General features: G+C 33.9%; 20 protein-coding genes across 25 annotated transcripts in view; 7 read left to right on the forward strand and 13 right to left on the reverse strand.

The window, feature by feature from the left end:
- Nucleotides 1–8,605: 8,605 nt before the first annotated feature.
- LOC137838180 (hexokinase-1-like) lies at nt 8,606–12,734 on the forward strand. The gene is made up of 9 exons (XM_068647431.1): nt 8,606–9,080; nt 9,555–9,705; nt 9,783–9,965; nt 10,224–10,298; nt 10,475–10,630; nt 10,753–10,851; nt 10,926–11,056; nt 11,672–11,753; nt 12,016–12,734. The coding sequence occupies exons 1-9, from the start codon at nt 8,809–8,811 to the stop codon at nt 12,367–12,369; spliced, it is 1,503 nt and encodes a 500-aa protein (XP_068503532.1). The 5' UTR covers nt 8,606–8,808; the 3' UTR covers nt 12,370–12,734.
- Nucleotides 12,735–13,679: 945 nt separating this feature from the next.
- LOC137838178 (cytochrome c oxidase copper chaperone 1-like) lies at nt 13,680–14,078 on the reverse strand. The gene has a single exon (XM_068647428.1). The coding sequence runs from the start codon at nt 14,063–14,065 to the stop codon at nt 13,823–13,825; it is 243 nt and encodes an 80-aa protein (XP_068503529.1). The 5' UTR covers nt 14,066–14,078; the 3' UTR covers nt 13,680–13,822.
- A 2,400-nt stretch (nt 14,079–16,478) lies between these two features.
- On the reverse strand, nt 16,479–20,549 carry LOC137838179 (receptor-like protein kinase 5). Its single transcript, XM_068647430.1, has 2 exons — nt 17,738–20,549; nt 16,479–17,188 (listed from the first exon to the last, which is right to left on the reverse strand). The coding sequence occupies exons 1-2, from the start codon at nt 20,358–20,360 to the stop codon at nt 16,776–16,778; spliced, it is 3,036 nt and encodes a 1,011-aa protein (XP_068503531.1). The 5' UTR covers nt 20,361–20,549; the 3' UTR covers nt 16,479–16,775.
- Nucleotides 20,550–22,418: 1,869 nt separating this feature from the next.
- On the reverse strand, nt 22,419–26,765 carry LOC137838181 (receptor-like protein kinase HSL1). Its single transcript, XM_068647432.1, has 2 exons — nt 23,772–26,765; nt 22,419–23,382 (listed from the first exon to the last, which is right to left on the reverse strand). The coding sequence occupies exons 1-2, from the start codon at nt 26,410–26,412 to the stop codon at nt 22,973–22,975; spliced, it is 3,051 nt and encodes a 1,016-aa protein (XP_068503533.1). The 5' UTR covers nt 26,413–26,765; the 3' UTR covers nt 22,419–22,972.
- A 4,772-nt stretch (nt 26,766–31,537) lies between these two features.
- On the reverse strand, nt 31,538–35,495 carry LOC137838182 (receptor-like protein kinase HSL1). Its single transcript, XM_068647433.1, has 2 exons — nt 32,586–35,495; nt 31,538–32,278 (listed from the first exon to the last, which is right to left on the reverse strand). Exons 1-2 carry the CDS (start codon nt 35,182–35,184, stop codon nt 31,860–31,862), a joined length of 3,018 nt encoding a protein of 1,005 aa, XP_068503534.1. The 5' UTR covers nt 35,185–35,495; the 3' UTR covers nt 31,538–31,859.
- A 4,228-nt stretch (nt 35,496–39,723) lies between these two features.
- Nucleotides 39,724–40,720, reverse strand: LOC137838183 (mitochondrial import inner membrane translocase subunit TIM17-2-like). The gene has a single exon (XM_068647434.1). The coding sequence runs from the start codon at nt 40,598–40,600 to the stop codon at nt 39,998–40,000; it is 603 nt and encodes a 200-aa protein (XP_068503535.1). The 5' UTR covers nt 40,601–40,720; the 3' UTR covers nt 39,724–39,997.
- A 2,502-nt stretch (nt 40,721–43,222) lies between these two features.
- LOC137838184 (DNA (cytosine-5)-methyltransferase CMT3-like) lies at nt 43,223–50,101 on the forward strand. Its single transcript, XM_068647435.1, has 21 exons — nt 43,223–43,751; nt 45,491–45,525; nt 45,712–45,817; nt 45,921–46,028; nt 46,129–46,248; nt 46,357–46,456; nt 46,539–46,753; nt 46,848–46,913; nt 47,015–47,275; nt 47,371–47,429; nt 47,636–47,702; nt 47,794–48,123; nt 48,209–48,277; nt 48,386–48,472; nt 48,563–48,650; nt 48,847–48,962; nt 49,057–49,161; nt 49,280–49,323; nt 49,438–49,507; nt 49,587–49,690; nt 49,761–50,101. Exons 1-21 carry the CDS (start codon nt 43,464–43,466, stop codon nt 49,954–49,956), a joined length of 2,634 nt encoding a protein of 877 aa, XP_068503536.1. The 5' UTR covers nt 43,223–43,463; the 3' UTR covers nt 49,957–50,101.
- An 822-nt stretch (nt 50,102–50,923) lies between these two features.
- Nucleotides 50,924–55,374, forward strand: LOC137838185 (uncharacterized). Its single transcript, XM_068647436.1, has 14 exons — nt 50,924–51,153; nt 51,478–51,533; nt 51,616–51,790; nt 51,917–52,018; nt 52,107–52,178; nt 52,454–52,570; nt 52,691–52,768; nt 52,947–53,009; nt 53,083–53,179; nt 53,268–53,346; nt 53,418–53,629; nt 54,091–54,236; nt 54,499–54,621; nt 54,991–55,374. Exons 1-14 carry the CDS (start codon nt 51,067–51,069, stop codon nt 55,147–55,149), a joined length of 1,566 nt encoding a protein of 521 aa, XP_068503537.1. The 5' UTR covers nt 50,924–51,066; the 3' UTR covers nt 55,150–55,374.
- Nucleotides 55,375–55,855: 481 nt separating this feature from the next.
- Nucleotides 55,856–63,393, reverse strand: LOC137838186 (cytochrome B5-like protein). Of its 2 annotated transcripts, none has more exons than XM_068647438.1 (6): nt 63,326–63,393; nt 62,997–63,113; nt 62,847–62,887; nt 57,293–57,370; nt 56,980–57,071; nt 55,856–56,132 (listed from the first exon to the last, which is right to left on the reverse strand). In XM_068647438.1, the coding sequence occupies exons 2-6, from the start codon at nt 63,076–63,078 to the stop codon at nt 56,066–56,068; spliced, it is 360 nt and encodes a 119-aa protein (XP_068503539.1). In that variant the 5' UTR covers nt 63,079–63,113; nt 63,326–63,393; the 3' UTR covers nt 55,856–56,065. The 2 variants fall into 2 exon arrangements, with proteins under 2 accessions (XP_068503539.1, XP_068503538.1); XM_068647437.1 differs by having other exon boundaries at nt 63,255–63,385.
- A 1,586-nt stretch (nt 63,394–64,979) lies between these two features.
- LOC137838187 (probable RNA-dependent RNA polymerase 5) lies at nt 64,980–84,656 on the forward strand. Of its 2 annotated transcripts, none has more exons than XR_011085556.1 (18): nt 64,980–65,570; nt 67,084–67,216; nt 67,728–67,802; nt 68,023–68,212; nt 69,250–69,448; nt 69,570–69,657; nt 69,746–69,886; nt 70,838–70,918; nt 71,033–71,104; nt 71,453–71,556; nt 72,125–72,273; nt 72,398–72,620; nt 73,069–73,294; nt 78,645–78,805; nt 78,962–79,133; nt 83,523–83,664; nt 83,874–83,988; nt 84,366–84,656. XR_011085556.1 is itself a non-coding variant. In XM_068647439.1 (18 exons), the coding sequence occupies exons 1-18, from the start codon at nt 65,185–65,187 to the stop codon at nt 84,606–84,608; spliced, it is 2,943 nt and encodes a 980-aa protein (XP_068503540.1). In that variant the 5' UTR covers nt 64,980–65,184; the 3' UTR covers nt 84,609–84,656. The 2 variants fall into 2 exon arrangements, 1 of the variants encoding a protein (XP_068503540.1); XM_068647439.1 differs by having other exon boundaries at nt 83,831–83,988.
- A 1,340-nt stretch (nt 84,657–85,996) lies between these two features.
- Nucleotides 85,997–88,675, forward strand: LOC137838188 (SNW/SKI-interacting protein A). The gene is made up of 2 exons (XM_068647440.1): nt 85,997–88,009; nt 88,422–88,675. The coding sequence occupies exon 1, from the start codon at nt 86,165–86,167 to the stop codon at nt 88,007–88,009; it is 1,845 nt and encodes a 614-aa protein (XP_068503541.1). The 5' UTR covers nt 85,997–86,164; the 3' UTR covers nt 88,422–88,675.
- A 13,082-nt stretch (nt 88,676–101,757) lies between these two features.
- On the reverse strand, nt 101,758–103,311 carry LOC137838190 (PRA1 family protein F2-like). The gene has a single exon (XM_068647442.1). The coding sequence runs from the start codon at nt 102,568–102,570 to the stop codon at nt 101,965–101,967; it is 606 nt and encodes a 201-aa protein (XP_068503543.1). The 5' UTR covers nt 102,571–103,311; the 3' UTR covers nt 101,758–101,964.
- Nucleotides 103,312–103,422: 111 nt separating this feature from the next.
- Nucleotides 103,423–107,871, reverse strand: LOC137838189 (thioredoxin-like 2, chloroplastic). The gene is made up of 4 exons (XM_068647441.1): nt 107,529–107,871; nt 105,899–106,078; nt 104,595–104,759; nt 103,423–103,807 (listed from the first exon to the last, which is right to left on the reverse strand). The coding sequence occupies exons 1-4, from the start codon at nt 107,706–107,708 to the stop codon at nt 103,676–103,678; spliced, it is 657 nt and encodes a 218-aa protein (XP_068503542.1). The 5' UTR covers nt 107,709–107,871; the 3' UTR covers nt 103,423–103,675.
- A 2,429-nt stretch (nt 107,872–110,300) lies between these two features.
- LOC137838191 (uncharacterized) lies at nt 110,301–112,177 on the reverse strand. The gene is given in 3 exon segments (XM_068647443.1): nt 110,301–110,485; nt 110,557–110,921; nt 110,924–112,177. Coding segments are annotated over 2 exon segments (1,344 nt in total). The 5' UTR covers nt 111,927–112,177; the 3' UTR covers nt 110,301–110,485; nt 110,557–110,580.
- Nucleotides 112,178–112,401: 224 nt separating this feature from the next.
- Nucleotides 112,402–115,664, forward strand: LOC137838192 (protein OSB2, chloroplastic-like). The gene is made up of 8 exons (XM_068647444.1): nt 112,402–113,194; nt 113,267–113,411; nt 113,484–113,550; nt 114,150–114,302; nt 114,415–114,518; nt 114,618–114,765; nt 115,063–115,130; nt 115,234–115,664. Exons 1-8 carry the CDS (start codon nt 112,968–112,970, stop codon nt 115,381–115,383), a joined length of 1,062 nt encoding a protein of 353 aa, XP_068503545.1. The 5' UTR covers nt 112,402–112,967; the 3' UTR covers nt 115,384–115,664.
- A 337-nt stretch (nt 115,665–116,001) lies between these two features.
- LOC137838193 (phospholipase A2-alpha) lies at nt 116,002–118,444 on the reverse strand. Its single transcript, XM_068647445.1, has 4 exons — nt 118,113–118,444; nt 117,962–118,004; nt 117,714–117,839; nt 116,002–116,480 (listed from the first exon to the last, which is right to left on the reverse strand). The coding sequence occupies exons 1-4, from the start codon at nt 118,242–118,244 to the stop codon at nt 116,305–116,307; spliced, it is 477 nt and encodes a 158-aa protein (XP_068503546.1). The 5' UTR covers nt 118,245–118,444; the 3' UTR covers nt 116,002–116,304.
- Nucleotides 118,445–121,880: 3,436 nt separating this feature from the next.
- LOC137838195 (sodium transporter HKT1-like) lies at nt 121,881–125,230 on the reverse strand. Its single transcript, XM_068647446.1, has 3 exons — nt 123,974–125,230; nt 122,366–122,575; nt 121,881–122,281 (listed from the first exon to the last, which is right to left on the reverse strand). Exons 1-3 carry the CDS (start codon nt 125,122–125,124, stop codon nt 122,083–122,085), a joined length of 1,560 nt encoding a protein of 519 aa, XP_068503547.1. The 5' UTR covers nt 125,125–125,230; the 3' UTR covers nt 121,881–122,082.
- Nucleotides 125,231–127,786: 2,556 nt separating this feature from the next.
- LOC137838918 (sodium transporter HKT1-like) lies at nt 127,787–130,352 on the reverse strand. The gene is made up of 4 exons (XM_068648127.1): nt 129,512–130,352; nt 129,257–129,433; nt 128,193–128,402; nt 127,787–128,108 (listed from the first exon to the last, which is right to left on the reverse strand). Exons 1-4 carry the CDS (start codon nt 130,201–130,203, stop codon nt 127,910–127,912), a joined length of 1,278 nt encoding a protein of 425 aa, XP_068504228.1. The 5' UTR covers nt 130,204–130,352; the 3' UTR covers nt 127,787–127,909.
- Nucleotides 130,353–135,810: 5,458 nt separating this feature from the next.
- LOC137838196 (uncharacterized) lies at nt 135,811–136,848 on the reverse strand. The gene is made up of 2 exons (XM_068647447.1): nt 136,613–136,848; nt 135,811–135,989 (listed from the first exon to the last, which is right to left on the reverse strand). Exons 1-2 carry the CDS (start codon nt 136,778–136,780, stop codon nt 135,942–135,944), a joined length of 216 nt encoding a protein of 71 aa, XP_068503548.1. The 5' UTR covers nt 136,781–136,848; the 3' UTR covers nt 135,811–135,941.
- A 746-nt stretch (nt 136,849–137,594) lies between these two features.
- The window catches only part of LOC137838197 (methyl-CpG-binding domain-containing protein 2-like), a 4,513-nt gene continuing 2,357 nt past the window's right edge, over nt 137,595–139,750 (forward strand). Inside the window, exons 1-2 of one of the 4 annotated variants that reach the window (XM_068647448.1) lie at nt 137,595–137,773; nt 137,913–137,986. The gene's annotated coding sequence lies outside the window, so the exon portion shown is untranslated. Of the gene's footprint in view, nt 137,774–137,846; nt 137,987–139,750 lie in introns of those variants that run through there. The other 3 variants (XM_068647451.1, XM_068647450.1, XM_068647452.1) reach the window with 3 other exon arrangements.

Below are 139,750 nucleotides of genomic sequence, written 5' to 3' on the forward strand. Positions count from 1 at the left end.
AGTATTATTGTATGCAAGTGGATTATGAACCGGTCTGGCCAAAATTTTGTATGACGAAAGGCCGGAAAGTTGAAAGGTCAAAAGAAGTCGAAAACAAGTGCAAGTGTTAGTAGAAATATTACGTGAAAAAACACAAATGTCAGTAGTATTTATAGGAGACACACATGAAAGATAATGAAATTAATTAAATACAAAAATTAATTAATAAGAGACAAACAAAAGGATTAAAATGATGTGACATGTCCAATAGTTCCATTAATAAGCAGTATAAAAAGATAGAATGTTTAGTTCAGTTTTTTAACTTTTCTAGAAAATAATTAACACAAATACTGACTTAAGCTTCAGAGTATTTCTGCAGGTATCACCGCATAGATCGAGAGCCTGGAAGACCGAGAAGTAATTATGAAAACACAAGTGACCGAGAGCAGAGAAGTATAATAAGTATTTTCTCTGTCGGAAGATGGGTCTAGACCTCAAATTCTACTCCATCACTGATTTAAATGTGAGATGAACTGGTTTAGAAAGGTCATAAATATTGCATTTTATAGTTTATCTTCTTGCCACACTTGCATTTCTTACTTATCTTCTATATGTATACGCATATATACACATAATTAATAAAGTAGAAGTAGCACTACCAAGTATTCTCTTTCTCAAGGGCTGGTATGGGGTCCAAGATGCATTATTTGGAAGCAGATAACATTGATAATTCTTCACATACCTTTGAATTGACTTGCACCTTTTTTTAGTTGGGTTGGCCATAAAGGGACTAAAAATTTGACATGTTGTAACTTAACATGGCCTTAGAAACTTTTCTTTCCCATTTGCCATTTCTGGTGGGGCTGTGGAATTCAATGTTTAGATCACATATTTTCAAACGAAACAGAATTTCAATGCCTATGATGGTACACTTGGCATCACCCCCACACATAGTAAATAGCTAAAAGCAGAACTTTTGATCACCACCAGATCCCCTTTTTTCCTTTCATCACATTACTTTTAGGACGCATTTCACATTGCCAAAAAGCTGTGCACAAAGAAAAGGTCACTTAAAGGTATATCAACACACCACAATGCACACCAACAAACCATATTCACTAGGGAAAATTAAGTAGCATGAGAATCAAAAAGGTTGTCTTGAACAGCTGCACAAGGTTGATTATTGTTACTTGAAAGCTTAGTTTGAGATGTCAAATTATGATATCGTTTAACATGAAATTTTTTATAAAAGAAAAACAGCTGCAGAAGCAACTAGGATTGTAGTTTACAATCATCTTCTGGGTGACACGAAAAGAGGAGGAAAAGTTGAATAATTCAAGAGTGACAAGACTTGAAGGAATATCAGCACATAGACAGTTGGGAAGAAGTGATTGAAAATCAAATACATCTAGAATGTAGTCTGTTTCAAGTTCATCTCATAGATATGTTTCAAGTTCATCACATAAATTTCAAATGAAATTTAGAAAAAGAAAGCTATCTAGAAAAGAAAAAAGGGTCTGCAGGGTCATTACAAAGCCAGCTACTTGCCTAACAAACACAGCTCATCCACAGTACATTAGAGGATCTCATAATTCTGAAGGACGTGTACATGTCAAAGATATACCTCAAAAAAGGGTACAGTACTAGTTCCTTAGCTCAGCTTGCAATTAATATAAATGCATTATGCATGTACTTTTAATTTAACACTATTTGGATCTTCTTTTTCTTCCTTTAAGGCTGCTTTTCCCTTTCTTTCTTACACTTCCCTTCCTTACTTGGAAGCTATATATGTTAGTATGGATGTGTTGTGTTGTATCTTGCCAAAACTATCAAAGAAAAGAAGAAAACAAAAGCACTTCCAAGTTAGAGAGACCCACACGCATGTCATATCCCACGTGGGGCGCATTGCTGCGCATGGCCATGAGACATTCTTGTCTAAATCACAAGATTGATGAACTTTCTTTAGGTTTCTCTCAACCCTCACTCAGCCGTTTCTCCCAAGCTTCAAGCTCCTTGGCTTGTCACCCCATATATGTACACTGACGTGCTTTTCTGTGGTACCACAAACCAACTACACTTGTCATCTCTCATCATCACCTTTTTCACTTAAGCCAATAACCATCACTTTGACCACTCAATTTCTGGTAACTTAGTCAACTATCACTTCATTATTGAGAGGTAATACTAGTTTTCTCCATAGGTTAACAGAGGGTATTCTCTGTTGTGGAGTCAAAAACTAAGTTATACTTCAAGACTTGTTTCACAAATTTCACCACTATGGACATATATTTTTCCATGCACATGAACCTCAGAATCAAATCTCTTGTCACATAATCAAAAATAAGGTTATGTGTGAATTATGGTGCACCATGTTGATAAGTAATAGTATCTATAATCTCATTTTTCTGTTTAAAACTTATACTAGTTTATGAAATAACGAAAATAATCTTTCTTTGTATTATCAATTACACAGGTTGTATATTAGAGATTGTTAGTGATAGTGAATATACCCTACCCCAAGAGAAAAGACAGAAAATGTAGCAGTGCATTCCCTGTGGCAATTGGTGATTGCTACCATGTGGGGTAGATTTTGCTTAAATGGGATTTTAGTGTTGCGTTAGATCCAAATATCCCGCTTCTTTTGCAGAGGTAAACATAAAGAGCGGATTCCATAAACGTAGTAGATAGAGATTGCTATCTACCCCACATACTAATTAGTGGTCCTGAAAACTGAAAATGAATGCTTTTCTAGGATAAAGTAGTCCATGGTATGAAGCATGAAATAAATTCCTGACCCTTCAAAAGCTCACAAGAAATAAATTTCTAGATTAAAGTTTTACAGGTCTTAAACTCTTGGTATTGGTCCAATATTAAAAAACATGAAGTCAGCATCAACCATTATAACAATGGAGCATTACAGAGATGATCATGTGTTGACAAACTAGAGCTAATCGTGTTCGAATCAAGCAACATTTTCACTATAGGCAGGCAGAAATTCAACCAAAATACAACTTGGAATGATTATATTTGGATATGGTTGGATTTTGGGGGGTCATTTTTTTCCTTTTTTTTTCATTTGTTCTAGACACATGGCCTGCAATATGAAAAGGTGTATAATCAACTCATATGGAATGAATCATTACAAGATCATTCTGGTTGAATTCCATGAGACCACCAAAAGGTCAGAATCAAATCCACCAAAACAAGGAACACACACATTAGTCAACTTGGCCTTTATTTTCTGAGTGATTCTCGCGTGCTTTTGATCTTGCTTGTGATTCAAAACCTCTTTTAGGGTCTAAGAAAAAAAGTTATCTTGTTGAACAAAATTCCTTTGATGCCGGGTAACTGAGCCTGTGTTGTCTATTTTTCACATCCTTTTCCATTGCACAACACTAACAAGCTAAGCAAATTGAAACTATATATGCATTATATATTTTGATGCATATCCTTGAATCTTGCTACCACCAAAGACTCTTATATATTTAAAATGTGTGATTACAATGATAGAGAAAGTTGTGAAACTAGTAACATCAGAGCAAGCTGTCATAGAATAATTGAGGTCAAAGTTTGGTTGTTGCTTAAGAATCTTATTATTAAGAAATCACTCTAATACCATATTAAGAAGTGCATAAGTCTAACTTAATCTCATAAAATCGGTTTATGAGGTGAGATTTGCACCCACTTATATACTGTGAAAGGTTCTAATCTCTAGTCGATGTGACATCTCTAATATCTAAGGTTCTAATCTCTAGTCGATGTGACATCTCTAATATCTACTTTCAACAAAACTACTTGGAGATATCTCTTTATCTAATTATCAGAGTTGCAAGTAACTATAGCTTGAAAGAGAAGTGACAGTTGCAGAGTGATTTGAGGGGCTAGATGCTTTTGGTCCTGCTCTTCTTGCACACACAAACACACACTGATTGGTTGAAGATGGACACTGTGTGGTTTATGGCTCAAGTACCTGTTGCTCTCACCAAGTTGTTTTATCTTCAGTCCCCAACCATCATTAAGGAGAACTCTGGCCCGCATTCTGCAACCAACAATGCTAACATAAGCATCACCATCATCATCATCTTCATCTTCCCTCCTAATTTTCTTTCCATATAGATTCCAAGTTACTCATTGATTAGTATTTGGTTTCTGTCTAATCAGTTTCAATGCAGCAAGAAAAAGGTTATATCAAGTGTGGGGTGAGAGAGAATGATTGCCATATCCTCAAAGGGATATTTTAATAAAATATCTTCAATATGTTACTACTTTTTCATGTTAGACTTAAATTTTAGGTGAAGAACACACACTTTAAAAAAGTTTTGTTTACACCATAAAACAGTAAAAAACATATATTTAACACTGTTTATAATAATATTTTAAATATTAAGTTATTATGGTTTGAATTGTTAAAGGTGTTAATATATCAAAATCCTTATTAATATTCACTAATCTCATCTAGCAGAATTAATTTCACATTGCTAGACTATAAATGACAATGATACACCACAAAGTGAAAGACTAATAATATCACTAATTATGAGAATCATGGCATCACACACCATAAAATAATACACATAGACCAAAATCTTAATTAGTATATAAAAATACATGTGCTGAATCTTCATATCTAACTTTCACTAAAAAAGAGTGCATAAAAGAATGTAATTACTTTCCTTTAAAAAAAAGAGTGTAAGTTAATGTACTTGTAATTATTGATATCTAAGTGTTAATTAGTAGATAATGCATCATTTTCTTTTTCTCTTTTTTATGTATTTTTCTAGTTAAACTAATTGTTGGGTGGAAATGGACCATAGTGATGAATAGATTCATTTTGGTTTTTGTGACCTAATCTTTGAGATATATAGTTTTTTTTTACCAGACACATTTTCCTTGGATAATATTTTTTTCTTTTAACCTTTAAATTAAGAGTATTTCTTCCTGCACCCCTACATTTTTCTTCCTGGACCCCTACATTCTTTCTAATACCAAAATTATCCTTGATAATTTTGGATGATTTTGGAATAAGAATTCAGGTGTTTCCAAAATAGAGGTTTCGTAAGTAAAAGGTGTTTCCAGAATAGAGGTTCCATAAGTAAAAAGGTCTTTCCATAATAAAGGTTTTGTAAGCAAAGTAAGTTTCCATAATAGAAAATCCATAAGACAAAAAATCATTCCAGAACATTTTTTTGGAATACATTTTTTTAATTTTCAGAATGGCAAATTCAGAATTCATAAAATATATTCCAGAAAGTATGTTCTGAAAATATTTCGGTATTTTTAAAAGGAGTAAAATGATCTTTTCCAATAATGATGGGGTGAAGGAAGTCATTTGTTGGGGTACAGGGAGAAACACCCTTAACTTAATTGCATACTTGACTCCAAATTAAGACTAAGTTAGAATAATCATGTGTCAAGCTTAGTGGGCCAATGTGTGTTTCTTTTTTTTTTCTTCAGAAAATCAATTGCAGATTTCTAATTTTATGAGTCCAATTATTGATACCAATGCTTAAGTATTCCAAAATATGAAGTTCATGGACCCTAAATTCTATGGACTCAGGTGGGCTTCGGGCTTTTTACTAACTAAACCCACTATAAATATACCTTATGAAAAAGTCATATTTCTCTTGAAAAACAAAAATATATATATTTTTATTATACATTTATTAATATATTTATTATCATATTCACCCTAATGTGAGAGTCTCTTGATATACATTCTTACTGTTATATACACTTTAAAGATTAAAAATAAAGTTAAACTATAATATATGAAAGGGAGATATAATCTTCTATATATTTTCCTTGTAAAAGCATAACATAAATTTTATATTGTTTAAATATATTAAGTTACTTCATTTAACTTTTGTTCTTCTCTTATCTTGCTATTTATAACTATATATTAAAATAAATATCTTAAGTACAAAAAAGTTTTAATAAATTATCTTAAATATCATTCTAAAATTTCAACAATTATGTGTCAATAAGTAAAAAAACAAAGTAATGTTTTATTTTATATATTTCAGGTCATTATTGAATCAAACAATCAAAGATATCTTCTATTTGGTATTCAAATTGAACATAAGAATCTTCAAAAATGAGTTTCACTTCATCAAAATTTGAAGCCAAATAAGAACAAAAATCATGGAGTTTCAGTGAGTTTTAGAAATGAAAAATGGCAGAGAGACAGGCTTTTTTTTATCATGATGAGGTTATTTTTTTTTTTTTATCAAAATGGGGTCCGTTTAAAAAAAATTACAAATTTAAACAAAATGGGGTCCGTTTAAAAAAAATTACAAATTTAAACAAGTCGTGTCAATTTGACACGACTTCATATGCACAAATCGTCCCAATTTAACACGATTCTGTCTTGTCATACTAAGTCGTACCAACTTGGCATGACTTCTGTCACGTCATAATTTTTTAAAATTTTATTATTTATATATTGAGTTTTATAAATGAAAAATGGCAGAGAGAGAAAAGGATAAACACAAATTAGAAAACTGAAGCACGTAATATTTTTAAAGAATCTTTTCTGCCATGTTTGAAGTTGTGGTTCAAGAATATCTGTGTATTCTTTTTCATTCTCAGAAATATTCTTCTCTCAAATCATCTTTATTGTTATTATTTGTTGTTTTATTCATAAATTTTGTAATACAATAATTCTGCATTTGTCTTTTTCAGAATTCCTAGTTTATTGTCGTATATGGTGGGGTTTTACTAAACCATATTTAAAATGTTTTTTTTTTATAAATTATATGCTTGTTAGATAATTGGAAATAATAATAATACTTAATTTAAAATATATTTTTTACATTGTTTAATTTGTAACTATGTTATGATTAATTAATTAGAAAATATTGTGTTTTTTTTCTTATTATTGATGTTAGAACAAGCTATCCGAAATAGGTGCATATAGAAAAAAAACTTCTAAAAACTACAATTCAAAACAATATTATATTATATGTTATAGTATGTTTATTCCATTGTTTTGGATTACCTTATTTGAAATTTAAAAAAAAAACTCTATATCATATATTATGAATTTTTTATTTTATAGTTTTTATAGTTTCAATTCTACTAATTGAGTTTTCTAAATATCATAAATGCAAGAAAATTTAATTAATACAATTGGAATACTGAAAAGTAAAAAAGCTTATATGCATTACTCAAAATACTTAATTGACATTAATCCATTTAAAGGCGTTTTTTATGAGTATTTTAAAAAGATAAAAAATAAAAAGACAAAATTTAAATAAAAAATAAATTAGAGAAACTATATAAGAAAGTTTTTATAAATTATTTTAATTTACATTTTTTTTACTTTTATATGTTATAAATGTTAGAAGATAAATAGGTCCATAATTAAAATATGTGGAATCAAAATTATATAATTATGAAAAAATAAATACATAATTAAATCTTTATTAGTGAAGAATGACTCATTGGTTAGGTGTCATTATGCATTTTTATAATATTGGTCAATTTAGGACAACAGACTTTTTTAGTATGACTTCTCATTTCAAAGAAATTAACTTTAACAAATAATTTGATGGGAAAAAACAATTTAATAAATAAATAAATAAAGATAAAAAATATTTAAAAAATAATGCCAAAATAGAAAAAGGGTTCTCAACTCAACTCTTTTGTCTTTCTACTTCTAATTTGCTCATCAAACCTCGTTTATAACTCCTTTATGTAAAAATTAATTTATTAATTATATATCTATTATTACATTTAAATCTCAACTAATTTGAATAATAATAATGTTTTCTTATACATACCCAAAGTGAAATAAAAATTAAGGAGGTTAAGACCACAAATTAAATTGGTTTGACTTTGTAATTAATTAAAATATTAATTATTTGATTTATTGTTCCTTCATCAACGAAACACGTGCTTATTTAAAATGTAGTAGTTGAAATAAAAAAAATTTACTCATAAAACGAGACCCACTTGTTTTAGTTTATTGTTAAAAATTTGAATGAGAAAAAAAAAATCAATTACGCTAAATCAGAAAAAAAAAAATCAATTACATAAAAATAAAGAATATTTTAAATATTTAATAGAGTATGATTTTTTAATAGATATTAAATACCTCAATTACTCTAAATCAGAATGTTTATCAGGATAATTCACCTTAGTTGAATTACCAAACTTCAATCAAATTTAAGAATAATAACTCAACAGCGTAGTCAAAGAGATGGAGCATACGATAAAGTCACTATTTCTTATTTATTTTTATAAAAAATTATCTAAACAAGAAATAATAATTAACTATTATTTTATTTATATTTGGTAACTTTGAAGTATTTATTATTAATGTGTATTTCTTTAATGGGATTAACTTGATAGAATACAACTTATCACTTTATATAATGTCATAATAATTAAATAATTTTTAGTATTGAAATAGGCAGAACAATTATGTTAACACAATTTTCGTGAAAGAATGCATGTAATAAATTTATTAATTTAAATTTTATTCTTAGAGTATTTTTATTAGTATAACAAACTTTTATTTATTTTTTTCTTAGAGTTATTTATTAAAAAAATAAATTATTTATATATTTTTTATTCATTTAAATATAAAGTTTTTATATATAAAAAAAATATGGTTTGTGTATGAATTATTAATTGATTGAAGAAAAGTAGTAATGAAAAAGAAATAATAAGGTGCATGATGTATGATGAATAATGTAGGAGCGTTCTGACATCGAAAATAGCGCACGAGTGAGAAAGAATCTTGGGAGTTCGCTAAAGGAAAAACGAGGTTGTCTACTCTCCGATTAGATTCGGCTCCGTCCACGTCACACCAACTCATTTCAAATAATGGGCAAGCTGGCGGCGGGAGTAGCAGTCGTTTGCGCCGCCGCGGCCTGTGCGGCGGCGGCGCTGGTGGTGCGCCACCACATGAGGAGCTCCGGAAAGTGGGGTCGCGCGGTGGCCATTGTGAGGGAGTTCGAGAAGCAGTGTGGGACCCCAATTGCGAAGCTGAGACTGGTTGCTGATGCCATAGACGTTGAGATGCACGCGGGTCTTGCTTCTGAAGGTGGCAGCAAGCTCAAGATGTTGATTACCTTTGTCGATAATCTCCCTTCTGGGTTTGTTCTCTTCAATTCCACCACCCCTTTTCTTCTGATTTGCCTTTTTCTGCTTTGATTACACTGTGCTTGCATTACTTGGTTTGTTTTCATCTTACATAGTGGTGATGGCTTAGTGAGTTCTTGTTTGGTTTTGCAAAGTATGGAGTTGTTTGGATAAAGTTCTTCTGATTAAGTACTTGTATGTAGGAGAAGAAAACAATAGGGTCAAATAAATTAAGGTTCTTTTTAAGTTAGAATTATCTTTCAGAGAAGCTGAATTGGAGTGCTTTTGTTGTTCTGAAAAGATTATGAACATTTATAGGAGAAGAAAACAAGATGAGTTTCTCACATTATAGAGAAATTTAACTAAACAAGATGTGCAGATTACCTTGTATATAAGCTAATGGCTGAATATTTTTGTCATATGAATTTGTAACTCTTGAAGGTTTCTTCCTTTTTGATTCATGGTTTCCTTTGTTGCATTGCTTACAGGGATGAGAAAGGACTCTTTTATGCGTTGGACCTTGGTGGCACAAACTTCAGAACCCTTCGTGTGCAATTAGGTGGGAAGGAGAAAGGTGTTGTGAACCTAGAGTCTGAAGAAGTTTCCATTCCTCCACATTTGATGACTGGTTGTTCACATGTAAGTCTGTTTGGAGAGATTCCATCAGAGTAATGAGCCTAACTACTCTCTCTAATATGTTCATTATGGGTTTGCAGGAACTGTTTGATTTTATAGCAGCTAAACTTGCAAAGTTTGTTAGTTCTGAGCCTGAAGAGTTTCACCCTGCCCCTGGTAAACAAAGGGAACTGGGTTTTACCTTCTCTTTTCCGGTGAGGCAAACATCAATTTCATCTGGAACTCTAATAAAGTGGACCAAGGGTTTCAACATTGAGGATGCGGTAATTCTAGTTACCTTGATTTTGTTATATTCAATTCTATCTTCCTTTCCTTGTCATTCTTTCTATTGTCATTTCATTTGTTTTGAGCATGATTGTGGTGCATAATCCAGATACATGCATGAGTATAATGTATCATACTTACTGACTCTTTTCAAATGGAGAATCCCTATTGGTTTTCTCTTCATCTCTCAGCTACTCTTTAATTGAGCAGGCTTCTGATGGTTACTCTTGTATTGATTCTGTTTGTGTTGTTTGTAGGTTGGAGAAGATGTGGTGGGTGAACTAACCAAATCCTTAGAAAAAATTGGTCTGGATATGCGTGTTGCAGCTCTAGTGAGTCTCACTTTGCTTTTTTTATAGCTTGTTTTCTTTCTCCTCTTAAGTCTGGTTTTGAAGAACAATTTTCATTTTCCATATGGCAGAAAATTTAGATTAAGTTTTGTAGTTTCATATATTGTGTTTAGTTAATGTCTTAAACTGGAGACAAAACCTAACTTGGAGATGTGAAGGTTAATGACACAGTTGGAACAGTAGCTAGAGCAAGATTCAGCAATCAGGATGTCATTGCTGGAGTTATTCTTGGTACCGGAACAAATGCAGCATATGTGGAGTCTGCACATGCAATTCCAAAATGGCAAGGTCTTCTACCAAAATCAGGAGAGATGGTAAATAGTTCATCTGAACACTTATTTTCTTGTGTGATACAAACTGTGTTTACTGTGATTCCATTAGGCAGGTAATGATTAACCGTGTATCAAAGCTTGCTGATTAATTATTGATTCTATAGGTTATAAACATGGAGTGGGGTAATTTCCATTCCTCCCATCTTCCTCTAACTCAATATGATAAAGATCTAGATTCAGAGAGCTTAAACCCTGGAGAACAGGTAATGATTATTTATCTATCACTGGTTTAAATGAACAGTGTGCATTTATAATACCCTTCCAATCTTGTTTGCAGATTTTTGAGAAGATAATTTCTGGTATGTATTTGGGTGACATTGTAAGGAGAGTTTTGTTGAAGATGGCTGAAGAAGCTGACTTCTTTGGAGATACTGTTCCTCCAAAATTGAAAATTCCTTTGATACTTAGGTATGATAATTTGTGCATTCAAACGTTCACTAATTTTCTTGAATTATACTTGCTAGTTTTCCATTTGGCCTTATTTTAGAAATTTCTTGTATTTCTACCTTGCCAACAATGATTCAGAAACTTTGTCTTCATATTTAATTGGTTGAATTATTAATTTGAGCAAGCTAAAATGCATGTTTTGTTCCAATTTCTTCGCATGTTCCATCTTAGTATCATATACCATATATTTAATTTAAAAGACTGATGAATCCACCTTTTCCCACTTCTATATCATTTTTCACCATTGGCATGTGGTCATCATTATATCACTACAAACTTTGAAGAAATATGAGTGAATCATAAGAAAGCATTTTTATGTTTGAATTATTTATGTACTTTACATTGTTGTCCAAAAGTCCAATGAAAAAATTTGTGAAGAGTGGAAGGCAAATTGTGGCCTCTCCTTTCATTTTTTTATCTTACCAAGCAAGGTGTCAAGAGTTTTGATTGTTCATTTTATTGCCTCCTGATTTTAGTCTTCTCTTTAAGGATTAAACAATGCAAAAAATTGGTAGGGAACATAAGTGGGAAAATCTTCTCATAGAGTTTTTTTCTCTTTTTTTGTGGGATGAACAGGACACCTGACATGTCTGCAATACATCATGATGCATCTTCAGATCTGAATGTGGTTGGAACCAAATTGAAGGACATATTAGAGGTAAGGACATGCTTCACTGACAATATGGAATATAAATATGCTTCTTTGTTCTCACATTTATACCATGTTAACTGTTTTCCATTAGTTAGACATAAAGATAGGAAATTTTGGTGAATCTGTTGTTGTTTGTGGTCTTTCATATTCAACATAAACAAATTGATCCACTTTCTGTTAAGGATACTTAACAAATATAGGTTGGTTGGTATTGCTCCTTCTGGGAAAGAAAGTGATCATAGATTTTCTCACTGTTTTTCTTTGTCAGATCAATAACACATCCCTTAAAATGAGGAAGCTTGTTGTTGAACTCTGTGATATTGTTGCTACTCGCGGAGCCCGGCTTTCTGCTGCAGGTATCTTTGGCATCCTCAAGAAAATAGGAAGAGACACAGTAAAGGCTGAGGAGAAACAGAAACAGAAATCAGTAATAGCATTGGATGGAGGATTGTTTGAACACTATACTGAATTCAGAAGTTCCTTGGAGAGTACACTAAAGGAGTTGTTGGGAGATGAGGCTTCTGATTCAGTTGGCATTGAGCATTCTAATGATGGCTCAGGAATTGGAGCAGCCCTCTTGGCAGCTTGTAACTCTCAGTATTTGGGAGTGCAAGACTTCTGAAGATGTGGTTTAAGCCAAGGAAAACCAGTGTAACACTAGTTTCAATTTTTTTTTACACCTAATAGATCAACGGAATGAAGCCAAAAAGCCTAGTTACTAGTCCTAGGGACCTTTCAACAGAAGGGTGGACTTAGTCCAGAATTTGTAGGGCTCTGTGTTCTTGCTGCTTCTTGGATAATTACTGGGGCATTGTTTTGGTTAGGAGTTTGTCTCTGTCACATCAATGAATAATAGGAGAGATATAAACTTTGAGTTTTCATGTTTTCCCAATGTAACGTTTTCAACAGAAGTAAACTAGGATTATTGATTGAATTCAAAGCTTTTCTGAGTTATCAATGAAGAGTTGAGTTGGCTTTGTTTCATTATATTTTGGTTATCATATCAGAATTCAGCAAAGCTGATTATTTTAAGAGTTTTGATCACTTCCAGAACTCCCTCTATGTTTGTTTTGACAAAAATAACTCAAAAAAAGGAGGATCAAAGGTAGTCATTATAACATTAAAATTTAAATTAACTTCTGTTCAGTGAAAGGGTGTACAAAGTGAGAAAATAATATTGTATTGATCACTACAATAAATTTAATTAAAAGTAAAAGTAAGCATTTTTTTTCTTTGCATAGTTTTTAGCGGAATCAAAGCAATAAAACACTTTTAGTTGTTTTAAAAGTTAAATCATTTTAAATATAAATAAACCATATAAAAAAAATTAAAATTACAATTAAGATAAACGGATTACATTACATGCTTATAGAATTTATTTATCGGTTATACTTTTATATATATATATATATATATATATATGCTTTTATTTGTATAAAGAAATTCCCCGAACATGATTCTTTTGTGTGAATAATTTAAAAGAAATACACTTGTAATGAGCTATGTGCAAATATGCATTGTGATGAAATGCTACATTGATCCAGCCAAATATTTGGTTCAAGGTTCAGAACAAAAGCATGTTAAACCTTGTTCTTACTCAGTTATACACATAATAACCACACAGGTAGAAAATGAGGGATAGATCAACCACAAACAATTACAATTCCTGCAGCTTTAGATTTCTAAATAAGTTATACTTGCTAGTTGCTCCTCTGTAAGGAGGAGAAACAAGGAAGAGTGGAAGAGAAACACAGGCAAGGAATTTATTGATAAACAGTATGGAATTGAGTAAAATAGATGAATAACCGCAACACTGCGAAAACTAAACCGACAATACAAAAATCTGTAATTTCATTTAAATATTTCAGTCTCAAAAAAGCTAGCATGGTAGAACCTGCATATTCAAATAGCAGCAAGGTAATAAATTATGAATTGCATGTAGCAATCAATTTCCCTGTTTTATTCAAAATTTAAACCGTCAATCTGAAAATTGTAACACAAAATCTGTGTCAATTTCACAAAAACAAATGAGGTCATCTATTAGTATCTCTTTCTCCTATTACTCACTATTGACCTCAAACATTGAAGCCCTCAGCACGGAGGCACAGTCGATGAGCCTCGATCCATTTTGCACAAGCCGATTCACCGTGCTCTACTATGCACTCATCTCGCAACCTTTTAGTGTCCGGGCAGGCACAGCAAATTTTCTTCTTTGGCTTTGTCTCTGCACCAGTTGCCGTGGTCGCCGAACCTTCATTTTTCTGTGACCCTTGTATGGCAAAGGCAGAGGAAGCACTTTGCAGTTGTGCACCACTCATTGTCTTGTACTCTCTAAAGAACAAAATAATGATGATGAATAACATGTAACTCAGATAGAGGTCAAGCAAGAGTGGAGAGATTGAGAATACAAAACAAATGAAATTTATTTAGATAAACAAATTGACACTGGGACACATGCAATCGTAATAAACTTAATCCTGGACTTAGAAATAAACTTAATCGTAATAAACGTAATGAAGATTATACTCCTGTAATTATGTTAAATTGGATAAGTATTCATCGGCCTTTCTAAGATGGACATTTATACAAGATTCCTAGCAAGAAATCTAATGTATTCTTGATTGGTGAAATAATCACAAAAACCAGCTATTTTCGAAGTCTTATAACTTGGAGAACATGACAATAATCAAAGAACATGCATATTCCTCGGAGAGTTGGATTTATGTTACTGAAGCTACTTTCTGTTCCTTCAAATTAAATGTTACTATTCCATCTTTTTGCAATAATTGCTTTGGAGTAAAAGTCCAATTCTAAAACTAAAGATTAGAAGAATGATAACTTCTAAAAGCCCCATTATTATAGCCTATGAATTTAGATTAAATAATCCAAGTTCTAGATTGATTTCTACATAAATTCTCCCTATCATCAATCAATATAGACAGTGATCCAACTTATAACTTTGTCCCAGCAAGTTTGTTCTTCCAGATACAGCAATAATAAGATTTCCCTAAACCCTAAACCCAACAAATAACAACACCACCCACAGTGCGTATGAAAGCTCCGAATGCAAGAAACTGAATTAACCTTGATGACTTAAACTCCAAACTACTACAAAACTAAGACAAAAAACAGTACCACCGAAGCAAATGCTCTTTCATCAAAAACAAGGTTTTAAAAAACAATCCCTGGGTGCAATTTCAGCTGCAACATCAGGGTTTTTCAGTCCCATTTGTCTGCAAAATCCCGCAACATCAAGGATATGGATTCCTTACTGCAATTTAAAACCCTGATCCCAACTACTCAACCTATACTGATATAAACCCTTTTGAATTTATTTTGTGAAACAATTTTTTCTCCAAGAGGGGAATCTAACAGGAAAGTGGAGGAGCAGCAAGTACAGTGTTTTGCCCACAACGTTAAAGGGTTCAACAAATTTCCCCTCTTTCGTGAATAAGAAGCATAAATAAGCACACCACCACTACAACCACCAAAATCCAAAAAAAAAATACCCAAATGTGAAAGTTACGATAAAAAAAAAACTTTAAACCTGAACGCAACAATAGCACGGGAGGACTTCGTTGATCACGGCGTTTGCTACGGCGGCGGCGTGGCGGAGGGTAGGCGCAGGAGAGAGAAAAGAGAAAGGTGCGGTTTTTATTTTATTTTGAGGTTAGGCTTACTTATATAAAACACGGACATGCAAACATGATGTTACTCTACAAAAATCTATTACTTATAACAATATATACATTATTATTTTCAATTAAATAATTTTAATTTTTTGTTAAATTAAAATAGTTATATTATTCAATAAAAAGTATGTAAGTATACAATTTCACAATTAAAAAAATCTGAACTAAATTGTAAATTATTTAACGGGAATTAATTCCTCTACGAATATTCTTGAGAAAGTAATTTATATATAAGGTTTTCATATTTAATGGACTATTTAACAGAATCAACTACTCCTAATTTTGACAATTTCTTCTTCCACCTACATATTTGCTCTACATAACTTCATAAATCTTACGATTTGTTTTTTTTAAATAATTCATAAACTTTTCAAACTTTAAAATTCAAAATATAAAATTATATTTTAAATTCTAAAGTTTGAAATATACTCTTTAAATTTGAAAATACATTATGAATTCTAGAATTCAGAATATAATTTTATTTTTCAAATTTTAAAATTCATAAGATTTTTTTTTATTTCAAAAATAACTTTTAAACTCTAGAATTTAAAAAGTATTTTTTGTTTTGAAAATACATTATCAACTCTAAAATTTAGAATACAATTTTTTATTCCTAATTCTAAAGTTTGGAATTTTAAAATCCAAAAAAACAGAAAGAAGGATGTCAATGAAAAAATGAAGAAAATGACAAAGTTGTCATTTCACCTCTTCTATGGAGGTGCAGGAAGAAAGCATGGAGGTGCAGAGAGAAATTGCTTTGATTTTGACTTAACTCTACTGATAATTTAAATATTCTTTTTACTAGTAATAATTTCTAATTGTCACTGTAATTAAAAACAACACCCCCTCAAGTAATTAACATCTCTAATTGTCACTGTAATTAAATAGGAATCATCAAGGATAGAATTGACATAATAGTTCCAATAAGTTTGAGTAGAGTTTATCAATGAGTTTATCAATTGACATATCATGTTATTACTTATAAAAGTGATTATATCTAAGGTAAATATGGATAATCACCACTTTCATAATCTCTACATGTTGAAAAATTAGTCTCAAAACTTCCATTGATGAGCATATTTTGCTTCAGCAAAATGCAAAATGAAGATCATAAAAAGGCATTTCCCTCACAACTGAGCTTAATTGCCATTCCAACTCAGCAAAGTTCTTCAATTACAGTAATCCACAACCTGAGTTCATCTGAGCCTATTCATGTTCTACTTTATCTAATGATACTCTACTTATGCTACTACTTTCATTGTCTCCTATTCTGACTTCAAAGCTAGCCCTTTGGTTGAAGTTTATCAGACAGATAGATAGGATACTTCATCAGTATTCAATCATCATCAGTATAATATTCCACCTGATTTTCCCATTTTGAATTCTTAAGAAGTGGAACAGAATCATAGATACCATTCTTCTCTCCAATGGTGAGTGAATTGCTGCTGCAGTTGAGCAAAATTTTCAGGACTTCCTTCATGGAAGGTCTACTAGCTGGCAGTGTTGCAGTGCACATGACCCCAAGTTTGAAGATGTTGCAGATTTCATCCATGTAACAAGCTTCCTTAATTTCTTTATCCAAAATATCTTCTACATCTGTCCCTAACTCAATGTGGCGCCACGACCATTCGGCCAGAGATGAGTATTCATCTCCATGATTAGCTTCTTTTCCAGTTGTCAGTTCCAGCAGAACAACTCCAAAGCTATAGACATCTATCTTCTCATTGACTCTTGTTGTTTGAGCATATTCTGCAAATCATACATGAAACAAAAGTTTATACTAGGCTTATGACAGAAAAATTAAATAGAGAATTTAACTCAAGCAACAACAATCTATGTAGCACAGACACTGATGGATACTGGACACGACACGGACACTTCGATATGTGTAATCTCCAAGATATAGGATACGGGACACAAATCTATATATTATATTATTATGAACTATATTAATTAACAATCAAGATTTATGTAAACAAGTATGACTGAGTTTTTTCTTTGTGGGAGAAAGATGTTTCACATGGTTGGTTCAAAAGGATTTAATTCTTATTTTTATAATCATAATAAAAACTTATACAATAAGTTTGCTTGTGTAGAAATGACTGTATTTGTCCTTTTTAAAATTGTATTGGAACCGTACTATAATTGTTAGAGGTTCAAAAAGTATTGTTTGAATTGGACACTTCATCAAGATACGTGTTTTATGCGTGTCAGTGTCCGATATGTGTGTACAGAAACACTGTTTAGGAGGCGTGTCCAAGCTTCATAGATAGCAATACATTTGTAACTTGTTTTTACCTGGAGCAATATAGCCAAATGTGCCGGCCACAGCTGACATGGTAGCAAGTTCTTCTGGCTTCATCAACATCATGGCCAGACCAAAATCAGCAACTTTTGCATTGAATTTAGAATCCAACAGAATGTTACTTGTTTTCACATCGCGATGAACAACAGGTGGCAAGCAGTCATGATGCATATAGCACAAACCTTGTGCTGCTCCAATGGCTATATGTAATCTCTTTGGCCAATCAAGGACTGAACCTGGAGCTATCTGCTTACTTTTGTTGTGCAGCCATCTATCAAGGCTATGGTTTTCGAGATACTCGTAGACAAGGAGAAGAGAATCCTCTTTGGAGACGCAGCATAGCAACTTCACAATGTTGTTGTGGCGAATATTGCTCAGAATTTCAACTTCTGCAAGAAATGAACTCACAAGCTTCTCCTCTAACTTTCTGTTACTGCGTATCTTTTTCACTGCAACATAGTTTGAATCACCAACACCAACACGATATACTGCACCAAACCCTCCACTGCCAATAATGTTGTGTTCTGACATTGAGGAGGACACAATATTTGCTTTTGTGAAACTAAGCCTTTGAAAGGAAGTCAGCTTCCATGACCTTTTCAATTCTTGCTTTCTTTTTCTGTAAACTCTGATCATCAAAAATGATGACAACAAAGCCAGCAAGGAGGCTGCTACAACCAGGCTTGTGATTATAACATGAGATGCAGATCTTGTATCAGTTCTTGCCCTTTGTGGCTTGGAATTGCACAAGATAAGGTTCAGCACTGCAGTATCAGCACAGAGACCTGGATTGTTCAAAAAGCTGCTGGCAAACCCAAGATTTTCAAATTCACTTGGAATCCTTCCTACCAAATTATTGGAGGAGAGATTGATGTTTGTGAGTCTCATAAGAGCTAGTTGAAGTGGGATTTGGCCAGATATTCTGTTTTCTGATAAATCCAAAATATTGAGAGCAGACAACTGAGCAATTGCAAGTGGGATTTCTCCAGAGAGTTGATTGTGGTTTAAGTCTAGATTTATTAGGGACTTCCATGATACTATATCTGAAGGAAGTGGTCCTGTGAACTGGTTATGATCAAGCAGAAGAATTGTTAGGTGAGGAAGAGATGTTAGCTCCAGTGGAATACTACCATTGAACAGGTTGTGACTGGCATTGAACACCACAATATTCTTCCAAGAAGACACTCCAAGTGGAATTATACCAGAAAACTGATTGTAACTTATGCTCAGCTCTGAAATATTCTCATTCAATCTTTCAGGAAGCTGACCAGTGAACTTGTTTTCATTTATCATAATACTTGATAAATTCAAAGATGTCCATAGACCACTAGGAATGTTGCCAGAAAGCTCGTTGTTTTGAACCCACAGATTTTGCAGGCTACTACAACTTCCTAAAGATTCTGGCAACTCCCCACTCAGGTTATTGTCATAAGCAGTTAAACCAACTAACCTTCCATAGTAGCACAAGTTCTTTGGCAACCTTCCTGTGAAACTATTAGATGCAACCTGAAATGTTTCAAGCTTTGAGATCCTACCAAAATCTGGTGGAAGAGTACCTGATAAATTGTTGAGAAAAACAATAAAATCAGTCAGAGATGGTAGACGACCAATGCTTTCTGGTACCGTCCCTGATAATTGGTTCATAGACAAACACAAGTATGTTAACTTGCTGAGCTTTCCCAAATCATCTGGTATTTTCCCAGTAAGATTATTTTCTGAAAGATCAAGTTCTGTCAAATTGAATGCTTCAACCACTCCAGGTATATCTCCTGAGAGTCTGTTCTTGTAAATATATACTATGCTCAGATTTTTCAGCATGAACAAACCATTGGGAATTTGTCCACTTAAACCATTCTTTGACAAATCCAAATTCTCCAATGCCACCATGTGTCCAATGGTTTCTGGGATTTCCCCTACCAAGTTTGATTCAAACATATGAAAGACCTTCAATTTGTTCAACTGGGTCAAGCTTGATGGAAGCTTTGTGGGAGGCAGCATGTGGTTTGAGAAAGCATGCAACAACTCAAGGTTGGACAAGTTCCCAATTTCAGCAGGGAAAGAACCATTGAAAAGACACTGATGAAGATAAAGGCTTCTTAGCTGCTTCAACCTCCCTATGCTGGCTGGAATATCACCAGAGAAGTTGTTGCCACCAAGGCTAAGAAAACTTAGGCTAGCCAAGTGGTGAATGTCATCAGGAATCCTACCAACAAAGGTGTTCTGTGAGAGGTCAAGGTACTCAAGCTTGGAGCAGTTGTAGAGAGATGTGGGGAACTCCCCAGGAATGAAATTCAACTGAAAATCTATATGTGTGAGGCTTTTGAGGTCACATAGGAAAGGTGGAAGTGTTTGAGTGATGTTGGTGTTGTACATAGTCAATGAAGTGACTGAGCCATTGGTGCATCTGATCTCTGGCCAAGTGCAATGTGAGGAGTTTGATGGGATCCAGTGATGGAGGAATGGTGGATTTTGCAGGTATTGTTTTATCTTCAAAAGGACTGCATGTTCTTGATCATACAGCAAAGAGTGAGAGTGAGAGTGTGCAAAGAAAAGAAAGAGGAAGGAGAGAAGAGGGAGAATTGGCATTTTGACACATGATGAGGTTAATTTTTTCATGCTGTTTTATGAGTTATTTCTATCTCTCTCTCTCTCATGGTGCCATTCAATGATGAAGAGATAATGTATGAGAATCAATTACTTTTGTTTTTGGCAACAACAACCAATCACATACTCAGTATGACTGACAAATTGAATGATGATTGGTTTCAAAACTGGCGTGCCAACTTACCTATTCTGCATAATGCCAACTTTATATGCAGATATGTTTATTTTGATTTAATACGATTAACTAGAAGTAAATTTTTCTATAAATCAATCTTATTTATAAACTAAGGTTTATATTTATTTATATAGTATAAAATATTTATATTTTTAGTTGATATAGAATCTTTAGAGTAAGATGTAATTAAATATTTACAAAAGATTACATTCAATCTATCAGATTCAGACACGTCTTTTAAATGGTATGTTGTATGGGCACAACACTCATAGAACACGTATAGATGAAGTGTCATGTATCGATGAATTGTCCCATTCAAAAAATACGATTCTAACATAATCTTAAAAGGGAGAAATACATTAATTTTCTAAAAACTCAAATTTATTGTATAATTTTTTTATATGATTATAAAAATAAGAAACACATCATTTTGAATCAGCCATGATAAACATCTTTCTACTAAAAAAAAAAATAAACTGAAACATACTTGTGCATATAAATCTTTATTGTCAATTTATATAATTCATAATTATATAATATATAAATCTATGTCATTGTATCCTACGTTTTATACATATTTCTCTGTATCCATATCCGTATTCATATTGATATCGTATGAGTGTCATTGCTATATAGTAATATATATTGAAGAGTTGGTATACAGGTATATCTAAGATTCAACCAAGAATAATAGAGTAATGGGGGCAACTAAAACATATTAAAGTAGCTATTGGATAACCAAAATTATATCTTCTAGACTTCAAGTAATGGTTTCCAACTTGGAGATGTTTTCTTTACTCTGAATCCACGGGTTTGAAGGCTTTTAGTTGGTTTGATCTATGATTAACTATGATTAAGGGCCAACTAATTCAATTATTTAGAATAATTTGCGTGAATCACCACAAAACTTTGACCTCGATTCACGTGTGAATGTGAACACAGACCAAAAGAGACAGCCACAGTTTTTAAAACCATTCATTCCCACGATGCATTGCTGCATAATATGACAGCAATTCAGAACCTTATCACATCAACTTGCTATTGTTTTCTCTTTCTTTGCCTTTTCATAAGCACCACAAATCCTTTACACTTTGAATAGTCAATGAAAAGATATGTGAACATTGAAGTCTGCAAAAGCCTTCTAGTAAGCATTCTTCTTTTGACTATTCCTGTGATGCTTTTTTTCTTAGCATATATATGCTATTTTCACATTTCTGTTTATTTGATGTTATAAATTAAGTATTTTAGTTTTCTTAGTTTCAAAATAGAATATAATTAGAATGTCAATATAAATGTTTTTTTGTTACTAACATCAAATCATATACTGAGGAATATAATAAATTTGTCTATTTTTATAATAGTTATTCTAAAAGTCACATCTTACATAATTTTTAGTTGAGAGGATGATATCAATAAGGTGACACTCCTGGATTTTTTCTGAGTATTGTTTATTCCAATTTGGTCAGTAGTTACATATTCATTTTCTTTATTCCAATTTTGTGAGAGCTAATATCTAACTTTGGATATGAAGATGGGATAATATTTATTTTATTTTTGTCTCAAAATTCATTCTCCTATTAAGACACTTTTAATTTTTTAAAGTAACTTAAAAATACTTATATTAACTTTTTCTATTTCGCAACTTATATTTGACTTTTATTCAATTGTTATCTATTGTTATTTGATACTTTTATTTGATATTTATATAATTATAATATTTTCTTTGATATTGGAAAAAATAAATTGTGTATTTGTTTTTACACTGAATATTTCTTTCCTTATTCTTATCTTTTATAAAAAAAAATTAATATTTGGAATAATAAGGGACGGACCGTAATATACTCGTTCTCGGTAGAGATGGGGACGAGATAAAAAAGATTCAAACTCTTCGAGTAAAGGATGGAGATGAGATGAATTTATACTTTCATAGTAGAGATGAGATAGTCAAACTTGTACCCGCTCGTTATCATCCTTGAACCTAACCAACATAAATTTGGAAGAATAATTTGATTATCAAGTACTCATCTTAAAATTATGTATTTTTTTACATAAACTATAGAAAAAACTTGGAAAATGACACAATTTTCTTTGGAGAAAATATGAACACACAAAAAAAAAGTATTGAGGACTAAGAGCTAAGTGCATTTACAAGTTACAAAGTACTTGAGAGAGATCTTCTTGGGAATTAATTTTAATCCTAATACCTAGTCACCATCATGAGGATTAATCTCACATACCAAAAAAGAAGTACTTCTACTTTATGACACTTTTGATGCATTTCAATGTTTCTCTTTTTGGGTCTTTATGGACCATAAAGACCAAAAAAGCAACCCATCAAGAAATACCACCTCCAGCCCAAGACATTAACACAACAGTTATATGAGTTTTCTATGATGTTTTCTTCTATATGATGTTTACCTAAACTCATACTTGGATTCTTAACATGTAGCTAGGTATCATTATCAATATCCAACTTGTGCTCACTTTTTGAATTTCTAAGAAAGGGAACATCATCATCACAGTGGCCAATATTAATCTCTCCCTTAGAAAATTCTTCACAAGAAAGCAATACTTGTAGAACCTCTTTCATGGATGGTCTAGTAGAAGGAAGTGTTGCAGTGCACATGACACCTAGTTTGAAAACCTTACACATTCCACCTGAGTTACTGGATTCCATGACTTCTCTGTCTAGCAGCTCTTCTATGTTGCTTCCTAATTGGTGGTGCCTCCACGCCCACTCTGCAAGAGATGAGTGCTCATCACCATAATTAGCTTCTTTACCAGTTGTAAGTTCCAATAGGATCACCCCAAAGCTGAAGACATCAATCTTCTCACTGACTCTAGTTGTTTGAATATACTCTGCAGTTCAAGTATGGCAAAAACCATTCATATTAACTAAGCAATATATTTTTTTTAATAATACTTTTTTTCATGTTATAGATTGTTGTGACTTGAGGTGTCAGTCTAGCTGAGATGTCAAGTTGCATAGTTATGGCTAACATGAAAGCTTTTATAATAACTAAGCAATGTATTTATGGACAAAACTTAAGATAAAGTATTGAAGATATAAATGTTCTTGTTCCCAATCAAAAATCAGTATTCAAATCTTGATGATTAAAATTGGCAATAATTACTGATAAAATGCCAGTTTTTTATTAGAAAATGGCATAAATAGTACTCATGTTAGTGTATCAAAGTGTTGTGCTATGTTTATTTTGAAGGAAACTAAATTTTGGCATGTCATTCACCTGGAGCCATATAGCCAAATGATCCAATCACAGCTGACATGGTGGCAAGTTCCCCTGGTTTCATCAAAATCCTGGCCAGACCAAAATCAGCAACTTTTGCATTGAATTGATCATCCAAAAGAATGTTGCTTGTTTTCACATCTCGATGAACAATAGGTGGAGAACAGTCATGGTGCATGTAGCTCAAACCTTGTGCAGTTCCAATTGCTATATGCAATCTCTTTGGCCAATCAAGAACAGCATGATGCACTGAACCTGAAACAGCTGATGATGACTTGTTCTTCCTGTGCAACCACCTGTCAAGGCTGTGGTTTTCCACATACTCATAAACAAGGAGCATAGTGTCCTCTTTAGAGATGCAACATATCAACTTCACAATGTTTCTGTGACGAATGTTGCCTAATATTTTAACTTCAGTGTGAAATGAGTTCTCAAGCTTCTTGTCTAGCTTTTTCTGTTCCCAAATCTTCTTGACAGCAACATAGCCTAAACCATCAACTGCACTGCGGTATACTGCACCATATCCACCACTGCCAATGATGTTATTGTCTGTGAGTGATAACACTATGTTTGATTCAGTGAAACTCAGCCTTTGGAAAGAAATGATCTTCCATGACCTATCCAATCCCCTCTTTCTTTTTCTGTAAAATCTGATGATCAAGAACAATGCCAACAAAGCCAAGAAACAGGCCACTACCACCAGACTTATGATCAAAGCAACAGACCAAGATGAGTCCTTGCTTTCACTTGGAGGGCTATAATTACACGACCTGAGATTCAGTGCTGAGGTATCAGAACAAAGGCCAGAATTGTTCAAAAAGCTGGTTTCAAAAGCAGAATTTTCAAACTCATTTGGCACCCTCCCTGTCAAAGAATTGGAGGAAAGATTGAGATTGGTGAGTCTGGGAAGATTAGGAATTTGACCAGAGAATTGATTTTCTGACAGATCAAGTTGGCTGAGAACAGGTAAATGACCAATTGAATCAGGAATATGTCCAGAGAGTTGGTTTTGTCTCAAATTTAGATTTGAAAGGGACTTCCATGATATTATATCTGATGGGAGTGACCCTGTGAAATGGTTCTGATCAAGCAAAAGAGTTGTTAGCTTCGGAAGTGCTGTTAAATCTCTTGGAATACTCTCATTAAGGTAGTTCTTACTGGCTTTAAAAACAACCACATTAGTCCATGAAGACACCCCTTTTGGAATCCTACCATAAAACTGATTGTAATCTATCTCCAATCTTGAAATACTTGAGGACAATCTCTCAGGAAGCTCACCACTGAACTTATTACGGCTCACCATGAAATTTGACAAATTGAAAGTCCAAAGACCACTTGGAATGCTACCAGAAAACTCATTACTATAAATTTTCAGATCTATCAGGCTACTACAATCACCAAGCGATTTTGGCAACTCCCCACTAAGATGATTTTCATAGACAGATATGTTTTGCAACTGAACATTATAGCATAAATTCTCAGGTAGCTTTCCACTAAAACCATTATCAGAAATCATAAAGGTTTTAAGCATTGAGTGGCGGCCAAAATCAGGAGGAAGAGTACCTGATAATTTGTTGGAAAATACTTTGAAATCTACCAAGGATGGAAGAAGGCCTATGCTTTGTGGTATCTCCCCTTGTAAGTTATTTATAGACAAAGCCAAACCAGTTAAACTTTGAAGCTTTCCAAAACCATCTGGGATTTTTCCTGAGATGGAATTTTGTGTAAGATCAATGATGGTCAAATTCAATGCTTCAACCACATCAGGTATTACCCCGGAGAGATTGTTTCTAGAAAGAAAAATTATGTTGAGACTCTTCAGCATGAACAAACCGCTGGGAATTTGACCACTCAAATCGTTTACAGATAGATCCAATCTCTCCAAAGCCACCATGTTTCCAATGGTGTCAGGGATCTCTCCCACCAAGTTGCACTCAAACATAAAAAGGAACTTCAACTTGCTCAACCGGGTCCAGTTATCATGCAACCTCGAAGGAGGGAGCATGGGGTTACCTGACAATTCCAAGATTTCAAGATTGGTCAAGTTGCCAATCTCAGCAGGGATGGTTCCGTTGAATAGACAGTTTTGAAGTTGAAGATTTCTGAGTTCCTTTAGAGTTCCAATGCTAGAAGGAATGTCACCAGATAAATTGGTGTAAGCAAGGTTAAGATACTGCAAATTAGAGAAGTTGCCAATGTCACGAGGGATGCTACCAACAAAGTTGTTCTGAGACAGGTCTAGGTACTCCAACTTGGAGCAGTTGACAAGATATGTTGGGAACTCCCCAGGAATATAATTGTTGTAGAAATCAACATGTGTAAGGTTTTTGAGGTCACATATGAAAGAGGGTATGGTTTGATGAATGCTATTGTTGGACAAAGTCAATCCAGTGACAGAATCATCATCACTGCACTTTATCTCTGGCCAAGAGCAGTGAGAGAAGTTTGATGAGGTCCAGTGACTGAGGAATGGAGGGTTCTCAAAATACTCCTTTATCCTCAGTAAGATTGCATGTTCTTGATCATGCAACTGAGATTGAGACTGAGAGTTTGCATGAGTAAAAACCAGGAGCAAGATTGCAAGAGAGTGAAACAGCAAGTTAAGATATGATGATGATGATGATGGGGTGAATAGTTTCATCTTGGTGATGGAGTTCTTCAAGTTTTGAAAAGAAAAGAAGATAAATTGTTGCAGGAGAAAGATGATTTCATGATATGTGATCTGAAATCCAGTGTTTTGGTTTTACATGCTGAAAAAATTGAGAATCGTTGTTATTATTCAATTTTGGCGGGTGAGAAAGTCAAAGCCAAAATAAATAGAAGTGGAACTGCTAAAAGTACAACAGAGAAATCAAAACTTCAATGTTTGAACACTTCGGTCAAGTGAAGCAACAATAGCAGTTGTTGACCACCTTGTAAACATCGAGAAAATGGATGTTTTGATCTTCAATTTTTCTCATGATGTCTATTTTTTTATATAGAAGTCAAGTGGGTGAAGCTGTATATTAAATTTATGTGCATATAAAAATTAGATAGATATAAAGTTTCCACATAATATAACTATATAAAAATTCTGCATCATTGATCACACACACATGCTAGCTGCAATATGTTGCTTCTGCATCATAACTTCTCCTCGTAGGATTCTTGTGTGAAGGATTCTCTTAGGCCATCTTCACTATTAAAATAAAGAAAAAAAAAAGAGAAAAACCTTCTTCAAATAACATCTTTGAAGAATATCTATCAGAAGATGTTAGCAGTAAACTTTTGTATCATATTTGGATTCTCAATTAGAAGATACACTGAATTAAAAAAAAACATAATATTACAGTTTGGACCGAAAAGTCCTAAATCCTAAACTCTAAACTTGGAACGAAAAGGTATTTTTCTCCTTTGATGTGCAGTTGTCATCAATATTGAAGTCTCGATCTTTGATTATTGAAGTCTTGATCTTCGGTTATGAATATTGTCGAAAGAGTCATCAATATTGAAGTCTCGATCTTTGATTATTGAGGTCTTGATCTTCGGTTATGAATATTGTCGAAAGAGTCATCAATATTGAAGTCTCAGATCTTTGATTATTGAGGTCTTAATCTTCGATTATGAATATTGTCAAAGATCTTTTGACAGTTAAGTTAAATTTTGGTCTTTGATTTAGTATAATTAATGTTAAATAAATATATACATTCAATTTATTTATTGAGATGAGTTGAATTTTTTTTTTCTGATTTTCTGGGTAATTCTCTCATATTCTACATAACTTTACCTTTAATTTTTTTAAAAATTTTGTTTAATTAAGGTTTATTGGTGACTGAGTGATACACATAATAACTAATTATAGAAATTATATTTGGTAAACAAATATTTTTCTTTTTCTAATATATTATATTACTTGATAATATCTGATTACATATTTAGTTATATCATGTATCATTTACGTTGACTTGGTAATATAATTTTAAAATCGGTTTGCACTTATGCTTTCTTTTTGTCTAACATGTTTACTTTCATACTTAATTTTAAACTCTTATATTGTTTCTTTTAGAAATCAAAAGTAAAAAGAGTTAAATTTTTTCCATGTCACAAAAAATAATAATATGAATAATATTCAGCATTAGCAAAGTTTTCTACTTTTCCACCCATTTCAAATTTTCTACGCAATGAATTGGAATTAGAATAGTGGATAATAAATGGGTTGACGAGAAAATTAAGGAATGATTGGTCAACCATAAAACTAAATATAAAACAAGAACTTTGAACTTAGAAATTTCTTCCACTCGTGTACCACAAAGAGTTGATGAAGGTGGAAATTTCTACAAAGAACAATATAGAGAAACTTCCACTTCAACCCCACAAACACTTGGACCAAATTACATTGTCCTTGTGTCCTTTGTTTCTACTTTGCATAATTTTTTTTTTGGAATTGAATAATGATATATTGATATTTGTTAAGAAGTGGACTTTAAATTTAATTCAATTTAATTTGTAGTCGATATGAGATTTCAAACACACATCCTTCACGCCGACGTCGAGATTACCAACTCGTGTGTGAAAATATATGTTATGAGTGGTCTGCCCGATAGCAGGTGACACGATAGACCCAACAAACTCTTACTAGGATAAGCTTTAAATGGCTCTGATATCATGTTAAGAAATTGAACTATAAACCTAACTCAACTTTATCAAATCAGCTTAAAATGTGAGGTTTGCACTGTGAAATCTCCAACAACACTCCACCTTTTTTTCACATTCGTCCTATAATTCTCAATACTATTATTTTAATCATTTTTTATATCATTTAATTATAAAATTATTTTTTATTATATTTTTTTGTTAGTTTTCAAAGTATAATTTTTCATTTTTTCAACAATACTTTTGTTTTCTGATTGAACTTTGATTGAGGAGAAAAGTTGAATCACAGATGATGATAAAAATGAGTGAATGAAGTCTCAATCTAGATGCTGGTTCCAGCCTATGAAAATGATTGTTGCCTTCTTGCTAAGGGAACTATGGAGGGAGGGAAAATGCCAAAATTTGACTTTTTTTTTCATTTTTTTCTTTAAACACTACACTCATGTCTACCATATAATTTAACCAATCAAATTATCCTCTCATCAAAATTATTAAAATTTTGTTTGATTTAATTTCATAGTTTTAGGTATTTAAAATTCAAGACATATACTAAATAAACAAGCTTTCACACATTAATATGACAAATATACTTAAATATATGAATATTTTCTTAATTCTTTATATGAAAGATTAACCAGTTTTTTATTTTATAATTCATAAGAAAATAACGTAGGGAGTAAAAGAAAAAGTAAGAAAGAAGTGAAATATAGGTTATTTAGCTGGAAATAAATAAATAAATAATATTTTTATTTATTAATAATAATTTATTTAATATTTTTTTATCATTATTAGTTTAATTACTCATTATTATATTATCAATAATAAAAAAAAAAATAGACATGTAAACAATTATAAAAAAAAATGGATAATTGATTATAGAGGGATGAAACAACTACAAAAATGATTTTTCACACAACAAAACAACATACAGGGTGCACATAAAAAAAACCCAACATATTTGCAAAGGAAAAAATTATGAAACAATTCAAATTAATTTTAATTAAAAAACATGATTTGTTTGGATTCAACTAAATCATTATAAATAAGCACTTTTACCTTAATCAAACTACTTTCTCCATCTCAAAAAAATCATTTCATTAGTATAATAAATTTCTATCTAATTTATTTTTAGAATTCTTTATTAATAAATAGTTTATCTATGTATCGTTTTTATTAACATATGAATTATGGTCTAGTTTTCTCATATTTTTTTTATATAATATTTTTTTCATGTGTTGGCAGATGATTGTTGTTATTTGAGATATCAGTCTAGCCGAAACGTTAAATTGCATAATAATATCTAACATAAAAGTTTTTATAAAAAAAGTTACTTTCTCCATTTTTTTCACTAGAATTTCCTCTTCACCCAATGCTTCCAAACAAAGTCTAAAAGGAAAAATGTTAATTTGAAGAAGATCACAATGGACTTATGATAAAAAAAGCTAAGGTTGACTTAGAACTTTCATTTTACTTTAGTGGCCAAGTCTTCCATTATGTTCCATTTAGTGTTTTTGGATTTTCTTTTAGCAATAATTGCAAATTTCAAGTCATTTCAAGCCTTTCATAATGTTTTACACAGTAAAGGAGAAAGAGTGTTTATGGGTTAGGTTGTGTTGGACTAATGGAAAATATAAATGTGGACCAATGAAGTTTTTGCTTCCTGCACCCCACCATTACTAACTTCACCACACTACTAACAATTAAAAATAAGAAAATACCCTCTCTCACTACACCACATCATCGTTGTTGTCACTAATATAGTTTCAAAAAATATTATATATATTTTAGAAAACTTATTCCAAAAATCTTGTTTTACAAAACTTGTATTTCATGCATTTCCTGCATTTCAGAATTTATTCTTTAAAAATCATGTTCTGAAAATCTTATTCCAGAAATCTTATTACAAAAATTCCTGAAATAATGTTTTAGAAATTTCATAATAAAAAGTTACTTTAAAGAAGAATAAAATTATCATTTTCAAATTTTAAGAAGATGCACTATCAAGTCATTAGTTTAAGAGTCTAAAATAGTCAAATATTGGAATATCTTTTTTGGAGAAACTAAAATTTGTAGAATTTAATTTTACAGGATGAAATAGGAATATTTATAATAAATATGCTGTTTTGTAAATAATTAGGAAGATTAATTAAATTAAATAAGAGTCATATTAAAATATCTTTTCATATATAGAAATGCTTATACAAAAAAAAATAGTGTTTTGATTTGATAATTTTTATTTTTCAGTTTTCATAGAACATATTTTCTATTTTTCTTTAACATTATTTTTGTCTGCGTTTGAGTTAATTATTTTTTAATTTTCTTCTGACACCTTAAGTTAGAAAACAGGCTTAATATTATCTAAATAATGTAAATTAAAATAGAAATATATTGCAATATAACAGAGACTCCTGTTAAAGAATATTTCCAACTTTATCAGAAGTGAAACACTAAGACAAATGGATCTGTTGTTACATTATGAACTAAACTAACACAAAATAATGCATAACATACTTATAAAACGATGAGAAACATATTTGAACCAAATAAAAGCTAAAACCATGTGATTCAATCACTGATTCAAATGAACCTGCACATTCAACAAGCAAGGAAAGCAGCAAAGTTAGCTTCAACTCTTTTGTTGTTTATTTCAGTAATACACCAAGATCAATTTGTGACCGGTGTACAAGTTTAGTTTAGAAATTTTACTATCGGATGGTCGAGAAGACCAACATGATCGAATGGTCGAGAAGGCTGAATGACTCTCTTAATTCAAACATAACTTGTAAATCCATAATGAACTGTAATTAAGCCATTTTAGTTGTAAATCGTGATTAAAACGCGATTGGATTCACGAGCAGGGCCATGACAGCTGAGATGCATCCAAAAGGTATAAATACCATAGGAGACTCAGCGTCAAAAGTATTTTTCTCTCTCAACTCACCTGCACCTTGTACTTGGACTAACTTGATCGTTGGAGTGCCTTTGCAGGTTTCTCCCACTCATCTCGATGAAAGGAAGAACCAATCAGAGACCACCACGCCTAGAGACCGTGAAGACCGGAAGAAGAAGACAAAAGGAGTCACTCGGAGTAACCCAAAATTGTAAGAACAGAAATTAAAGTGAGAATGTCTTCATTTTGGGAAAAAATTCCTCATAATTATCAAATGATTTTAAGTTTATTTGATAATATTGATAACTTTTGGAGTTCAAACTCAAAAGAGCATCTGCTAAAAATCTTGGAAAATGCAGATTCTACACTTGAGCTACAATAGTATAGAAAAAAAAGGATGAAAAAAGAAGAAGGAAACAAATAAAGAAGCTATAATAGTTGTAACTCTACCACTCTACCATGTTTTAATACTACAACATTACACTTTCTCCATCTAGAACCATGTTTAGCCTGTTCTAAGTTTTGATGAGGACTATTATCATTGTTCATTAGTCACTAATCAATCACTAATCACTATCATTATCACTAGCATCATCCAACCTACTCTTCCATCTAGAATTCTTAAGAAGGGGAACACCATCACATTGCCTAACATTCCCCTCTCCAAAAGCAAAACCTTCTCTTATGGTGACCAATATGTGTAGCACCTCTTTCATGGAAGGCCTATTAGCAGGAAGTGTTGAAGTGCACAAGACCCCAAGTTTGAAAACACTGCACATTTCATTTGTGTAACTTGGATCCATGAAATCATTGTCTAGCAGCTCTTCTATTTTGCTTCCTACAATTATGTGGCGCCATGACCACTCTGCAAGAGAAGAGTGCTCATCACCATAGTTAGCTTCTTTACCAGTTGTCAACTCCAGTAGTACAACTCCAAAGCTGAACACATCAATCTTCTCACTAACTCGTGTTGTTTGAACATATTCTGCAATGCAACAAGTATAGCACATTTTCAGATTACACTTATTTCAATGAAAGAAGAGAGGGAATTTTGAGGCATGTTTACACCTGCTTTCACTTTTAACTGACAAATCTGTATCCTACTTTTAAAGATTTATGCAGAAAATTACTGGAAACAACTTTCAAAATAGAAAATGAATTGAACATAAGATGACAGTTTTGTAAATTAAAGGTGAAAACAGAAAAAACTTGTGTATCATTTCATTGGTATATAAAGAATATTTGTGTTGTGAGTAAGAAAAGCAAAGGATTGATTGGCATGTAATATTCACCTGGAGCCATATAGCCAAATGAGCCAACAACAGAAGACATGGTAGCAAGATCCCCTGGCTTCATTAACATCCTTGCCAGACCAAAATCAGCTATTTTTGCATTGAATTGAGCATCCAAAAGGATGTTGCTTGTTTTCACATCTCTATGAACAATCGGTGGGAAGCAATCATGGTGCATGTAGCACAAACCATGAGCCACCCCAATGGCTATTTTCAATCTCTTTGGCCAATCAAGCACAAAATGATCCATTGAAACTGACACAGTTGATGACTTGCCCTTATTGTGCAGCCACCTATCTAGGCTACGGTTTTCCAAATACTCATACACAAGGAGCATAGAGTCCTCATTGGAGATGCAACACAACAACTTCACAATGTTTTTATGACGAATGTTGCTCAATATTTTCACTTCTGCACGAAATGAGCTCTCTAGCTTTCGGTCTAACTTTCTGTTACTGCAGATCTTCTTGACAGCAATATGGTCTAAACCATCAACCGGGATACGGTATACTGTGCCAAATCCACCACTTCCGATAACATTGTGTTCTGTCATTGATGACACTATGTTTGATTCAGTGAAACTCAGCCTTTGAAAGGAAATGAGCTTCCATGAGTTATCCAAACCATGTTTTCTTCTTCTGAAAAGTTTGATAATCAAGAGTGATATCAACAAAGCCAACAAAAGGGCTACTGCCACCAAACACAGAATCAAAGCAAGAGACCAAGAAGAGCCTTTGGTTGTCTTTTCAAAGCCAACATTGCACAGCCTTAGGTTCAGTACTGGGGTATCAGCACAGAGGCCAGAATTATTCAAAAAGCTCTCAGAATACACAGAATTTTCAAACTCATTTGGAACTCTCCCTGTAAAATGATTAGAGGACAGGTTGAGATTAGTGAGTCTAGGAAGTATTGAAGGAACTTGACCTGAGAATTGGTTTTCTGACAGGTCAAGCTGATTGAGGACAGGTAAATAACCAATTCCATCTGTGATTTTCCCAGAGAGTTGGTTATGGCTCAAATTTAGATTCTCTAGGGACTTCCATGATATTATATCTGATGGAAGTGGCCCTGTGAGCTGGTTATGATCAAGCAAAAGAGTTGTTAGCTTGGGAAGATTTGTTAACTCCTTTGGAACACTACCATTGAGGTAGTTCTCACTTGCTTTAAACACAACCACATTAGTCCATGAAGACACCCCTGTTGGAATCCTACCATAAAACTGATTGTAATCTATCTCCAATCTTGAAATACTTGAGGACAATCTCTCAGGAAGCTCACCACTGAACTTATTATGGCTCACCATGAAATTTGACAAATTGAAAGTCCAAAGACCACTAGGAATGCTACCAGAAAACTCATTACTATAAATTTTTAAATCCTTCAAACTACTGCAGTGACCAAGTGATTCTGGTAACTCCCCATTCAGATGATTACAATAAGCAGATAGATTAAGTAACTGACCATGATAGCATAAATTCTCCGGGAGCTTTCCACTGAAACTATTATTTGCAACCAGAAATGTTTTAAGCTCGGAGTAGCCACCAAAATCAGGAGGAAGAATACCTGACAAGTTATTGAACATGATATGAAAATGTTCTAGAGATGCAAGACGGCCTAAGCTTTGTGGAATCTCCCCTGACAAGTTATTTAGAGACAAACTTAACCATCTTAATTTTTGTAGCTTCCCAAAATCTTGAGGTATTTTCCCTGCAAGATTGTTCTGTGCAAGATCGAGATCAGTTAAATTCAATGCTTCAATCTCACCAGGTATCTCCCCAGAGAGGCTGTTATTGAAAAGGTAGAGTATGCTCAAATTCCTGAGCATGAACAAGCCTTTGGGAATTTCTCCACTGAAATTGCTTCGTGACAAATCCAAGTTCTCCAAAGCCACCATTTCTCCTATGGTTTCAGGGATTTCCCCGAAGAGATTGCAACTGTACATGTGAAAGAACTTCACTTTTTTCAACTGGGTGAGCCCTGATGGGAACTTGGAAGGAGGGAGCACCAAGTTAGAGGACATGTCCAAGAACTCAAGATTGAGCAAGTTGGCAATACTCTCAGCAGGAAAAGTGCCATTAAATAGACAATAGTGAAGTTGAAGAACTCTCAAATGCTTTAACCTTCCAATGCTTGTGGGAATATCACCATAGAGGTTGGTGGAACCAAGATTAAGATGCTGCAAGTTAACCAACTTGTCTATGTCATTAGGAATGCTACCAGTGAACTCATTCCCTTCAAGGTCAAGGGACACCAGCTTGGAACATTTATAGAGAAAAGTTGGGAACTCCCCCGGAATGGAGTTTGTGCTGAAATTAACATGTGTGAGGTTTTTGAGGTCACACAGGAAATTGGGTAGTGTTTGATGGATTCCACTGTTGAACAGAGTTAAACCAGTGACAGAGTCACTGGTGCATGTTATCTCTGGCCAAGAGCAGTGGGAAGTGTTTGAAGGGGTCCAGTGAGTGAGAAATGAAGGGTTTTGTAGGTGCTGCTTTATACGCAGAAGAACTGCATGTTCTTGATCTTGCAGCTGAGTCTGAGAGTGCACACAGCTGAGGAATAAGAAGATGGTTAAATAGTAGTAAAATGGTATTGTCATGTGTTTGTGTAGTGGTTTTTTTGAGTTGATTTGCAAAGGAAGAGAAAGAAGACTGAGTCTCTGCTTGAGACTTTTTTTACTTTAAACTTGGACTGAACACTCAATATATGCATAGGACATAGGAGAAGTGTTGATGATTGTTCTGGTATTCTTTACCAACACTGTGGTCCTCTGTCTGGTTTTGTAATAAATTTAACATGGAATGAAACATCTGATGTAGTTACATCATTTGGTTTGGTCTATTCATGTGGATTGTCTTGTTTGTATTTTCCAACTCAAGCAACACGCAATTGTGGAAAGTGGTAGCCTTCAAGTCACATTCAAACAATAGAGAAGTGATAAAATGTCCATTTAATGGAAGACCTTGACTTCAATACACTAGGATGACAAAATAGGTCAGTCCGATCCATTTTGATATCTCCAAATCGGAACAAAATAGGTTAGTTCTATCCTTTTTGATCCATCCAAAATAGGATACGTAGGCTAGTCCGTCAAGTTTATACGAACTGAAAATAGTAACCTACCTGTTATAGCATGGATCTGCAGGTTGATTCAGGTTTCAATTTTCTTTTATAAATTTTATTTATTTTAGATCTATTTACTTGGTTATAATCATTTATATCACATTTTGAACAATAAAAATACAATAAAATTAAATCAAATCATAATATTTTAATGAAAGAAAGTTTAATATCTAACAAAATAAAGTAAATATCATCCATATTTCAATAAATCAAATAATATATATAAAAAAATAATGTAAATAATATTTTATATAAAACATTGGTCACCACCAATTTTTATTGCAAAAACATGAAATCTCTCTCTAAACGTGTAAAAAATAAAAAGAATTAACTTATCTGATCAAAATTTTGACGAATTCAAAAAGTTAACCCATCCTCGGTGGAGGAAGAACCCCATTTGTCATACATACATGCATCCTAGACAGAAGCATCTTTGCTTTTCACCAATCACAATTTGATTGGACAATGAAGTTTCAAATGGGTTGTTAGTCAAGAAATCCAGCCCAAGTAACATGGTTTGCAAGACTTGTGGTGTGCATGAGTCATGATGTGATGTAGGCTAATCTTGTGATTGCACTCTAATATGTATCATTGAGACATTGCCGTAGAAATATTGCTAAACCTTGTTCATTTTGTTTTTGTTTGTTTTAGATTCAGGTTGCGTTTCAGACACACTAACTCACAAAGTCACCAAAACTTCCACACTCTTTCATACTTTCACAAAACTCATTCTTCCAATAATTGAGTAAGAGACTAACTCATCATACAACTTTTTACACTATCCACCAATGAAAAGTTTATCATTTTTGAAGTTTTTTTTATAAAATAAATATGAATCACTTAAGTGACAATACAACCTTATACATATTAACTGTTATATTAAAAAAAAATTCAATAACTTTGTTAAAATCAGTCAACTTAAAATCAACTATAGTAGCTGAAAAACAATACCACCAAATCTTCATACACAATCAAAAACTAACATAAACTTTAAATCGACAACAAACAAGTCAACGGATCAAGACATCAATAAAATAAAAATTAAAAAAAATAGGAAGTAACCCAAAAAATATATTTAATTAAATAAATAAAAAAAAATTAGAAATATAATTATTTCTATGTTCCAAATTTTATCAATGATTATAACCCAAACACCTTTCAAACTAGGTTATAAGATCATATTGATTCTTGTGCAATGATTTGTGTAGTAATCATTATCCAGAGAAAAATTTGTGATTAAACATTCTTCTACTTATTTTTTATTATATGAATAAGAATAAGATAAGATAGTGGCACTTAACCCAACTAAATCCCACTCAACTTATGAGTGTATGTAATTTATGATTAGTGAAGTGAGTGAATTTTTCAAAATATTGTTCTTCTGCCACTGAGAATGAAGTTTGACCATGTCCAACGTGAACAACCCAACCCACTGACCCCAATGAAGATTATTTTATGAAATAAATTTTGACTACTAAAGACTACAAGATTTGCATAAAGATGCACTTTAAAGTTGCAACGTATATGGAGTTAGAGGGTGAAAAAGAGGGGGGAAAAAGGTAAAATAAAATTATTTAGATTAGGAAAAGGAGAGGAAAAAAAATAGACAAAATTAGTAAAGCATTTGTGTTTAATTTTATTGATGTGATAATAATATATAATCAATTATGTGTTTATTGGAGTATAATTGATTATGAATGTGTGTTGTTTGTCTATATCAACATAGAAGACATGAACAATAGTAGAAAGTACGATCATTTGAATTGAGATCATTATTTTAAAAATTGAAAGGAAGAGACAAAAAAATGGAAAAAAAAATTGTAAAATATTAATTTTTTTAAATTAATATACTTATAATTTAAAAGTAATTTATTTGAAAAGTAAATTTTAAAATATATATTAGAGTTAAAAAAAATTATTATAAAATTTAATTAATAAAAATTATATTTTAAAATAATAATAATAATAATAATAATAATATATTAAAATAAACCACTTTGCAAACTATTAAAATCTAAATTATTTTATTTTATTTATTATTTAAATATTTTTACTTTTATTGTTTATAAAATAATGTATTTATTGATAACTTATTAAGTATATAATCTACTCCTAATCGATTATATATCTACGTTTTCTTACGGATCTTGATCTAAATTTGTGAGGAAAGTTTAAAGAGAATTTTTTTTTTCATTTTGTGTGTTTATTCTCTCATTTTATGTATTTCCCTTTAATTCGTTGTTAACAGTTTCTTCAGAGATTCCTTGGTATTTAAGTAACCTGGAACAAAGAGAGATTAATATTAACTAATTATTATGAGAATAAACTCAAAACTGAAAAGAAAAAGATTGAAGTGATTGTAAATACTGTATACCCTTTTCATGTTCCTTATTTCATAATTCATACATTGATATTTTTTAAAAAATAGTGTTAAGATGAAATTCAAAATAAGATAGTTTAATTATTTATTTTATAAAGGAACATTTAAAATTCGTGTTTTTTTTCAACCAAGCCAAAACATGTCCACTGTTATATATTCAAGAATACACACTTAGCATCCCAGTTACTCATGTTTTGCATTTCACGTTTACTCAGGTTTAATCACAGATATAAATATAATTAATTTTGTCTTATGAATGATTAAGATTTTAAGAAAAGTTATAAATAATTATTATATTTTGTTAATCACTTCATGAAGTTAGCTAAACATCTAAAGTTATGATTAACTATATCTAATAAGTGATTAAAAGTAAATAATTGTGTATGATTAGATACAATTATCAGCTTGCAATTAATATTATCATGAGGTTATAGAAACAGACAAATTGAGTCATATCTATAAATTTATAGACATGAGTAACCATGTTTTCAAGTGTTCAGTAAACAAAATTTGAGTGGGTTGATCTTTATACAACAAATGAATTGATGATTATAGATTTATAATGCCATTAACATCCACTAGCTGGCATCAAGGAGAGGTTTCTTACCTTAAACGATTTGAACTTCTTTTGTGTTTCTAACTTTTTTTCCCAAATGGACTGTTACATTGCAGCTAAATAAGATGAGTCAACATGTTCAAATTTCAAAATCGTTCTACAATTGTAATCTTGAAAAACTATTCTGTGATTTTATTTCAAAACCAAATTGAATTGTGCAATTTTTTCAGGATCCAAATTGAGTGTTACTCTAAAAAGTAATTAAACTAGCTGAGGTTCATAACACCATCCAGCCAGTGCGCCTTATACACATAAACACCAGAGTGCCAAGCAAACACTGGTGAATTCACCATGAGCACTAAAACCATTGACCAATGCTACCGGGAAAATATGCAAGTAAACACTTGCACCACCCCAAAAAAAGGCAGAATAAAGAACACACATTAGAGATCGTTTGACTCTTGGTTCATACTGAACTTTTAAGAGTCTCCAGTGAGAGTGTTCTAGATCATGAAAAAATAGCAATGTCCCCAAGCTAGAAAAAAAATATCAACAATAGTAACTGACAAATCATGACAAAACCAATATAAAGAACAGGAAAAATGTGGTGGATACAGTAATAAAAGAAACAATTGGGAATAATATGTCCTAAATGTTGAAGATTCATCTCATTCACAGTATTTTATAAAACAGCAAAGAACTCCTGTTTCCAGCTAGCTAAAGGAGACGTTTAAATGCTCAAATAAACCACCATGCTTACAATTTCACTGAACTCACAAGTTCACACCAACCTTTACCTTTAAGACTCTCCACCAATGATCGTATTATCAGGCGTGAACAAATACTAATATATGCAGAACATAAAAAATCTAACACGAACATGTCATGACAAAAAACTAAAATCCAGGAACATATGGACACAAAAAGAAACCATAAAAATCTAAATACAAAATATTGAATATTGAAGAATGAGGTGTTGTCCCATTCTGATGAGTATTTGTCACTTGTGGGAAGGTATACGAAAATGTCTTCTTCCCCCAACCAAACCAAAAATCATAAAACAGGACCCTCACTCAATCTGTGAAGAACTTCTATTTTCATTTAAAGTTAAGCATTCAAAACAAAACCACCATTGTTACACTAGTAGTTCTATCTGGTAACATTTAAAGTATTCCAATATAGATTAAGAAAATACAAAGATAAATATGATGAAAGCCTACCACTACACTTACATTACACATTATTCTGAGAAAAACAAGTACCAAAATCATTGTATGATAGAACTTTCAATAACGAAATCAATAGTAACTTCTCAACTCAAATCACATGTCCCTATAGACCAAACCTCATTGCTTACTTATATTCAAAATTGGGCACAGGGGGTGCATCAAAACTCTCAAGAATCTTCGTTTCACTTCCACCGGAGGTGGAAGCTTCGTCTTTCTTCCCTCCGCCGAACAACCCACCGATCCACCCCGGCGCCGCCGCCTCCGGTGGCGGCGGCTGCGGCTCGTCCATCATGATGGGCATAGGCTGCTGCGCGCTGAGGAACTTGTTGAGCATGATCCCGGCGCCCTCTATGAGGGCGAGGAGGATGCCGCCGAAGGCGGCGGCGCGAGCGGAGGCGGGGAGGCCCTGGCGCATGGCGAGGAAACCGCCGGTGGCGGCCCCCGCAACGATGGAGTTCCAGGGGTCCTCCTTCTGGCGCGTGTAGACCATGGTGCAGTCGAAGGCCGAGAAGAGGCCGCCCCAGACGGCGAAGCTGCCGCCGACGCGTGGGGCGTTGAGGCGCACCGCCTGGGTGGCGCCGATAAAGCGATTACCCTTGGGTGAGTTGTAGAGACCCTTGAGGAAATGGAAGGCGGAACCACCCACCGCTCCCATGCCAAACGCGCCGCCGATATCGTCGAGGATGCGATCGGGGCACGGTTCCCGCGACGTCTCCGGTGTTCCCATGGGGTTTCTCTGTTAATCTAGGGTTTGCTTTGGTGCGTGAGGTGCACGCGCGTGCGTAGTTGCAGAAATTTCTCTGCCTAGGGTTTGGTCTGATGAAGAAGAAGAAGCGAAATAGAGAAGCAATTCAAAAGCAATTTCCTTTTCAAACATTTTTTTTTTCCATTATTCTCAGATTTTTTGTTTTGTTAAATTTAGGTTAGAAAAATAATTTGATTTATTATTATATTCAGATTATGGAATTCACTATAAAAAAAATATTAATTGTATATATAATTCTATAATTCGTAATGTCACTGTTTTGTAATGTAAATTTTGTAGTTATAACAATGAAATCAAATATTTCATAACATAAAAAAAGGAACTAAGTAAAAAAAAGATTATTTATAATACAATTTAAAGTTATGGTTTTAAAATATAAAACTGTAATTTAAATTTATGCAGACTAATTTTTTAATATAGTTATAAATTTAAAATATATTTTGGAAATGTAATTCAAATTGTGAATTATACACTGCATTATAGAAAATAGACATATTTTAAATACTTATTATTTTCGATGAATAAATTTAATATTAGACATGGTTGATGTGGGTGTAGGGCAGAGTGTGGGGGTGTATGAAGTAAAAGTTCAGATTATTAATGTTATAATTAAATGCATTGTGGTTTTTAGCTGTTTATATAGCTTTTGTGTAAAACATTGTTTTGCATTAATGGGAATTTGAAATAGGTTATCTAAATAACAACTCTATTAAAGTTGAAACTAAAATATCGGGAGATAATAAATTTGAACATTTAAATATGTTTTTCTGTTATTACGAGGAGGTGTGAGATTGAATTTCTTTGTTGAATAGTTTCTAGAAGTATATGAGAATGAATAATGTTATGAATAATATATTATTTATATTTAATTCTTAAAAGTTAAAATACACTCTATAAAAAAAAACATCATGTGTGGAAAGCAATTGCCTTGGGCAAATTCTCCATGCACCTCCATTGATTTTTTTTGCACTTTCATATAATTTTAAAATTTCAAACTTATCCTTTGAAATGTAAATACCAAATTACAAACCGAAAACTGACATCGGGTCTGGGGTTACCTATCGAATTGTACAATCCATTTGTGAATTTGGGAAGGTGATATTGGATAAGCTTTTGAGGATGGTTCAGGAAGAGAGTAATCTGACATTGATGATTCCTTCCATTAGGATAACGAGTTCCCTTCCCATAAACTTATTCGAAAAGGTATGCAAGTTCTTAGTCCTTTAGTTGTTCAACTTGGTAAGAGAGATGTTGATGTAGTCATTGTGTATGAGTTTTTCATTTTTGTGCGTGTATCGGATTGAGCAATCCGTAATACCTCCCATTTGAAATGTAAAAATCGGATTGTACAAACTGAAAGCTAACATCAGATTTAAGTTTGTCTATCGAATTATATAATCCAATTTGCTCAATCTGGTACATACGTAAAAATGAAAAAAATACGAGAAAGTTAAACATGAATGAAAACTTTCCTTAATCACCCTCTTTCACCTTCACCACCACCAACTAAAACGTACCACAACCACCACCAAAACACAATGAAGAACAAGTCTTCCACAAAATCAACAACAACTCACCCAAAAAGACAAAAAAACCTAACATATATTGACAATTGACAAGAGTATGTTTAGAATTTTAAAATTATATGAAAGTACATGAAGAAGCAACGGAGGTGCAAGGAGAGTTTGCCTTGCCTTGCATTCAAGGCAAATTATTCTTGCACCATATCAATTTGAACCCGAACACAAAAATACCCCATATAAAATGACGAAAACAACCTTAAATGAAAAAGGGCACGGATAAAAAAAATACTTCCACAATCCTTTTTTGGAATACATCTCTGGATTTGAATTTTTGGAACATACTTTTGAATTCTGATTTTTTTTCAAAATGCATTTTCAGATTTTGTCTTGAATTTTCTCTTACAAAATGTATTTTTACATCCTGAATTTACTTTTTTGAGATGAGACTTTGATTTTCGAATTATAGTTTTTGAAGTTTTTGAATTCCAAACTTTCAAATCTAAAAATAGAGTAATTTTAGAAAATTTGGAAGACAATAGACTCTAGATTCAAATTGGCAAGGTGAAAGAAGAATTTGCATCCACTTAAGACTGTTTCTTCCTGCACCTCCATATCTTCTCCTGCCACCTCTATACACAACATGAAAATACATTTTTTTCCTTCTTGTGTCATCCCCATATAGTAGTTTTCGGATTATGTAATTCAGAAACTCATTTGAAAAAAGAATTCCAGATTACATAATCCGGAAGTCAAATAAGACTTCCGGATTATGTAATCTGGAGAATAATCATGCATCTGAAAAATGACTTCCGGATTATGTAATCCGGTAGCTAATTACAAATTTAAAAAATGACTTCCGGATTACGTAATCTGGAATATTATAAAGGGGTATTTTTGGAAATTTAGAAACTTATGGAGGTGAAAGAAGAAGGTGTGGAGGTGCAGGAAGAAACAGTCTCCACTTAAACATAAAAAATAACTTAAGCCGAACAGCCCAATAGACAAAGCCCAATTGGAAAAGCCCAATTAGAAAGAACTTCGTAGTTCCGTTCCCAATAGCACCCATTATCATTAAGGAAACTAAGTTACGTTCAGAAACGGCGCAGAGCCAAAACGTGTTTCATCACACCCTTCCACTTTCATTTTCCCGCTCAATTTTTCGCTTTTCAAATATTTCACCTCCAATTCTACGCGTATAAATACTTCCCTTTTTACGTCTTCTTTTCACTCGTCTTCTTCAAATCAATCCCTAATTAACAAACACCGATCCCTTTCCGCTACATTCCGCCACCGTCTCCGCCATGTCCACCAAGCGCAAAGCAAAGTCTTCATCCTCTCCTTCCACCACCGCCCCCTCCCTCAAGCGCCACACCCGTTCCTCCACCACTCCCGCTGCTTCTCCCACTCCTGTCAAATCCGAGCGCAAGAATGTCCCTGTCCCTTCCTCTGCCATCAAGGAAGAGGCGTCAACTTTCATGGACGTCACACCGTCAACACCTGACTCTCAAGCATCCAACACGAGATTCATTGGAGAGCCAATTCCTGAGGAGGAAGCGCGGCGGCGCTGGCCCAAACGATACCAGGAAAAGGTAATTCTATTTTCTGTTAACTGAAGAACAGAATTTTTGAGAATTTTGGTTGTTAGTGCGTCAAGTTCTGAGTTTGTTGAATTGTGGTTCAATTGGCCAATGTGAAATTGTTTTATTAATATTTAGAGTCTGTAGACACCTAATAGTCTTAAATATTTCATATAAGGGAGATAAGTGATAATTTTTGTGAACATGAGAATAGTCTTAATTGTTTCATTTAAGCAAGATCAGTGATAAATGTTGGTGTTTAATGCAACTTCATTGTTTTTTAAAATGAGTTTTTAAAACAAAATCACTGTTGTCTATGTTATTTCTTAGTTGTGTAATTTTAGGTTTTCTGGCTCTTTTTTAAACATGTTTAGAGTTTTATTTGTACCAGGTTCATTTAGGTTTAAGATGATCTTTCACCACACTCTCTATCCCTTTCATACGTATCTCTTTGTGGTTGGCGTTTATTTATTTTAATTTGTAAATTATTCAATTAATAAAGCAGTTTTAAAAATTGTTTTTTTTTTTATGTTATCATTGTAGATTATGTTATCAGTTTTATTATAATTCATTTATGTTTTGGTAATTATTGTTCATTGTAATTAAAATTTTATCAAAAGTTTAAATTATATTTATTATTATAATAACACATGTACACATGCATATTAATAGAGGCAATACTCATATACATTTTTTTACAAAATTATTACTGTTTTACCTTTTAAATTTCATAATAATTTTTTTAACTCTTTTAACTACTTTATTCTCTAGTTTCTTTAATTATTTTTAAAATTCAATTAGTTACTTGATTAAAACAATATTCAAAATGAAATTATAAAAATTAGTAATAATCATTTATTTTATAATTATATTTTACAAACACAATGTTATAATTTTAATATTTCAAAAAAATTATTTATGGGAAAACAAGTGAATATATTTGTAGGCACATATATTTCTACTAATAATTAATAATGATTGCTTACTAAAATATTAACATTATTTTTAATTATTTAGAGTAAATGTCAAACTTATTCAGATTTTATGTATTTTTTTATAAATTAACATCGTGTAATGTATTGTGTTTGTGCTAATTTATATTGTTATTATATTTTTATTAGGAGAAACATAAGCATGGTTGACTCTATGTGTTTATATATTTTTTATATTCTTACAATTTTTTTATAAGTATATATATATATATATATATATTATTTTAAGGGATTTTATTTATTATTGAAAATAAAATAATTAAATATATTATTTATTATATGTTGTATTGAAGTTATGTTGCAATGGAGGCTCTTTACACTTTTAGTTAGTTTTTTCTTCTCTTATTATTTTCATATTGATCTGCTTATGAACTTGGTATTGTAATTTAAAAATAATGTTGGAATAATTTTGATAGCAATAATTTGTGTACATTGTTGATTATGTTATCATTGTTAATTCATTATTCATATAACATTCATTATTGTGTGCCGCTAATTAATTTCAGGAGCATTATAGTGATTTTAAAGACAAGCGACTTGTATGATCTTTTTGTTGTTCTAAGAAATTTGTAGTATATCTAGTGAATTATTTATTACAGCATACACAACTTCCTACTTATAGTTTTTATTTTTGGTTTGTTCTTTTAGGAAAAGAAGCCATTTGTTGTTCTAAGAAATTTGTAGTATATCTAGTGAATTATTTATTACAGCATACACAACTTCCTACTTATAGTTTTTATTTTTGGTTTGTTCTTTTAGGAAAAGAAGCCATCGACGGGGTCTAAATCAAACAGGTATGTTGAATGTTTGGACTTTGGTTATTGTCCATATTTTTTATAATTTATAGTTTCTCTTTTAGTTGGAACACTTAGTTTTGTTCAAAATCTAGTGATTTTTTTTATTGCTTTCCTTTACTTGGATCATTGAACAGTTTTGTTCAAATTCTAATGAAGTTGTTTTTTTTTACCTTGTATGTGTAGAAACCAAGATGAAGATGAGGAAATTCATCAAGCTCGACATCACTACCTTGAGGCAGAGGTTGATGGATGTACTATTTACAAACTTTTCGATGATGCCCATGTTAAAGTGAGTTTGGACCAGTTGTAAATTCTGAGTTTTTTTCTTTTCTTTAAATACATTCTTTGGGTAGTTTTGAAAATGTGTTGTATACTTTCTTATTTTATATTAGGCAGATGAAGGAGAAGACAATTACATTTGTAAAATTGTTGAACTATTTGAGAGCATTGATGGGTCACTGTATTTTACCGCACAATGGTACTATAGGGCCAAAGACACTGTGAGTTGTAGTTTGTTCTTGTTTTATGATTTTATTTGATGTGATGTTTGTTGGCAATTATTAGCTGATGATAGTCTTTTATTATCTGTTTACTTTTCAGGTAATTAAAAAGCTTGCATATCTTATTGAACCCAAGCGAGTTTTCTTTTCTGAAGTTCAAGATGACAACCCATTGGATTGTCTAGTTGCAAAGCTTAACATTGCAAGATTACCATTAAATGTAAATGTGCTGCTGGATTATACATTTTGCATACCTTCTTATTTTTTTTTATTGTAATATTAATAATATTTATTTGTTGACTTTTTTAACAATCTACTTCAATTACAGATGGATTTAAATGTAAAGAAGGAAACTATTCCACCTTGTGATTACTATTGTGATACACAGTATCTTCTGCCATACTCCACCTTTGTTAGCTTACCATCAGGTTTCATTTTATCTATTTACATCTTTAATCCTAGTAATTTTTTTAATGACATCTCACTTTTGATATAAACCCTTTCTCTCAGAAAATGGTGAAACTGGTAGTGAGACTTGTTCTACAATATCTTGTGATACTAATGGAGTTGAAAAGTGTGAGGTAGACTCCCAACCTAAGGATGCCTACCTTCCTGATGAGAATAAAGACCTGGAGATGACATTACTAGATTTATATTGTGGTTGTGGAGCAATGTCAACTGGTTTGTGCCTTGGTGGCAATTTGTCTGGCGTGAATCTTGTTACTGTGAGTTTTTTTGCTTGTTTTTATTAAAATAATTTTTTGAATTTGTTTTATTTTAGCTGTATCTTTGTTGATACTGTTTCTTTTTTCCTAATAGAGATGGGCTGTGGACTTGAACAAACATGCTTGTGAATGTCTTAAACTAAATCATCCTGAAACTGAGGTAATTTTAATTTTCAAATGAGCAGGTGATTTTCAAATTGTATGTTTTAATGGGTTCCTTATTATTTTGAACTGATTATCTTGACTGTGTACTCTAATCAGGTTAGAAATGAATCAGCAGAAAGTTTTCTTTCATTACTGAAGGAGTGGCAGAAATTATGCAGTTACTTTGCTCTAGTTGAAAACAAGGTGTCACATGAGAAATATGTGGATCTTTTTAGTGAGGTGGATGAAGATGATGCTGAAGAGGTTAAGGAAGATGGAACTGATGATGAAGATGATGAAATATTTGAAGTTTCTAAAATTCTTGCTGTCTGTTATGGTGATCCAAATAAAAAAAAGGAGCAAGGGTTATACTTTAAGGTAGTCCTTTTGCCACTAGTATTTGTTCTTCTCAGGTTGTTATTGTAACTTCTTCTCTGTCAGCTAAACTTGGTTACATTGGTTTTGCTTTTTAGGTTCAGTGGAAGGGTTATGGACCTGAGGAGGATTCTTGGGAACCAATTGAAGGCCTAAGGTATGTTGAAGTATTTTACAAACTTGTTTTTGCTAATTTTTTCCATTAGCATTTAATAAATGCTATCTCTTTTAAATTTATTGTGTTATTTTTTGATCAATGATAGTAAGTTATAATTCCTACTAATGTTTTTGTTGCTATGCTAGATTCATTATATTCCTGTATGGAATAATTATTTGCTGATTTAAATATTATATCTTCAACAGTAATTGCAAGGACAAGATTAAGGAATTTGTCACTCAAGGCATCAATTCAAAGATATTGCCTTTGCCAGTAAGTTCCAATTGAGTTTTTGTATTATTTCTCTAAGAAATGCATTTAAAAATTCAGTGTGATTATTATGTTTGTTGCTGTTGTTGCATAGGGAGGTGTTGACGTGATATGTGGTGGACCTCCTTGTCAAGGTATCAGTGGTTTCAACCGGTTCAGGAACAGAGAGAATCCTTTGGATGACGAGAAGAACAAACAGCTGGTTGTTTTTATGGATATTGTTCAATACCTTAAGCCCAAATTTACATTAATGGAAAATGTGGTTGATATCGTAAAATTTGCGGAAGGCTTTCTTGGGAGATATGCCCTGGGTCGTCTCCTTCAAATGAATTATCAAGCGCGTCTGGGAATTATGGCTGCAGGTGCTTATGGGCTTCCTCAGTTCCGTTTGCGCATGTTCTTATGGGGGGCTGCACCTTCTCAGGTGATTAATAGTTAACTATGTTTTATTCAATTTTACCTGTCGGTGCATGACTTGTGTTAAAGTCATATTTTCTTATGCGATGCAGAAATTGCCTCAATTTCCACTTCCAACTCACGATGTTATTGTGAGGGGTGTTATTCCCTTGGAGTTTGAGGTACGTAATTATCAATTACTCTAGCTTTAGAGTATATTATGGTTGAAGACTACTATTTGAACTTGCATGCTTTTATTCACTAAATTTGTTCTACTATCTTGCTTGCAGACAAATACAGTAGCTTACGATGAAGGACATCAGGTTCAACTACAGAAAAAGCTTTTATTAAAAGATGCCATTTCTGACCTTCCTCCGGTATACTTTAAAGTTATTGTTGCAATTTTTCCCAAACCTTATATATCCTTATTGTGTTAGTTTATTGTAGTAAATTTTATCGATGTTCAGGTTCAGAACAGTGAACGTCGGGATGAAATGGAATATTGCAAACCTGCTGAAACAGAGTTCCAACAATTCATTAGATCATCCAAAAGTGGTAATACATTATTATGCATCTAATCTATAATGTATGACACTCCAATTAAAGTCTGCATAGAGACTTTTCTTTGTTGGAGCTTCAGGCATAGAGACTTTTCTATGTTATCTTTTCAATTTCTTTGTATTGCTTCTCAGGCTGCTTCCTTTGTCACTAAAGTTGTTAACATACGAGTTGATTATGATATATTATGCAGAAATGTTAGGGATCCAAAGTAGAATAAAATCATCGAAGGCTTTGCTTTATGATCATCGTCCCCTGGAATTGAATGCGGATGATTACCAGCGTGTGTGTAGGATTCCCCAAAAAAAGGTTTTATTCATAGTCATTTGTAATTTATCTGTTATTATTTATATAATCTTAATTTTAAGTTCAGTTCTCTAATAGACATTTTTATTGTTATCAGGGTGGGTGTTTCAGAGATTTACCAGGTGTTCGCGTAGGAAATGATAACAAGGTTGAGTGGGATCCTGACATGGAACGTGTTTATTTGGATTCCGGAAAACCATTGGTAACATGACTCTCAAGAGTCCATTCTTATAATTAAATGTTTTCATTCTATAAACTGGTGTTTTATTTATCAAATCAAATGCCTGATTGATTTTTTTTTTATCTATGTTGCTTCACAGGTTCCTGATTATGCCATGTCTTTTGTGAATGGAACTTCATCGAAGTAAGTTTATAAATTTGAATTTTAAGCCCGTTTGATCTTGCTTTTCTATTCCAATATTCTTATTTTTGTAGATTATGTTTTGAATCATTAATTAATGTACTGTGACTTTTTCAGACCTTTTGCTCGGTTATGGTGGGATGAAACTGTTCCAACTGTTGTGACAAGAGCAGAACCTCACAATCAGGTATGTTATCATCTATTTGCAATCTAGAATGGTTGTTTTACATATTCTGTTGTTGAGTATAGTATGATGTTGTCTTTAGGCAATTTTACACCCCGAACAAGATAGAGTGTTGACTATTCGTGAAAATGCACGACTCCAAGGCTTTCCAGATTTTTACAAGTTGTCTGGACCAGTCAAAGAGAGGTAATGCATTATTTGTTTGATGTGTGTGTGTTTTGGAGGAGGTTTGAATAATTTGATATTTTGGTTATAGGTACATTCAAGTTGGGAATGCAGTGGCAGTTCCAGTTGCTCGTGCTCTAGGATACACACTAGGACTTGCATTTCAAGGTTCTACTTCTTCAACTGATGGGCCATTATATAAATTACCTGATAAATTTCCCATGATTAGGGAACGAGTTTCTTCTGTATCTTCTGAAGATGATGAACAAGCTCCATCACTAGCCTAGGGAACTACTTTATTTTGTATCTTCTGAGGCATAGGAAACATTGTTGTAGTGTGCCGGAAAAATTGTTGTAGGGATGTTACTGTTGAAAAATTCTCCATTACTATTTTTTGGAGATATATTTGAGTAATGAAGAAATATTTGTTAATTTAGTTGTAAAAAAGTTAGTTTTGCCTATCACCTTCAGATTTTGTGTGCAGTGATAATTTTAATTTGTATTTTCTTGCATTTTATACTATATTAAGCACTTTAAACGTAAATAAAATGCAAGAAAATACAAATTAAAACTATTTTTGTGTGTTTTACATTTAAATTATATAATTTGCTTACAATAAATGGAATATTTTAGTTTAATGTATGCAATCTTGAAGTTGTTACTTTAATATAAGTCCCAAATTTTTTATATTAATACCATGATGATGGGACGTAAAACAGAAAAGTACAATAGTATGAATGCATGCAATCTAATTAATAAACAAAGGGGCATGTGAATAGTTTAGCCTGGAAAAGAAAAGAAATTGAAAAAATGTTTTGTTTGAAAGACTATATATAGAATAAATATAATTTTATACTATAACACTTTTACATTTAAATTATATAATTTATTTACAATAAATAAAATATTTTAATTAAACATAGTTTTGAAATTTCTATTTCAAGGAATAGAAACATTTATCTGCTCTCAATTTTAAATCAGTAATCCAGTAATGTACCTGCATGCATACAGGCATGCAAAGCATATGATAAAAGAAGGGACATAAAAAGCATGTGAATTAGTGAATAGTTTGGTGAAGAAAAGGAAAAGAATTTGAAAAAGGTCTGATTCAAAAGAAAAGAAAAAGGATTTGAGAAACATCTAATACCTGAGGCTATTATTATGGTAACTTCTCTCCTTTCTATGAGATAGGGCCTTAAAATAGAAGAAAGAGAGAGAGAGAAAGAAAATAGTGGTGTTGTGTTTAATTTTATTGTGTGGTGCAAATGATGATGCAGAGATAGAAATAGGCTTGGCTCATTCCATTAAATAAAACATCTCGCCCTGTGTTCTGTGTTGTAGGAATCGGAGAGTTCTCAAGGAACAAAAATTCAGAAAACACAAAAAAATTCACAATAATGGTTTCCTTAGACTCTCTCGATTTCTTCCTCTTCCGTGTCAGCACAGACTTCTCATCTCCTCTGGCCATTTTTGTTCAGGCGCAGGTTCTCATTTGCTTCATCTTATGTTGTATCGCATTCCATTTACATGCTTCAATCTTGTTTGTTCTAGAAAGATCATGAAATGAAAATTGAAACTCATTTAGTCCATTAATTCTCATAATTTCTACAATCAACATAACAGTAAGAAGCCTACATATGAGGATTATGCTGTAATTCGTGCAACATTATAGATATTGTCTTTTGATAGAATAGTCATTAACTATTTACATATTTTTCCTTCAAATTGTATTCCATCTGTTGTTTCTTAAGAAAAAATAGACCATGCTACTTTGTCACACAAACCTGATTTGAGGTTTCATTATGTAGGGATGTTTAATTTGCTTACTCCTTGCTTTAGGGTGGGCTCTTGCTTCATTTGTCAGGTACTCATGTAAAACAGAGTTAGGAAACTCAATTATCATTGTGTACAAAAGAAATTTAGAGGACTTGATTTTTGTCTTGCAGGAACCGAGAAATAAATAGAATAAAGAAAAATATGCGGAATGGCAATCACTTTGCATTCCTCTGTCATGATATTAATGAACTTGAACATTCCAATCAGACTGATCTTCCTAGAGTAACAGTAATTATGCCCCTAAAAGGATTTGGAGAACACAATCTCCATAACTGGAAAACTCAGGTATAGAACACATACCACTGCAACTTCTTGACCCAATGAAGTATTTTCCATGATGATCTCTTTCCCTGTTCAAGCTTCTCATTTTAAAAGGATTTGTTTTGTTATCATGATTATGTTATTTTACAGTTAACATCTCTTTACGGTGGCCCTCTAGAATTTCTTTTGGTGGTTGAAAGTCTAGAGGATCCTGCATACCGTGCAGTATCACAACTAATAGCAGATTTAGAGGTACACGTTAAACTCATTTTAAGACTTGATTCTATTGTTTTGGCGCCTTGTTATTTTCTGCATCTTACTCACTGCTTAATTCATGCAGGGTTCTGTCGATGCTAGGGTTATAGTAGCTGGTTTGTCAACAACTTGTAGTCAAAAAATTCACAATCAGTTGGTATGGGTTTTTCTTATACTTTGTTGTCCCAGTATTTTTCAAATGTAAAGTAGACCATGTAAAGTAGACCATGTCTAGTTGTTGAAAGACCATATTATCTATATAACCCTTGCATGGCAAATACATCTAAGGACCTATATATATATTTTATAAAAACTTTCATGTTAGACATCAAGAACCTACATTTACTTACTACTGATATGGAATATCAGAGAAAATTCATTCTTGTTAATTTGTTAGTTTGCCCTTGCTTAATGCATTTTACACCTGGGCAGGTTGGAGTAGAGGCAATGCACAAAGACAGCAAGTATGTGTTGTTTTTAGATGATGATGTTAGGCTACATCCTGGATCAATTGGAGCACTCGTTAGTGAAATGCAAAAGAACCCTGAGGTACAACTTAAAATAATTTTCTTCTAGTGATTCTTTTGTTACACATTTCATTGAAATAGTTACAGTTACACTTGCCTACAACTATTTGGTTACACTCTTTTAACTTTTGATGCTTAACAGATATTTATTCAAACTGGATACCCTCTTGATTTGCCATCTGGAAGTCTAGGGAGTTACTGCATCTATGAATACCATATGGTACAGAGCTAACTTTGGATTTATAATCCTAATATCTGCAGCAATATCTCATCGGTTTGTTAGGAGTTAGCTGTTACGATTGTAAATTTGAAACTTTTTATGATGTTAGCAACGGGTTGAAACATAAATATTATATTTTACTTACTCAACTCGTTCCCATTTTTATTTTGTTCTACAGCCTTGTTCAATGGGCTTTGCCACTGGTGGACAAACATTCTTTTTGTGGGGAGGGTGCATGATGGCAAGTAGCTTCTACCTTTATTTTCATCTATGCATAGAAATACTTTCATTCTTACTGTTGAGCTTTTCTCCAGATGCATTCTGAAGACTTTAGGAAAGACAACTGTGGTGTAGTCTCAGGACTTAGAGATGGTGGATATTCTGATGATATGACTCTAGCAGCCATAGCCGGTATATCTTTGAAATTCACAATGTGATAATCAAATTTTTCTTGGTCACTCAAATTACATGTTTGTTGTCATGATTTTGTCCACTTCAGGGGCTCACAAGAAGCTCATCAGTTCTCCACCGGTTGCAGTCTTTCCTCACCCCCTTGCAACTGATCTTAATTTTGGAAGGTTTGTGATTATTTCTCACAAAAAATTAAAGTTTCAGCTCATATCTCCGTTAATTATTCAAACCTGTGCAGGTACTGGAATTATTTGAGGAAACAAACATTTGTTTTGGAGTCATACGTAACCAAAGTCAACCAAATAATGAACCGTGCATTGTTTGCTGTTCACTTTTATTTGTCATGGGGATTTGTAGCACCATACTGCATGGCAGTGATTCATGTTGCAGCAGCAGTAAGATTTAACACTAGGGGAAATTCACTTGAAGAGATAAACTACTCTTCTGTTGGTGAGAACACTACTTTTCCTTTGTTGTTAGTATTGTTTCACCTGCAGAAAAAGGTCAGGATGGTGAAACAGAATGAGGGATACTTTTTCATAGATCTGAAGTGATAGGAAACTCTTGTGATTGGACTCAATATTTAGTACAAAAATAGCATGCTCTTGCACAAATATTATAACCACTTGCATAGTATATAGGTGCTTCATTTAAGTTATTGTTTATGCCGTCATTTTCTTATCTTCTCTGTCTCGTGGGGTTCTAGATCAAGAGAAAGAAAGAAATCAGGTATGAAATGAATTAGGAATAGTTCTACTATGTGGATTATTATGTTTTAATAACACAACAAACATATTATATGCTCTCATGTCATGATTCATGAAAAGTGGACAATGTTGATGAAGGGGAGAAGAAAAATGAAAGGAATTCTTTTTTTATGAACTTAAGCTTTAAGGTTTGTCTTTCCTCAGGATTAACAATGGTGTGCCTCCTACTCATATGCACTCTTATTGCACTTTTCTCAATGTGGAACTTGACAAGGATAGAAGTTCTACTTTGCAACATATTGTCGCCAGAGTCAACTCCACTTTCTCTGGCTTCTTATAATTGGTGTAAAGTAAGTACTTCTTCAAGTTCTCAAACAAAAGAAAAAAAAAATGTTTCACCAAGCTTGTTTTATAAGTTGATGGATTAATGATGTCATCTTAGACATCTTACTCATTTCAACATGGCATTGCAATGAAATAAAAGGGGTGCATGAACTTATTGTGAAAAAAACTATAACAAGTGAATACTAAACTAATGATGCCAAGGAATGTGAAATAATAGTTGGGAAGAGGTAAGATTTGATTAACATATTTATCTTTTCTCTTGAGCAGGTATTCATTGCAATGCTGGTAGATAATTTTCTATACCCTCTATCTGCAATTCGTTCTCATTTTACCCAAGCTATCAATTGGTCTGGCATTATATACTATTTGAAAGATGGAAAAATCCACAAGGTAAATTGGTTAAGGTTTTATTCTACTTTTGCTTGACTTTACAACTTGACACAAAAAGTTGTAATTATTACTCTGACCTTTCCATTCCAAATGCTACTATACTCTATAATGCGCAAATAGTAAACAAGAAAACCATTCATAACATACTCTCTAACACATTATTTGTTAACTTTTATTATAAACTATTAAATCATAAATGAAACTAATTAAATGAGAAGTGAAACTTGTGAATTTCAATAAATTTCAAATGATAATAGAAGATTGTATTGTTAATATTTTTATGGTAGAAACTAGGAAGGGAAGGTTGGAACTATGCATTCCTTTTTGTCAACCAAATTATTTATTTTTTGGTTCATTCATATTCTTCAGATAGAGAGATTACCAAAAAGACAAGACGTGGCACCAGTTTTCACAGACTTGGGAGGAAAACATTTGTATGGAAGGAAAGGGTTTCCTACAAAAGGCTCATTCCTCACTTCTTTGTCCAAATGTTTGTTCCAATGGCGTCAACCAAAGAGATCTGAGTAATCAAAAACTTCATTTAGCATACAAAGTTTCTCTGTATTTTGTCTTGTGTAGGCAAATTTTGAGGCACAATGGCTCCTACTTTTGAAGCATGGGTTTTGGTATATCAACAAATATTATTGTGTAGTGAATTCATATTTGATTGATTGATTCTTTTTTAGACAAAACCCTTGTTCCATACATATGTGCTTTTAACGACATATTCAATTCTATGTAATTTTCAGCTCAGCTCATTTGTAACTGTAAAAATTCTGTCAATTTATAAACAACCAAAAATTGCTAATCAGATACAATTTGACATTTACATTTGATTCTTTAATTTCATTTCTCCATCACACTGCAATACGTTATTTTGTAACTTTTCCCTTAAACAATGTCCTGCTTTAATATTTAGGCGGATCCAAATCATGGGTTGGACATTCTTAAAATTCAAGAATGTACTGATTTTTATTTTTCAGCACTGTCACATTTTGTATATCAAATAATATTTTGGCTGCTGAAATTAAATACTAAACCATAAATGCAGATTTTCTAAAATCTGAAATAAAATTGCAAAAATAAAACAAGAAAACCAAAATCATCGATTATAAAGGCAACGGATTTTAAATTTAGCTTCATATTTTTCTATAATATGAAATTGGTTTATATAAATAAACTATAAATAAAGTAAATAATGGAAAAGGAAATTACTAAAGATAAGAGACTAAGATGAAATAATGATGAGGTGAAGGGGAAGCCTCATTTCAATGCTCAATTATATCAAAATCATGCATTCCAACAACAACACTTGAATTACTGTCTAATGAAGATAAATGATCAGACAAGGAGTGAAACTTTGGGGAGATAACAGGGAGTAAAATGTTAAAATTCTCAAATCATACATCTCTTGAACATTAAAATTCTGGAACTACTGCCTAAGCTATTGCTCCAAATCTCCAATGTAGAAATCTTCAATCATGTCAAAGACTCGAGTTGCATGCTGTGGTCTGCAAAGCAAGTGTAAAAAAAGTAACAGATGAGGAGAGATTTTTGGATTTTCCCACAAACAAATTTGGAAAAGCAATTACAAATGGAGACATGATCAAGCAGATGATTGGGATTTGTTAAAACGCAGATTCTCAATTCTCACTGTTGACTAGTTCTAAAACTGAAATATGATCAAGTCACATTGCATTTGTATTAGGAAAAATAAGCTAAATTGTTTGATAGGGAACACAACTGGTAGCAGCAAACTGATCACAAAATGTCAGAAGCCTTTTATGATCAACAACTGGTATAGCATGGCAAAGATAAAATCATGTGAATTATTTATTTCGATGATGAGGAATGGGTTGATGTTGAATTTGATATATAATATGAAGAAGAAACTATGATGTTGTTATGTTTGTAGCTGTAATCATATTCACATAACATGGTTTATTAATTTATTAACAAAGTGGAAACCACTATCTCTTGTATTGACCAGATAAGCTTCAACAGAGTCTATGAAGATTATTGGTATAACAGGACAAGGTTTAGGGTTTAAGCACGAAACGCTATATTGTATTCAATATTGAAATACACATTATTAGATCTTACACAATTCATGCGATTTCACCTAAGAATTGGCTTAAGCTTTTATGACAATCAGTTCATGACATACATAACATGAATCTAACTCTGCATGTGCTTACAACATGATTAATCCAGGTACATACCAAGAGGGAAGGAAGAAATGTTTTATAGGCAAATTTGGGAAAAAAGAAATGTAAAGTAAGCAAACAAATAATAAATATAGATAAATTAATATCTTCATTACAGATAAGTAATGCATGAAAGGGAATTAATGCATACCCAAAAAATCCTTCAGTTGAATCATCTCCAGCATGTGCTAGAATGGCATCACCACCTGGATGTTCTTCCACATAAGAGGTAACATCATATACCTACAGTGTGAAGAAAATCCAAGAAATGTAAACTATGAATGTCAGTGGTAAAAATGGCAAATCATAACATTACCTGCTAATTTAGTTTAAAGCATTATGATTGAGGTTATAGGTTCAAACTTCAAACCTCATTAACACTATTGTACCAAAAACAAATAATGTAGAATATATAAGATTGAATTGAGAACATAAGATTTGATATGGAAATAACAAGCTCATACCTTTTTCTTGATGATTATCCAACAATCTGTTCTCTTGTTATGCAATGAAACTTCCATTTTACTGTAGGATTTTGATGCCTACAAGCAGAATACAGAATACAATGCATGATACCAATTAGATAAAAAACAATCACGCAACTAAACACACAATTTTATGTTTGAATCAACCCTTCCAAAATTTTGTTTACCAGTTATTATTGTTGAATAAACTTTAATGTAATTTGTGGGTTTTAAAGTTAGAAGTTACTAGAAAAGAGTAGAATGGGAGTTTGGATATGTAAAAGGTCAAAAGTTGTGAGTGAGATTTTAATTGTGTTGTTAGTGGGGTTTTAAGGCCATAATGAAGACTTTTCTAGAAGAGCTTCCTAAAGCCTATAAATAGGATGCTCTCTCAATTGTAAGATACACCACAAAAAGAAATACAATAGAGAGATTTACAAAGAAGAGTGTTTCTTTTAGAGAGAATTTAAGTGTGAGTGAGTGTCTATTATTTTACAATTTGGTATCAGAGCCAATGGCGAATGTGACGGGTCAAATACCGCTACCACGGTTAACGAAGGCGACCAGATATGACAACTGGAGCATTCAAATGAAAGCTCTTCTCGGTTCTCAGGATTCATGGGAGGTGGTCGAAGAAGGTTTTGAAGAACCGACCAATACCACGGGTTATACGGCAGCTCAAACCAAGGCATTGAAAGAGATGCGATCGAAAGATAAGGCAGCTTTGTACATGTTGTATAGAGCTGTTGATGAGGCAATTTTTGAGAAGATTGCTGGTGCGTCCACTTCAAAGGAAGCATGGGACATATTGGAGAAGGTGTTCAAAGGAGCTGACCGAGTTAAGCAAGTGCGTCTACAAACTCTGCGTGGCGAGTTGGAGAACATGAAGATGATGGAGTCAGGAAGTGTATCTGACTACATCACGCGTGTACAGGCTGTGGTGAATCAACTCAACCGAAACGGTGAAACTCTAACCGATGCACGAGTTGTGGAGAAGATTTTGAGAACATTAACAGACAATTTTGAGAGTATTGTGTGCGCGATAGAAGAGTCAAAGGACCTTGCGACGCTCACAGTCGACGAGCTCGCCGGTTCTCTCGTGGCACACGAGCAACGAAAGAAGAAGAAGAAGGAGGAAACACTCGAGCAAGCACTTCAAACCAAGGCGTCAATCAAAGACGAAAAGGTACTCTATCATCAAAATTCTCAATATAGAGGGCGTGGTCGTGGAAATCGTGGAAACGGTCGTGGTGGAAAAGGCAGCAACCATGAAGGGTACTATAAGGAGAAGGAACAGTCGAGCCAACCAAATTGGCGTGGAAGAGGACGTGGTAGAGGAAGAGGCGGCCGATCGAATTATTCCAACATCGAGTGCTACAAATGTCACAAATATGGTCACTATGCGAAGGATTGTAACTCTGACAAATGTTACAATTGTGGTAAACTGGGGCATTTTGCAAAAGATTGTCGTGCTGATATAAAGATAGAAGAAACAACCAACCTAGCCTTGGAAGTCGAAACGAATGAAGGTGTTCTCTTGATGGCTCAAGATGAAGTCAACATTAACAATGACACTCTGTGGTACCTCGACTCTGGAGCAAGCAACCATATGTGCAGTCATGAGTACCTATTCAAAGATATGCAAAAGATTGAAGATGGTCATGTTTCATTTGGAGATGCATCAAAGGTGGAGGTCAAAGGGCGAGGTACGGTTTGCTACTTACAAAAGGATGGCTTAATTGGGTCACTCCAAGATGTTTATTACGTACCAGACCTCAAGACCAACATTTTGAGTATGGGGCAACTCACGGAGAAAGGTTACTCGATATTTTTGAAAGATCGACTCCTACACTTGAAGAACAAGCAAGGGCGTTTGGTTGCCCGAATTGAGATGGCAAGAAATCGGATGTACAAGCTGAATTTGAGAAGCATACGAGAAAAATGTTTGCAAGTCAACATAGAAGATAAGGCATCGTTGTGGCATCTCCGTTTTGGTCACCTACATCATGGTGGACTAAAAGTGTTAGCGAAGAAGAATATGGTGCACGGGCTACCCAACATGGACTACGAGGGAAAATTTTGTGAAGAATGTGTGCTCAGCAAGCATGTGAGAACCTCGTTTCCAAAAAAGGCTCAATATTGGGCTAAGCAACCTCTCGAATTGATTCATACCGACATATGTGGACCAATTACTCCAGAGTCCTTCAGCGGTAAAAGGTATTTCATTACCTTCATTGATGATTTCTCACGGAAAACTTGGGTTTACTTTCTGAAAGAAAAATCCGAGGCATTTGAGGTGTTCAAAAAGTTCAAGGTGATGGTGGAGAGGACAACTGATAAACAGATCAAAGCTGTACGATCTAATAGAGATGGCGAGTATACTTCAACGACTTTCATGGAGTATTGCGAGGAGCAAGGCATAAGGCGATTTCTAACTGCACCATACACTCCTCAACAAAATGGTGTGGCCGAGAGGAAGAATCGGACCATTCTCGACATGGTTCGATCAATGCTTAAGAGCAAAAAGATGCCAAAGGAATTTTGGGCGGAAGCTGTGCAATGCGCCATCTATGTGCAAAATCGATGTCCACATGTGAAGTTAGATGATCAAACACCACAAGAGGCATGGAGCGGACAAAAGCCAACAGTTTCTCATCTCAAAGTGTTTGGTAGTGTGGCTTATGCACACGTACCAGATCAACGAAGAACGAAGCTCGAAGATAAAAGCAAAAGGTATGTTTTTATTGGGTATGATGAGAAGACAAAAGGGTACAAGCTACTTGATCCAATAAGCAAGAAGGTGACGGTGAGTCGTGATGTGCAAATAAATGAAGCAAGCGAGTGGGATTGGAACAATTCTTCAGAGGTTATGATTGAAGTTGGAGAATCATCACCGACAAGTATAAATTCCGAAACAACCGATGATGAAGATGAACCACGACAACCTAAAATTCGAAGTTTGCATGATTTGTATGATTCGACAAATGAGGTACACCTAGTATGTCTTTTGGCAGATGCTGAAAATATCAGCTTTGAAGAGGCAGTGCGAGACAAGAAGTGGCAAACTGCCATGGATGAGGAGATTAAAGCGATTGACCGCAACAACACATGGGAGCTAACAGAATTGCCAGAGGGAAGTCAGCCCATTGGTGTGAAGTGGATATTCAAGAAAAAGATGAATGCTCAAGGCGAGATAGAGAGGTACAAGGCGCGACTCGTTGCGAAGGGATACAAACAAAAGGAGGGAATTGACTACGATGAGGTGTTTGCTCCCGTTGTAAGAATGGAGACAATTCGATTGCTCATTTCCCAAGCGGCTCAATTTAAATGGCCGATATTTCAAATGGATGTCAAGTCGGCATTCTTGAATGGTGTGCTTGAAGAAGAAGTTTACATCGAACAACCACCTGGGTACATGAAAATCGGAGAGGAGAAGAATGTGCTAAAATTGAAGAAGGCACTTTACGGGTTGAAGCAAGCACCGCGGGCATGGAATACTCGTATCGATACATACTTCAAGGAGAACGGGTTCAAGCAATGTCCTTACGAGCATGCTCTTTACGCAAAGAACAATGGAGTTAGACAAAAAGAGACAGGTATTTTTGTATCACAGGAGAAATATGCAAAGGAGATTTTGAAGAAGTACAAGATGGAAAATTGCAACCCAGTATCAATACCAATGGAACCAGGTGCAAAACTCTCAAAGTTCGATGGAGGAGAACGTGTCGATGCAAGTAGATACCGGAGTTTGGTAGGAAGCCTTCGTTATCTCACATGCACAAGGCCGGATCTTTCATTAAGTGTCGGCATCATAAGTCGATTCATGGAGGAACCGGTTTACTCACATTGGAAGGCGTTGAAGCGAGTCCTACGGTACATCCAAGGTACTGTATCACTCAGATTGTTCTACTCAAAAGCAGAAGATTACAAGTTGGTGGGTTACTCTGACAACGATTGGTGCGGAGACATAGATAATCGGAAAAGTACATCGGGATATGTATTCTTTATGGGCAACACAGCATTTTCTTGGCTTTCAAAGAAGCAATCGATCGTGACGCTATCGACGTGTGAAGCTGAATATGTGGCAGCATCTTGGTGTGTATGTCATGCGATATGGCTAAGAAACTTGTTGAGTAAGATGGAGCTAAAGCAACTAGATGCAACTGTGATTCAAGTTGACAACAAATCAGCAATTGAGTTGGCAAAGAACCCAGTGAACCATGAAAGAAGCAAACATATTGACGTTCGTTTTCACTTTATTCGTGATCATGTGAAGAAAGGAAGTGTGGAATTGGTGCATGTGGCAAGTCAAGATCAAGTTGCTGATATCTTCACAAAACCGCTTCCGAAAGTCTTTTTCGACAAATTCAAGAAGATGATTGGCATGATGGATGGTAGAAACATTTAAGTTTATGGGGGAGTTTTGTTGAATAAACTTTAATGTAATTTGTGGGTTTTAAAGTTAGAAGTTACTAGAAAAGAGTAGAATGGGAGTTTGGATATGTAAAAGGTCAAAAGTTGTGAGTGGGATTTTAATTGTGTTGTTAGTGGGGTTTTAAGGCCATAATGAAGACTTTTCTAGAAGAGCTTCCTAAAGCCTATAAATAGGATGCTCTCTCAATTGTAAGATACACCACAAAAAGAAATACAATAGAGAGATTTACAAAGAAGAGTGTTTCTTTTAGAGAGAATTTAAGTGTGAGTGAGTGTCTATTTTTTTACAATTATGAGCTCCAACAATAGCTAGCTACATTTACTTCCAGTCCAATCAAATAAGTTCACCATGACCAATGTTTGACATGCAGCTCAAAGCAAGCAATTTTCTCTCACCAAACTAGCTACATGCTCCTATAATATGATAAAAAAGATGTAAAATGAAACCTATCTTTCTTTAGGGAAAGTCTAAGCTGAATAGATGGTGACTCAATAAGAAAGGCTCTGAAAAACAGCATCCCTAATGTGAATTCCCCTTTTATTGGCCTCTCTGAATCTCAAAATTTCAACTCTGAAGCAAAAACTGGGAAAATTCAATTCTTAAGCACTATGATAAAAGGCCTCCCAAAGTCATGTCTTTGCTTTTTAGATTGTACTCAACTCAAATAAGAAAAACGTCTTCCACAAAAAAGATAAAATCATATCATTAAGGAGGAATCAACACCATTCTCATTGAAACTCTTTTCCACACTCTTATTATAGGGTGAAATCCCTTGTAGGACCCACAACAAGCCAGACCACATTTCTATTGGTCGAAAATATAAATTTAACTTTTAACAAATATTTTGCGAGCATTCTTAGTCATCATCAACACAAATCTTCTTTCTTTTAGAGTATGATATGAGCATTGAGCAAAACACCCAAATGACACCAAATCTTAAGAAACCCACCTCACCAAGTGCTTGAGTAACCGAAACCAAGACATTACAATACTTATTTATCTTAATTTCAATTAGATCCGAAATGTTAAAGCTCATTAATTATCCTATTCTATCACCTATGGAAATAACAGCAGAATCCACAACAAAATGCTAGAAAAAGCACCGAGCAAGTAAAATACCTTATCATTGTTTGAACTTGCTTGAGCTTTTGCCTTATGCCCTGAGACAGATGCAAGGAATTAACGTAAGAACACACAATAAGCACAAGCATACACAAATTTCAAAAACACATAATGTGAGATAGATGGCAACATAATAACGAACAGAACCAGATTTTCGGTGTCGAGGGTTGAAAAGAAGAACAACGAGGAAGAGGCCCAGAAGCAATGCAAGTGCAACCAGCAATACCATAATTTAAAGTCGGAAACTTTGACTCTTCATCCAATCTGAAATGGCGAAAACAAGAAAAGGGCATGCGTTTAATGCAAACATATTGAGCACACTTCGTGTTCATAAATAGTAATTACAAGCACTTTCAGAAGAGAGAGAGAAAAAAAAAACAGAATCATGGCACAATCTGAACTCACCAATGAGAAGTTGAAAGCATTGAATAGGAACAAAAAGAAGAACGTGTGAAAAAATGTTAGTCAGCACTCACCAATGAGGAAGAAGCTGCGAGTGAAGACAGTAAAATAACACAGTCTCACAAAAAGGGTAAAAGGGTAAGAGAGAGAAAGGCAAATGCTCCCTGCACCCAACACTTTTGAACTTGCACCCAACATAATTTTGAAAATTCCGAAAATACCCTTTATTCTGGAAATAAAAATCCAGAATTGAAAATAATGCATTTCGGAAAAAAAAATCTGGAAGAAGTTTTTGTATTTTGGATATAAAAATCCGGAAAAAAAATCAAAATTTCATTTCGGATAAAAAAATCTGGAACTGAAAATAATACATTCCGGAAAAAATTATTCTGAAGAGATTATTGTGTTCCGGAAAAATGGGTCCAGAATGTAATTTTATATGTATCCCATTTTCTTAAGGGTATTTTCGGTATTTCTCCTGTGATTGGGTGCAATGATATGGTGCAGGAAGCAATTGCCAGAGAGAAATAACAATGTTGGGCCTTATAAAGGGTCTCAACTAGACTGCTACTTCCTACTTCCTACACCCCCATATCTTTTTGTGCCATCCCCTATGAAAGTACATTTTTATCCTTTTTCGTTATTCTTGTACATAATTCAGAAGATGATTTTGCATCTGAGAGTGTTATTTAGATTTATAAAATTCGGAAGTTTTTTTGATTTTGAGATAAGTTTATGGATTATGTAATCTAAAATCATTTATCTAATTCATTTAAATAAAAATAAAAATTAAATTGGTTTAAAATTTATATGTAAAAATTATTTTTTATTAATTTAAAAAAATTTATACGAGTTGACCCAGAGATCAACCCTTATATGGGGCAAACCAATAAAATTAACATGCACTTTTTTTATACAGGAGAAACCAACTCGATCTATATTTTGCTAGTTAAATATAAGACAAATGAGTTCACATGGTTTTTCCAAAAAAAAATCACTTTTGATATAAGGAATTTTTAAAGTTTAGTTTCGTCTCAAAGTTCTTTTAAATGATACTATTTGATCTTTAGGTTAAGTGAGCTTAAAGAACATTAAGGAAATGATAGTGTAACACAAAAAGTTGGCCAACTTATCCTCGTATCACTTTAAAAAAATCTTAAGATGTTGAAAGTGAACTTTTTTTTAAAAAACTAAGAAAAGTGATTTTTTTACCATAAAATAGAGATAAAAAAGGAAGTAAGCCTTTTTTCTTATTTGTCAAGGAAACAATATTTTAATGATTTCAATACAAATAACCTATATAACATAAACACGAATAAGTAAAGAAAACTATATATTATATAATTATAAATTATATAAATTAATAATAAAAATTTATGTGTATAGTTTTGTTTTAAATTTTGTTGGCAGAAAAATGTTTATCATAATTTAAAATATTTGTTTCTTAATTTTATATCATAATAAAAATTTATACAATAAATTTAAGTTTTTAAAAAATTATTATATTTTTTATTTTTAAAATTATGTTAAAATCGTATTAGAATTATCAAAAATTATTATTTTTTCTTTAAATAAAACACTCTACCAATAAATATTTTATGTATCCTACATAGTTAACATGGTTTCTAATACAAAAAAAATTGTAATTTTACTATGACTCCTCAAACGTAGAGAAGTGTACTCTGAAAAAGCAGGAATCTATATTTTGATTGGAAAGATGGTTCATTTGAAACGAAATAGCAGAAAAATAGTATTTTCTTTGGTTTGAAGCAACAAAAGCACTGTTGAAGTAGCAGAGCTCTGGTCTTTTCGTTGCAGCGAGTGAAGCACAAAATGATTCCATTGCACCGCTCTCACCACTTTCAATATAAATTAAACCACATTCTTCTAATTCCCATTTCTATTTCATTTTCATTTTCCTCTTCTCATTCTCATGGCGGAGAACCACCACCACAGCAACAATCACGTGCTTCTTCCCACCGCGGTGGAGGCTCTCATTAACACAATCTGCCACGACCAGAACCAACTTCCCCCTGATTTCATCATCCGCCAAGGCCTAGCCGCCGTCGGGGAGCAGCAAGCGCTTCAAATTCTCCGTACCATCGCCGAACGGCCAATCCGAATCTCTCTCTCCGCCTTCATCGCCTACATGCTCAAGAACCACCGCACCGTCACGTCCTCCACGCCCTCCACGTCCTCCACGCCCTCCACGCCTCTAACCCCCTCTCCCACGCGCCCTGGCCAAACCTCGTCGGCGTTGCACGCGCTCGGTGAAATGGAGTTCCGCAAGGCCTTTCTGTGCCTGAGTTACATTGGAAGGTAATTTATGAAAATCTAAATAAAAATCTATTTAGAATCTTCTTTATTTCATGTTATTTTAGAAAATCTAAATAAGAATCTATATTATGAATTAATAATAAAAAATAAATTTTAAATTTTTTTATGTTTTAAAATATTTTTTATTTTTTTATAATCATTTAATAAAATTTTATACAATTTGAGTTTTCTTAAAATTAATATATAAATTGTATATAAACCGTGTATTTTTAAAAATCTAAAAAATATATTTATATACGTGTCGTACGATTCGAACACCTTCCTTATTTTTATAATTATTTTATAAAATTTTATACAATAATTTTGAGTTTTCATGAAATTAATATATATATATATTAAAATTATGTAAAATTCTGTTAAAATTATCAGAAATCCAATAAATATATTTATACGCATCGTACGAGCTATGTAACACAGACACTGATGGCAGGGATATAGAGATACGTCAAATCTCTAAAATGTAAAACACGGAGACACAAATTTATATAAATTGACAATACAGATTTATGTGGACAAGTATGTTACAAATTATTTTTTGAAGAAAAAATTGTTTTTCATAATAATAATTTATACAATAAAGTTTGAATTTTGAGAAAACTAATGTATTTTTTTTTAAATTGAATTAAAACCGTACTAGAATTGCTAGAAATCTAAGAAATACTTTTTAAATTGGACATTTCACGGATACGTGTTTTACAAGTGAGTTATATGAGTATCGGTGTCCGATACTATTGAATCGGACACCGACACGCCATTTAAAAGGAGTATTCAAGCTTCATATTCTACGAGTGTCTGAACAGTGTATATCAAACACATCAAACACTGAACACTCTATTTAAGAGGAGTAGAACATATGGAGGAGTGGTGTATATCAGACACTCAACACTCTATTTAAGAGGAGTAAAAGTAAAGTATATGGAGGAGTGGTGTATATCAGACACTCAACACGTTATTTAATTTAAGAGTTATTTAATTTAAGAGGAGTGTCCGAACCGCAAATTTCATCCATATTTTATTTTAATTCCTTTTACCAAAATAAGTTAAATATAAGGAATGAATTTTATAATCTATGTTTAGATAAACTTCTCCTCAAACACTTACCAGAGCAGCATAAAGAAAATAAGGAATGAGATAAATCTTTTCATAAATTTAAATGAACTCTTATTTATGAATAGTTTATAGAATTTTTCTGTATTGGCTTTAAAAGTTTAAGTATAAATAGTTTTAAGCTAATTTTAGTTTCTACTTCTAGATGTTATTTTAAAGTTTATTAACTTAGAAATGAATTTATGCAATTTAATATTTGTTCTTAAACATATTCTTGAAAACTTAAATGCATGAGTTTGATTTTAACTTGTTAGAAAATTTAGTTTCTCTTTTCTTCTTAAGAGTGTTTGTGGATTTTTTTTTTCTCTCCTTTTATTTATCAGAATTTTTGTCATTGTAGCTTCACATAAAACATTGAATGCCTGTGGTTTTCTTTTCATGATTGCAGAGAGAGTCTTGAGAATGTTGCCAGTGCTGATTGTATTAGAAGCCTTAAGGACTTGCCAATGGCAACGTTTGAGAAAACAATATGGGAGGCTTTTGGGAAAGATCACATCTACTCTCAAAGTGATCGACAAGTGGTAAACATTGCGTTCCAATGATGGATTAACTAATTTTTACAGTGCAGTTCATTTTTTGAGTTTTCATCTTGTTTAAATATTTCCTATTACTTCATCTTGCACCAACTAAAACTCAACCACAAATTAAAATTATAGTTTTATTTTTAGGAGTATGATGGCTATATACTAATAGTATAAAACTGGTTTATTCTGCCACCCAATCAGAAACTAAAATTGATATGACCTTTAAGATACGTCTGGTAAAACTGGTTTTACACAATCAGTACAAAGCCTATTTTCATAGAATAGAAGAAAGTTAAAATGTTGAATTCTATGTGTAATGATGACATGGTTTAAATTCTTGTTGAATGACTTTAAACTAGCCCATCCCTTGTACTCCCATGGAAAGATGAAGAGAAAATGTGATTTAAGTGTGGGTACAAACTTTCATAGCACATATCAATCATGCAGTATTGGCTATCTTATGTGATTAATTATTGCTTGCTTAGTATATTACTTTTGGTTTCTTCAGTATGTTGATTGGGACTCTGGTAGGACACATGTATATCAATGTTATGTTTCTTCGGATGGGAGCTTAAGGTTCAAGGTTTGTATGTCTCTCTCCTCCTTTGGATTTGTGTACCATTAAATAATGGTCCCTATACAATGGCTCCAATGCTATAATACTGATTCAAAAAACTGTATTAAGATTGTTGTAGGGTCATTATTATAGTTACTCTATAATACTTTTTAGTCTTTACTGATTAGATTCTGCATTCTTATGTGAAATGTGGTTTGTTTTATGGGCACATTAAATTACTATTCAGGGACCCATATTACAAAGCACACAAACACACTTGCAGAGATCTCTTGGTGACGACAACGTCTTGCTAGTTAAATTTGCTGAGAATGGGATTGCAAACAATATTAGGACCAGTGCTGAAGAAGCATATCGCCTCTATGGAAAGTTTGGAAAAGAAGGGATTAATGTTGGTCTGCGTTTGTATCGCTTTTTTGGTAATTCTGCTTCTTGTGTTAGTTTTACTTTCTTTTTCTTGTCCTGCTTTTTACAGTTTTTATGATCCTGAAACCTGTTATCTTTTTATCTGATTAAAACGTAGCTGATTGTAAGTAGTATGGGTAATTCGTATTTTCATTTATTCCGTGACATATAATCTAGACCACAAGTGTACAACCCTCTGATATTCTTTTATATTTTTTTCCTTTCCTCATTTTGAAAATCGTTATACTCTCTGCTTATTCATATTTAATCTGCACTATATCTTACATCATATTTGTGAAATATCACTTGCTTGATAATATTTTGTTGTTTATGTGTCAGTTTTGTGATAAGATTTTGTGACATTTCATATGAAGCTACATTTTTATTATTTTCATTATCTCAGGTTTGAAATTCTTGTTCTTTTAGGTGCTAGGGTTATAATTTTTTTTTTGTTAAAGAGTATTTGTACATTCTCGAGTTAATTTCTGTAACATGTTTAATATGCCCAGTTTCTCTTCTCTCAATCTTGGGTTACCTTTCAGTCCTTGAAGAGTGTATGTTTAACATGCAAATTCATTTCTTTGCTTCTCTCTTCTATTTGTTTTTGTGGTCCTGTGTGCAGTGGTTAATAAACTATAGACAAATGTATGTGTATTTAGAATGCTGTTTATTGCATTTTTTTATTAGATCCTATATTTTGTTCTAAAAAGTGGTTGCCCTGCCCTCATGTTCCAAGGTCATATTTTAAATTGTGGTTGTATTGTGGCATCCGATGCTAGTACAGCTGATGCCACTTGAGATGGCCGTGTCAGTTGACACGGGTCAAGATTTGAAACTTTGCACAAAGGTTTTCTTTCTCTGGTTTAGTGGGGTGCAAGCACCTGAGTATGAGACAAGCAGTAGGTGTGCTGAGGACATTGAACAGCAGTCCTAGAGACTTAGAATAATTGTAGTTTAGCTTCAAGGTGGTTGACTCACCTGGCTACTGAAAGCATTCTTAATTATCACATTGTCGTGTGTTTGATGCTATCTCTTGTACTTTCTACAACAGTTTTTAAAGATGGTGGAAAAGAAGAGAAGAAGAAGGACCCAACAAGTTCCTCTGTTAAATGTTATTTTGTTAGGATGCAATCATGTTGGTCTATAGATGGGAGTGCTAATTACATTTTGTCTAATAAGACAGTGTCTGAAGCAAGAGGTTTATTCATGCATGCTCATCTGTTGCCCAGTTTAGACAAGTATATGGCTAGGTATGATTTAGAGTTTTATGCAAATACTATCATCATCTAGAGCTTTTATCTATTTTTCTTTGTCCTCCTGCAGTCCCACTCAAAATAGATCTCATGCAATGTACTAACCTCAGCCATTCAGGTTCTCTCTCATTCTGTCAAAGACCTTCAAACTCAACATTGACTTGGCAACTGTGAATGTCCAAACAATACAAGATGTATATTGCCAGGTATAGTCAATTTTAAGTTGCCTTAAGGGATTCATAATTCATGGTCATGCTTCGAGAAATTGATTTTATGGTTTTTGTGTTTGTTTAGGATGAAAATGGCAATATTATATATGATAATGAAAAACCACGTATTCTCACTGATGGAACTGGGTTCATCTCTGGAGATTTGGCATTGCTGTGCCCTAATAGTGTGTGCAAAGGAAATAACTTAGAGAATAACTACATTCAGGTATCTTTACTTTTGAATTTTTTTTATTTCACTAGACTTTTTCTTTTCACTTAGCTTCGTTCATGTATCTATAGTTGGTCAGAGCTTGTGTGAAGAATCCACTCAATGAATAAATGTATATGTATTGTGAATCTGCAACAGTTATCTTTATCATAATCGTTGCCTGTTGATTGATTATTTATCTAGTTTCCTTGATTCATGCAGGAATACTAATGACATAGGGATAATGCTTGACTTTTACATTTTGCAGTTCATATGCTTTCAATTTATGCTGCCCTCTTTTTCCTAGTAATTTGGTATGAAACATGGTTTATTGATGGAAAGTTACGAGAGATCCCATATTAATTAGTGATATAATCAAAATAGTGAATATAAGAGGGGGACAACCATCACTCTAGTTTTGGTGGTTTAGGCATGTTATCAGGTTGTAATAACATTACGCATTTGTCTAATCTAATCATGCAAATGTTTAGTCCTCAGTGCGAGAGTGAGAAATATGTATTAGAATTCTTAAAATAGTGTACACAAGTGAGGGGAAACTTCACCCATTGAGGTTATATAAGAGAAAAGTTTTGGTTGAATGCTCTTTGTGTTGCTTTGTATTTTCACGTAATTGTACATAATAAACCATTTTATATGAATAAAACTTCTTAAATGAAATAAATCAATGAGGAGAAGAAGTGCAAGAAAATGTTCCTATTAGGAAGCTTTTGGCTAATTATCTCCAATTCATATGCTTTTGAAGGAACTATGTCTTACTTTTCATTAGATAGATCTTTTTTCTTGATTGCCTGGACATTCTGTTATTCTGCTTATGCCTTTGTTGCTGTCATGTTTCTCTCAAAAACTTAAATATCAACTCGTTTTCTCTAATATATTTCAATGAGTTTTATGATCTATTCTTCTTTCTTTGATTATTTCGGCGCTTTGTGACTTCCTTTTTAAACTTAGGAAATTAACAATCTTCTGGAACTGGAGGACATGTGTAAGGAAATGGGAGAAACAGAGCTGAAGCTGACTACACATCAACCGGTAGATTATTTGTTTTTCTTTTTCCATTTCACATATTTTATATGTGCATTTGTGCTGTGTGATTTGCATATATGTTATTTCAATAAAACTTTCTTTTTTTCTCCGATTGTCCAGCCTTTGCTGATTCAGTGCCGCCTCTTTCACATGGGTTCTGCAATTAAGGGCACTCTTTTGGTTAACAAAAAGGTATAGCATCTGAATTTTGTACTTTTAGGTAATTCAATATTTTTGCTCACAATGATTAACTGGGAGTTGGAGTTTTGTAAGGCAAAATGGATAAGATAGGGAATGTATTTATGTTTTTTTAAAGAAATTCTGGTGGACATGGAGGGCATTTAGTATGATCCAACATTCAACACCATAGTCCATGCGGTCTTATTGGTGTCCTCCCTTACAATCTTTCTCTAAGTTTGATAGTTTCCTTGATGTCACAAGCCATACCAACAACATTCATCCATTTTAAGAGTTAATATGTTTTATATTCTTATTTGATATAGTGCTTGTGATTTGATACTATATTTTTGAATCTGACAGCTTCCTCCTAGGACAATACATGTTCGGCCTTCAATGATTAAAGTTGAGACAGACCTCAGTCTGAATATGCAAAGCATAAATTCATTGGAGATAGTGAACACAAGGTATTTAAGTTTTACATCAATTTGTTAATAGATATTTTTTCTCTTGTTGCTAATATGTTATTTTGACTTATTGGGATATGATGAGAACCTTGGAATGTTGCTCTTTAATGAGAACTGACTATCTCAAGCTTCAAAGAAGGAAACCATGAATATTGGCAAAGATTGTTGGTGCATGCTTTATATATCAAGCTTCAAAAGAGGTCTTATGTCAAAATGACCAAAGAACAACTCATTACTATCGTAAATGGTGATAGTGTACCCATATGCGGATTCGGGAATATAATTTTAGAATAATCTACTGTATTAAAGGATGTTTTATATGTTCTACAACTAACTAATAGGCTTATCTAAATACAAAAGCTTACAAAAGATTTGAATTATTCAGAAACTTTTTACTCTTCTTATCAGTCTTCTAACAATATATGTTAATAATGATATTATTCCTTGACAACTTGCCTAATGCTAGAAGATAGTTGGAGCTTCATCTAATCTTTTTTATTCGTGAGTAGGAAAATATTTGTTTGTAGTTTGTTTGAAAGCTAGCTGATCTGAAGTCTACACATTTCAGCATCAAGCCAAATAGAACTTATTTATCTAAAAATCTTATTGCCCTTTTGAGCTATGGAGGAGTGCCAAATGAATTCTTCAAAAGTTTACTTGAGAGTAATTTGGAAGAAGCGAATCATGTTTTCTCCAATAAGCGTGTTGCACTCAGAGGTTGCCTGCCAACACTTTGTTTGGTCATTTTTTTTATCAAAAGCTGTTCTTTATTTGGATACAGATCTATTTGTACTGCTGCCCAAAATATAAATGTTCTTTCATTTTTTTGGTTAACTCGCAGCATCCGTCAATCATGGCAATATGGATGAATACAACGCAGCAGGAATGATTTTATGTGGAATTCCTCAGGATGAGCCATTTTTGCAGTATCGTCTGTCTATACTTGCAAGGGAGGAAAAAAAGAAGCTTAGAGGAGGGAAACTTTATATTCCTGATTGTTTCTATTTAATGGGGACTGTAGATCCCACTGGATGCCTAGAAAAGGGTCAAGTTTGTATAATACAGTAAGCACAATTCTTTTTAATTTTCCCAATCTATTGATCTTTTATCAAACCAAAATAAATCTTAAAAGTTAAATGTGTTTTATCTTCAAAGACTATTGTGAAAGCAGAATTTTGGTGATGCATATCTTCTACTTAAGTTATTAAAACTGTATAAATGGGGTGCATTGTAAATGATTCTTTTTGTTTTGTGAAATGTGTACTTGTGTATTTGTTATATCTAGCTTCTGTTGTGTTATTATGTTATTGTGAAAAGTAGAAGTCTATCTTCAGCTTATGAAATAGGGTAGGTGATATTACTCAACTTAGTGGTATGCAATATTGATAGGCAAAGATAAAACAAAATGATGATCATAGTCAACTGTGTGCACTGGTAGATTTTTATTATAGGAAAAGATGTTTGCAATTTAAGATAGTTATATGTGCTGACTGTTTCATTCCTCATTTGTAGTCAGAATGGCCAAATTACTGGGGATGTCTTGGTCTACAGAAATCCAGGCTTACATTTTGGAGACATTCACATAATGTGTGCCACACGCGTGGAGGAGTTAGAATCTTATGTTGGACATAACAAGTATGCAATTTTTTTCCCCCGTGTTGGAAGTCGCTCTGTGGCAGATGAGATTGCTGGAGGTGATTTTGATGGCGATTTGTACTGGGTTTCCAAACATCCTCAGGTTCCAATATCAATTTCAGTTTAGAAGCCTTCATTTTCTTACTACATCGAATAGTGTTGAAAGAGCTGTATTCCTTTTCGTGTTGTTCTGTTTCTTACTAAATTTTAATTGTCACTATATTTATGCATGGATCGTTGCATTGATTTTTAGAAGCCGAAAATCATGAACTTAAGAGGATGGTCTGATGAATCAGAATATAGATTTAGACTGAGTTTAATTCATTGCAAAGCGGCTTAAAAGCTGTTGAATTGAAGGTTGTTAGATATTATTAGATATAATTAGATATTATTTGATATTATGAGATATTATAGATATTGTTAGATATCTCATATTTATGTAATGGGCTTAGCCCATATGTTTCTTTTTCCTATATAAACATAACCCTATGTGTTCAATATACACAAGGGATTTACCCTATTCTTTCTTTTCCTTTAATATGGTATCAGAGCATAAAGTTAGAGTTTAGGGTTTAGGGTTCAATTTTTATTGGTGAATCCACTATTCACTGGAATTTTCCAGCCACCACCCCCACTGTCTCGCCGGACCTTCGCCGGACCTCCGCCGGACCTCCGCCGGACCTTCGCCGGACCTCCGCCGGACCTTCGCCGGACCTTCGCCGGAATCTCGCCGGAATCGCTGTCGGAGCCTTCATCTTTGTTGCTCCCGCCAATTAACCGGTGACTGGATTTGTCCTTATCTTTTATGGCTTCTTCTGCTTCCGCTGCCACTATGGCTTCTTCTTTAGTCATTATGCCGGATTCATCTATTTATACTAATTACGTCAATGTTCATCTTTCCATTGACAAATTGGATGGAACCAATTATGACACTTGGGCATCAGATATTAAATTATGGCTTAAGAGTCAAGGTTATGTTGATCATCTTACTCATCCTACTCTTGCTGAAAATGAGGTTGTTCGTTGGTCGAAAATTGATGCTCAATTATGCATTGTTATCAAATCGACCATTCACTCATCTTTAAAACAAATTTTTCGTACCTATGAAACATGTTCAGAAGTTTGGGAACAAGCAAAATTATTATACACCAATGATACTCAATGTCTTTATGGTGTGTGTCAAAATCTTCTCACAATTGTTGCTCCCAAACGTCTTGATGGTACAATGGCAGAATATCTAGGTAAAATTCATGCTCTTCTTCATGATTTTAATGAGTTATTACCTCCTGCTTCTACTCCTTCTCAAGAACTAGAACAAAGATCCAAGTTCTTCATGTTATTGGGTTTACATGGTCTTCCTGATGATTATTCTCACGTTCGTGATCAAATTTTGGGATCTCCTATTGTGCCCAATTTTACTTCCACTTGTTCTACCCTTTTGCGCGTGCCAGGTAAACACACCGCTGATATAACGTCTCATGTTGATGACTCTTCTGCTTTAGTATCTCAGCATAATGATCGTACTCGCCCTCACAAGCCGGGCAAAGGGCGTCACAAGTGTGACCATTGTGGCAAACTTGGCCACAAAATTGACAGATGTTATGCCTTACATGGTCGTCCTCCTAGATCTGTTGCGGTTGCTCAAATTGCCCCTGTGCAACCTTCTACCATGGACCATACTTCAATTGATACCCCAAGCCAGCCTGCTATTTTCAATGAATTTCTTAAATGGTATGAGGATCGTCAGAACCCTAGTTCCACGGCTTCTGTTGCACATTCAGGTACATCTTTTGTTGGCCTCACTCACTCCACTTCCCATGGCCCTTGGGTTCTAGATTCAGGTGCCACTGATCACATTACTGGTAATAAATCTTTTTTCTCTTCCTTATCTACTACGGGTTATTTACCTTCAGTTACCATGGCCAATGGATATAGGGTACCATCACATGGTGTTGGTACTATTAATCTTTTTTCATCTTTATCTATTGATAATGTTCTTTATGTCCCTGGGTCTCCATTTAACTTATTATCCATTAGTCGTCTCACTCGTTCCCTTGACTGTGTTATTTCTTTTACCAAAGATTCTGTTACTTTACAGGACCGGAGTTCGGGACGGATGATTGGCACCGGATGTGAGTCTCATGGACTTTATCAACTACAGATCTCTGCACATGTTGGCGCAATTATGGATTCTCCATCTCTCATTCATGCTCGGTTGGGTCATCCTAGTCTTGCCAAGATGCAACAGCTTGTTCCAAGTTTGTCTAATGTGTCTACTTTATCGTGTGAGTCGTGTCAGTTAGGGAAACACATTCGTAGTTCTTTTCCTCGTAGTGTCTCACAACGTGCTTCATCTCCTTTTGCCTTAGTTCACTCTGACATTTGGGGACCAAGTCGTATTAAGTCTAATTTAGGATTTCAGTATTTTGTTACTTTTATTGATGATTATTCAAGATGTACTTGGGTATTTTTAATGAAAAACCGTTCTGAGTTGTTTTCTATATTTCAAATATTTTACAATGAAATTAAAAATCAATTTGGAATTTCCATCCGAATTTTGCGCAGTGATAATGGACGTGAGTATCTTTCTCATTCTTTTAAAAATTTTATGGCTTCTCATGGTATTCTTCATCAAACTTCATGTGCTTATACACCTCAACAAAATGGGGTAGCTGAGCGCAAGAATAGACATCTTGTTGAAACAACTCGTACTATTTTAATCCATGGTGATGTTCCTCAGCGTTTTTGGGGTGATGCTGTTCTTAGTGCATGTTATCTCATTAATCGCATGCCATCTTCAGTTTTAGATAACAAAATTCCTCATTCTATTTTATTTCCACATGACCCTCTCCACTCTTTACCTCCCAAAGTTTTTGGGTCCACATGTTTTGTTCATAATTTTAGTCCTGGTCTTGATAAATTATCTCCTAAGTCACACAAATGTGTCTTTTTAGGGTTCACTAGATCACAAAAAGGATATAAATGTTTCTCACCATCTTTAAACCGTTATTTTATTTCAGCAGATGTCACCTTCAGTGAATCTTCCCTTTACTTTAAGTCTTGTCCTTCTCCTTCCATTTCTTCATCTAATCAAGTTAATATTCCTCTTGTTGTGCCTAGTGCATCTAACAATTCACCACCGCCGCCAACTCTTCAGGTGTATAGTCGTCGTCAACCGTCTCATCGTCCATCAGCAGACTCTATTTTGGTGCCAACACCTCATCCCCCTCCGGCTCCTATAGTTGAACCTCCGACTGTTGAACCTGATCTTCCTATTGCTATCCGTAAAGGTATACGTTCTACTCGTAATCCCTCTCCACATTATACTGCTTTGAGTTACCATAGACTATCTCAACCCTTTTATACCTGCCTTTCGTCTATTTCTTCTGTATCAATTCCAAAATCTGTAGGTGATGCCTTAGCCCATCCTGGTTGGCGTCAGGCCATGCTTGATGAAATGAATGCGCTTCAGAATAATGGAACTTGGGAACTTGTTCCTTTACCATCTAGGAAATCTGTTGTTGGTTGCAGGTGGATTTTTGCTATCAAAGTTGGTCCTGATGGTACTATTGATCGTCTCAAAGCTCGTCTTGTGGCTAAGGGTTATACCCAAATTTTTGGTTTAGACTATGGTGATACTTTTTCTCCAGTAGCAAAGATGGCCTCTGTTCGCTTATTCATAGCTATGGCTGCTCTTCAACAATGGCCTCTTTATCAACTGGATGTTAAAAATGCTTTTCTTAATGGGGATTTGCAGGAAGAAATTTATATGGAGCAACCTCCCGGTTTTGTTGCTCAGGGGGAGTCTTCTGGATTGGTATGTCGTCTTCGCAAATCCTTATATGGCCTCAAGCAGTCTCCTAGGGCTTGGTTTGGAAAATTTAGCAATGTTGTTCAACAATTTGGTATGACTCGCAGTGAAGGCGATCATTCAGTTTTTTATCGTCACTCGAGTGCTGGGTGTATCTATCTTGTAGTATATGTTGATGACATTGTTCTTACAGGCAGTGATCACCATGGCATCTCACAAGTAAAACAACACCTTTGTCAACACTTTCAGACCAAAGATCTTGGCAAACTCAGATATTTCTTGGGGATTGAGGTAGCACAATCCAATACTGGTATTGTTATCTCTCAAAGAAAATACGCATTAGATATTTTGGAGGAAACTGGGTTGATGAATTCGAAATCTGTTGATACTCCCATGGATCCCAACGTCAAGCTTCTACCCAATCAGGGGGAACCTCTTTCAGATCCTGAGAAGTACAGGAGATTAGTTGGAAGATTGAACTATCTCACTGTTACTCGTCCTGATATTTCCTTTGCAGTCAGTGTGGTGAGTCAATTTCTTAATTCTCCATGTGAAGATCATTGGAATGCAGTCATTCGTATAGTGAAGTACATTAAAGGCTCTCCTGGAAAAGGTTTGTTATATGGTCATAATAACCATACTAAAGTCGTTTGTTATTCAGATGCTGATTGGGCAGGATCTCCATCTGATAGAAGGTCAACTTCTGGTTATTGTGTCTCCATTGGTGATAACTTGATCTCTTGGAAGAGCAAGAAACAAAGTGTTGTGGCAAGATCTAGTGCAGAAGCAGAATATAGAGCTATGGCCTCGGCTACTTGTGAGCTTATTTGGCTTAAACAGTTACTTAAAGAATTGCAATTTGGAGAGGTTACTCAAATGACACTGATATGTGATAATCAGGCTGCTCTTCATATTAGCTCAAATCCAGTTTTTCATGAAAGGACAAAACATATTGAGATTGATTGTCATTTCATTCGAGAAAAGATTATATCAGGAGATATCAAGACTGAGTTTGTTAATTCAAATAATCAATTAGCAGATATTTTTACTAAACCCTTACGAGGACCTAGGATTGATTACATTTGTAACAAGCTGGGTACATATGATCTATATGCACCAGCTTGAGGGGGAGTGTTAGATATTATTAGATATAATTAGATATTATTTGATATTATGAGATATTATAGATATTGTTAGATATCTCATATTTATGTAATGGGCTTAGCCCATATGTTTCTTTTTCCTATATAAACATAACCCTATGTGTTCAATATACACAAGGGATTTACCCTATTCTTTCTTTTCCTTTAATAAAGGTTAATTAGATATAGTAAGATATTGAGATATGATGTCCTGGTAACCCCTGAAGTCATACTACAGATTTGGTTGTATCCCGTACCCTTACACGTATTTCTAGAAAAGTGAAGTACTTTTTTATCAGGTTAAGAGTTGATAGTATGATAGGTAACAAAATTATAACCAATACTGAATATTCACTGTATTATAAATGAATTCAGATCTGTACCAAATTGATAGGAGACTGATCATAAGAAAACTGTAGATGAATATTTATATTTGGGCTCTATCATAGTTATTTAAAATTTCCTTTATATTGACCAGTTATTTTTTTGAAATGTTTCAGCTTTTACAATATTTCAGAAAGAGTGACCCGTGGATAGAAAATTCTGCCCCTGTCCATTCTGTCCAATTGGATTCTGGTGCCAAAAAGCCTAGTGCATTTTCAGCCACGGAACTTGAAGATGAACTTTTTAGACTATTCCTCAAAGCTCGGTTCCAACCAAGGTGTGCATGACTGTTCACATAGTAATTAAGTATTAATATCTTTCTTTCCTAAGTAAAAAAGGTTTTGCAGACATTATTACTATTAGACCTGTATGTGTCATAATTACCCTAAAAAGCTTTTAATGCATTCTACATGAGAACTTGTTCTCTTTCCAGTAATGCGACGGGGGTGGCAGCTGACAGTTGGATGGCACTCATGGATCGTCTTTTGACATTAAAAAATGACTGCACTCAAGAGAATGAGAAGAAACATGTGAAAGAAAATATACTTAAGTTGATCGATATATACTACGAGGCATTAGATGCTCCTAAGAAAGGTGGAAGAAAGGTTAGTTTTGTATTATTGTTTGGTTCTACAAACTCTGCGTCTTTAGTTGGGACATACCACACTAACATATTCTTGTTATGATAATTAGTTGGGCTAATGTTCCCATATTGCCAGACATTATTATTTTTAGTAATGAAATTTATGGGTAGATAAACATTTAACTACTTCTATGCTTGAATATACATGGGATAACGAGGGTCTTGTCACTTGTGCCCTAGGAGGCAGGAGGAAAAAGAATGTCTGGTGTGGACATGTGTGAGGTTTAACAATATGGTATGCAGTACATCTTCTTAAGAACTGGTTTGTTGAACTCACAGAAAGAAAGAGAGGAAAACTAGAGAAGAACAAGCAAATAAACATATAGTGGAAAGAAATAGATGAAATATATATTTGAGATATCTTACAAATGTGATTACAGTCTCTATTTATAGACTGTTTTACAACCTAATTAAGGAAAGAAATAATAGGTAATGAAAGCAAGAAATAATGGATGTTTAAAGCTGTACAAATCAAATCACTAACAAATTTGTCCTAATAAATATAAAATGGAATATGCACTTAATTATAACATAATTCTCCTGATTATGCAACACTCTCCCTCAAGTTGGTGAATGTATATCTATCATTCCCAACTTGCAAGTAAGATCTTCGAATTGTTTTGTGGGAAGTCCCTTAGTAAACATATCTGCCAATTGGAGTTTTGAAGGGATGTACTCAGTGGCTATAAGACCATCATCCAACTTCTCTTTAATAAAGTGTCGGTCTATCTCTACGTGCTTTGTTCGATCATGTTGAACCGGATTGTGTGCAATACTGATAGCGGACTTATTATCACACGCCAAACCCATAGGAGCTTCATATTTTATTTTTAGGTCATCAAGTATGATCTTCATCCATAAGAGTTCACACACCCCTTGAGCCATGGCTCTAAATTCTGCCTCTGCACTTGATCTTGCAACTACATTTTGCTTCTTGCTCCTCCATGTCACCAGATTTCCACCCAAGAACATGCAGTAGCCTGTGGTGGATCTCCTATCAACAATCGATCCTGCATAGTCAGCATCAGTATATACTTTCATGGATAAGTTTTCCCCCTTTTTGAATAGCAATCCTTTTCCTGAAGAGGCTTTTAAGTACTGAATAATTTTATCTACTGCTTGCAAGTGTCTTTCTCTTGGATCATGCATAAATTGACTAACCACACTAACTGCATAGGCTATATCTGGCCTAGTGTGTGAAAGATAAATGAGTTTTCCCACAAGTCTTTGATATTGTGTCTTCTCCACTTTTGGGTTTTCCTCATCATTCCCAATCCTATGATTTTGCTCTATTGGCACTCCAGTGGGCTTACAACCCAACTTACCAATCTCTTTGAGAAGATCAAGGATGTATTTCCTTTGAGAAATAAAGATGCCCTGTCTCGAGTAAGCAACCTCTATCCCAAGGAAGTACTTCAGCTTCCCAAGATCCTTCATTTCAAATTGAGCAGCTAGTCTCTGCCTCAAATTTTGTTTTTCAATCTCATCATCACCTGTAATAATCATATCATCTACATAGACCAAAAGTAGAGTGAGTTTACCATTCTGAGAATGTTTTATAAACAGAGTATGGTCACCTTGGCTTTGTCGGTACCCCAAAGATACCATAGCTTGAGTAAACCTTCCAAACCAAGCACGAGGTGATTGTTTAAGACCATATAGGGCCTTCTTAAGTCTGCACGCCTTATTCCCTTCATTAACAATACCATAACCAGGTGGGATCTCCATGTATACTTCTTCCTCCAAGCTTCCATGCAAGAAGGAATTTTTAACATCAAATTGATGCATTGCCCAACCAAAGTGTGCTGCCAGGGAAAGAATAATCTTGACGGTATTCATTTTTGCCACTGGAGCAAAAGTCTCCTCATAATTGATCCCATAGGTTTGAGTGTACCCTTTTGCAACCAACCTTGCTTTATACCGATCCAGTGTGCCATCAGACTTATACTTAACTGTGTATATCCACCTACAACCCACTGCTTTCTTATCTTTTGGTCTCTCTACAATCTCCCAAGTCTCATTCCTTTCTAACGCGCCCATTTCTTCATTCATGGCTTGAATCCAGTTCTTATCTTTTAAGGCTTCTTGTACCGATGTAGGGATTTTGATAGAATCAATAGCTGAAAGAAAACTCTGGTGCTGCATAGAAATTTTTCTGTAGACACAAATTGGGATATAGGATATTTGGCACAAGATCTTTTTTCTTTTCTCAAGGCAATAGGTAAATAATTTAGGTTAGGTTCAAAAGCAGTATTTAAGGTGTCCTCAAGAGTCTCACTGGTATGAGTTCTTACCTCCGGTTCAGACAATTGAAGTTGTTGTTCGACCAGGACGGGTTCTTGTTGTCTTCGCTGATATTGTTTTCCAAAATATTTGTCTTCATTATTCTTTTCTGGTAATGATGTTGGTGCAGGGTCTTTGTCATCCTCCCTAAGAACGAATTCCTGCAACAAAGGAAAAGGTGGCAACTCAAGGTCCTCAGCTTCTTGAATACTCTCCCCCTGAAGCTGAGAACTAGGAAAGAAAGACTCTGTTTCATGGAAGGTGACATCTTTGGAAATATAAACTTTACGACTTTGAGGATGATAACATTTGTACCCCTTTTTGTTGGGGGCATAACCGATGAAGACACATTTGATGGCGCGAGGATCTAACTTACCCCGATAAGGACTATGAACATGGACAAAAGCATAACAACCAAAGACACGATTCTGAAGACTATTCAACATGGGAATAGAAGGATAGAATGTGGCCATAACCTGAATAGGAGTAACACCCTCTAGAATGGAGAGGGTAATCTATTAATCAAATAAGTGGCAGTCAGGACTGCTTCCCCCAGTAAGATCTAGGAACAAATGTTTGGAAAAGTAAAGCTTGAGTAACCTCAAGGAGATGACGATTTTTCCTTTCAGCAACCCCATTTTGTTGAGGAGTGTCCACACAGGTTAATTCATGAACAACTCCATTTTCCTCAAGGAACTTGGAAAGGTTTTGGTTCACATATTCTCTTCCATTATCAGAACGCAATCTCTTAATTGGATTTTCAAATTGTGTTTGAATCATTCTGTAAAACTTTACAAACAAGTGAAAAACTTCAGATTTATCTTTCATGAGGAATATCCAAGTAACCCGAGTACAATCATCAATAAATGAAACAAACCATTTTGCACCCGAGATAGTAGGAATAGGTAAAGGTCCCCATACATCTGAATGAATAAGATCAAAAGGTTTAGAACTTTTATTACCATTGGGAGGAAAAGTTGTCCGATGGTGTTTAGCAAACTGACAAACATCACAATGAAATGACTCAGCAGACACTTTTGTAAATAAAACAGGAAATAAGGACTTTAGGGTACTAAATGGAGGATGACCAAGACGTCTGTGTTGAAGCCATATCTGAGAGGATGACCAAGATTCACGACCTTGCTGAAGATTAGAAGTGTGTGCCTGTAGTCTAGCACACTTTTTACTTTCTTCATGCTGTAAATAATATAACCCGCCCTGCTCTTTAGCAATTCCAATAGTCTTCCCCGTGGCAAGATCCTGAAAAACACAATGGGAAGGGAAAAATACCATTGCACAATTTAAATCTTGGATAATCTTTTGAATAGACAAGAGGTTATTGGATAGTTTGGGAACATGAAACACATTTTTTAAAGGAAACAGTGGCAAACGGTCAATGGTGCAAGGTGGTGGTGGTGGTCAATGGAGAAAGGATAAGGAAAATAGAAAGTTGCAGCAATGAAGGCTGTCCAAAAAAAATAATTGCAGCAATGAAGGCTGCCAAGGAAAATATTACAGCAATGAAGGCTGTCAAGGAAAATGATTACAGCAATGAAGGCTAAAAAAAATAAATTGCGGAAGCAGAATCTCCTAGATCAGGAGCTCTGATACCAAGTGGAAAGAAATAGATGAAATATATATCTGAGATATCTTACAAATGTGATTACAGTCTCTATTTATAGACTGTTTTACAACCTAATTAAGGAAAGAAATAATAGGTAATGAAAGCAAGAAATAATGGATGTTTAAAGCTGTACAAATCAAATCACTAACAAATCTGTCCTAATAAATATAAAATGGAATATACACTTAATTATAACATAATTCGTAACACATATTATTGCATAATGCCCAAACAAGACAACATGTTAGCATACTAGACGGTCTAGTGTAAGCAAATTGACTAGACGATTTTGGGTTATCGAGACAGTCCCATTTAAAATGCTAATCTTGGGTAATTGTTAGGGCGCATTAATCCAGTTTTAACTTTGTAATTTTTCAAATATTCAATTTGATAAAAAACAGTTTGAGTTTTCAAAATTTGAACCCTGCTGTAATTCTTTAACAGGTCCAAGTTCCAGATGAATTAAGGGCAGAAAGGTTCCCACACTACATGGAAAAGGATAAATTATTCACTTCAACCTCTATCTTAGGTTTAATTTATGATTGGGTTGGTGCATGGCAAACAAAAGACTTATTATCCGGGGAAGGTGAGGACTGAAAACTAACTCATTATTATTATTTAGTTATTTCTGCAATACTTTATTGCCTGTGGTGGTGCTAGAGAGGAACAACTCTTATATTTTGGGTAAAAATGATAAATAAATAACTAAAGAACAACTCTTATGTTTAGCTTTTTTCCGCCCTTGCTATCAGAAATTAGATTGCTCCCCTGTTTTGACGTTGAAGTACCTCCCAGCTGCATGGAAAAGTGGGAAACAAAATATGAAGAATACAGAATGAATATGACAGATGCCTTGAAGGACATTTCTAAATCCGATGAGGCAGCTAAAGTCATTAGAAAATATAAGGAGGTATAATTTCACTTTCTCTTTTTCTCATGCTTTACTTTCATGCATTCATCCCCTTTTGAATTTCACCAACTGGTTTGTCCAAGTGACACCAAACTTAGGTTCCTTTAAGGAGAAAGTTTAACATCACTAAATCTTAAATCCTAAACTCTAAATCTCAAACCACACTTAATCTACTCCTTTTAATTCTAAATCTCAAACAACACTTAATCTTCTCCTTTTAAATACTGATATTAAAAGGACAACACTTAATCTTCTCCTTTTAAATACTGATATTAAAAGGAGCAGAGTAAGTGTTGGTGCAATGCAATGCAAACTCAAAAAATTCCAACAATTTCCAATATACTGGTGCTGATGATTGAACTCTCTGTGTGTGGTAGGAGTTATATGGCGCTACTGCTAGAATGGAGGATAGTGAGAAGAATGTTTGTGATATTTATAATGAGGCTTTGGCTATTTATCGCGTTTGTTATGAATATGCCAGGCTAAGAAAATCAGTCTCTAAATGTACCTTTGCATGGAAGGTTGCTGGTTCTGCTTTGACAAGCCTTTATATCATAAAACATAAACAGAATTCCCTGAACTGTGCTCCATCTGTATTGCGTGAGATTTTGGGTTCATGAAACATCTTATGTTATGTTATTAACTGTTGTTGTATTGTATTGTATCAACTCTCTATTTTCACTTATCTTTTATATCTCATTTCTTTTGTCATAATAACAAAATCGATTAATAGTTAACATATATATAATTTATTTTTTAAATAAAAAATATACTCATTATTTCTTATAAATTGTGGATAAGTTCAAATAGATTTATATCTATGTAGCACAAATACTGACACAGAGATGCATGTAATCTTTAAAATGTAGGATACGGGAGACACGAGAACATGAATCTACATATTATATAATTATGAATTATATAAATTAAAATTATCAATAAAGATTTATGTGCATTAAGTATGTTTTAGTTTTCTGTTTTAGCAGAAAAATATTTTTTATAGGTGGTTGTTCTTTATTTTTATAATCATAATAAAAATTTATACAATAAATTTGAGTTTTTAAAAAATTAATGTATTTTTTTAAAGTTGTGTTAGATCCATGTTAAAATTGTCAAAAATTCAATAAATATTTTTTAAATTGGACTTACGTACAAATATCGGTGTCTGATAGATACGGATGGAGGATCGTCAAGAGTATTATAGCATAATCCTATTTAAGATTTATTGTTACAAAATTATCCAAATTTAAATTAATATTTTTATTTTTAACACAATTTATTGTATCCTATTTAATGTTACAAAATTATAAGATTATCAGAATTTAAATTGATATTTTTATTTTAACATACAATTTATTGTTACAACATTATCAAACATAATACTTTCGTTTTTAACATGTGAATAGAAATATAAAATAATTGTAATAACATTTATAAATTTATGTTATATATTAATTTAATAAAATTATAATTATTATAAATTTATAATATAATATTTATAAGAAAGAGAATACAACAAAATTTTAAAATATTTAAAAAAATATGAATACCAAACCCGTTCGCTAATAAAAAAAAAATGAGTGAAATGATACAAGAGATTATATCATATATCATCGTAACTTTATACCGTATAAACTTACCTTTTGACCATTTATATTTCTTAATTGATTAATTTATTTTTATACTTGAATTAAGTTCTAACGGTTTAAAGAAGTTGTGAATAGATAAAATAACCTTATAGCATGCTTAAATTATTTATTATAAAATTAATCATATAATGCATTAGGTATTCTCTTATGCAATATAAAAAATAAATATTTAAGTTATCATGTTAATGATTTTATAAAATATTCTAATCTGATAATAAGAAGAAAAAAAAGGGAATAAATAGCTTATGTACTCATCTTATAAAAATTTACATATAACACATTATTATTGACGTTGTAATAATAATTTTTTAATTGTAATATATTTTATATTTATATTACTGATATTAATTTTAAAAAGTATAATAATCTTGTTAGGCCAAAACACTAGCTAGGGACCGAAACAAAAACCGCCTATAAATTAATCTTTCAATCTCTGTTTTAGGGTTTTCTTATTTTCACACCAGAAAATCATATTAGGGTTATCATTCTCTGGTGTTCAATTTCGAACTTTTTCCCAAATCAGAAGCATGGCCACTCTGAAGGAGCTACTTCCTCCTGCGAAATCCTCCTCCACCACCTATTACGACCACACCAACGATCCATGGTTCAAGCAGCGCTTCTCCTCCGAGGAGGAGAAATCCGCCGCCGCCGCCGCCATCAAGCAGAAACCCGTTCCACCGTACCTGAAGCGCGCTGGCTTCGTCCCCCGCAAAATCGAGGACTTCGGTGACGGTGGAGCTTTCCCCGAGATTCACGTGGCACAGTACCCTCTCGATATGGGAAGAGACAGGTCCTCGAAACCTGGATCCAAAATTCTTCCCGTCACCGTCGACGCACACGGCAACGTCGCGTACGACGCCATCGTGAGGCAGAACGAAAACGCGCGCAAAATCGTGTACACGCAGCAGAAGGACCTCCTCCCCAAGATCCTAAAAAACGACGAAGACTCCGATGACGACGACGTCGTTTCCGACGATGAAACACAGAAACAGATCGAGGAAACGATGCAGGAGACCAAAGCCGCCTTGGAGAAGATCGTGAATGTGAGACTCAGCGCCGCCCAACCGAAGAACGTTCCGAAGCAGAATTCCGACGCAAAGTACATAAAATACAAACCCTCGCAGCAATCCGCGGCGTTCAATTCAGGTGCTAAAGAAAGAGTGATTAGGATGGTTGAGATGCCGGTGGATCCGCTTGAACCTCCGAAGTTCAAGCACAAGCGTGTTCCGAAGGCGTCGGGGTCTCCGCCAGTGCCTGTGATGCACTCGCCGCCGCGGCCGGTGACAGTGAAGGACCAGCAGGATTGGAAGATTCCGCCGTGTATTTCGAATTGGAAGAATCCGAAGGGTTACACTATCCCGCTTGATAAGAGGCTGGCTGCTGATGGGAGAGGTCTTCAAGAGGTTCAGATCAATGACAATTTTGCTAAGTTGTCGGAGGCGCTGTATGTGGCGGAGCAGAAGGCGAGGGAGGCGGTTGCTATGAGGTCGAAGGTGCAGAAGGAGATGATGTTGAAGGAGAAGGAGAGGAAGGAGCAAGAGTTGAGGGCATTGGCGCAGAAGGCCCGGTCTGAGAGAATTGGAGGGGAGAGAATTGGGGTTGTGCCAGCCCCACCTCCGACTGTGCCCATTGATGAAGATGATATGAGAGTTGATTATGAGCATGAGAAGGAGAATCCGAGGGAGAGAGAGAGAGATAGGGACAGGAGTTTTGTGAAGGAGAGTAGAGAGGAGAAGGAAGAGAGGATGCAGCGTGAGAAAATTCGTGAGGAGAGGAGGAAGGAGAGGGAGAGGGAAAGGAGGTTGGAGGCTAAGGATGCTGCTATGGGGAAGAGGAGCAAGATCACCCGTGACAGGGATCGTGATATCAGTGAAAAAGTTGCTCTTGGTATGGCTTCTACTAAGCCAGGGAGTGAGGTTATGTATGATGAGAGGCTGTTTAACCAGGATAAGGGGATTGCATCTGGGTTTGCCACTGATGATCAGTACAATGTGTATGAACATGGGTTGTTCACTGCACAGCCCACGCTCTCAACCTTGTATAGGCCAAAGAAGAATGTTGATGATGAGACTTATGGAGGTGCTGATGAGCAGTTGGAGAAGATCATGAAGACTGATAGGTTTAAGCCTGATAAAGGCTTTTCTGGGGCTTCTGAGAGGACCGGTCCCAGAGATAGACCAGTTGAGTTTGAGAATGAGGAGGCTGATCCCTTTGGTTTGGATCAGTTCTTGACAGAGGTGAAGAAGGGTAAGAAGGCCATGGAGAAAGTGGGTGGTGGTGGAACTATGAGGGCAAGCGCTGGATCTTCTATGAGGGATGGTTACGATGGTGGTTCTGGTAGGACTCGCATTGGATTTGAAAGAGGGCATTAGGTATGCATCATCATCTGTTTCTTGTGCTTAGTGTTGTTGAGTATCCATGTGTTAGCATTTCGGTTTTTCTCCCATCCCACTAGTTTATGTGGGAAAAATAACTGCTTATGGATCTTATGAGAGTAAGTTATATATTGAATGAAATGTTGTAACATTCATAATAGATAGATCCTTGTTTCTACGAGACTCGGACACGTATTGGACACTGTAAGACGGATCGGACATGGATACTCGTAGACAAAATTCTGGGATTTTAACACAATTTTAAAAAAGAAAATATATTATTTTTTAAAAAACTTATAATTATATAATATATAGATCTAGAGATTATATCCTTGTGTCTATATACCTTGTTTGCTATGATTTGATCTGTGCATGCGATTAACAAATGCATTTCTTTGTTTCTTTGAAGACTGAAGAAAAGTTACATAAATGTTAAGAAGGAAGAATCTTGATTTGTTAAGCAGTGGTGATGCGTTAAGAATCCAGTTGGAGAAGTGGTCATGAGTTGGTATCTCTTCTGCTAATACCTTTGCTGATACATTTCTCTAAAACAATTTCAATACTTCAATTCCTTTTTGGGAATATTTTATGCTATGTAGTAATTGTATATTAACAAAAGCTTTAGAATTTATGACAAGGATAAATTAAAAGTTTAGATTTAAATCACTATATTGATGAAATAAGAAGGGTTTTGCGTTAATTTTAGAAACAGAAAAATAATTAGAATGAAGGTTGGTGATAATTTGATCTATAAAGAATTACCTGAAACTTTAGGGTTAGTAATAGTGTATCTCTATTTTTTTTTATTGAGGTAAAGTTTAATTGTTAAAATTTTATTATTTCATATGTTAATATGAATAATTTATTTATATTGGCGTAGTTTTTTAAAATTTAAAATACTATTTAAGAGGTTTAAAATTAAAATTATCACCAGTTAGTGAGACTAAAAGAATGGAGCGTAACAGAAAAAATATTTAGAAATTATAAAAGAAGTGGATTTTTAACAGTTGTGTAATGAGGAAATGAAATAAAGAAAGATATTTTGTGTACATTAAAGTATATATTGAGAAGTAAATGCATACATTGAAGAAATAAATATTTTTTATCATGTAAATATAAATATAAATTTAAAATTTATATTTTGAAAAGTTTTGAATAAGATTAGTTCAAGTTGCATAGGTTGCTATAGTGATACTTAAAATGAAACTTTTTATAAAAAAATAAAATAAGATTAATTATTTATACTTAAAACTAAAATTAATTTAAAATAAGATTAGTTATTTATACATAAAACTTCAACAAGCCTAAGAATATTGTGCTGAAAATATCAACTTCATTTCTTATGATATAATGAAAACACTATTCGTGCTATGATTAGTGAATTCAGAAAAAGAAATACAAATGATCTCATATCGTATATCGTGGATATATAAAAAAAAATGTTAGAATTTAATTCTTTTTTGAATAATTGTAAAAGATTTAACAGTAAATTTTGTAAAACTTAACAAAATAAACATTAAAAAAATGTTGAAAATGAATTTTAATAAAATTAAACAAAATTTTAATAAGAATAATTATAAATTTTTTAATCATAAGTTTCGTAAAATTTAACGAAAATAAAAAAAATTGGTATAAAAGTTCAACACCTAACAAATATTAAATACAATTTGTATTTTATTAAAGTAGTATTCTGATACTATTCATGAATTCGATTGACAAAAAAATTACTAATTATATAAGAGTGTCAATATATCTAAAAATGAATAAAAATATTTTATGAAATAAATGAAAATTAAATTAAATTATTATTATTAATTATCATTATTCATAATTTTATTTTGATTATTATTACTATGATCATAATTATTATTATTTTTTTTATTATTACTATAAATTACTATTATTATTTTATAAATTTATTTTATTAACTTTTTATTATTATGACATAATTCTTTTTATATTATGAATTTTTTTTATTATTATAACATAACCTATCAAATTGAGTATTTTCTTTTTCACCGTTCAAAAATAAGGATATTTTTATCCTTGCAAATTGTACAACTAACTTTTCACTTCATCTATCTTGTGTGGTGGATACCTATTTTTTAGAACTTTTGGTATGAAATTTTTATCAGACATTCGTCATTGTATGTATTGAGTTTTAGCTAAGATTTGATTTCCAAATTCGTCTCACAAGATTCACAATAAATTTTTTATTTCTCACTGTCGGGGCTGAAAAGAAGGTTCGTTTGTGTGAAAAACTTTTCGATTTTTTTTCTAGATGAATACTCATCCGTTTGACCTGAAATTTGTCGTGTATTGCCCCAAATTCTGTGGAGATTCTTATGTGAAATTTAAAAAAAAAACTCTATTGGGAGAATTTTTCAAAATTTTTGTGCAAATCAAGGTTATCCTCAACAAAAACTTGTGAAATTTTGCCATACTTTCTACAATTTTATTCTACGTCCGTATTGGGTTGAAAAATTCAAAAAAATTCAAACAAGTACTTTCATATGTTTTTTGCACCTAGGTAAGGAGACACATTAAAAAACAAATCACAAAAAAGAGATTTAGAGAAGAAAAACCAAGACGTTTAGTTTTTGAAAAATCAGTTTTGTTCACATTCGGTCTGGAACCTACTACACATTACTCCTTGGGTATTTTGATATGAAATTTTTACCAAACATTTGCGCAAACCAAGGCTATCCTCTACCAAAAGTTGTGAAAATTCGCCCTACTTTCTAAGATTTTATTCCGGGTCCGTATTGCGCTGAAAAAATTCACACAAGCACCTTCATATGTTGTTTGAACCCAGGTGAGGAGGCACGTCCGTAAACAAATCACAGAAAGAAGATACGGGGTAGAAAAGCCAGGACGTTTCGTTCTTGGAAAACCAGTTTTGTTCACTCTCGGTCTGGGCCTTACTACGCCTTACTCCTTGGGTATTTTGGTATGAAATTTTTACCAGACGTTCGCCACTGTGTCAGCCGAGTTTTGGTTGAGATTTGAGCCCCAGATTCGTCTCACAAGATTGGCAATAAATTTTTTATTCATCACTGCCAGGGCCGAAAGGAAGGTTCGTTTGTGTGTGAAACTGTTTGATTTTTTTTCGTGGGTGAATACTCATCCGTTTGACCTGAAATTTGTCGCGTTTTGTCCCAAATTCAGTGGAGATTCTTACGTGGAATTTTAGGAAAAAACTATTTCGGGAGGATTTTTCAGAAATTTTGTGCAAACCAAGGCTATTCCTCTACCAAAACATGTGATATTTCGCCCTACTTTCTGAAATTTTATTCCGGGTCCGTATTGCGCTGAAAAAATTCACACAAGTACCTTCATATGTTGTTTGCACCCAGGTGAGGAGGCACGTCCGTAAACAAATCACAGAAAGAAGATACGGGGTAGAAAAGCGAGGACGTTTCGTTCTCGGAAAACCAGTTTTGTTCACTCTCGGTCTGAGACTTACTACGCCTTACTCCTTGGGTATTTTGGTTTGAAATTTTTACCAGACGTTCGTCACTGTGTCAGCCGAGTTTTGGATGAGATTTGAGCCCAAGATTCGTCCCACAAGATTGGCAATAAATTTTTTATTCATCAATGGAAGGGCCGAAAGGAAGGTTCGTTTGTGTGCGAAACTGTTTGAATTTTTTCGAGGGTGAATACTCATCCGATTGACCTGAACGTTGTCGAGTTTTGTCTCAAATTCAGTGGAGATTCTTACGTGGAATTTCAGGAAAAAACTATTTCGGGAGGATTTTTCAGAAATTTTGTGCAAACAAAGGCTATCCTCTAGCAAAACTTGTGAAATTTCGTCCTACTTTCTGAAATTTTATTCCAGGTCCGTATTGCACTGAAAAAATTCACACAAGTACCTCTATATGTTGTTTGCACCAAGGTGAGGAGGCACGTCCTTAAACATATCACAGAAAGAAGATACGAGGTAGAAAAGCCAGGACGTTTCTTTCTCGGAAAACCAGTTTTGTTCACTCTTGGTTTGGGACTTACTACGCCTTACTCCTTGGGTATTTTGGTATGAACTTTTTACCAGATGTTCGTCACTGTGTCAGCCGAGTTTTGGCTGAGATTTGAGCCCCAGATTCGTCCCACCAGATTGGCAATAAATTTTTTATTAATCATTGCCACGGCTGAAAGGAAGGTTCGTTTGTGTGCGAAACTGTTTGACTATTTTCGTGGGAGAATACTCATCCGTTTGACCTGAAATTTGTCGCGTTTTGTCCTAAATTCAGTGGAGATTCTTACGTGGAATTTGAGGAAAAAACAATTTCGGGAGGATTTTTCAGAAATTTTATGCAAACCAAGACTATCCTCTACCAAAACTTGTGAAATTTCGTCCCACAAGATTGACAATAAATTTTTTATTCATCACTGTCGGGGCCGAAAGGAAGGTTCGTTTGTGCGAAACTGTTTGATTTTTTTCGAGGGTGAATACTCATCCGATTGACCATAAACTTGTCGCGTTTTGTCCCAAATTTAGTGGAGATTCTTACCTGGAATTTCAGGAAAAAATTATTTCGGGAGGATTTTTCAGAAATTTTGTGCATACCAAGGCTATCCTCTACCAAAACTTGTGAAATTTCGTCCTACTTTCTGAAATTTTATAACGGGTCCGTATTGCGCTGAAAAAATTCACACAAGTACCTTCATATGTTGTTTGCACCCAAGTGAGGAGGCACGTCCGTAAAGAAATCACAGAAAGAAGATACGGGGTAGAAAAGCCATGACGTTTCTTTCTCGGAAAACCAGTTTTGTTCACTCTCGGTCTGGGACTTACTACGCCTTACTCCTTGGGTATTTTGGTTTGAAATTTTTAGCAGACGTTCATCACTGTGTCAGCCGAGTTTTGGATGAGATTTGAGCCCAAGATTCGTCCCACAAGATTGGCAATAAATTTTTTATTCATCAATGGCAGGGCCGAAAGGAAGGTTCGTTTGTGCGCGAAACTGTTTGAATTTTTTCGAGGGTGAATACTCATCCGATTGACCTGAAATTTGTCGAGTTTTGTCCCAAATTCAGTGGAGAATCTTACTTGGAATTTCAGGAAAAAACTATTTCGGGAGGATTTTTCAGAAATTTTGTGCATACCAAGGCTATCCTCTACCAAAACTTGTGAAATTTCGCCCTAGTTTCTGAAATTTTATAACGGGTCCGTATTGCGCTGAAAAAATTCACACAAGTACCTTCATATGTTGTTTGCACCCAGGTGAGGAGGCACGTCCGTAAACAAATCACAGAAAGAAGATACGGGGTAGAAAAGCCAGGACGTTTCAGTCTCGGAAAACCAGTTTTGTTCACTCTCGGTCTGGGACTTACTACGCCTTACTCCTTGGGTATTTTGGTCTGAACTTTTTACCAGACGTTCTTCACTGTGTCAACCGAGTTTCGGCTGAGATTTGAGCCCCAGATTCGTCCCACAAGATTGGCAATAAATTTTTTATTCATCACAGCCAGGGCCGAAAGGAAAGTTCATTTGTGTGCCAAACTGTTTGAGTTCTTTCGTGGGTGAATACTCATCCGTTTGACCTGAAATTTGTCGCGTTTTGTCCCAAATTCAGTGGAGATTCTTGCGTGGAATTTCAGGGAAAAACTATTTCGGGAGGATTTTTCAGAAATTTTGTGCAAACCAAGGCTATCCTCTACCAAAACTTGTGAAATTTCGTCCTACTTTCTGAAATTTTATTCAGGCTCCGTATTGCGCTAAAATAATTCACACAAGTACCTTCATATGTTGTTTGCACCCAGGTGAGGAGGCACGGCCGTAAACAAATCACAGAAAGAAGATACGGGGTAGAAGAGCCAGGAAGTTTCGTTCTCTCAGAAAACCAGTTTTGTTCACTCTGGGTCTGGGATTTACTACGCCTTACTCCTTGGGTATTTTGGTCTGAAATTTTTACCAGACGTTCGTCACTGTGTCAGCCGAGTTTTGGCTGAGATTTGAACCCCAGATTCGTCCCACAAGATTGGCAATAAATTTTAATTCATCACTGCCAGGGCCGAAAGGAAGGTTCGTTTGTGTGCGAAACTGTTTGATTTTTTTCGTGGGAGAATACTCATCCGTTTGACCTGAAATTTGTCGCGTTTTGTCCTAAATTTAGTGGAGATTCTTACGTGGAATTTCAGGAAAAAACTATTTCGGGAGGATTTTTCAGAAATTTTATGAAAACCAAGACTATCCTCTACCAAAACTTGTGAAATTTCGCCCTACTTTCTGAAATTTTATTCTGGGTCCGTATTGGGCTGAAAAAAATTCAAACAAGTACCTTCATATGTTATTTTCACCCAGGTGAGGAGGAACGCCCATAAACAAATCACAGAAAGATGATACGGGGTAGAAAAGCCAGGACGTTTCTTTTCGGAAAACCAGTTTTGTTCACTCTCGGTCTGGGACTTACCACGCCTTACTCCTTGGGTATTTTGGTTTGAAATTTTTACCAGACGTTCGTCACTGTGTCAGCCGAGTTTTGGATGAGATTTGAGCCCAAGATTCGTCCCACAAGATTGGCAATAAATTTTTTATTCATCAATGGAAGGGCCGAAAGGAAGGTTCGTTTGTGTGCGAAACTGTTTGAATTTTTTCGAGGGTGAATACTCATCCGATTGACCTGAACGTTGTCGAGTTTTGTCTCAAATTCAGTGGAGATTCTTACGTGGAATTTCAGGAAAAAACTATTTCGGGAGGATTTTTCAGAAATTTTGTGCAAACAAAGGCTATCCTCTAGCAAAACTTGTGAAATTTCGTCCTACTTTCTGAAATTTTATTCCAGGTCCGTATTGCACTGAAAAAATTCACACAAGTACCTCTATATGTTGTTTGCACCAAGGTGAGGAGGCACGTCCTTAAACATATCACAGAAAGAAGATACGAGGTAGAAAAGCCAGGACGTTTCTTTCTCGGAAAACCAGTTTTGTTCACTCTTGGTTTGGGACTTACTACGCCTTACTCCTTGGGTATTTTGGTATGAACTTTTTACCAGATGTTCGTCACTGTGTCAGCCGAGTTTTGGCTGAGATTTGAGCCCCAGATTCGTCCCACCAGATTGGCAATAAATTTTTTATTAATCATTGCCACGGCTGAAAGGAAGGTTCGTTTGTGTGCGAAACTGTTTGACTATTTTCGTGGGAGAATACTCATCCGTTTGACCTGAAATTTGTCGCGTTTTGTCCTAAATTCAGTGGAGATTCTTACGTGGAATTTGAGGAAAAAACAATTTCGGGAGGATTTTTCAGAAATTTTATGCAAACCAAGACTATCCTCTACCAAAACTTGTGAAATTTCGTCCCACAAGATTGACAATAAATTTTTTATTCATCACTGTCGGGGCCGAAAGGAAGGTTCGTTTGTGCGAAACTGTTTGATTTTTTTCGAGGGTGAATACTCATCCGATTGACCATAAACTTGTCGCGTTTTGTCCCAAATTTAGTGGAGATTCTTACCTGGAATTTCAGGAAAAAATTATTTCGGGAGGATTTTTCAGAAATTTTGTGCATACCAAGGCTATCCTCTACCAAAACTTGTGAAATTTCGTCCTACTTTCTGAAATTTTATAACGGGTCCGTATTGCGCTGAAAAAATTCACACAAGTACCTTCATATGTTGTTTGCACCCAAGTGAGGAGGCACGTCCGTAAAGAAATCACAGAAAGAAGATACGGGGTAGAAAAGCCATGACGTTTCTTTCTCGGAAAACCAGTTTTGTTCACTCTCGGTCTGGGACTTACTACGCCTTACTCCTTGGGTATTTTGGTTTGAAATTTTTAGCAGACGTTCATCACTGTGTCAGCCGAGTTTTGGATGAGATTTGAGCCCAAGATTCGTCCCACAAGATTGGCAATAAATTTTTTATTCATCAATGGCAGGGCCGAAAGGAAGGTTCGTTTGTGCGCGAAACTGTTTGAATTTTTTCGAGGGTGAATACTCATCCGATTGACCTGAAATTTGTCGAGTTTTGTCCCAAATTCAGTGGAGAATCTTACTTGGAATTTCAGGAAAAAACTATTTCGGGAGGATTTTTCAGAAATTTTGTGCATACCAAGGCTATCCTCTACCAAAACTTGTGAAATTTCGCCCTAGTTTCTGAAATTTTATAACGGGTCCGTATTGCGCTGAAAAAATTCACACAAGTACCTTCATATGTTGTTTGCACCCAGGTGAGGAGGCACGTCCGTAAAAAAATCACAGAAAGAAGATACGGGGTAGAAAAGCGAGGACGTTTCGTTCTCGGAAAACCAGTTTTGTTCACTCTCGTTCTGGGACTTACTACGCCTTACTCCTTGGGTATTTTGGTCTGAAATTTTTACCAGACGTTCGTCACTGTGTCAGCCGAGTTTTGGTTGAGATTGAAGCCCCAGATTCGTCCCACAAGATTGGCAATAAATTTTTTACTCATCAATGCCAGGGCCGAAAGGAAGGTTTGTTTGTGTGCGAAACTGTATGATATTTTAAGTGGGTGAATACTCATCCGATTGACCTGAAATTTGTCGTGTTTTGTCCCAAATTCAGTGGAGCTTCTTACGTGGAATTTCAGGAAAAAACTATTTCGGGAGGATTTTTCAGAAATTTTGTGCAAACCAAGGCTATCCTCTACCAAAACTTGTGAAATTTCGCCCTACTTTTTGAAATTTTATTCCGGGTCCGTATAGCGCTTAAAAAATTCACAAAAGTACCTTCATATATTGTTTGCACTCAGGTGAGGAGGCACGCCCGTAAATAAATCACAGAAAGAAGATACGGGGTACAAAAGCGAGGACGTTTCGTTCTCGGAAAACCAGTTTTGTTCACTCTCGGTCTGGACATACTACGCCTTACTCCTTGGGTATTTTGGTCTGAAATTTTTACCAGACGTTCATCACTGTGTCAGCCGAGTTTTGGATAAGATTTGAGCCTCAGATTCGTCCCACAAGATTGACAATAAATTTTTTACTCATCAATGCCAGGGCCGAAAGGAAGGTTTGTTTGTGTGCGAAACTGTATGATATTTTAAGTGGGTGAATACTCATCCGTTTGACCTGAAATTTGTCGCGTTTTGTCCCAAATGTAGTGGAGATTCTTACGTGGAATTTAAGGAAAAAAACTATGTCGGGAGGATTTTTCAGAAATTTTGTGCAAACCAAGGCTATCGTCCTACTTTCTGAAATTTTATTCCGGGTCCGTATTGCGCTGAAAAAATTCACACAAGTACCTTCATATGTTGTTTGCACCCAGGTGAGGAGGCACGTCCGTAAACAAATCACAGAAAGAAGATACGGGGTAGAAAAGCCAGGACGTTTCGTTCTCGGAAAACCAGTTTTGTTCACTCTCGGTCTGGGACTTACTATGCCTTACTCCTTGGGTATTTTGGTCTGAAATTTTTACCAGACGTTCGTCACTGTGTCAGCCGAGTTTTGGATGAGATTTGAGCCCCAGATTCGTCCCACAAGATTGGCAATAAATTTTTTATTCCTCACTGCCAGGGCCGAAAGGAAGGTTCGTTTGTGTGCGAAACTGTTTGATTTTTTTCGTGGGTGAATACTCATCCGTGTGACCTGAAATTTGTCGCGTTTTGTCCCAAATTCAGTGGAGATTCTAACGTGGAATTTCAGGAAAAAACTATTTCGGGAGGATTTTTCAGAAATTTTGTGCAAACCAAGGCTATCCTCTACCAAAACTTGTGAATATTCGCCCTACTTTCTGAAATTTTATTCCGGGTCCGTATTGCGCTTAAAAAATTCACACAAGTAGCTTCATATGTTGTTTCCACGCAGGTGAGGAGGCACGTCCATAAACAAATCACAGAAAGAAGATACGGGGTAGAAAAGCCAGGATGTTTCGATCTCGGAAAGCAAGTTTTGTTCACTCTCGGTCTGGGACTTACTACGCCTTACTCCTTGGGTATTTTGGTCTGAAATTTTTACCAGACGTTCGTCACTGTGTCAGCCGAGTTTTGGCTGAGATTTGAGCCCCATATTCGTCCTACAAGATTGGCAATAAATTTTTTATTCATCACTGCCAGGACCGAAAGGAAGGTTCGTTTGTGTGCGAAACTGTTTGATTTTTTTCGTGGGTGAATACTCATCCGTTTGACCTAAAATTTGTCGCGTTTTGTCCCAAATTCAGTGGAGATTTTTGCGTGGAATTTCAGGGAAAAACTATTTCGGGAGGATTTTTCAGAAATTTTTTTCAAACCAAGGTTATCCTCAACCAAAACTTGTAAAATTTCGCCCTGCTTTCTGAAATTTTATTCTGGGTCCGTATTGCGCTGAAAAAATTCACACAAGTACCTTCATATGTTGTTTGCACCCAGGTGAGGAGGCACGTCCGTAAACAAATCACAGAAAGAAGATACGGGGTAGAAAAGCCAGGACGTTTCGTTCTCGGAAAACCAGTTTTGTTCACTCTCGGTCTGGGACTTACTACGCCTTACTCCTTGGGTATTTTGGTCTGAAATTTTTACTAGACGTTCGTCACTGTGTCAGCCGAGTTTTGGATGAGATTTGAGCCCCAGATTCGTCCCACAAGATTGGCAATAAATTTTTTATTCCTCACTGCCAGGACCGAAAGGAAGGTTCGTTTGTGTGTGAAACTGTTTGATTTTTTTCGTGGGTGAATACTCATCCGTTTGACCTGAAATTTGTCGCGTTTTGTCCCAAATTCAGTGGAGATTCTTACGTGGAATTTCAGGGAAAAACTTTTTCGGGAGGATTTTTCAGAAATTTTGTGCAAACCAAGGCTATCGTCCTACTTTCTGAAATTTTATTCCGGGTCCGTATTGCGCTGAAAAAATTCACACAAGTACCTTCATATGTTGTGTGCGAAACTGTTTGATTTTTTTCGTGGGTGAATACTCATCCGTTTGACCTGAAATTTGTCGTGTTTATTCCCAAATTCAGTGCAGATTCTTATGTGGAATTTCAGGAAAAAACTATTTCGGGAGAATTTTTCAGAAATTTTGTGCAAAACCAAGGCTATATCCTCTATCAAAACTTGTGAAATTTCGCCCTACTTTCTGAAATTTTATTCCGGGTCCGTATTGCGCTGAAAAAATTCACACAAGTACCTTCATATGTTGTTTGCACCCAGGTAAGGAGGCACGTCCGTAAACAAATCACAGAAAGGAAATACGGGGTAGAAAAGTTAGGATGTTTCGATCTCGGAAAGCAAGTTTTGTTCACTCTCGGTCTGGGACTTACTACGCCTTACTCCTTGGGTATTTTGGTCTGAAATTTTTACCAGACGTTCGTCACTACGTCAGTCGAGTTTTGGCTGAGATTTGAGCCCTAGATTCGTCCCACAAGATTGGCAATAAATTTTTTATTCATTAGTGCCAGGGCCGAAAGGAAGGTTCGTTTGTGTGTGAAACTGTTTGATTTTTTTCGTGGGTTAATACTCATCCGTTTGACCTGAAATTTGTCGCGTTTATTCCCAAATTCAGTGCAGATTCTTTTGTGTTATTTCAGGAAAAAAGTATTTCTGGAGAATTTTTCAAAAAATTTACGCAAAAATCAAGGCTATCCTCTACGAAAATTTATGATATTTCGCACTACTTTATGCAATTTTATTATGCTTCCCTCTTGCTTTGAAAATTCCGAAAAAAATCACAAAAGTACTTTCTTTTGTTATTTTCACCCAGCTAAGGAGGCACGTCCTTAAAAAAAATCACAAACAGGAGATATTGGGAAGAAAAGCAAGGATGTTGTGATTTCGAAAAACCGGTTTTGTTCACCCTCGGTATCTGACTTACTGCGCTTTATTCCTTGGGTCTTTTGGTCTGAATTTTTTCGGAGACATTCGTCATTGTGTGTGTTGAGTTTTAGCTGAGATTTGAGACCAAAATTCAGCCCACAAGATTTGCAATATTTTTTTTTCATCAAGGTCAGGGTTCAAAGGTTCGTTTGTGTGTGAAGCTGTTTGGCTTTTTTCCTAGTTTAATAGTCAGTTGTTTGACGTGAAATATGTCACGTTTTGTCCCAAATTCAGTCGAGATTCTTACTTGTGATTTTGACAAAAAATTATTTCGGGAGAATTTTTCAGAAAATTTGTGCAAAACCAAGGCTATCCTCTACGAAAATTTCTGGAAATTCGCCCTACTTTCTGCAATTTTATTCTGCCTCCGTCTTGTGTTGAAAAATTCCGAAAAAATCACACAAGTACTTTCATATGTTGTTTGCACTCAGCTAAGGAGGCACGTCCATAAACAAATAACAAAAAACAGATATAGAAGAGAAAAGCCAGGACGTTTTGATTTTGGAAAACCAGTTTTGTTAACCCTCGGTCTTGAACTTACTACGCCTTATTCCTTGGATCTTTTGGTCTGCAATTTTTCCCATACATTCGTCATTGTGTGTGTTGAGTTTTGGATGAGATTTGAGCCCCAAATTAAAAACCACAAGATTTGCAATAATTTTTTATTCATCACTGCCAAGGTTGAAAGGAAGGTTCCATTGTGTGTAAAACTGTTTGGCTTTTTTCCTAAGAGAATACTCATTTGTTTGACGTGTAATCTGTCGCGTTTTGTCCCAAATTTAGTCGAGATTCTTACGTGGGATTTTGACAAAAAATTATTTAGGGAGATTTTTTCAAAAAATATGTGCAACACCAAGAAAAAATTTCAAATTTTGCCCTACTTTCTGCAATTTTCTTCTGGCTCCGTCTTGCATTGAATAATTCCGAAAATAATCACACAAGTACATTCATATGTTGTGTGCACCCAGCTAAGGAGGCACGTCTATAAACAAATCACAAATAGAAGATATAGGGAAGAAAAGGCATGACGTTGTGATTTCGGAAAACCGATTTATTTCACCCTCGGTCTGGGACTTACTACGCTTTATTCCTTAGGTCTTTTGGTCTGAAATTTTTACTAGACATTCGTCATTATGTGTTGAGTTTTGGCTGAGATTTGAGTCCCAACTTCGACCCACAAGATTTGTAATAAATTTTTTATTCATCACTGTCAAGGTTGAAAGGAAGGTTTGTTTGTGAAACTGTTTGACTTTTTTACTAGGTGAATACTCATCCGTTTAACGTGAAATCTGTCACATTTTGTCCCAAATTCAGTCAAGATTCCTATATTGAATTTGGGACAAACAAAAATTGATTTTGGAAAAAAATTTCAAAAATTTTGTGCAAACAAAGGCTATCATGTTTTTTTCTTAGTACCCATTCAAAGTTTCAGCTTCAACTCTGAGCCTATGGTTGATGTTACGTTTTTGGACCAACATTGATTCAAGAAACCAGGAGGAGGAAAGCAGAGTAGAACACGTTGAGTTTATCTACTCACTGATTATTTGATTTAAAATTGTGGTCTCGGTTACAATTTTGTCGTAATTATTAATGTTGTGAGAAATTGTGGAAGACTTTGGAATTATGGTTAAAAACAAAATAATAGTTATAATATATAAACCTCCCTTATTATCAAACACTTCACAGTCATTATTATTTCTGTTCTTATTACATTATACAATTTATCATTCATATGCTTTTTCGTTTTTCTCTATGTATTAAAAAGAATTTAGTGAGTGCAAAAGCTTTTCCCTTATCTGTGACGTAGATTGAGTCGGAAAAAGAGAGAATATAAATGAAGTAATTGTGATGAAGATAAGTGTTTGTGAATCATGGCTTATCCAACTACAAGACTATGTGCAATGGTGGTGTTGACTGACTTCAGAAAATACAGAAATGACTTGGTTCAATATTCACAACTCTTGTTTTACCCGCAACAAAGGCAAATAATATTCTGAACTCAGCACATGTCACAATAAACTGCATTACATTGGATTAAGATAGCTTCTGATCTAGTGAAATGAGTAAAAGATAATACAATTTGGATGAACAATGTATTGAATAATTTTGAATCAAGAAGGGAAGTGACAAGGAATATAAATGACCCTTTACAACCTCATGATTCTAAATGAATTGTGGCAATAGCATGCATCTGTATAGGGAGAATGAACATGGTTCTAAGGCGAAGTAAAAGAAGAGGAAACAGGTTGTCTAAGAGGGACTTTGACAATATCTCTAAGACTCTTTACAACCCCCACCTCTTCATCCATGGTAAACAGATCCTCTGTTTCCCTCATCACAGCATGGACCAAGTCAAGCACTAAGGCAACACACATACCTACTATCACATTGTAGGTTACACTCGTTAGTACAAGCAAACCAATGGTTATCAACAGTAGAAAGATAACCACCAACCTCTCATCGATCTCAAACCTCAAAACCATCAAAGGGGTGTCTCTTAGGAAATACAAGTACAGCCACGCAATCATCATAACAACTAGTATGATCAAAGAAACTGGGTGTTCTAGTAAGCTAAGGAAAAGCACAAACAATATGATGATAACGTAGTTGGCACGAAAATGTCTGGCATTTGTGTTGATTCTTTGGATTGAACCGTAGAAGGAAGATGGAAGTTTGAGATGAGAAGGTTGGAGCATTTCTTTCCATGGTCTTGTTGTGCCTAGACCCGTTTGAATGCGTTCTTTGGCCTTTGAAGCGAAAACTGAGTGTGGATTTGATGAAGCCTCTGGTGCCTCTTGTGAGATTGTTCCGTATGTGTTCATATTTTTGTGTGTTTAGTGAGAAGGTGGGAGAGGGAACGCAATTTGGCGGATCTTAGGAAACAACCATTGGTGGTTCAACTAAGGAATCAGACAGCGACATAACAAACCCACATGTTGTGGATCTCTTCGCTTTTCTAGGACAAGCTCTCATCACACATGATACACTCAAATCAAAGCACTATTTTTCTTTTTCTAATTGGAAATTCAAAATTCATGATAAATAAATATTTTTACTTTACAATGAACAATTTAGATTTCTATATAAGGTTATTAAAAAAAGGAAATTTAATGCAAGAGAAAATTAAAAGGAATAAATAGTAAAAAAAAGATCAGATGTACATATCAAAATGAAGGGAAGTAATAGAGAGGGTTGAGAGATATATTTTATGTTGAGAGACATTTAAATTGCTAATATAAATCGTAGTCCACATGTATGACTTATCTAATTATAGAATAAAAAATTAATTGTAAAATGAAATTACACCATCTAAAAAAGAAAACCCAAAAAAAAACGTGTATACCAAAAAATTTTATTTCCCAGATTTATTTTTTATAGATACTGCCGTGATTTAAATTCACCATAAACCAAAGTTTATTAAACTATCTCAATCAAATGCCGATACATCAAATAATGTGAAAGTTATATATAAATTCGCAAACCTGATCAACTTAATAAGACTACTCAATCCAACAGTTAGATTAATGAAATTCAAAATTAATAAAAAATATTGAGTAGAATGAGTTAGGCAAAACTTACCCTGGTGAGAAGTACATCATTTCCCTGACTCAAATATTTTGAAAAGGCACACATTAAAAGTTAAATTAATTTAAATATTCTTCAGGCAAGCCAGATTTAGCAAAAGAATTAAATCATAACATTTAATTTCACAGAAGTTTTGAAGTAGTCGATTACATGAGCTAATGAATGGTCAAGAATGAGACAGAACAAAGAATTCTGGTTGGCATCCTTGTAAAACCAAAAAGTATAGTAAATATACAGAGTACATATATGATAAGTTTCTCTGGACTACAACCTTCTTTGGGGTTTCCCTTTGTGAGACAGCTTATAATACAAATGCGTGAATACAAGATAAAACTACTATGCTTACACGGATTCTGCAGGTCTATCCTTGGCAACAGAGGAAGGTTCAGCAAGCAGATCGCCAATGCCCAAAGGTGGACCGATGCTGCATCGTGCCGTGTTATGTATCTGGATGGCATCCTTTATTTTTTGAAACTGTAATTTACAAAAGAACCATTAACTGATTAAGAAATTAAAAGATTTGGTTCCCAGTGTTCTGTATAAAATTAGGTTCTATCCACTATTCTAAGCTTGTAAATCCATCATCATCATCATCATATATTTGCTTTGCCAGGCAAGTCTTAACCTTAATGAGAAAAACAGATAAGTGATGGTGTTTCTATGTACTTGATTATCCTTTTTTTCCTATGCAAATAGGCATTATTATGAACATCATCCAGCGGTCAGCTATTGCTGTACAATTTAGCTGAGGTCTTTATGCAAATGGTATAGGATGTTAAAAGGGAAACTGCATTGGAATCATCAATATTAAAAAACATTTTTCATCGGTTTTATGCACCTTAGCTTTCTTTCCTCTAGGTTATGTAGCAATAATAATGCTTGGCAAAATAAGAACGTTGTTCAGTTTGTGAAAATAGTTTCTATTTTAATGAACAATTGCAGAAAGATAATCATTTTTTACTTTGTTTCTTGTTCCAAATACTTACACAGGAAATAGCTAGTGAGACTAATGAGGAGTCTATTTTCATTGTTTCTTATATAATCCTTGAAAATAGGAAAGAGGTAAAAAAATAAGATAATTTTCTAATTATCTACCAACACATCAGATAGCAAGAAAATATTTCTCAAACAAAATATGTCCTGAGTTTCAGTATAAACATTCTTGGGCAAAGAATAGGCACGAATCAGCAACTGCTGCTGCTCATCTACTTAAATTGAAGCCAGAAATGCTAAGCATAACTAACTAAATTGTAAGAATTACCTTGGCAAGTGAACATGAAAATGATTCAAGTTGCCCCTCAGCTCCACGATAAAAGTGGAAGAAAGGAAGTACTTTAACATTCAGCCTTTTACACATTGGCTTATTCTCATCAAAATTTACTTTGAGAAAAAGAATTTCAGGGTTTTCTTCAGCTGTTCTGCACAGCTGCCAAATCCACAACAAGATTCAGGATAAGTGTGATATAATTTCAGCAGCATGCAAAAAAAAATAAAAAATCACAAGTATCTTCCCAACTTAGTTCTGGCTGTGAAGATGATAAAACAGAACATACACTGCATGAATACTTTATTTTTTGGATCTGGAGGCATACAAACAGTGAATTCCTTTGTTTTATAGGAAAAAGACGACCATCAAAATTGAATAAAAAAGGAGAAATGTTTCTCTCAATTCCCAGAACCAAGCCAAAGCAAGGGGGCCTAAATTTGTCTGAAAAGTCTTACCCTCCTCCCTGCCCCTATCTCATTCCCTCTCTATAACGAAGTTCTCATCAGCACCACCCTCCAAATCAATATCTAACTCCCTCCTCTTCTTACACATTCCGAGAAAATCGTAATGTGTATATTAAAGAGGAATGTGATGGAAAAAAATGAGCTCAACTATCTACTTGCATTATAGCTGATGAACTTTTCTTACAAGGAAGGGAAGGCTTCTGACATATAGCAGAATTACCGAGGAGCATATAACATGAAAACGCAAATGGAATTCAGAGACTAGGTTTTAAGGAAACAGAATACCCACAGAACATAATGTTGACCTGCAGATCAGTACCAGTCCTCGAACCAAGTATAACATGTTATTCAAGTTAGCCACATTTGACACATAACCATCCCTTTACATAACTGTTATTAATCCTCATATAAAAGGAGTTTTCTTTCTAAAAAGGAATTTAATATGTGGCCACTAACAATATCTGATTCAAATTAAGAAATATGGTTTGAAGGTATGGGGTGTAGACTGCAGACAGTATCTCAACTCTAGCATAGCCTCTTTCAAATCATCACATAGACAGGACCAGCATGGCATAGACAGGAAGGCAACCATCCATATATCAGTACATTCATAACAATTCAGACCAATGTCAATATCTACTAATTAAGACACCAGCCCATACTCAATATGGTATTTGATTGACCATGCATATCAGATCACTGATAATTTTACATATTGTTTAATTTTGAACATGTTATCAACAAAGTACAGTTGAGGCATGAGCTTTTGCAGGAAATAAAAAATCCTCCAAAAAGTATAAGAATGAAAGGGTGAAAGTCAAGAAGCAAGAGGACCTTGGGGAATAATGCTCGGCAAGAAGCACACCAAGTTCCATAAAATTCAACAATAACAAGTCTATCTCCAGCTTGACTCAGAGCAGTAAGAAATTCTTGCGTGGAGTGAATATCAATCATATTTGGTGCATTCTTTTCCCACCATTTTGGCTGACCAGTGTCAGCAACAGTTGCACATACCTGAAGGGAAATGAGAAAAAAATCAAACAAAAGGCTGAAAAAAACACATTATACCTCAGTAATCCATAAAATTGAATAACAGTCGAGACATAGTAAAAGCAAAGTATAGTCATAGGTTTACTCAGACTTCCTTCTGCACTGTTTTCAAAATAATTAACTCATTCACATATAAACTGTATCAATAAATGCCAAAGGAAAAAATATCCTAGCATTGATTCACATCAGTAAATGAAACATTCTAAAGTTCCTAAGTTGTCTCAGACAGTCTAGTTAGTGAGAACATCTAAGTAGAATGGAATGGACCAAACACAAACTCGCAATGGAAAATTGTTAATACCAATAGTAAACAACAAATAGCAGCGGCAGATGAGCATCGACCACTATATTTTACAGATGTCCAAAGATAAAATTAGAATAAATGTCAGAAAGAACCTACTTCTAAAGACAATGTCGGACGCAGTCACAGAGTCTAAATAAATAGCACTCAATTGATTGTGCAACCCTGACCGAGGAAGCAACTAAGGCTGTTAAGTTCATCTAACTACATAACACATTGGTGATCACCGCAAACTAATAGCATCATCGCATTGAGAGAGACACAACATTCTAAAATGGCAAACAGTCCTGAGCAAAGTTCTTTCTTGACCTGTTACTATTATGAACAAAAAAGAGAGTACTGCATAGCACTGAGAAGTTTTCCATTTATGTAAGAATGTCTGCTTCTAAGCAGCAAATATCGAAATCAGCAGACACACACTTCTAATAATGGGCGGGCAGGGGGGAAGGAATTCTACTCCTCCAATGGTAACAAAAAAATGGTTATTAAAGTAATTTATTTTAGCATGTTCTGAAAACGGGTTATAACTTATAAGGCAAACAAAACTAATGGGTATCCACTTTATGTTACTAAATACTATAACTGTTTTGTATGAGCAACAAAAGTAACAAGCATTTAGTAGAAATTCAATTAGTAAGCATGGCTAGACCTAGAAACTAGAAATCAATAACAGTGCCAATAGTAGTGTATTATAGTAGCAGGCAGATATGTGTGAGAGCCAAACTGTTCTGGCGTATATCAGCAACCTATGACCAAAATTAATGGAGCAAATAATGAAATTACCCTTTGAAAGATACATTACTGGTTACATTAACCCTGGCAAGATGAAAATTACCGCTACATGGTTTGAAATGGGTGAATTAGTCCATAAGTTAGGAGTAATTTGATTGATGAAATATATGCAATTGGGATAGTTGTGCGGCAATTTCCACCCTTTAAGCACAAACCTCTTTGGTTGAGTACAAAACAATAGTGATGGTAACAACAGTAAAGTATATTAACACAGGAATCGAAAAATGGAATGGGAGCGTAATTGGAGAACGTTAAGAAGAAGAGATGCAATAAAGTTAGTGAATGAGAATGAAGAGAATAAGAGAAGGGTTGAAAAGTGACCTTGAAAGAGAGGATGTGCTTTCTGGGCGCGGAGGCAAGAGTGGGAGGAGGCGGTGGTGCCGGAGAAGAATAGGCGAAAGGAGAGAAGAGGGTGTTGGAAGGCAAGGGGAGGGTGGTGAAGAGAGAGGAAGAGGAAGAGGATGATCGGAATTGCAATCGGAGAAGGTGAAGATGCGCCATTTTTACACGCTCTGAGAGTGAAGAGCGCTGCTACAACATCACATGAAGATGGTGATGATATGATATGATATGATATGATACCATACGATACGATATGATAGAAGAAGAGAAATCAATGGTCTTCCCACATTCATCATTTCTCATTTTCTATTTATTCCAATATAAATTTACTTCACTCTTTTCTCACTTTAATTAATTTTTATTTTTATTTTCAAATTCAACTTCTCAAATAAATATTATATCAATGTACATACAAAAATACTAATGTCATTTTCAGAATGTTATACGACAAATATGTATATACGTATTCACAGTGTAAATTAGTGTTATATTGTTATTCAGACAGAAATTATGATAACATGTTTGTTAATTTTTATAATAATTACTTTAAAAATCGTTAATAAGAATGTCTTATTGCTTTATTAAAAAAAATTAATTATTAAACTTTTTTTGGTTGAAGACTTCAACAGTTGATTACGATAATATATTTTGTTATTGTTAAAAAATTAGAAAAAAAAATGGAAACGATACTTAAAATAAATTTAGGTTTTATTCTATTGTCCAATATATCCTCTCTTTTTTAAGATCATAATTCTGTTTCCGAAAAAAATAAATTCTGACCTTTTTTTAATTCATAAAAAAACTATGAATTGAAAGGAAATATTTTGAGGAAAATTATTAGACAAGTAAAAAAATAGATAAATAAATATATTTAAAAAAATTGAATTTAGTGATATTCATAAATAAGAACAAATTGATGAAGAAAATAAATAATTATAAAAAATTAATGGATAGTATGTGATAGTCCAAACAAATTTTCAAAGTACTTATTATATAAATGTCAAACTTATTTATATTCATAAACATTAATATCATACGCATAAATTATAAAAAGAATAAAAAGAATAAAAAGATGTTACTTAAAATTTTATTTTCATGCATTTTTTTATTCCCTTTCCATCATGATCTCAAAATTATTTTTTCCAATTTATCAACATTTTATTTTATCATATATATTATACACAATTCAATAAATCTCTTTTATTCACCTAAACAAATAAAATTTCCACCTTTTTGCCATCTTTTCTATTTTTGTTCTATTGTTTTTCTCCTAAACAATGAAAAATCCACTTTCGTTTTGATCAAATTGATTTTAATCTATTAAATGTGACTACAAAATGAGAAAAAAGATCATCTGCTTACATGGTAATCGAGTTATAAGCTATAATATATAATAAGTTTAACAATTTTTATAACAATTACTTTAAAAAATCACGCAAACAATATTTTGTGATTAAATGACAGTATAAAACTGCTGTAAATTGTTGGTTTACAACTATTAAACTCTTTGAATAAACAGATGTTCAAATTAGTGTCAATTACAAGTTCTACATAAAGACGTGTAGTATGTTATGTGAAAAATAGATGGAATACAAAACAAACATACACTAACTCGATGAAGCTTTTGGTTTAGCTTTTCATCAAATACTTTCTTGCAAGAATAATATTCATTCCAAAAACAAGGATTTTTTTTATCTAACAAAATAAATAAATAAATAAGAATCACTTAAGTTAATCCAATCCGAATATATATCAATTACTTCACTCAAAAAAGAAAGACTCAATAACCTGTTAAAACTTATCAACTCACCACCAACGAATGCACCTAAAAAAATAATACCAACAAATCTACCCACACAAACTAAAAATTATCATAAACTTTTGATCATAAGTAAACAAGACAGGAGAAGGCCTTCTTCTGGGGCCAGAGCCATCAGTGAGATACCACTTTGGAAGAGCTAGAATTTTAACCTTGTGTAAAAACCTACGGGCCGGGGACAGTCTCAGGTAGACAGTTTCTATGGGGCGTAGGCCTCCCCAAAGGTGACGGAGGCGTGCAAGGATTAAGACACCAATCAGAAAAAAAAAAACAAACAGAAGCAAAATTAGAAGCAAAATTAGAAGTAATCCAAAGTTAAGGATAACTTTAGGGTTTATCCTAATTGTTTATACTTTCTAGAAGTAGCTTCATCTAGCAGCAATGACTTGGCAATAATATTCTCACATGTAGGATTGAGTGAAACAGATTACCAATGGTAGAACACAAAAAGTAGCACTATTGATTCATTGAAGCAGACAGCCTTAGGTAGTTAATGAAGACATCCAAGACATTTTCCAAACTGAAATGGAAAGAGGAACAGAACAATCCAGTGACATGCCAAAGTTAACAAGGGAATCACTGTTTGGCATTTGGGGGCTGGGAGACATGTAAGACAACAACCAGTAGCCATTTGAAAAGTTGAAACACATAATTTATTACTGCTAAAAACAGAATGGCAGCAAAAGGTAGAGTAGAGGTAGGTGCTGTTATAGAACTCAACATCATCCAAAAGGGAATATTGCATGTGGATCCTAGTCAACATCCATTCACAGAACCTAATATTATAGTAATATATGTTGTTTGCGTGCTGTTCCTACAGGCTTCCCGCCATAACCGAATGTCAACAGTATTTATTAAATTGTAAAATGCATTTGCAATAGTGCAGACAATGTGTCGGTGGAATCATGAAATTAGGAGGACGCATCCACAGATAAGGAAAACTAAAGCAATTCAAACTAAAAATAGTTTAAACCATGGAAATAGTACATTATACACTGATTCTTTCTGCAACATCTCAACTCTACTACAAATCTCAATGAGTTTTATTTGGGACAAAGTTCCATAGGTGTTTTTGGTACTGTTCTGCAGTACAAAAATTAAGTTTCATCTCAACAACCTGCATAATAACTTTGCATTAAAGGTGAACATAGATTATCAATTCTGATTGTAAACCAACACCAAAAATACCTGTGTGACCACAATCTAGGTTTGTCAGGCAGCAGGCACAAGAACAGAATCAGGAAACGAAGCAGAGCCATTGTTAGGCGCACCCTTGATGTCAAGAATGGAAGTAACCATATTATAAATCTGAACATTCTCAAAGGAGGGTATCTTCCTCCCTCTGGGAAACCTAGGACCATGTCCGATAAAAATAGTCCTCATGGAGAAAAACGCATTGTCATAACCATGAGCACCGCCACATTCTTTCTTACCCGTTCGATTCCACTCCACCTTGAAACCCTCATCAGCCAAACCAACAATGGGCGTAATCCGATCGCTGTCAGAATAGTGAAGCCTCTCAGGTAAATGCTCCTTCAGATAAACCTTCAACCTCCCCCATTCTCAACCTTCCCAGAGCTCAACCCTTCGTTAATCTTAGCAACAACATACGCTGGATCAACAGAAGGAGGGGGGCGAATGGCAAGCAATGGGGTGTAGTACTGGACCCAATCTCGAGGAATCTGCACCCAAGGTGCTAAATCATTCAAAAATACAAGCTTTGTATCGCAAGTACCAACCATGCCATGGTCGCCGACCAAAACAACATGAACATCCTCGAAAACGCCTCTTTGTTCCAAGCCCTGGATGAGTCTCCCGAGCAGGGAGTCGATTCTGGCAACAGCGTCAGTGATCTCAGAAGCATCAGGTCCAACCTGGTGACCCTGATGATCAGGATCCTCGAAATAGAGAGTGATGAAAGAGGGAATCTGGTGAGGGGGTAAATCGAAGTAGCTCAAAACGGTGTCGACTCTGTCCTCGAAAGGGACAGAGCCATTGTAGGGTTGGCAGAAGGCCTCGGGGCAAGTCCAGGGGCCTTTGCGGACCTCGGAGCCCGGCCAGAAGTAGGTGGCGGCGGAGAGGCCGTTGAGGAGGACGGTCTCCCAGAGGGGCTGGCCGAGCCACCACTTGGGGTCGTGGTTGGACATGGAGAACTTTTCGTTGGTGATGGGGTCGTAGAAGACGTTGTTGACTATGCCGTGGTGGGGAGGGTAGAGGCCGGTGACGATGGAGTAGTGGTTGGGGAATGTGAGGGTGGGGAAGACGGGGATGAGGCCGGTCTCAGCCTCCGTGCCGTTCTGAATCAACCGGTGGATGTTGGGAGTGGGGGTTTTGAACTGGTATCCGAAACGGAAGCCGTCGGAGGAAATGAGGATGAGGACGGGGTGAGGGAGCGAGGAGGAGGAGACGGTGGCTGAGGAGAAGTACAGGGCCAGGACCATGGCAGCCACCAGCCACAAAGAAGCCACCACCATTATCGTCCCGTATCTCCATGCCGAAGGGTTCCTCGCTGACAGCAACGGAGTTCTCGAACCTTCTTCTTCTTCTTCTCCCCCCATCACTTTATCTTCTTGTTTTAATGTTTAAAACAACACTTTACAGAACATATTTTGAAATCAAAATGAAATTCAAATATATAACACTCCAATCATTCAACATACACAACTACCAACAAATATTTATATTAGAAGGTGGGGTCCTTCAAGATTGACTACTTCTGCAATCTTCATGGCCTCTAGAGAAAGTGATTTCCCATTTTCCTTTCACTAAAATGGGGTGGAATCTTGCAAGTTAGTTTATATAAGTGAGGGAGTGTGAAAAATTATCTTTGGTGTCTTATCAACTATTTATATTTATATCTTTGGGATGAGTCTTAGTTATTATAGGTCCATTCGTGGATCTAAGAGAGGGCTCAATTATGTTTAATCATGATGGCAGATTCTCTCCGTTTTAGATTGTATTTAATATACATAAAGAAAAAGACTAAAATATCCTTAATGAAATTAAAATTTGGTTTAGATAAAATGTGCATCCAACTCAATCGTTCACCCTTCATTTTTTCCGTGGTCATTTTGAGGCAGCCGTCCTTCCTAGTGGCTTTGTCTCCTTCTCCGGTGGTTTCGTTGTCGTCACGGTGCCTCAACGCTGCTTTCGAGTTCCGATGCTGCCACAGTCACGAGAAGAATAAGAATGGAGGTTTTTGGTTTACTCTTTGTTTAAGTTTTCAAGCTTCTACAACGCTGCCTCACAGTGCTGGGTTGGGTGTGGGTTAGGTGCACATTTTACCTAAACCCTAATTTTCATTTCATTAAGAGTATTTTGATATTTTCCTTTGTGTATATTGGGTGCGGTTCAAAATGCAAGGAGAATTGTCAATCATGATTTATCACTGATCTAACTTAATTATGAATAATAGATTAAGTTAGATTAAGAAAGTTATTAGTCTAGTTAGATGGTCATCCCAGTTCAATTAATATTTAAAATTTGAAAGTCTTAATTTTTTATATTTACAAAAGAAGTGGGAGAGGGAAGTGAAACCTAAAACAAATGTGTTAGTTTCATTCTTTCATAGTTTGATCGATTCCTACGTAGGAAGCCAAATGAAGTGTTCGGTTTCCCCTGTCACTCTTCTTCTCCGTTCCTACGCCACGCGCAGCTCCAAACCCACCCCACCGGAGATTCCTTTTCAGCCCAAACTGGCCAACGCCGTCAGCCTTATCGGTCAGCTCCTCACGCCCCTTCAGTTCCACCAATCTCCCGACGGCAACGCCTGGGCCGCCGCCGTCATCACGCGCCAGGAGTCCCCTTCTTCTTCATCTCTCCTCTCGTACGCTGCTCTCTCTGTTTCCTTTCTCTTGTTCTCTGCTCTTCCATTAACTACATTATCTCTCCATGTCAGGATTCCGCTTATATTCGAGGGTGATCTCGCTCATACTGCTAAATGCCATCTCAAAGCCAACGATTTCATCCACATTGCTGGAACTCTCACCACTCATCCTCATCCACCACACCCCCAACAACACCAACATCAAACCAATATGCAGGTACCTTTCTCTTTCTTATACTATCTTATCTTCTGTTACACTCCCACTTCTCATCTTCACTATCTACAATAGGTTATGGTGCAAACCCTCAACTTTGTTCAAGGACATCCCCAACTCACCAAAACACTTCCTTTCTCTCGTAAGTCTCCCATGGATATAATTTATGTATGCTCTAGCATTCATTATACTAATTTCGGACTCAATACTCTTGCCTTCATAATTTTATGTTTTTTTTTCATATTAAAAGCTAACTAAAGAAAGGTATGTCTATCAGCTATTTGAGAATTCTTTAATCAAATTAGTAAAAGAAAAATGTAATTGGATCCTTGATCCTGCAATTTTTTTGTAATTGAGGTAGTTGGACAGCGAAATGATTAAAATATGATGATTTCTGATGATGGTTTTAGAAGCCCTATGAACCAAATTAATTTTTTTTACAAGATCATGGACCTGATTACAATTTTTTTATTTGGAGAGTCTGATTTAAAGTTTCTAAATAGTTCCAGGGCCTGCTGATTAATTTAGCCAACAGGAAATTTTAGTTGAAGGAGGGATAAGATATGCTCCTAAACAGAACGAGAAAAGAACCCGTGAGAGCAAGTTAGTGTGAGGATGATAGCTAGTATTCATGATATTAGATGAAAGTGAAATTTTTGTTACAATGTGTGGTGTGGTTTTAGCAATGACTTCCGTGAACTTAATATTTCTTTTGGACATGTTCTGTTTCTATCTTATTAGAAAGTGAGGAGCATGACATCAATCCATCAGGGAAGAATATCCATGCCAAGCAGAGTGAGGATTTGAATATCAATAGCTCAACTCCCAAATGGGTCCAAGAGAAATTAGAGTTAGTGACAATTGATCAGAAACCTGAACCAAAACACCCAATATGTAAGTATATACGCATTTAGTATGTCTCTTGACCCTCTTCTACTTTATATGTAATTGGCTAATTGGATAGTTTGAACATTCCAATAATTTGCAATTTGGTTTATTTTAACAGCCATTGCAAAGAAAAACCCAGATTCTTCAATGAGTTCTTGGATAGACCTTCTAGATAATCCAAAGCAGTGGTTTGATTTCCGTGACAGCAAACAAAATGGATTGGTAGGGAACTAGTGATCAATGACTTGACTTGATGTATCTTTCGCTCTTTTGTCTAATATATTTGGAGGATCCTTTTATCCCTTAATCTACTTAGTACAGGTAAATCCAAAGTACCCTGATTTCAAGCGCAAGGATGGCACAGGTTCCCTCTGGCTTAACACTGCTACAACATGGGTTTTACCCAAACTGAAAGGGCTTGAATTTGATGTTCCGGTTGTTAAATGCAAAAATGCAAAGGATGGTAAAGGTTTGTGTAGATAGCTTCTCTTGATCATAAAAGCCTTCCTTGCATCATAGTCATAATTGAAATGCACGAGAATTGGTGCAAACAGATTTTTGGTCTGAGTGGGTTCACTTCTAATTCAAAACAAATTAATGTTTTGGTTTTTGTAGCTTGGAGATGTTCTCCATTTTTATGTTTGCCCAATGTCTCGTGTTTGTTTTGGCCCTGCAACTTATGATTCCTCATGTCGTACATCCATTTTTCTTTCCATTTCTGTTTGGTCATCATATTTTGTTTACGCATGTCTCAACCTGGTTTTAGGTGGTGAGGTGTCCTGGAATGATTTGGTGCAAAATCCGGCTAAATGGTGGGATAATAGATTAGATAAGGTAATCCATTTTCTGAATTGTCCTTGTGTTCTTAAATCTCTACAAATTTATATCGCTTTATTAGATTTTGTGCATTGAGTTAATAATTCATTTTGATCATCAGAGGAATGAAAAAGCTCCTGACTTCAAGCACAAAGATACTGGTGAAGGACTGTGGCTTGATTCTTCACCAAGCTGGGTGTTAGCAAAATTGCCACCTGTGAAACCTAAACAAATTGTAGAAACTGACAGGAAATCGACACTGGTTTCGTAAGCTATGGAGAGAAAAGCAGAGAATGGAGTCACTTACTAAGTTGGATTTATCTTTTGTTTATGAGTTTTACTTCCATGTAATTAACTTTTTCCTTACTAAAGTTCTGTTTTAGTGACACCTTTATAAACTTAATATTCCAACCGATAGCTTACTCGGCATTTGACTTGGAGTCTCTGCTACCAGGCAGATATATTATTTGCTTCTGATATTGAAGTAAAATTTTGTATTGCCCCGTCTAGTAATTATTATACACTAATACAAAATTACTTGTGTTATTCAAATACGTGTATAGCTGTTTTGCTTTACTGTGCATCGAATGAACATTTAATCTACTTTAACTTTCTTGGGAAACCAAATAAACGCTTGGGAAGCTATTGTTCGAAATTATAGTAACTTTTTGCTGAACATGAACTCCCGTGGATAAAATCTTTGACAAACAAGTGTTTTATCCTCTATTATTATGATGGACACAATCACCAAACAAACAAAACTGTAGAAAAGAAAGTTTGCTTATGAATTTTGATGTACAAATTTACTTTTCAAGATGGAGTTGGCTTATCCATGATTACCTTTATTTGTTTATAGTTTATATAGATGAAAATAGTAGCCATTCAGAACTTTAAAGGGAATCTTTCCAAATCCGAAGCTAATTCCATCACAAGGAAAACAGAAGAAACAAAAAAAATGTGTTTGCAGTAGTGTACAATTGTAAGAGGTGGGGTATCACAAGAATGACTAAACATACTTTACCTAATAAGAAGAGTGTGCGAAAAGAGTACATTGGTTGTGAACAAATAAAATAAAGCATTGAAGTTTGATTAATTTGGTAAGAGAGCAACTAAAACAATAGGAAGAATGAGAAAATATCTATTCTTTCCTGAGACTTGACATGACAGACAGAGAGACAGATACCATTACTCTCTAAGGCTTGTGGAGAATCCCTCCAGCCAATAAAGCAGCTTCCATCACAACATGTATTACTTCAATAACATCATCCACATTGCACGTGTTTCCTTTGAATGTAGGAGCCCTCGAGTTCTTGAAGTTATTCATACAATTTATCAATGCTTGGCTGCACGCTTGGCTTAGGTAGTCATCTGCACACCACCATCATTAATCAATTACCATTTCTCCCATTCAGCTCTGCCTAGATCCACAAACCAAGTTCTACAACTCTATAATAGTTGCTTTTGACGTGATTTTACACCAAGTGTGAATCTAGGATGGAAAACCAACCCACTTAGTTAAAAGTCTACAAGATTTCAGTATTGGACAAAATAGTTGTTCAATAAACTTTTTTGTGGGGTACAAAGTTCACTGTTAGTTATTATCACTTACATGTCCTCTTATGCATTTTGAGGGTAGGAGAAGGGATGCAATGAGGGTCATCTTCATAATCAAGCCAACTAAGTTGGTTAAGGAAGCTCTCTTACAAACTTACAGTAGTAGAAATAGAATCAGTTATCCAAAAAAGTAAATAGATGAAAGATCACGATTAGTTTCTATTTATGTCCATCAGTTTCATGGCATTTACTGGACTCATTAGTATACTCATCAAAAGCAATTAAGTAAAGAATCCCTATCAACTTTCATCTTTATTTCATTTTAATTGAAGACTTTAGAAAGAATTCCTTGGGTTAGCATGCTTTTGAACATTGGTTTGTACAATAATGAGATGCATATTTTGCCTTTTCTTCTAATATAGTGTTTGGTCCAGCTCTGTTTCTGCTTTTTCTTCTAAATGAGTGAAACTTTGATAGTTAATTTCCATAAAAAAATGTACTTTTTGGGATATAAGTTCATTGGAAAAAAGCTATTTTACTTTTAAGAGCTATTTTAAAGTTGTGTTTAACCCACTTCCTCCTTTGAGAAAAAGAGAAGCTAAGCAAGAAGCTAGACTACACACTAGCTAACTCCCTCTCTCAATTCTCACCCTTGTCCATCCTAAGGATTTTCTAAGCCATGTGCTTGCAACAGCAAGTGCACTGACCGATTCAATTTCCTGCCACATCTATTTCAATAGTTCATTACCATTAGAGCTAATTTAGTACAGATTCAGTTATGTGTTCTATACAAAAACTGGTACAAAATAAGTAATCATGGATCATTCAAAACTGAGTTTTAAGATAATACCGAACCTATCAAAATAAAGACAAACACAGTACAAAAAAGGACTGAATTGAAGATCTACTCTGTGAAGGGACATGATGATTCCACTCAAAAAGAGTCAGATCCAATAGATTCTGAAACTGGAAGTATTCAAGCAAATCTTGCTCAAATGCAAGCTATAATGTAAGATGTATCAATTAAGAAGAAATTAGAGAACTCACTGTTTTTGGCTTGCACACATTGATCATGCTTCATACAACAAGCATCAAGGCCATCACAAGGTCTTTCACCGGGACAGCCACTATACAAAAGTCCACAGTATTTGCCATATCTCAGTAATGGAGGCACTGCCATACCAAACCCAAAGTGTTGTTATTGGCTCCCATGGCATAGTAAACAAATTAAACCTTAACCCAATCAGCTAAATCTCCAAACTAAGAAGAAAAATAGCATAGAATTAGTCGTGTACCTGAGCAGAAACTTGACTCACATTGTCTACTGCACTCTTTGCTCTGCAGATGAATAGTAAAAAAAGAGATAATTAGGAAAAGTACTAGCTGTATATGTGAGTTTAAGGCTTAACTAATTTGTTTGGTGTAAAAATGAAGCAAGATGATTACCACAGAGACAGCTACTCCAGTGGTTTCAGCTCCTATGTTGAGGGCATAGCCAGGAGTGGTTAACAAGTTAAAGGAAAAAGTAGAATAAAAGAGGAGAAGAACATAGTTGGTGAGTGAGGAGGTTGGAACCATGTTTTGCAGAATAAGGGGAAAAAGTGAGCTTACTTTTAAGTTTGGGAAACTTGGTTTTGCTTAAAGGCTCTGATTTATAGGATGAAAAGGTGAGTTGGATTTGAGAACAAAGTTTTCAACACATGGCAGGTACAATGACAGTCACAGCCACAGGCACAGCTAGAGAGAAAGAGTGAAGGGTAGGTGATTTGTTTTGTAGTGTCTCGTGACTCTATTGTTTGCATTATATTAATTTTCACTATTTCTTAGCCTCTTTAGCTGCACACAAACTTTAATGAATTCCCATTATGCAATTTTCACACCACAGAAGTGTCTCAGCATATTATGATATTGCAGATAAAAGACACTAACAAGTTTAAAATCTTAAATTAGTAAGAAGAAAACAAACCCTTATCCGGTGGAGGCTGCTTTCACTCTCTCTCTCTCTCTCAACTCGTGAACTAATTTCTCATTACTTCCAACCTATTTCTCCATTCAGGGCCAAACAACCATTACTGTTACCATCACTTCAATACTCTAATAAATTACTTTTCGTATCTTTTAAATTCTGTTTTACTTTATTTAAGGAAAAAATTCTACCTCACTTTATGGAAAACTTTTAAAGAATAACATTAAAAACTAAACAATCTAGAGGGGCATTGTTTTTCTTTAAGACCACGTTTGGCAAAAATAAATTACTTTACATAATGTAAGAAACCCATAAGTGATTCTTTCTACCACATCCGATTTGGACACTCTACCAACTTTTCGTGCATTCTCGTAATTGGTTTATACGTTCTACAAAATTCAAACATGCATGCAAGAGACAAGTTACCTAAAAATATTTAAGGATGTGATGGCTATAAATTTAATTAAAGTGTATTAACACTATAAATACATGTATCAGTCGAGTCCGGACGACAGTTGGACGTATCAGCATTCAATTATAGTCAACCAATACGACCAAAATGATTAAGTCTAACAGAAGATTAATAAGACCAAACATGATTTAGCATTAAGCAATAAATTTTTAATTATGATCCAAAATTCTAGTCTGACCTAATAACAAAGTGTTCATGATAATCATATAAATAGTCACACATTTCGAGAAGAAGGTAAGTCGTCATCATACATTATTTACACCGAACATCGACTACCGAGATCTTACTTAAATGTCGTAGTGTCTTTTAAAGATGAATTTGGAGTTTACAAGAATAAGGAGGAGAAGAGAAAAAAAAGAATTGTGAAGTTGTTACGAGAAAAGAGGAGGTAGAAAAAAACCAACCAACCAAAGTAGAAAACAATCGTTCTCTTAATCTGAACTCCGTTAGAGTAGAATACTAATTTGTTATATATAATTAACAGAATAAACAGATATATTGTTGAAAATTAAACTCATTCAGGATAGTCTTCCCAACAATCTTTCATTTTCCTGCAATTTGGCCCTTCATTCAATTGTCGTTTTCCAGACGAGTTGTTTACATCATACACATATATGCATGATGCACCCAAATACAAATATATGTTTATTACCCACACATAACCAAGTTGAGCAAAAGACAAAAAGAATCCATGTGAAAAGAATTAATATATTTTTTGGTAAGGAAAAAATGGGCTATTGGGGTTATGATACGATGAAAGTTACTTTTTTACACTACTATCTTCTTTTGTTATTAGAAATTATATTCAAATGTACAATTAATGAAAATACTGCCAACTCAACTTCATCATCCTTGATTACCATTTTTTTCTCACCATTCCACCATTTGCATCAACCCATTTCAGAACAAGAAATAAAATACTTTCTTTAATATTTGCAAGGTTTCACTATTAAACCATGTCAAGGAATAGACACTAGTCATTTTCTTTTTTCATGTTTCATAAATATTTGTACAAAAAAAATTAAAGTTCAGATTTTTTTTTTCTGTAGAATTGCTCAAATCGAAAAATTTGGATCTAATAATTCTCGAGCTACAAATAAAGACTTTGGACAATTTCTAATTCAAAAATCTTAATTAAAAATTTGAGTTGTCGGTTGTGCGATCGAATTCAATAGTAAAAAATATAGGATGAACTGATTATTTTAACTTGTTAATCAGTTTAGACTCAACTCGTGTAGGCTAAGTACAAACTAATTATTTAAAACTTGACAGTTTGTATATCTTAAAATTTATTTTCAATTCCTAAAAATAACACACAATCAAGTTAGTCAATCATAACATAATTTTTCCACTCTACATATAACTCTTTCTTCCGTAGTCAGAACAGAGTTATTGGAAAAGCTAATCAAAATAATTCAATTGTTTTCTTTTATGATTAGTGAAATTTTATTAAGATACATTTGTATCTATAATTTTTTTCAAAATAATTTTTCTTATGTGTGATGGTCCGTCAACCCTTATACAAAGTGGATCAACGAAATTAGCCTGTATTTCTTATGCGGAACAAGCCGTATAAAGGATGGGTCAACCATATTATCATTTCTAACTTTTTCCTTGTATGTTATTCATCTCATTCACCTCTCCTTAGTTTGACTCTATACTTAAATTTCTTACATTTTCACCTCCTAAAATTTATATTCAAAATTATATAGAACTATAGTTTCAAAATATATGAACGTTGATTATGTAAGTTCAAAAAACATTGGTTACAACTAAATATGAAAAGGTAAAAATATTTAATTATGTTTTTTATAAGTAAAAAAAATAAAATAAATGTGAAGCATTTTAAATATGTACTTATGTCACATTTTGAAATAATATATTTGTTTGGGTTTTGGTAGTTTGAAAATCAATAGAAGTAATGCATGGAAAATAGTACTAACTTAACATTGTAATTCATCATAAGAAGGCGACATGACAACCAATTCTCTATAAAATAAGTTGAACATAGACAAGTTCGACAATGTATTGAAAAAGCCCACTGATTGGTAAATTTTGATATTTATTATGTTAATGTGGTTACTATGAAAATTCCTCTAATATTTTCATTTATTTATTATTTATTATCGATAAAAAAAATAATATATCTGACTTCTATTTTATAAATTGTAATTTTTGGAGAAGGAAACAAATACTTCCTTTGAAATTTAATTTTTTATAAACTGAATATGAATATTTACAAAAAAATATTTATAAATAAATACATTACACAAATTAAAATTTATTCGAGACATAACAAATTAAAAAAATAAATAAAAAAGTGTTGAAATCAATTATAAAAAAGTAAAATAAATTATTATAATGAAATTGTTGAAAAGTTTATAGTCAAGGTCATCTAATATAATAAACATTATATTAAAAAACAGCAAGTACTATATGATACATTAAAAAGTTTTCAACATCTATGGAATGTCCAAACACAGGATCTCGTTTTGGATTTATATTATTCAGAGGTAAATAAATTCATCACTAATAATTTTTTTTATTGTGTATATTTTTAATTTTGGTGATGAATTTATTAATTTCTGTTAATCTTATTTGTTATTGTAAGGAACCAATAATTGAAGGCACTGGGGTGAAATGGCCTATGATATGATGATTGAATCATTATCTATAATGGAGTCGTTGGCGAGGTGGATGACACTGAAAACAACTACAAAATGCAATGGAGTCACTCACCAGTCATTGAAAAAGGATCAACTATGCAGAAAGATGCTTGAAAAAGAGAGTAGAATCTTTGTTAAGATAAAGAAATTCTTATGTTCTGGAATAAGATCCATTTGATAATTGGAGACACCATAATCATTTTTCATGTTCTCGGGCTTTCTGATGGAACAAGTTCTAACTATAGCCATACATGCAGTGTAGGTGTTTGAGGAAAAGTTAGTAGTGTTGATATGGTTGCAGAAAGGGTGGTGTTAGGAGAGGTGCCATGCTTTGCCACCTTTCATGTTGAATTTCTTGAGCCTCCCAAAGAACATGACCAAGATAAGGATGAACTTTCCACCATTGCTCCATCTACCTGAAAATCCAACCCATGAATCTTTGCACATACCATCGTCTTTCAACTGTCTTTCGCAGCTGTATCCCATTGAGAACCCCACGTTCCCATAAGCACTGCACATGTTTTTTACAACATTTACTTAACACAGTTTCATTGATTCAACATATTGCAGAAAGAGAGAAAAGAGGGCTCCTTGCCTGATGACTTCTAGAGTGATGTTGAGGACATTGAAGTTGAGGGGATCCTCTTTCAAGCTTTTTCTCTCAGTGATGCAGACCAGAATAATGAATATGGCCAAGTAAGAGAGTTGGGATAATACAACACACTCCACTGGGCTTTTTCTGTTTCTCTTCACATCATTTTCCTCTTCTCTTACAGGTAAAAATGTAGTGTATGGTGGAAGGTACCTGTTACATCCATGGAATCACATCAAATAATAGTATCTCCACTGAAGTGTTTGGTTGAGTGCATTTTTAACAGGTGTTATGTTCATCTCTGGATATATAGTTACTTGATTCTCATACTCACTTTACCAAATTAAAATCAACCAAGTTTCTTGGATCTCTTCACAAAGATATGTTCTAATATATATACATGTGTTTGCTGCGAATGATATTTTAGAATTCCTTTTCTGAGCAATCAAATCAATACACATATATTCCAGTTCCATTTGTAAGTGGGTGTGGTAGTAAAGAATATATGCAAACACACTCACTCATTGAAAAGAAATGGAATATTTGGTCAAAGAAGCATTGGAATGTTCATTTGACAAAAATGCAACAAGCACAAGGATACGAGAGACCACCATCAAAACTCAAACCTTCAAATGTACTATAAACTACTGCAACAATGCAAAAAAAATATATAAGTGTTGTTTTCAACCTAATTTATTTTTACATTATTAACGATTTCTTAAAAATAACTATTATAAAACATTAAAAATTTATTTTATAACAATTCAAAATTAAAAATATATAAAAAAACATTTGCTCTCTAATTATATTTCAACTAATTTTTATAATAAAATAATATCCAAAATATTATATTCTTTAGTTCCATTGCACGCCTTGCTAATACCTTGGTGGAAATTCTAGCTGGTGATCACAAAATTTTGTTGCACGTCCTATCATGCAAAATAATTAATGTCAACTATACGAAGTGCTAAATGCATTAGAAATATGAATTCATGATTATTATAATAGAATAATAAAAAAATAGTATATATATATATATATAATATGCGACACCAAACACAATGATTTAATAAAAGGAAAAATATTATTTGATACATTTTTTTATCAACAGATTCATTTTATTATAAAATAACAAAAATAAATATAAATAAAATATTATAATAAAATAATAATTTATAAAATTGTAATTTTACGATAATTTTTAATACAATAGTGAGATTTTGTTGACAAAATGTAACATCTTGTGTTGCTAGTAATTTCTTAAATAAGCTTCTAATAGTAGCATTTACATAAATTAATTTAAAAAAAAATAAGTATTGAAAAGAATACTTCACACATTTTCATAACCTTTTAAGTTCTCACTTCTCCCTATTTTGTAAAAACTATTGTGAGAATAATATATATATATATATATATATATATATATATATATATATTTTGTCGTTTTTGAAATGAATATTCTTTAATGGAAAATGATGGATGGACACTAGCTAAAATTAAGACTTGGAAAAAGATTTAAAAGAAAGATGATAATATATAAAAAGTAAGCATAAAAGGTGTTAAGTTTTGTTAGAAACTGATCTTTGGAATTAAGAGAGATTAGTGACTTACATCATGAGAATGAAGAGCACCAACATGGCTGAAGAGAGTGAAGAGAGATCGAAGACAGATTCACCACTGTGTCTCGCATTCGTAACTTGGAACAACGACCCCACCACTTTCTCATAAACATTCAAACCCTCCATGCTTTTGTTCTTCCACTCCATCGCCCAAAACATCACAAACTGTATCACATTCAAACACAAAACAGTAGCAACAAGGAGCCAGCAGTGAACAGCAGAGAGCATATGATCATACCCCACGTCTTTGAAATTCTTCAGCAGGTACGAGAATTCTTCTCTTCTGCTAACCTTTCTCAGACCCATTATCACAAGCCTCAAACATGGTGGATAAAGGGTGTTACCTAGAAGTATGTGTGGGAGTACGAGGAGGAGAAGCCCCGAATTCTTCTTGAAAACCATCATGTTCTCGTTGGTGGGGACAAAACCACAACTTGCAAAAGTGGAAACTATGGTAAACAAAGAAAATGTTGCAACCTTAATGTCTTTGTTTTTCAGTACTTGTGTTGCACTTGGTACCAAGCTCATGTACAAAGACACCAAACTGAAGCCAACAAGTTGAACCACAACAAGGTAACCTAAGACTACAAAAATCAGATAAGTTAGACAGTTATACTTAAGTCTTTCACTGTCCTTAAAGGGAACCATGGTGCCCTTTGGAAGGTTAAGGTTGTGGTTTTCAGATTCTGAGTGAGGAATAATAGAGATTAAACCAAGCTCAACATGTTTGGCATGAATTTGAGGCTTCTCTGTGGATGAAAAAGGAGTGCTCCTAACTCTGTTTGGAACACTCTGAGTGAATTTGTACCTGGCAAATAGAAGGTCAAGCATGGAAGTGAAAACTTCCCCGCCAAGAAACATGAGAAGGGTGAGGAGAAGGAGTTGAGAATTGGAGAAAACCTCCATTTCAACAGCCACCATGCTGGAAACAGTGGAAGCAGAAACAGAGGTGTAAAAGAGGTCAAAGTCCTTTGGTTTAAGGGTGGTTCTTGGGTTTGAGAGCTTGAGAGCAAGGTAACCAAGCAGAGAAAGTATCCAGAAATAAGAGAGTTGAATGAAGAAAGGGTGGGCATTGAAGGCTAGAAAGAGGACCAAGAATCTGAGTTTTTTTTTAGTGAAGTTGAGAAAGTTGGTCATCATCATTGTATTTAGTTGAAGGATTTTGGTGTGGATTTGCCTTCAATGGAAGCTATTTTATAGCGCGACCAAACATCTCTTCATGTGGCTCTCGTTGCCTCACTGTAACCATGTATTAGGTTGCGCAAACAACAACCATATACACATGCATCAATATTCATTAAAATTAAAATATATATATATAGCTAACTATACAGTTTAACTAAAGATATAAATTAAAAAATATTAAAAATGTCTAGAACAATATTTACATTTTTTTTATCACGAAAAGAATGGTAAATATTGAGGAAGGTGTTATATTATTTACTGTTCAAATAATAATTAATAGTGAAAATTGCACATTAAATATTTTTTTTTACTTATCATATTATGTAATATATAGACACTGACATAGATACTGATACATGAACACGGAGAGAAAATACGTATAATCTCTTAAATGCTTTATATATTATATAATTATGAATTATATAAATTGATAATAAAAATGTATATATACAAGTATATTTTAGATTTTTTTAGCAATAAGTTTGACTTTTTAAAAAGTTAATATATTTTTTTTATATTGTGTTGTAACTGTTAAAAATGTTAGAAATTTAACAAATATTTTTCTAATTTAACAAATTTGTTAAATTATTTAACAAATAATTTAACAAATGTCAGAAAGTTAATATAATTTTATCGCAGTTTAAATTATTTATTATAGATAATATATATAATTAAGTTTGATGGTAAAAAATAAATATTTTAATTGCAATACACTAATTAAAATATAAGCATGTACTTATGTGTATTTATATAACAATCCCTTAAATCTATCTCAATAATATTAGATTTTGACTTTTAACAATCCAACATTAATGTGAGAAGATAGGTATGGTATGGATGGTAATTAGTTGGCAACTGGGCATGATTTGATTTGCTAAACTATTTATTTTATTTTATATATTTATAAATTATTAAAGTAAAAATAAAAAACTTTATAATTTAAATAATTACAATTTGTATATTATATTGTTTGAAGAATATACAATATTACTGTAATTTAAACTATCAACTTGCTTGCACCGATGGGAAGTAAAAAGAAATTCAATCATAAAAATATAAATGAGTTGTTGAAACTTTCACAGTTTAATTCTCTAAATTAAAAATTTTCAACTATAATAATGAATAATAATGAAACTAATAAGAATTAGCATAACTAAGATGTGAATGTCAAGTTGCATTATGTAACATAAATTTTTTATTTAAAATAATAAAACTAATAAAGTAAAAATTACAAATAATTTTTTTTTTTTAAAAGGAGTAGAAGAAATGCTGTGAGTTAATATTGGAAATATATAATCCAATCAAATTCTAAATAATTTGATACATAATTATAATCAACTTCAAAGCTTACTAATGTCTGGTTGGAATGTGATTTTGCTTTGATTTGTGTTGCGTTTACTGCTAGGACAAATGTTCCTTGGATGCTTCGTAATCGATGGAATGTTTGTCTTAATTACTGTGGAAAAATTAAGTTTACGGTTACTCATATTTTTCGGAAAGGAAATGCGTGTGCTGATAAGTTGGCTAATTTAGGATTTTTTCATAAAGAACATTTTCTTTGGTATAATAGGCTTCCACCTTGTCTGTTATTAGAATTCTTTATGAATAGGTATAATCTACCTATGTATCGTTTTTGTTAACATATGAGTTTTGGTCTAATCCCCGTATTTTTGTATTTTCTTTCTTTTTTCTTTTATTTAATAATACTTTTTTGGTGTGATGGTAAATGATTGTTGTTATTTGAGGTGTCAGCCTAGTGAGATCTTAAGTTGCATAGTAATGCTTAACATAAAAGCTTTTATTTAAAAAGAAAAATTTGACTTCTCCCTTACTTAATCCAAAATTCTTTAATCAAAAGACGTATTGAAGGTATATTATGATTTATTTTTTGTCGGTTTATATAAAACAAAGCACCTTTATAGAAAGGATAACATAGAATAACTCCTCATATTGCATTGTGCATTATAGACACTTTCTACAAATATTTCCAACATTTTTTTTAAATGTCTTTTCCCACCTTCTATTGTTCTTTCTACTTTGAGTAGCTCTACTTTTTTATAATTTATTTTATATATAAAGTTTTCCTTCATTAATATATTGGTTTATTAGCTTTATAAATAGAAATAGCTATATAGAAGTTTTCATAAAGTTTATCGAAAATTTCAAGTCAAATTTTCAAAAATTATAACATCAAATTTGATGAGTATACCAAACTTGCTCCTTAAAAGAATGATAACATGTTGATATTGAATAATTTCTCTTAAACAAGGTTTTTGAAATTTCTTTTATTGAGTGTCTAAGTTTTTATTAGTTTTTTGTTCTTCCAAAGAACTTTGATGCAAAATTATAAATTATCCATTGATCCATAGATTTATTTGTATATATTTAAATATCATTCAAAGGTGAAGTCCTCATACATAACAGTTAAACAGAAATTATGTAAGAATGATTATGATAAATGTGTCACCATAACATCTAATTTAGATTTTTTTTTCTATTAAAAGTCTCAGTAGAAACTTAGATATTAAATTGAAAAAATTTCAAAGATGTATATTGATATGAAAAAATTATTTAGATCGAGAAACCATCTAATATTTCGATTATGTATTTACATTAAGAATTTTTCATGTTCTAGGGCTTTCTGATGGAACAAGTTCTAACTATATTTTACTATAGCCATACATGCAGTGTAGGTGTTTGAGGAAACGTTAGTAGTGTTGATATGGTTGCAGAAAGGGTGGTGTTAGGAGAGGTGCCATGCTTTGCCACCTTTCATGTTGAATTTCTTGAGTCTCCCAAAGAACATGACCAAGATAAGGATGAACTTTCCACCATTACTCCATCTACCTGAAAATCCAACCCATGAATCTTTACACATACCATCGTCTTTCAACTGTCTTCCGCAGCTGTATCCCATTGAGAACCCCACGTTCCCATAAGCACTGCACATGTTTTTCACAACATTTACTTACACAGTTTGCATGGATTCAACATATTGCAGAAAGAGAGAAAAGAGGGTTCCTTGCCTGATGACTTCTAGGGTGATGTTGAGGACATTGAAGTTGATGGGATCCTCTTTCAAGCTTTTTCTCTCAGTGATGCAAACCAGAATAATGAATATGGCCAAGTAAGATAGTTGAGATAATACAACACACTCCACTGCACTTTTCCCATTTCTCTTCACATCATTTTCCTCTTCTCTTACAGGTAAAAATGTAGTGTATGGTGGAAGGTACCTGTTACATTCATCGATAGAATCACATCAAATAACTATCTCCACTGAAGTGTTTGGTTATGTGCATCTTTAACAGGTGCCATGTTCGTCTTAATATTATTAATAATATTATTATTAAATACACGTAACATGCCACTACAACTTTGGGGCTTGCCATCTGATGGAGGGTAGTGAAGAAGTTAATCAATTTTGGGTTGAGTGTGAGAGCAGTAGTGGAAGTAAAAAAATAAGAAGTTATTTATAATTGAAATCTTTATAATTGTACAATTGAAGATAGAGTTATGGGTAACATGGAAAGTACGTGTAACATGTTTTTCTATTCTTATTAGGATTGTGTCTTAGAACTGGTTTGCATGAAATTCATTAAAAAACTTTAGGGGCAGTAGGAATTTCCTATTGTGTGTTTCGTAGATATTTGATCAACAATAACAATAAAAGCAATAACAATAAAAGCTATGATAAAGTAGTTTTTTTTTAATTATGTTGTTCTCTTTGTTATAGAAGTTTGTCTCTTTGTTTAGGATTGTGTATATAAAGTATTAGCATACAACTCAAAGAAATAGAAACACACATAAACAAATTACACTATAAATGTATAACCTATTTTTCTTCTTAATTTGGTATACTATTTTTACCCTCTTCCCTTTTATATTAAAAAAAGAAAAGAAAAGAGAAAACATTTACTGGTGTCAAAATGTGTATAATTTGATGTTAAAAAAACAAGTAGAAGACCCATTTGTTACAGATTTTGATAAAAGAAATAACTTTTTAAAGTAAATAGTTTGAAAAGGTTTTATTTGGCCTTGAAAATAATATTTGGTCTTGATGATCCTAGTAGAGATATTAGTGACTTACATCATCACAATGAACAGTACTAATATGGCTGAAGAGATGGAGGAGAGATCAAAAACAGATTCACCAGCGTGTCTGGCGTTTGTTACTTGAAACAATGATGCTACCACTTTCTCATACAAATTCATACCCTCCATGATCTCGGAGTTCCATTCCACAGACCAAAACATCACAAACTGTACAACATTCAAACCAAACACTGTACAAACCAGAAGGCAACAACGAGAAACAGAGAACAAGTGTCTATAGCCCAAGTTTTTGGAATTCTTTAGCAAGTGTGAGAATTCCTCTTTTCTGGTAACTTTTTCCAAAACCATTAGCACAAGTGTGAGACAGGGTGGATACAGGGTGTTACCTAGAAACACATGTGGTAGGATAAGGAGGAGAAGCCCCGAATTGTTCTTGAAAACCATCATGTTCTCGTTGGTGGGGACAAAACCACAACTAGCAAAAGTGGAAACTATGGTAAACAAAGAAAATGTTGCAATCTTAATGTCTTTATTTTTCAGTACTTGTCTTGCACTTGCTACCACAGTCATATAGAAAGACACCATACTAAAGCCAACCAATTGAACCATCACAAGATAACCAAACACCACGTAAGTCAGATAACGAAGAGAGTTATACTTAAGTCTAATGCATGCAACATTATGAGAAGGTGTGTGGTTTTCTGATTTTGAGTGAGGAATAGAAACTAAACCAAGCTCAATTTGAGTGGCATTGGTTGGGGACTGGTGTGAGTGTGAAAAAGGATTGATGGTAGTGTGAAATAGTTTATTCCTAGCAAGTAGAAGGTCGAGCATGGAAGTGAAAACTTCCCCTCCAAGAAACATGAGAAGGGTGAGGAGAATTAGTTGAGAATTGGAGAAAACCTCCATTTCCAAGGCTACCATGCTAGAAGTTGTGGAAGCAGAAACTGAGGTGTAGAAGAGATCCAAGTTATTAGGCATAGAAGGGGTCCTTGGCTTTGAAAGCTTGAGACCCAGAAAACCTACCACAGAAAGGATGAGGAAGTAGCAGAGTTGAAAAAGGAAAGGGTTGAAATGGAAGGCTAGAAAAGGAGGCAAGAACCGAAGGGTGCGTGGGAAAAAAGTGGAAAAAAAGAAGAGTGTTTTGTGCATGATTGTACTATGTTGAAAGTACAACAAGTACGATAGTTTGGTGTGGATAATTATCCTTGAAAATGGAAGGCATTATATAGGAACAGAATGCTGAGATTGTGCAAAAGAAGAGAAAGAAAATGCTTAATCATTGATCTTGAATAATGTTTTGAAAACAAGCCAACGTCATATTCATACAAAAAGGAGTGGGTGGTGCCGCTACTTACATATAAAAAAACAACACTGATTCATCTTATTAAAATCACTGTTTATTGACTTCTCCCAATCATCACTCCCTAAAAAACACCTTACTACAAGTGTTGAAATGTTAACATTTATACAAACGTAAGACATGTGCAGATTATTATTGTTATAATTCATTCAGAATCCAACATGCCTGTTCAGCAGCAAAAAACAGGTCACAAACCTATATGAATCTACTAAACACCCTGAGAAAGACCTTACTTAACCATATAAGGTCATACATAAATAAGGTGTGTACAAAAATGGTGCATCTAGGCAAAGCAAATAGCAACAAATGATAATAATAACAACATATTACATCATGCAGACTCACCTCCCAGTGTTATCTTGAGAATTTTTAATAAGTCATTCTCCACTTTTCCCCTTTTGTTCTAGAAAAATTGTGACAGATGCCAAAAAATGAGTTCCAGAAGATTCCAAAACTGCATAGCAGTATATTTGCAATAGACAAAACAATGTCTTTCAAATAGGAGTGAATTCATAACCTATTAAGTTGATGATTAGTGAAGTAGCAAGCAAACTCAAAGAAAAGTTTAGTAAAGTCACAAGACTAAAAAACAAAATAACAGTGAGAAAGTATCAAATAGATATTATTTACAAGTAAGAAAATACCTAAACAAAATCATTTCTTTTAAAAAATCATAATTGAATTGTATTCCCAACTAAGATATAATGTAACTTTTTACATTTAAAGTCTATAAATTATATTGAAATTCGCTTTAGATATCACTTAATAATCAATATAAAACATCTAAACAACATAACTAATATAAAAGGTTTATGATATAATATTTTCGGAAAATAATACTTTGATAATCTTTAGAGTTGTATATAACTCTTGATGTGATGAGTTTAAAAATAAATATATATAATAAATAATATGTTTGAAATTAAATGATATAAAATAATATTATTGAAAGTTATAATCTGATTATATAAAAAATATGAATTGTCAACGTATCATTATCTAATATTCTCCTTCTCTACCTAATATAAATCTACCACAAAAATGGCTACTTCTCTGCCTAATATAAATCTACCACAAATGGATGGATTATTGTGATCATACAAAATTCAAAACATTAATATTTTTTTTATTAGAAAAAAAAGAATTATATAAATAAATATATACAAATTAGAACACATGAATAGTACCAAAGATGAGTATTGAGTATATATACTTAATAACTATCACTATCCTTAAAAATGGTATGATTATAAATACTAACGTATAAATATTATTTAGTAAGTACCTCGTACCCATGAAAGAGTAATGATATGATCATAAACAACCAGCTGGCGTATTTATATAAAATATGACTAAAACTGTTTAATAATATATAAATTAATTAGACCAAAGTATAATTAAATCAAAGAGATAGAATCGGACCAATAATTAGTCATTTACAATACAAAATGTCTTCATTCAAGTTTACGTAATGCGACATTATTCGTTATTGATTTATAAAAACACTTTTTTAACCTAAAATAATGTCCTTTGTTTAATCTAAGTAGTCGTTCATTTTCAATTATTAACGTTTCAATATTTTTTTATTTCAAAATTATTGATGTACTATATTATAAATTTCAAGTCTCATTGGTTTTATTTTATTTTTTCAAATATATCACTATTTGATGACAATATTGTTATTAAAACCATATCAAATAACCAATTATTAAAATCATGTCAAATGATTAAATTTGATTTTATAGCTTACATGAAAGAAAAACTACGAAGAAATTATATACCAGCATTTTACATATGATATACATTGAAAGAACTTCATGATCCAGTATTGAATGGGATGACATTTGGCAAACATTACATTGGTGAAATTTGATATTTCCTCAATGCAAAGTTTATAGACTCTTGATATTTTTAGATTAACCAAAAAATGAACACTTAATCAAAGATGGGGAAATTGAGTCTTAAAGCAGGTTAATTGTGTTGTTCATTAGCCATTGGTGAAGTATCTCTTGTGTTCTTCGGGTTTCTTGGTATATTGTCTTATTGGTGATATTAATCATTTTAATTCGTGACTTCGATAAGAGGTTTATGCTATACGCGAGAAAAATGGTGTCTCTTTTCCAAAGAAAATATTCATATTATTGTAATCCAAACTATCAACATTGTTACTTCTACGGTGTGTAAAAAAGAAATTCAATCACATGAAGTTGTTGAAGCTTTCTAAGCATAATTGTTTGAATAAGTGATAAAGAAACTAATAAAAAATTATATAAATAAATTGAAAGTTAACTTACATGGTAGTATATGAGTTTAAAATGTAAATAATAATGAAAAAAAAAATAGAAGAAATGAAATAAATGTAATGGACAGAAATGTTGGAGACCTTGGCCAGGTAAGAGTGGTCCAAATAAGGATTGACCCAAAAAAGGTAATTAAGATAAAAATATATTCTATCTGTTGTGATATTATTATGAAGATGAAAGATATAATTGTTATTGTTTAAATTTGTTATCATATTATTATGAAAATAAAGAGATATTTTATCTCTTGTGATAGTATGCAAGTTAGTTATATATATTTTATCCATTGTGATATTATTCTCAAAATGAAAGATATGATGGTTATTGTTTAAATCTATTATCATATTATTCGGAAGATAAAGAAATATTTTATCTCTTATGATAATATGTAAGTTAGTTATATATTAATTAATACATGTTAGTTATGTATTAATTAATAGTTGTTGAGAATAAAAGAGGAACACCCGAGAATAATGGTGCGCATGTTAAACAAAATGTTGGTGCAGGTGGTTTTCTGTTATTATTTTATGCTTTTAGTAGATATTATATTCTCGTGAGTGAAAGTTGTTAAACGAGTAAGCTATAAAAGGAACTTGAGACCCTAGATAAAGGTACACTCTTTCTGAATACTAGACTGAAAGACCTCTCTATCCTAACCGAGTAGTATGCAAGTTAGTTATATATATTTTATTCGTTGTGATATTATTCTGAAAATGATTGATATAATTGTTATTGTTTAAATCTATTATCATATTATTCGGAAGATAAAGAGATATTTTATCTCTTATGATAATATGCAAGTTAGTTATATATTAATTAATACATGTTAGTTACATATTAATTAATAGTTGTTGAGAATAAAAGAGGAGCACCAAAGAATAATGGTGCGCATGTTAAACAAAATGTTGGTGCAGGTGGTTTTCTGTTATTATTTTATGCTTTTAGTAGATATTATATTCTTGTGAGTAAAAGTTGTTAAACGAGTAAGCTATAAAAAGGAACTTGAGACCCTAGATAAAGGTACACTCTTTCCGAATACTAGACTGAAAGACCTCTCTATCCTAACAGAATCACATTCCAGTGCAACGAAAAGACGCAAAATTGAATATGGAGAAGACAGGATAAAAGCAGAGCTTTCCACCCAGATTAACAGATCAACCAACAACAAAGCCAATTGACAAGAACAGTAAGTAATATTAGAAATGTAAAATATAAATAATCAATTGAGGAATAACAAAGACTTTCATAGTTTTTAATGCACCTCCATAAATTTTCATATTTCCAAAAATACCCCTTTGTAATACTCCAGGTTACATAATCCAGAAGTCTTTTTTTCAAATTCGTAATTAGCTTCCGAATTACATAATCTGGAAGTTTTGTTTTCAGATGCATGATTAGTTTCCGAATTATGTAATCCTTATAACTTCCGGATTACATAATTCGAAAGTCTTTTTTCAAATACGTGTCCGGATCACAAGAAGGATAAAAATGTATTTTCTTGTTGTGTATGGGAAGACGACAGAAGAAAGAACCTATGGAGGTGCACAAAGAAACAGTCAAGGAGTGAATGTTACCACTATCTGGATGATTCCAATTGCGTTACAACAAAGAGGTCAAATAATTGGCCTCATATTTTTCAAAACAATTTTCCCAGTATATCATTGAATTCAACGTTTATTTTAAAATTGGGGAAACCAACCAAGATGATATCTTTATTTCCCAATCAGAAATGTTTTCTTTTTTTCAACTTAAACCAGTTTGCCTTCAATAAATTTGGTAACAAAATACAAAGGCTACCCAAAAATACCAAATAAGTGTTAAATAACCAAATCAATAAAAAAAGTCGGAATACAACATTAGACTGCATCTACCTCAATCTTTACTTTCTTTCCCAACTTTGACATCCTAATCACCAAGGTTGTCAAACTCGAGAGTGTACGTAGGTGAGAGCCCATTAGACTCGACTCGTAGAGTCGACTCGTAAACTCCTAAGAGTTTACTTTCACATGAAAAAAAATATTTACATCAAAATTTCCTAATTAAAAAAAATATCTGCACCTTATTTAAATAAAAAGACCCAATTTAGTGCAACCCAATAAAAGAAAAAACCCTAATTCCCTAAATCACACCACAAAAGAATGCAACCCTAATTCCAGCACCACCGTCAACCTACCACTCGTGACCATCGTATACCGCACGACCTCCTCTGCACAATCACCACCACCGTGCGACCTGCTCCGCTCGGTTGCAACCACTGCCGCACTTGTTCAGAGAAGACGCATGACCTCCGCACTCCAGAGAAGACATAACACCACCAAAACGAACGTCAAACAAAACGAAACGTGAACCCTAAAGACACCATTTTGGGTTAAAACAAAAACCGAGTTAAACTCGCCAACTTGGAGCAGACTCGCGAGTTTGAACGATTTCACCGAGTTCACTCTGAGTCTGTCGAGTTTACTCAAAAACCAAGTCTACTACCGAGTTAACTCGGTAAGGGTATGTGGACAAGTAAACTCGTACAAGTCAACGAGTTGACTCACGAGGTTTACAACCTTGCTCATCATATGTGCTTTTACAGTTTCACCTCAAAAGATTATTTTTATTCTTTTATCTAACTTGTCGAGTCCTATTACTTTTTGAAAAGAGGTTGGGCTAAAGAATATGTTGCATATAAAAAAGATTTTACTAGACACTTCTATAACATTGTCCCAGTGTCAATTTTCATGAAGACAAATAAAAGAACCATGACTTGTTTATGCAGACAACAAATATAGAACCCTTATTTCGGTCAGTTTATCTCACAAATTAACCAAATACTCTTTACAAAGTCTAGTATTATCAAATTATTTGATGCAACTTTTATCACTAATTTGAGGTATATTCAGGATACTATTAATTTTAAAACATGGTAACATAACACAATTTTGAAATGAAAACAGCCAATGGAGAGGTTTTATAAGCCTGTGGCAATTAAGAAGAAAACACATGTGTAGCCTGGTATCAAGGTCTAACTTTTATAACCCCGAATTATTACAAAACCAACCTCCACAGTCTCACATGAACTTCCTGTACGGCCTACCATTATCTTCATCTTGCATATGCTGTAACAATAACAGTTCAAATTTGCACTAAATCATATGGTTAACTGCAAAGAAAAGCATTCAGAAGTACACCCAAAAAGCTGGTTAAAAAAATAAGAGTGAAAAGAAAATTTAACAATAGCACAGTTGAAAGTAGATTACAACTGAAAGATCGAACAGAGTCAAAACTACTTCAACACAAAAATAACATTTGATATGATGAGTGGTGTAAGGCAAAAAATTTCAAGGTAGCTCCACTGAGACAATATTTGTAAACAGTTTAGTTACCGCCTATGATCCATCTCCATTTTCTCGAAAATTTAAATAATGCAACAAATTAAATTAAGCACACAAAATTAGGGCGTTTAATTTCTATTTTCGAAAATTTTCTTAGTTTTCAAAATGAAACGAAACAATGTTGGTTGGACAGAAGTGATTGAGGATGGTTCAAGACACAGGAGAGCTTAAACTCTGAAAATAAAAGGATGATATTCCTAAAACCCTAATTGTGAATTGGAAATTGGTGAATGGATGAATTGGAAATTTGTAGGGGCAGTGTCCTCTGTGCACACAAATACATACATACATACATTGAAATTGAAATTGAAATTGGAATTGAAAGAGAAAGGGTAAAGGGGACTGACGAATTCACGAACAATGCCCTTGTAAACAAGGACGGGAATGGCGATGCCGAAGATGCCAACAAGGGCGAGGTTGCGGCGAGTCCAGCGGAAATTGTGCTCCAGATTCTCTCTAGCAGTGCCCCAATCCTCTATGAATTTGTTCTTGTTTGCTTCCATTCCTCCTCCCATCTTTCTCTCTCTTCTCTCTCTCTTCTCTTTCTCTTCTCTTCAGATCCAATCCCTCTTCTCTTCTTCCTCCTTCCTTTCTCCCCTCTCCCTCACTTACCACGCTTTACATCCATGGGCCTAGGCCCACTCCCTTCTTCATTTATCTCAGCCAAATTCTCCCTGCACCATATTAATTCTAACATCTACCCTATTAACTATTGAAAATGACAAAACTATCCCTCCAAAATGACGAAAATAATATTAAATAAAAAAGGTGCGGATAAAAATTACTTTCAAAACTCTTTTTTCAAAAATATTCTGAATTTGAATTTTTGGAACATATTTTTGAATTTCGAATTTTTTTATTTAAAATGTATTTTTTATTTTTTGTTCTAGATTTTTTTTTTGAATTATTTTTAAAATTTTGAATTATATTTATTATTTTAAATTTTTAAATTCGGAATAAAAATAATTTTGAAAATTTTAAAAATATAAGATGCAGGTTAAAAAATGATATGGTGAAAAAAAAATTGCGATCATGCTAAAAATATCTGAGCTCGATTTGAGAATCAATTTTTTTTTCACCTTTCTTCCAACACCTCTTTATGTTGAAAATGTTTAAATATATTTTAAATTATATAATCTTGAAATACAATTTTATGTTTAAATTGCACAATATATAATAAATCTTATCTTTAATGCTTCTGCTCCTTGTAGCATTACTATCCAATTTATATATAGCGAGTTCGTTTGATAAATGGAAAAATAAAGATATAATATTGAATAATAAGTTATATAAAGATGGGAAAAGATAATATGGAGTCTGTTGCAAGATGTGAAGTGATGGTAATGTAAAGTTAATTGTAACATGTTTTAGTTATTATTATAATAATGTAAAGATGAAGTGGTAGAAGTTAATAGATTTTAAGGAAGAAAAGAGGATGAGTGGTTGATTCATTGTTTTGTTTCTGTCTTGCTGCTTCCGCACGTCAAACAACCTCTTCCAAATTCTATGTATGTTTTTTTTCTTGTTCCTTCTCCTCTGGAACTTCAAATCGGAAGCTTCTTCAATCAACGGACCACAAAATCTTCTTCTTTTCCTTTATCTTCCTTGCCTCCTCTTTTTATTTAACGTTTTGACTTTCCTTCGCAGAGCTACTACCTGTGGAAACATCTTCATCTTCATCTTCTTCCAAGCTCCTCTGTTCTTCCTCCCCTGCCCTTCAGGTTCGCCTTTCAACATTTCCATTTCCATCATTTTCTCTTTAATTTCGAATTCTACCTACCTCTGTTTCTTACTTTTCTTCACATCTATTTCCTCAGTTCTTGTATGTTGCAAACAAACACAGACCCCCATTAGTATTTCTTCTGTTCTGATTGCATATTATGCGTCTTTCAACCTCCGTGATTTGATTGCCAATACTATGTCTTCTGTTCTACGGATTCGACACACATAAGACTCCATACCTGTGCACGTGAAGCTCCCTTAGCTGTGTTTAGTTCCTTTGGTTTATAGCCAAGTCAAAAAAAAAATTAGCTGTGTGGGTTACATGGGATGAGACAATAGCCTCGAGTATTGGGGTTAAAGGGTTAAACTTTAACCAGAGTAGATCTTATTAGTTGTTCCCTCATGTCCATTATGGGATTCATGGGGTTCACTTTTAATTTTGTTGGATGTTTTCTCCCCTTACACTTTTGAGCCATGTATGAATCAAATTAAAAACAAAAATTTTAGTACCAAACCTTTGCTGTTGATCATTGTTTATGAGATTGTAAGGACGTTTGCCTCTCTCTTCAAATGAAACCAGCATACTGAAAGGATCAAAATATACAGTCCAAAACACAGAACTTAAATTCTAGCTAATTGAGAAATTCTAACTTCACACACTCTTTATGCACTGGTATAGCGCCACACTTCACTGGAGTGGTTATAGTGGCCGCAGTAGCATCCGATGGTGTCCAAAATCCTGAGAATACCATCCAATATTAATGTTAGGAGCTATGAGGTTTAGACACTTATCTTAAATAGCGTATCCGTTTCGGACACAGTATCGGTGTCGACACTCGTACGACACTTATGAGTGAAGGTGTTCAATTCAAAAAATATTTGTTGGATTTTTGAAAATTCTAGCACGGTTCTAACACAATTTTAAAAGATATAAATACAATAATTTTCTAAAAATTCAAATTTATTGTATAAAATTTTATTATGATTATAAAAATAAGGAACAAATCCTTTTGAACCAGTCATGACAAATATCTTCATGCTCCCAAAGAAATCTCAAACATACTTTTGCACATAAATATTTATTTTCAATTTATATAATTCAAAATTATATAATATATAGATCTGTGTCCCGTGTCCTACATTTTAGAGATTATACGCATCTCCGTATTCGTATGTCAGTGTCCGTATCCATATCTGTGCTACTTCAGGAGGGCATTGTCTGACATAATTTTGGGTAAAATGGTTCTCAGCTGGTATAAATCCTTTCAAATTTCATAACTATCATGCCTCACGTGCATCCTATCCTACCTTGCAGCTAATACACGATCCTATGCGATCCTCCGGTTACCATTAATTTGTGTGTCTCTCTGGCAATCTGTATTGCAGCTTTTTTCACTTCTCTCTTGTTCTCATTTTCAGGATTTCTCTTGTAATCTTGTTCTCATAAATCCGTGTTTTTTTTTCTGTTTGTGTTTCTCTATTGTGATTTTTTTTTTCTATTTTCTCGTGTTCACTTTGTTCAATAAGTCTATGTTCACTCTGTAGTCTATGACTCTCAGGTCTCATTTTGGTCCTCTATATCTCTTTGGTTGGACATGATACCGTTTATTACAATTTACTTGTACGTCAACATAAGACCTGAGACCTATAACTTTTTATTGTTAATTATGTACATTTCGCAATATGCAAATCTTTATCTGTTTAGTGTTAATTATGTAAACTATATAACTAGTTTCAAAACAGTGGTCAACCGCACTATCTAT

The sequence above is a fragment of the Phaseolus vulgaris genome, chromosome 4 (genome assembly GCF_000499845.2).
Source record: "Phaseolus vulgaris cultivar G19833 chromosome 4, P. vulgaris v2.0, whole genome shotgun sequence".
Classification (NCBI taxonomy): Eukaryota; Viridiplantae; Streptophyta; class Magnoliopsida; order Fabales; family Fabaceae; genus Phaseolus; species Phaseolus vulgaris.

What these genes read in the sequence shown, in the direction of transcription:
- LOC137838182 (XM_068647433.1), bottom strand. Translation starts at nt 35,184, where the DNA reads ATGACAATACCATTTTACTACTATTTAACCATCTTCTTATTCCTCAGC. An exon ending in ATTTGGCTATATGGCTCCAG is followed by an intron (nt 32,279 to 32,585) that starts GTGAATATTACA and finishes GTTGCATTGCAG; the next exon opens with AATATGTTCAAACAACACGA.
- LOC137838192 (XM_068647444.1), top strand. Translation starts at nt 112,968, where the DNA reads ATGAAGTGTTCGGTTTCCCCTGTCACTCTTCTTCTCCGTTCCTACGCC. An exon ending in TCTTCTTCATCTCTCCTCTC is followed by an intron (nt 113,195 to 113,266) that starts GTACGCTGCTCT and finishes TCTCCATGTCAG; the next exon opens with GATTCCGCTTATATTCGAGG. An exon ending in AACATCAAACCAATATGCAG is followed by an intron (nt 113,412 to 113,483) that starts GTACCTTTCTCT and finishes TATCTACAATAG; the next exon opens with GTTATGGTGCAAACCCTCAA.
- LOC137838918 (XM_068648127.1), bottom strand. Translation starts at nt 130,203, where the DNA reads ATGCCTAATAACTTGGATCTCTTCTACACCTCAGTTTCTGCTTCCACA. An exon ending in CACTTGCTAAAGAATTCCAA is followed by an intron (nt 129,434 to 129,511) that starts AAACTTGGGCTA and finishes TTTGAATGTTGT; the next exon opens with ACAGTTTGTGATGTTTTGGT. An exon ending in GTACTGTTCATTGTGATGAT is followed by an intron (nt 128,403 to 129,256) that starts GTAAGTCACTAA and finishes TGAATGTAACAG; the next exon opens with GTACCTTCCACCATACACTA.
- LOC137838193 (XM_068647445.1), bottom strand. Translation starts at nt 118,244, where the DNA reads ATGGTTCCAACCTCCTCACTCACCAACTATGTTCTTCTCCTCTTTTAT. An exon ending in TGAGTCAAGTTTCTGCTCAG is followed by an intron (nt 117,840 to 117,961) that starts GTACACGACTAA and finishes TTGGTATGGCAG; the next exon opens with TGCCTCCATTACTGAGATAT. An exon ending in ATGTGTGCAAGCCAAAAACA is followed by an intron (nt 116,481 to 117,713) that starts GTGAGTTCTCTA and finishes GGTGGTGTGCAG; the next exon opens with ATGACTACCTAAGCCAAGCG.
- LOC137838189 (XM_068647441.1), bottom strand. Translation starts at nt 107,708, where the DNA reads ATGGCGCATCTTCACCTTCTCCGATTGCAATTCCGATCATCCTCTTCC. An exon ending in AGCACATCCTCTCTTTCAAG is followed by an intron (nt 106,079 to 107,528) that starts GTCACTTTTCAA and finishes ATTTCCCTTCAG; the next exon opens with GTATGTGCAACTGTTGCTGA. An exon ending in TTTCATGTTCACTTGCCAAG is followed by an intron (nt 103,808 to 104,594) that starts GTAATTCTTACA and finishes TGTAAATTACAG; the next exon opens with TTTCAAAAAATAAAGGATGC.
- LOC137838186 (XM_068647438.1), bottom strand. Translation starts at nt 63,078, where the DNA reads ATGGTATTGCTGGTTGCACTTGCATTGCTTCTGGGCCTCTTCCTCGTT. An exon ending in CAAGTTCAAACAATGATAAG is followed by an intron (nt 57,371 to 62,846) that starts GTATTTTACTTG and finishes TTCTGCTTGTAG; the next exon opens with GCATCAAAATCCTACAGTAA. An exon ending in TCAACTGAAGGATTTTTTGG is followed by an intron (nt 56,133 to 56,979) that starts GTATGCATTAAT and finishes CTTGCTTTGCAG; the next exon opens with ACCACAGCATGCAACTCGAG.
- LOC137838181 (XM_068647432.1), bottom strand. Translation starts at nt 26,412, where the DNA reads ATGAAACTATTCACCCCATCATCATCATCATCATATCTTAACTTGCTG. An exon ending in ATTTGGCTATATGGCTCCAG is followed by an intron (nt 23,383 to 23,771) that starts GTGAATGACATG and finishes CTTGAACTGCAG; the next exon opens with AGTATATTCAAACAACTAGA.
- LOC137838195 (XM_068647446.1), bottom strand. Translation starts at nt 125,124, where the DNA reads ATGATGATGACCAACTTTCTCAACTTCACTAAAAAAAAACTCAGATTC. An exon ending in GTGCTCTTCATTCTCATGAT is followed by an intron (nt 122,576 to 123,973) that starts GTAAGTCACTAA and finishes TGGATGTAACAG; the next exon opens with GTACCTTCCACCATACACTA. An exon ending in ATCACTCTAGAAGTCATCAG is followed by an intron (nt 122,282 to 122,365) that starts GCAAGGAGCCCT and finishes AAACATGTGCAG; the next exon opens with TGCTTATGGGAACGTGGGGT.
- LOC137838183 (XM_068647434.1), bottom strand. Translation starts at nt 40,600, where the DNA reads ATGGGAACACCGGAGACGTCGCGGGAACCGTGCCCCGATCGCATCCTC.
- LOC137838184 (XM_068647435.1), top strand. Translation starts at nt 43,464, where the DNA reads ATGTCCACCAAGCGCAAAGCAAAGTCTTCATCCTCTCCTTCCACCACC. An exon ending in TTGCAAGATTACCATTAAAT is followed by an intron (nt 46,249 to 46,356) that starts GTAAATGTGCTG and finishes CTTCAATTACAG; the next exon opens with ATGGATTTAAATGTAAAGAA. An exon ending in GTGAATGGAACTTCATCGAA is followed by an intron (nt 49,324 to 49,437) that starts GTAAGTTTATAA and finishes TGACTTTTTCAG; the next exon opens with ACCTTTTGCTCGGTTATGGT.
- LOC137838190 (XM_068647442.1), bottom strand. Translation starts at nt 102,570, where the DNA reads ATGAACACATACGGAACAATCTCACAAGAGGCACCAGAGGCTTCATCA.
- LOC137838196 (XM_068647447.1), bottom strand. Translation starts at nt 136,780, where the DNA reads ATGGGAGGAGGAATGGAAGCAAACAAGAACAAATTCATAGAGGATTGG. An exon ending in AGGGCATTGTTCGTGAATTC is followed by an intron (nt 135,990 to 136,612) that starts GTCAGTCCCCTT and finishes TTATTGTTACAG; the next exon opens with CATATGCAAGATGAAGATAA.
- LOC137838188 (XM_068647440.1), top strand. Translation starts at nt 86,165, where the DNA reads ATGGCCACTCTGAAGGAGCTACTTCCTCCTGCGAAATCCTCCTCCACC.
- LOC137838185 (XM_068647436.1), top strand. Translation starts at nt 51,067, where the DNA reads ATGGTTTCCTTAGACTCTCTCGATTTCTTCCTCTTCCGTGTCAGCACA. An exon ending in GCATCTATGAATACCATATG is followed by an intron (nt 52,769 to 52,946) that starts GTACAGAGCTAA and finishes TTTGTTCTACAG; the next exon opens with CCTTGTTCAATGGGCTTTGC. An exon ending in ACTGATCTTAATTTTGGAAG is followed by an intron (nt 53,347 to 53,417) that starts GTTTGTGATTAT and finishes AAACCTGTGCAG; the next exon opens with GTACTGGAATTATTTGAGGA.
- LOC137838187 (XM_068647439.1), top strand. Translation starts at nt 65,185, where the DNA reads ATGGCGGAGAACCACCACCACAGCAACAATCACGTGCTTCTTCCCACC. An exon ending in TAAGCGTGTTGCACTCAGAG is followed by an intron (nt 72,274 to 72,397) that starts GTTGCCTGCCAA and finishes GTTAACTCGCAG; the next exon opens with CATCCGTCAATCATGGCAAT. An exon ending in GGGTTTCCAAACATCCTCAG is followed by an intron (nt 73,295 to 78,644) that starts GTTCCAATATCA and finishes GAAATGTTTCAG; the next exon opens with CTTTTACAATATTTCAGAAA.
- LOC137838179 (XM_068647430.1), bottom strand. Translation starts at nt 20,360, where the DNA reads ATGAAAAAATTAACCTCATCATGTGTCAAAATGCCAATTCTCCCTCTT. An exon ending in ATTTGGCTATATTGCTCCAG is followed by an intron (nt 17,189 to 17,737) that starts GTAAAAACAAGT and finishes TATGATTTGCAG; the next exon opens with AATATGCTCAAACAACAAGA.
- LOC137838178 (XM_068647428.1), bottom strand. Translation starts at nt 14,065, where the DNA reads ATGAGTGGTGCACAACTGCAAAGTGCTTCCTCTGCCTTTGCCATACAA.
- LOC137838180 (XM_068647431.1), top strand. Translation starts at nt 8,809, where the DNA reads ATGGGCAAGCTGGCGGCGGGAGTAGCAGTCGTTTGCGCCGCCGCGGCC. An exon ending in GCTTAAACCCTGGAGAACAG is followed by an intron (nt 10,852 to 10,925) that starts GTAATGATTATT and finishes TCTTGTTTGCAG; the next exon opens with ATTTTTGAGAAGATAATTTC. An exon ending in AAAATTCCTTTGATACTTAG is followed by an intron (nt 11,057 to 11,671) that starts GTATGATAATTT and finishes TGGGATGAACAG; the next exon opens with GACACCTGACATGTCTGCAA.